This window comes from Lactuca sativa, chromosome 4 (genome assembly GCF_002870075.4).
Source record: "Lactuca sativa cultivar Salinas chromosome 4, Lsat_Salinas_v11, whole genome shotgun sequence".
Lineage (NCBI taxonomy): Eukaryota > Viridiplantae > Streptophyta > Magnoliopsida > Asterales > Asteraceae > Lactuca > Lactuca sativa.
This window is the reverse complement of record NC_056626.2, coordinates 119,207,952-119,352,130: the sequence shown is the minus strand read 5'-3', so window position 1 is coordinate 119,352,130 and position 144,179 is coordinate 119,207,952.

The window sequence follows — 144,179 nt, the reverse complement described above, 5'->3', positions numbered from 1 at the left end:
CGCCCGAACGGTAAAGATCCCCAAAATACCTTACAATGTTATGTATGAGATAAGTTATGATATGAATTGTTATGCATGCTAGAAGACTAGGTATTCATGATAGGACCAGAGTGGCCTGATTTGTGATGCCTTAGTCTAGGGAGGTTGCTGATATGAGATGCTTTGATAGTGTGCGGGTAGATAGTGCATAACAAAAGTAGAGTGCTCACTATTCGGGGTTTGGGGATGAAGACTTGGGATGAATGCTGATGCGGTGTGGTCGGTAGTATTGGGCCCGTACTACCGAAGACACCGGGTCAGTGGGATACCCAAGTAAGAATCTCTGGATATCGGAGACTGAGTAGGGTTGCGTTATCGAGTGCAATGTTATACTCGATGGAGTCTCTGATAGTTTTATGTTGTATTTCAGAGACATGATGGTTATACCACGCCACGGAGCGAGTACGAGCGGTGTGAGTGATGAGGAGATTCGTCAGATGATTCATGAGGAGGTGGCTGCAGCGATCCGGGCTGAGATTCCGGAGATGTTTGGGTCTATTAAGACCACCTTGATGGAGACTTTTGAGGAGCGGTATGCCGCATTGACTGAGGTTGCAGCCGCTGCAGCTACCGCAGCGGTGGCCGCTGCCAGGCCACAGGGGGGGTGACTCGTTGCTGTTTCGGGAGTTCAGCAACACGAAGCCACCTGAGTTTGATGGGACGCAGGATCCGATTGCTGCGATGAGGTGGATCGCTGATATTGAGGGGTGCTTCTACACTTGTTCATGTCCGGAGCATCTGAGGGTACGGTTCGCTTTGAACCAGCTCCGTCTGGGAGCGAAGGATTGGTGGAAGTTCGTGACGACGAACTTCACATTGGCAGAGATCTCAGCGGTGACATGGGAGGGGTTTACCTCCATGTTCAGAGACGAGTACGTTCCCCCGGTGGAGAGGGAACGATTGGTTCAGGAGTTCTTGACCCTCAAGCAGGGTACTGATTCGGTTGCGGTGATCACGCGGAAGTTTCATGAGAGGGCGATGTTCTGCCCCGAGCTGGTGTCCACAGAGCAGGCTCGGATGAGCCGGTACTTGGGAGTTTTGAGGAGGGATATCCGGGAGTTTGTGTCAAACTCCACCTATCATACCTTTGCTGAGCTTCAGGCGAATGCCAGGAAGCGCGAGATTGAGTTGGAGACCCAGGCCAGGGAGGAGGCCGAGTCTCAGCGGGTGGACCGGCGGCCGGCTCAGTCTCAGCCGGCAGCCAAGCGGACTAAGTCCGACGATTCGAGGACGGGAGGTCCGAAGGGCCGCACTTGCGGAAAGTGCGGCAAGGGTCATGATGGGGCATGTCGATCTGGTGCTTGCTACAAGTGTGGCAAGGAGGGGCATATTACTAGGGAGTGCCCCAAGGGGTTCACGGTTTGCTTTCATTGCAACCAGACAGGCCATCGGAAGGCCGAGTGCCCCCAGCTTCTTCAGGGATCTGCACCTACTGCCAGAGCTACTGCGACTCGACCGGTGAAGGCCGAGGCCCCGAGGGCTCGTGGGAGAGCGTTTCAGCTGACTACGGAGGAGGTTCGCGCTGCGCCCGATGTTGTGCCAGGTATGATTTATTTCATGTATTTATTTTGATGTCGAGATGTTATGTTTATGTCAGGATATGCGTAGGTACTTTCCTTGTGAACTCTGTGCCTGCTTTAGTGTTATTTGACTCGGGTGCGAGTCGGTCCTTTGTATCCTTGGCTTTTAGTCAGCATATCAGCGTTAGTCGTGAGCCGTTGAGTCGGCCTCTGAGAGTTTCTATATCTGACGAGAGAGTGATTTGTGCCACGGAGGTTCTCCGGGGATGTGTGTTAGAGATTTTCGGGGTCGAGTTTCCATTTGACCTGATTCCTATTGCGATGGGTGATGTCTGTGTCATTGTGGGCATGGACTGGTTGAGCCGATTCGGCGCCGTCATCGACTGTGAGCGTCAGTTGGTGACTATACGAGACCCTAGTGGGGGAGTTCTTTCGGTGTACGGCGAGGGTACCCGTTCGGGATCAGCTTTTTGTTCGGCCGCTAGGGCGAGGCAGTGTCTACAGCAGGGCTGTAAGGGTTTTGTGGCGTATGTGATGGATACGCGGGAGGTTTCCGATAGACCGAGATTAGTTGAGGAGGTCCCAGTGGTGCGTGAGTTTCCAGATGTTTTCCCCGAGGAGCTGCCGGGAGTACCTCCTGTGAGGCAAGTAGAGTTTGGTATCGATCTGGTTCCGGGGGCCGCGCCTATTGCTAAGGTGCCTTATCGTCTTGCACCTCCAGAGATGCAAGAGTTGTCCTCGCAGCTTCAGGAGTTGCTGGGGAAGGGATTCATTCGGCCGAGCAGCTCGATGTGGGGAGCACCTATTCTGTTCGTCAAGAAGAAGGATGGTTCACACCGGATGTGCATTGATTACCGGGAGTTGAACAAGTTGACGGTCAAGAACCGTTACCCGTTACCGATGATCGATGACTTATTCGATCAGTTGCAGGGAGCATCTTGGTTTTCCAAGATTGATCTGAGGTCAGGGTACCATCAGGTGAGAGTGCGGGATGAGGACGTCCAGTAGACAGCGTTTAGGACGCGATATGGGCATTATGAGTTTGTGGTGATGCCTTTCGGGCTCACCAATGCCCCGGCTGTGTTCATGGATCTCATGAACAGAGTATGCAGGCCGATGTTGGATCGGTCAGTGATTGTATTTATCGATGATATTCTAGTGTATTCGAGATCTAGAGAGCAGCATGAGGAGCATTTGAGGGAAGTCCTTGAAGTATTGAGATCGGAGAAGATTTACGCAAAGTTCTCCAAATGTGACTTCTGGTTGCGGGAGGTCCAATTCCTCGGACATGTTGTTAATCAGGAAGGGATATTGGTCGATCCGGCCAAGGTTGAGGTGGTGATGAGTTGGGAGGTGCCGAAGTCACCTTCTGAGATCAGGAGCTTCCTTGGGTTGGCAGGGTATTATCGGAGATTTATTAAGGATTTCTCCAAGATCGCAGTGCCGCTCACCAGATTGACCCGGAAGGGTGTTGCATTCTCTTGGGGACCCGAGCAGCAGACCTCCTTTGAGACACTTCGCCAAAGGTTGTGCGAAGCCCCGGTATTAGCTCTCCCGGAAGGGATGGAGGATTTTGTAGTATATTGCGATGCATCGATTTCGGGGCTGGGTGCAGTGTTGATGCAGAGGGGTCATGTGATAGCTTATGCGTCGAGGCAGCTGAAGCCTCATGAGGCGAGATATCCCACACATGATTTAGAGTTGGGGGCAGTAGTGTTCGCTCTCAAGATTTGGCGTCACTACTTGTATGGGGTTCGATGTACGATATACACGGACCATAAGAGCTTGAAGTATTTGATGGATCAGCCCAACCTAAATATGCGTCAGAGGAGGTGGTTGGATGTGGTCAAGGATTATGATTGTGAGATCCTGTACCACCCAGGTAAGGCTAATGTGGTAGCCGATGCATTGAGCCGCAGGGCGGAGAGCACTCCACTGCGAGATGTATGTTTGAGATTGACTGTAATAGCTCCAGTATTGGATGCTATTCGTGGGGCACAGGCCGAGGCCGTGCGACCAGAGATGCAGAAGAGAGAGCGGGTCGTTGGTTTGGTTTCAGAGTTCGTTACGGATGGACGAGGGCTTATGACGTTTCAGGGTCGGATTTGGGTACTGTTCGTGGGTGGTACGCGTATTACTTTGATGGAAGAGGCTCATCGATCGAAATTCTCGATCCATCCCGGGGCTACGAAGATGTATTTGGATTTGAGGAAAGAGTATTGGTGGCCCTGTATGAAGAGGGACGTCGCATGGTTCGTGGAGAGGTGCTTGACCTGCCGTAGGGTTAAGGCCGAGCACCAGAGACCGCATGGCAAGTTGCAGCCATTGGAGGTTCCCGAGTGGAAGTGGGAACAGATCACCATGGATTTCATCACCAAATTGCCAAGGACTGTCAGAGGAGTCGATGCAATTTGGGTGATTGTGGATAGGTTGACAAAGAGCGCTCACTTCCTTGCCATCAATGAGAGTTCTTCAGCGGAGAAGTTGGCGGAGATATATGTGAGAGAAGTGGTATCTCGGCATGGGGTGCCGATCTCGATTGTTTCAGACCGTGATGTGCGCTTCACTTCCAGATTCTGGAAGAAATTCCATGAGGAGCTGGGTACTAAATTGCATTTTAGTACTGCATACCATCCCCAGACAGATGGTCAGAGCGAGCGAACGATTCAGATGCTGGAGGACATGCTTCGAGCGTGTGTGTTAGATTTCGGGGGTAGCTGGGATGCGTATTTACCCTTGGCAGAGTTTTCCTACAACAACAGCCATCATTCGAGCATTGGTATGCCACCCTTTGAGCTGTTGTATGGTAGGAGGTGTCGGACCCCCATTTGCTGGGGAGAGGTGGGTCAGAGAGTGATGGGTAGTACAGAGATCGTGCTTCAGACGACAGAGCAGATTCAGCAGGTTAGGCAGAGGTTATTGACCGCCCAAAGCCGACAGAAGAGTTATGCAGACAGACGCCGATCCGAGCTTGAGTTTCAAGTCGGCGACTTCGTTCTCCTGAAGGTCTCTCCTTGGAAAGGAGTGATTCGATTCAGGAAGAGGGGAAAGTTGGGACCCCGGTATATTGGTTCATTTCGTGTGATTGCAAGGATAGGCCGGGTAGCCTATCGGTTGGAGTTGCCAGCAGAGTTGGGGTAGATCCACGACACTTTTCATGTGTCGCAATTGAGGAAGTGTATAGCCGATGAGTCGGCAGTGGTTCCATTAGAGGATATTCAGGTGGATGCGAGCCTGAATTATGCCGAGAGACCAGTGGCCATCAGGGATCGGAAGATAAAGGTTCTGAGGAACAAGGAGGTACCTCTGGTGTTGGTTCAGTGGCAACACCGGAAGGGATCGGAAATGACTTGGGAGCCGGAGCGTGAGATGCGGGAGCAGCATCTGGAGCTATTTTCAGAGTGAGACTTCGAGGGCGAAGTCTAGTCCTAGTGGGGGAGAGTTGTAACAGCCCGGAATTTCAGGTATTGTTATATTTATGATTTTGGGTGTTTTAAGAGGGGACTCGGCGAGTTGGAGCCTAGACTCGCCGAGTAGGATCGCGGATCTGGTCGTGGGTTCGCGACTGGACTCGACGAGTCCGGATATGGACTCGGCGAGTCTGCGCTGTTTAGCGAAAACCCTAACCGTTCAGGTTTGGGACGTATATGAGGGACTTTATGGCCGTCATTGTTCACCCTAGTCCTCTGAGAGAAACCCTAATTCGATTGTGAGCGTCTGGAGCAAGGTTGAAGACCATTGTTGATTTTGGAAGTGTTGTTTTGCAAGGAAGAAGAGGCTTGGTTAAGGGAACAACAAGGGAAGCCACGTTCTGAGGATTGGGGACACAGAGAGCACGTTATTCATGTAATATCTCGAATTGCATCCTTCTATGATTGATGTGTATATGGATTTAGGGTTTATTGAACCCTTTTGTGGCTAGATTGAGTGTTACTTTAGTCCCCCAAACGATTGGAACCCTGTATTGAGATCTTTGGAAGTCCAGAATGTCCCATGCCTAAGCATTTCGGGAATCAATGAGGTTTTGGATTGGAATCCTTATGCCTTAGGTCAAAATGTAAATTATGAGTCATGGGTAGTATTATGAGCACCGAAATGAGGACCTTACGTGATGAATCAGTCTAGGAAGGCCAAACCTATGAATGGTCGGAGCAGTTCTGACCTTAGAAAGCAGTTCGAGCGGTTGCATGGCATGGACTCGCCGAGTCCGATGAACAGACTCGGCGAGTAGCTTGAAGATTAACCGGGACTCGTCGAGTTGTTCTTCAGACTCGGCGAGTTGAGTCGGGGTGGCCCCGCGATTCTTCCAGGAGAAACTCGTCGAGTCAAGGAGGATACTCGACGAGTAGAAAAGGAATCTTAGAGAATTGGTGAGGACGTCTAGACTCGCCGAGTCGCCCTAGCACTCGCCGAGTCCGGTCAAGTTGACCGTTGACCGTTGACCGTTGACCAGAGCTGACTTATGTCTGACTTCTTAGGGATAGTCAAACTTAGAAGATAAAATAAGAGATATATGATGTTATAGGGAGATTGTAGCTTGGCGGATCGAGCACGAGTGATTTTGGGATTTGCTAGCTTTCGATATTCACGAGGTGAGTCTTCTCACTATACTGTACCCGGAAGGGTTTGACTGTGTGACCGGAAGGTCAGATATGATATGTGTGTTTTATGTGCTATGTATGATATATTTGATATGGGTCGGAAGGCATTATGTTATGGGCCGGAAGGCGAATATGTTATGGGCCGGAAGGCGTTGTGTTGTGGACCGGAAGGTCGGCGTGGGTAGGACCGGAAGGTTTACCCAGCAGGGACGGAAGTCCCCTGAGACACATGGACCGGAAGGTCAGGGCCTGGAAAGGCGTATGTGCGTAAGTTGTATATTGGGGAACTCACTAAGCATTTATGCTTACAGTTGTTATGTATGTGTTTCAGGTACTAGCGAGGACCGTGGGAAGGCGGCGGCGTGATCTGTACACACTGAAGGATGTTTTGTGATCTTGGGATTTAGATGACTTGTATTTTTTGGCATGACACTTGAAATGTTTATGCTTTGTTTGAATGAAAATAACTTACTTTGAAATGAATATTTTGTTTGAAAATTTACGGTGTTACAAGTCAAAGAAGTCAACAATGCCCATCTGGAGTTTCCGATTTCTGAACTGACAAAAGTTGTTTTGCTCTTGACAAAGGAAAAAATAGATTCAAAGAGATCAAGTGGAATCTGCTTGAAGACGAAACAATAGACATGTGTCCATTAATGCAAGAGGATACAACTGCAGTAAAAACTGTCGGAGGCTATCAAAATAATTTTCATCAGAAAACAGCAATATCAGATGCCACCTAGAATCCATCAGCAACAAAATTATCAACGACCGAATTTTCATCCCAACTTTTAGAATCTGAATAAGCAAAATTATCAGAGTCAAAAGTTCCAAAATCAGAACTCGCATCAGCAACCCAACAGTTACATTATGGCCTTAGAAGATATTGTAAAGAGTCATTCCACGAGCACCTAGGCATTTCAGAACGAAAACAGAGCTAGTAACAAGAATCTGGAACAATAGGTATCTCAACTTTCCACTTTTGTGGGTCGTCTGGAATCTCAAGGAAAGTTACCGAGGCACACTGAAAGCAATCCAAAGCATAATGTGAGTGCTATTTCCTTGAGAAGTGGGAAAATTTATGGAGGCCCAAGCACATCCGCACTAGAAAAAGAAGCTGAAGAAGAATTTGAAGAAGTTCTGGTAGAAGAAGAAATTGTAAAAGGAACAGAGTATGAAGAGGTGTTGGTTGAAGAAGATGCTGAAGAGGATAAAGAATAGAAACTCCACAACTAGGTAAGCAAAATCTGATGGAGTACAAGCCCTACCCCTATTTCCATCAAGATTGAGAAATACGTTGCACGAAAAAAAGGATGAAAAAATTATGGAATTTTTTCATAAGGTTGAGGTAAATATCCCACTTTTAGATGCTATCAAACACATCCGTTGAAATGCCTAGTTTCTAAAAGATTTATGTAGTTCAAAGAAAAAAAATGAAATTTAATGAAATTATTGAAGCTGGCGAAAATAATTTTTCCATTTTGCAAAAGGGATTACCTCCAAAGTGCAAGGATCCGGGGATTTTCTCGATTCCTTGTAAATTGGGTGACATAAATTTTCCAAATTCCATGTTTGACTTTGGATATTCAGTCAATGTCCTTCCCTTTTCATTTTTTGAAAAATTAAACATGAGGACTTTACAAAAGACTGGGACAATTATCCAGTTAGCTGACTGTAACAATCCGATATTTCAAGTCAACGTAATGACCAAAGTCAAGTGTTGTAATCTATTTTGAATTGATAAATAAATAAAAAAAAGCGTTAGAAATGAAATGTTCAAAAGTCTCAATTAGGATACATAAAATGATAGATATCGTAACAAGGTTTTTAGAAATATAAAGAACACAAAAATCTGAGTTATAACGAAGAAGTTATGACCAATCAAAAATCCGCAGCAAAACCGGTAAAATACTATTAAGTGTAAAACGTGAAATTTCAATAAAATAGTTTTTAGCCTTAGGTATCCAAACAAATGTTGTAGATATCATTAAACCGTGAACGTACATAAAAATAACATCCAAATCTGACTTCGGATGAGGAAGTTAGGATTTTTCTAAGTTTCGGAGTAGCGGTAGACTGCTAAAAACTCAAAATAGAGATCGAGTGATATTTATCCAACACAACCTAAACGAGAGTCAAAGATCTCGACAATAATAGTACAAAGGTAAAAAGACAGACGAAAACGAACATCAGATGAAGAAGTTATGAATTTTTAACGGTCTTTTCCTGTCCCGGCCTATTAAAAATATATAATTAAAAATATATCAAAATTTGCCAACGAAGTCTAAACGAAAGCTGTAGATTATATTCTCACCTACGCGTGGATATAAAGAACGTCAAAAACGGAGCTCGTATGCGAAAGTTACGTATTTTAGAAGATTCAGGCACACAAACCAAGGGGGTACACCCAGCGTATGCCATACGGGGCCTCGGATTGACCACGTCTCCCCTATACGCCTCTACCCCCGTCCCATCCGAATAGTGGAAACCGAGGAAGGCGTCATGCATGACGTACGTACCGCGTACGTGAGTACGCCCAGTGTACGATGAACGCCCCACGTATTTCGGAGTACGCCCAGCGTACGAGGTCAGGTTTCCCTTCTATAAATAGGATGCGAGGGTTCCGACTTTTAGTTGCAAATTTACCACCTTCTCTCCCAAATTTCATACTTCTACCCTCTCAAGACTATCCTGACATCCCGATTTTATATCCAAGCTCTGACGGAAGTTTGAAGCCCCGAGATTCCCGAGGAATATACCACTTTCCGGTCGAAGTACTGCTTGAGAAAAGTCTTATTTTCGTCAAATCACCACAGTTTCCAGCTGAGTTCATACCCCTATATTTTCACGTTTTTACTATATTTTAGGGGGAAAATACAAGTGAAACACAAGAAAAACTTATGTTAAAATGCAAATCGTTACATAAAGTTTCTAATGCTTTATCTATATTTTGTGTATAAATGTTAAATAAGTAAAATAACGTTATTACAAATGATATACGTTACATGCAAGGTTGGAAAGACACTAAGGCTTATCATTCAAATGAAAAACACTTTTTAAAAACTATAATATGTATAGTTTACGAGATATTCATGATATTTTACACTCTATGAACAATACAGAAAGGAAATACTTACATTTACAGGAACAATGGACTTTTCATACGTAAACTATTTGATAGAAAGTTTGTGAGACATTTGACTTCACATACTTTCAGGTACGCATTTTAAGTCCTGTATTATAAACCAGAATCTCTGGCAGGGAAAGCGTGATACTTGTGTTTAGATCTATACGGGATTGACAATCCCGCACCTAAACTGTTAGCTACAGTTAGACCGGAAGGTCTAGGGTGACAAATGTCATATCATTCCAGCACCTGAAGAACGTTGTTACAGGCAGTCTGGGTCAATAGTATGGTTATAAAAATCACATGAAGTATTGAAACATTTGATTTACAAGCCTATCAAGCGCCTTATTGGTTATATATACATATATAAATCTACTTACGCTATTTTAGGTATGGAAAATACTTATGCATTCCGGTTTTTAGAACTTCTAAAACTACTATTCATTTATGGAAAATATTGGATTTTCTAGAAACAAACTCATTTACTTTATACAAAAAGGCATACAATTTCTTATACAAAAACGCTTATGAAATCACCAACTTAATTGTTGACACTTTTTGAAAACTACTTGTATTTCTCAGGGATTCAGTAATACAGGTAAACCACAAGTTTTGGGAAGGAACGCTAAGCCATCAGTTTCAAACTTATTATATCATCATAATGTAATTTCTTTTGAAACATGTAATACAATCACCGATGTAACTTTTTAAGTTATATTTATGATGGTTGTGTTTGCTTTCTTTACTATTTAATCAACTGGTATGATACTACATGAAGTCATCCGACCTCGAACGATTCCGCTGTTCTGGTTTGGGGGTGTGACAGATTGGTATCAGAGCATTTTTTTATAGTGAACTAAGTATATCGAACCACATAAGATATACAAACTATAAATGCAAAGGGACTAAAACTCTCTTACAAAATGTTTTCACACCAACTGTATTTCATTTAAATTAAAATGTTAGTGTCATAAATGTACAAAATACAAGCATGCAGCAGTTTAATGTCATAGTTAGAACTATACAAAAGTATTAAGACAAGTTGGACACTATGACTAGGCCCCGGAATATGTAATTAGATCTAGGATGAATATAGTCTGATAAACTATATTTATCCGAGATATGACCAACGTATGTCAGGGAATAGTCATAGTGAGCAACAAGTCAAAAACTTACCAAAGTAACACTAGAATCAACTTTACAAATTTAAATACTATAGGAGTTTTTAAGACCCTATAAAAACTGTAATAAGCGAGTAAAACTCGACATTTCGTTAGAACTAGGAATCGTCAATTAAATAGAATTATGCTTATAAAAACTAAAAACCTTCACTGACAGGTCTATAATTGCAAAGTGCTTACTTTAAGGTTACACATGAGTGAGGTTGCATGGGCTTAGGATTTATGATTTCGCTTTAGGTCCTTTTCCTTTTTTGGATGTGGACTTAGAGTGAAGCTACTTATCCAACAGTCCATTCAATCTCAATTGTATGTAATTCGTATGCACTAGGTAATTATAGGAGGACTCGGTGTAGGTCTTATAAAATTTTTTCTCTTTACCCTCAAGTTTTATATATAATTCTCTTATCTCTATTCTCGATTAGACAAAATGACAGGATTTCATATCCTCGGGGATCCCTACTACCCAAACCAGGGCAATGGAGGTTAGATTGAGGAGGATCCAAAAGAGGTTCCCGAGGAAGATCCAGAAGAGGATCCCGAAGAGGTTTCCGAGGAAGATCCAGAAGAGGATCCCTAAGAAGAGGAAGAGGAAGCGGATGATGAGGGAACTGACTCAGAACCTGAGGTCTACAATCCTCCCCAGGTAGTACCAAATCTCCGACGCGACTTTCAGGGCTCGACACCCCTCTGGGTTGTGGATCTGAAACGATGGAGCAGAGAACAAGGACAACGCCCACCCTATGGCATGGGACAAGACTTTTATGACCTCCGTAGCGAGGGTTCGGCTGAAAGAGCACTCTTTTTCATGGTTCGTTGCATCACCAACCAAGGCGAACAAACAAGGATAAACGCCTACCAAATCCTGGACGTTGGTGCGACTGCCCAAATCACTGCGGTACGTCTTCGTCGCCTGGACGAAGAACATGATCGAAAAATAGAGCACACCTTTTCCCTTCAGAAAGACATTACCACTGCTAGATCCGAGGTAAGGGAGTTCCAGAAAAAGAAAGCCACAATGGAGAGGTGCGTCATCGAGGCTGAACGTCAAGTAACTCGAGCTCGGACTTCCACGACAACGTACCATGGTCCGCAGCGTACCACCCACTCGAAGTAGAGCGCGTACTTCTTGTGCTATGTATATACTTATCGAGTAAGTGTTGGTGCTACTCTTTCCTTTATCTATGTAAACCCGGTGGATTGTGAGTACACCATTCGAGGGCCTGAATGCGGTCAAATATTCCCATTTTCATTGATGTACTCTAGATCTGTGTTAAGGTCAAATTTTCCTGATCGATGTATCGAATATTAATATCAATGAGATTGACACGCATTTATTATTTCACTGGGTATTTTATTAAATTCTTAAAATACTAAGGAAATCATGCACTTATTATTATAAGCTTCCATTTCGCAATTAACTTACAAATTCGGTAATGTTCGGAACGTAAAACATATAATACTAAGACTTTCCATAATCATTTCTGAAGACTTATCAAGAATTCGTCTTTTAACTTATGGCAGAATCATGCCGCCAAGAAGGAATCCCTGACGCTTCAATACTACAGGAACACCAACACCACCTCCACCACCTCCACCATCAATAGACAATGTTGTTTTCTAGGCAACCGTAACAGCTCCTGTCACAGCAACAATGGCACAAATGAGTAACAATGGGTCAGGAGGAGGAATAAATAGCTCTACCAATGGTCAGCATCAGGGTCGTTCCGGGGAATGCACTTACAAGGACTTCACCAACAGCAACCCATATCCTTTAATGGGACTGGAGGAGTTACGGCTCTATCCCAATGGATAGAGAACACGAAAGCAATATTCGAATTTTGCTAATGCCAAGAAGGGAGCAAAGTAAAATTTGATGCATGTACTTTCTCCGAACGAGCCCTAACATGGTGGAATGGCCACGTCAAGTCACTAACTCTGGTACTGGCTAACTCCATGGGATGGGAAAACTTGAAACAAATGCTCATGCAAGAGTACTGCCCGAGAGGCGAAATACAAAAGCTCGAACAAGACATTTGTGGCCTTACAATGGTAGGATCGAACATCACGACCTATACTAATAGGTTCAATGACTTAGCAATACTTTGCCCGGGAATGGTTGCTCTAGAGAGCAAGAAGATCGAGAGATATATCTGGGTATTGTCAGCCCAGATTCGGGGAAGTGTACTAGCTTCCAAGCCAGTTACTTTCGATAGTGCCAAACAGCTAGCACAATCCCTCCTTGACCATGACGTCAATCGAGGATTCATGACTTCTTTTCCGAAGCAACCCATAGAGAGGAACAACAAGAATAACACTACCAACAACAACAACAAAAACAAGTGGTTTTGGAACAAAAGGAAGGGTCAATCTTCGCAAGAATCTTCCAAGAAACAACAGATAGTGGCAGTCCATGCCGCTACTGCTCCCACCGCTGTTCCTGTTACTCCTACACTAGCAAAACAATATGCTAGAAACCTACCTAAGTGCAGAAAATGCGATTTCCATTACAACGGAAATTATAGGGTGATGCACTGTAATAACTGCAACAGGAAAGGGCACACTGCTCGTTTCTATAAGGCACCAGCACATCCAATCACCCAAGTTCTTGGAGTCGGTGTGGGCCAGGCATGTTATGGGTGTGGTGAAGCTAGGCACTGCAATAGATATTTCCCTAAGTCAAGGAATGTTGGCGGCGTAGGAAGAGTGCTGAGAATAGGGAAGAACGAAGCAATAGCTGATCCCACGGTGATACGGGTACGTTTCTCCTCAATAGCGCTTATGCATGCATACTCTTTGATTGTGGTGTGGAGAGGAGTTTCGTAAGAAAAAACCCCAATCACTTAATAAGATATTTACAGTAGAAATGGCAAACGGTAAAACAGAAAGCACAAACGATATGTACATAGGCTGCACGCTAGATTTAAATGAACACTCGTTCCAAATTGATCTAATGCCGATCACTATAAGAAGCCTTGATGTCATCATCGATATGGATTGGCTAAGCCTTCACCATGCCGACATACTTTGTCATGAAAGGGTTGTTCTCCTTAATCTGCCAAATGGCAAAACTCTTATCATTTATGGTGATAAACCCGGTACCAATTTGCAAATCATCTCTTGCGTCAAAGCCCAAAAATACCTGCACAAAGAGTACCATGCTTTCCTAGCCCACATGGTAGACAAGGAAAAAGAAACGAAAGATATCAAAGACATTCCAGAAGTCTGCGATTTCCCCAACGTCTTCCCTAAAGATTTTCCAGGAGTTCCACCAGAACGTCAAGTCGAGTTCATAATCGACTTGATTCCTGGAGCTACTCCAGTAGCGAATTCGCCGTACCGTCTACACCCGGTAGAGATGCAGGAATTATCCAGCCAACTAAATGAGCTACTCAATAAAGGATTCATCAGGCCGAGCTTCTCACCCTGGGGAGCACCATTCATATTCGTAAAGAAGAAGGATGGGTCCTTTCGCATGTGCATCGAATATAGAGAACTAAACAAGCTCACAATCAAGAACTGATATCCCCTACCGCGCATAGAGGATCTAGTCGACCAACACCAAGGAGAAAGATACTTCTGAAAGGTCGATTTATGATCCGGGTACCATCACCTGCGAGTCCTAGAAGGAGATGTTCTTAAGACGGCCTTCTGAACTCGTTATGGTCAGTTCGAGTTTATAGTGATGCCCTTTGGATTAACAAATGCATCGATGGTGTTCATGGACTTAATGAACTGAGTGTGCCATTCTTTCCTAGATAAATTTGTGATTATGTTCATAGATGATATACTCATCTATTTGAAGAGAAAAGAAGAACATAGTCAACACCTCCAGCAGGTCTTGGAGACATTAAGGACAGAGAAGTTATAAGCAAAATTCCCAAATAGAGAATTTTGGACTCGGAAAGTAGCTTTCCTTGGTCACGTGGTTAGCAAAGAAGGGATACACGTGGACTCTTCCAAAATCAAGGAAATCAAGAACTGGTCAGCTCCAAGAACTCCAACGGAAATCCGATGATTCTTGGGCCTTGCTGGCTATTACCGAAGATTCATACAAAAATTCTCAAAGATTGTCAAACCGCTTACCGCCCTGACTCAAAAACCAAAAATAGTGGTATTTGCTAGCAACAACATAGTGGAGGCAGCCAATCAATATAGATTGATCTGAAATCTGATGCAAATCCAACATAGCACCCATAGGTGCATAAGAAATGTATTGAATCGATTATTTGTAATGAATAGATCCAAGGGTGTAACCTACAGTTGGGGAGGAAAGCAAGACGCGACGTTCCAAACACTTAAATAAGCCTTATGCAGCGCACCTATATTATCCTTGCCAGAAGGAACATAAGACTTAATGGTCTACTGCAAAGTAGCAAACCAAGGTTTGGGATGTGTTCTAATGCAACGAGGAGAGGTCTTCGCATACGCCTAGAGACAACTCAAGATGCACGAAGTCAACTACACTACCCCCAACCTATAATTAGGAGTAGTCGTTTTCGCCCTAAAGATCTGGAGGCACTATCTCTATGGCACAAAATGCACAATCTTCACTAATCATAAGATCCTTAAGCACATACTTAACCAAAAAGAACTCAACATGAGATAGAGAAGATGGGTTGAACTACTGAGCGATTACGAATGCGAGATTAGTTATCATCCAGGAAAGGCTAATGTAGTAGCTGATGTTCTCAGTAGAAAGGAGTACTCGGGCCACCGAGTGAAGTCTTTAACCATGACGATCCATTCACACCTGCCCACGCAAATCAAGGAAGCTCAAAAGGAAACCTTGAAAACAGAAAACATGGCTGGCAAAGCCTTAAGAGGAATGGATAAAAAATCTTGAAGTCAAGGGTGATGGAGTTCGTTACTTCATGAATCGAATCTGGACACCGAAGTCTGGTGGATTCAGGGACGTTGTCATGAATGATGCTCATAAGACTCGATACTCCGTGCATCCCGGTTCAAATAAGATGTATATGGACCTCAAGAAATTGTATTGGTGGCCAAACATGAAAGCCGAAATTGCTGCCTATGTAGGCAAATGTCTGACTTGCACCAAAGTCAAAGTAGAGTACCAAAAGCCCTCGGGATTGTTACATAAACCTTAAATACCCAAGTGGAAGTGGGAGAGGATAACCAAGGATTTCATAACCAAGTTATCCGAAACAACAGGCAGACTTGAAACCATTTGGGTGATCGTCGACAGATTAACCAAATCCGTGCACTTCCTACCAATAAAGGAAACTGACAAGATGGATAAACTAGCTAAAACATACATCAGATAGATTGTGCGACTGTATGGTGTACCAATATCCATTATCTCCAGAAGAGATAGTAGATTCACCTCACAGTTCTGGCAGTCACTACAAAAATCTCTAAGTACGAGACTAGACATGAGTACCGCATACCATCCACAAACCGACGGTCAGAGTGAGACGACCATTCAAACTTTGGAAGATATGCTAAGATCTTGTGTGATTGATTTTAGTAAGGCATGGGATACCCATTTACCATTAGTCAAGTTCTCATATGTCACACCCCAAAACTAAGAACGGCGGAAACGTTCTGGGGCGGAGGACGTCATGTTAAGTGTCACAACAGTGTAAAGTAGCAAACAAGCAACAACATCATCTGTTGCATTAATGGTAAGATTTTAATACATGTGTGTTCTTTCATAGAATAAGACATCAACATAAGTAATCAAAATAAAACACGAGTCTTGACTGCTCCGTCTTCTCAAAACCTGGTCATCGTACCTGTCTACTGGTGACCTGAGAATACAAGTTATTTTGAAAGCATAGATCAACATTAAGCTGGTGAATTCATAAGTATTTTAGTGTCATTGATTTGTAAAAACAACTGTAATGAAAGACTTGTAATTGTTTGAGGAAAAGTTTGTATAAGTATGAAAACCGTAGAAAATCCCATATTTCCTATTAGTAATAAAAGTTGTCTTCTACCAAGACCCGACTGTTTTGAAGGTATGCTTCTTTGTAAAAATGATGGTTTTTCCCCTTTATAACTATTATTATAAAAATATAGTCTACCTCATCGTTTATGTGAATGTATCACAAAATAAAGGTAATAAGGAAAATAATATATTCATTTGAAATCATATCAAAATATATTCTACGTCATCGTTTATGTGAACGTGTCACAAAGTAAAGGTAATAAGGAAAATTGTATAATCCTTGAAATTATATCCATTTGTCTAGGATAAACACGACGTGGTAAATCGCCGAACAGTACGACCGAGAACATCCGTAGATGAATACACTTGATGTAGCGAGCAGCCAAGTGTAGGATGGTCAGTCCAGGAGTGTGAAGTAGTATCTCTTCATATAATATGTAGTTGTGTCTCTTCATATAGTATGTAATGGTGTCTCTTCATATAGTGTGTAATAGTGTCTCTTCATATAGTATGTAATAGTGTCTCTTCATATAGTATGTAATAGTGTCTCTTCATTTAGTGTGTATTAGCGTCTGTTCATTTAGTGTGTATTAGTGTAGTGTATGTATTGTTTATAGTATGCATTGAATCATGTATGAATTGAATCTTAGTGTGATTTCTTGTACTATGAATAGTAGATAGTATCTCCTAACTATACCTATTATAGTTACTAATAATGTACGTATACAACTGAAAGTATGCCTTTGCTACCCAAAGGTACGGAATTGACTGATAGAACTTTTATGTCTATATATGTATACATAATCTATAACTAATATTTAGACGACATTCAGACAAATAACCGATACTCTAAGGCCACATCCAAACAAGGAAAAGGAATTAAAGCGAGCTAGCAGTCCTAAGTCCTTTAAACATTACTTATATAACTATATATACATAGGCATGCACTTGACAATATAAAAGTTTAAAAGAAGTTTTGTAAAACCTTTGAAAAGTTTAATAATAAGAATTGATGACTTGATGTCAATTTATAACACGGTTTAAAAGCAGTTTGTTTGATATAAACAGTTTAAAGTATAATAAATCATTTGTCTGAAACACAGTTTGAAATACCTGAAAACCTTTGGTTGAAACATCGTTGTAACAGAGTTTGAAAGGAAAGATACAGTATCTAAGACATTTTGATAAAGATTTTAACATGAAAAACGTTTCAGAAAATCATTTAGAAGTAGTATGCTTGGTAGAACAGCTAAAAGCGTAGTAAATCCATTTGTTTACTAGTTATTAATCATATGTGATTGATATAATAACTAGTGTGATTCAACTTATCCCCCCCATAAAAGCATTTAAAAACATTTAAAAGGTTAATTAAGGGGGATGAACTCACCTGTAGTGAGTGGAGTGGATGGAAGTGTTGGGCAAGGTGCTAGGTGTTAAGTGAAGACTTGAACATACACAATGATCCTAATATCATATAAAGACATATATATGTATATAATTAGTGATTATAACACTAATTTGACAAGTATAAAAACCCTAGAACAAGGAAAACACTTGGATTCAAATGTTAAAAGAACTTACGGTTGCATCTAAGGGTTGTAAGGCCTTGCTATTGAGTTTATGGCCCAAGGACCACTCTCCATGGAGTTTACTACCATGGGTTTATGGCCCAAGGAGTTCACGGCCGTAAACTCATGGTCATAGATGCATAAGTGTGGGTTTGAAAGGCTAGGGAAGCTTGAGGGAATTTCGCTTTACCCAAGGAAGTGAAAGACCCACTCAATGGAGAGTGTTGAGGAGTTTACGGCCCAGGGGTTTACTCCTGGCCATAAAATCTCTAAATGGTCATATATATGGTCTTAAAGGTAGGGATTCTCAAGGGTTTAAGTGTTCCAAGGTTAAACAAGAGTCTATATGAGTTTAAGGTCCAAGACTTGACCTTAATTGGAGTTTATGGCCTAAGGACCATTCCTCCATGAGTTTACGGCCGTAAACTCATGGTATTAAGTACCAACTGAAAGTTTAAGTCCCCTAGTTCAATGGTGGAGGGTCCTAGTCCAAGTTCTAAGCATAAGGAAGGAAATTAGGGCAACATTGCACCCTTATATGGAGTTTACAGCCTTGGGAGATCCTTGGCCGTAAACTCTCTTCCAACTTAGATTCCTTGTTGTTTCTTAAGTCTAAACAAGTTCATTCTAGTATATAGCAAGCTAGGATAAGAGTACTTACGATATAGGAGCTTGAAATGGCTGATTATGGCCAAGAACACTAGTGTGTGTTCTTGGTGAAACTTAAAGATCTTTGAAAACATGATTTTCATGGATGAAAAATCATGAGAGAATGCCAGATTAAGAGGTGTATCAACAAGTCAAGGAAGAATACTCACTAGTTATGAAGATCTAAGAAGGAAAATCGGATGATACTTGTGAGAGAAATCGGGTTTTCTCTCGCTTGGAAATTGAGAAATGAGGTAAAAATGACTAAGTGTCATATATATACTCCTTAGAGTTTATGGCCGTAAACTCCAAGTTTGGGCCATAAACTCCAAACTATTGGAGTTTTGGGACTTCAATGTTGCACATTTAACCCTGGAGTATACTTCCTATGATTACCTTTGATGTATTAAAGCTCAGAATGCTCAAACGGACACCAAACGGGCTAAAAGTTAGCAGAAATGAGTTTGACTTTCAATGAAGTGTTTGACTGTAGAGGATAGAAAATTTCGGGTTGTCACATCGTACAACAATAGCTATTACACTAGCATCAAGGTTGCTCCAGTCGAAGCCCTCTATAGCCGAAAGCGTAGATCACCTCTATGCTGGGCTGAAGTGGGTGACACGTAACTAGCTAGAGGTCAAATACCTGAAAACACCATCACAAGCCCGAAAATCATAAGAGAAACGACCAAAAGGATTGCCAAATTCGGGAATGACTAAAAGCTTCAAGAGACATGCAAAAGAGTTATGCGGAAAAAACACGAAAACCCTTGGAATTTCAGGTTGGGGACCGGGTTCTATTAAAGGTCTCACCCTGGAAAGGGTTAATATGTTTTGGAAAAAGTGGGAAACTAAATCCAAGGTATAACGGACCATTCGATATCCTTTCCAGGATCGGCGCGTTAGCTTACAAGCTTCGATCACCATAGGAACTCAATAACGTACATCCTATTTTTCATGTGTCAAGCTTAAAGAAGTGTTTGTCCGATGAGACCCTCTTCGCCCCTCTGGACGAAATCAAAATCAATGAGACTCTCTACATTGTAGAGGAACCAGTAGAAATTATGGATTGGGAAATTAAAAGAACAAAACAAAGTCGCATACCCATTGTGAAGGTCTGTTGGAATGCAAAGTGAGGACCTGAATACACCTAGGAGCGAGAAGATCAGATGAAACAAAAATACCCACATCTTTTCCCTAGTCCGTAAATACTTATCTTAGAATAAATTTCAGGACGGAATTCTCTCTAACGGGGGGATGATGTGACAACCCGATATTTCAAGTCAATGGAATGACCTAAGTCAAGTATTGTAATCTATTTTGAATTGATAAATAAATAAAAATAGCGTCAGAAATGAAATGTTCAAAAGTCTCAAATGGGATACATAAAATGATAGATAACGTAACAAGTTTTCAGAAATATAAAGAACAAAAAAATCCGAGTTATAACAAAGAAGTTATAATCAATCAAAAATCTGCAGCAAAACCGGTAAAACACTGTTAAGCGTAAAACGCAAAATTTCAATAAAATACTTTTTAGCCTTAGGTATCTAAATGAATGTCGTAGATATCACTAAACCGTGAACGTACATAAAAAGAATGTACGAATCTGACTTCGTATGAGGAAGTTAGGATTTTTCTATGTTTCGGAGTAGTGGTAGACAGCTAAAAACTCGAAATAGAGATCGAGCGATATTTAGCCGACATAACCTAAACAAGAGTCGAAGATCTCGACAATAGTAGTACAACAGTAAAAAGATAGACAAAAACGGACATCAGATGAAGAAGTTATGAATTTTTAACGGTCTTTTACTGTCCAGGCCAATTAAAAATATATAATTAAAATAAATTCAAAATTTGCCAACGAAGTCTAAATAAAGGTTGTAATTATATTCTCACCTACGTGTGGATATAAAGAATGTCAAAAACTAAGCTCCTATGCGAAAGTTAGGCATTTTAGAAGATTGAGGCACACAAAACGAGGGGGTACGCCCAGCGTACGAGGATACACCCAATGTACGCCATACGGGGCCTTGGATCGACCACGTCTCCCCGATACGTCTCTACCCCCCGTCCTATACGAAGACCAATAATCGAGGAAGGCATCATGCATGACGCACACACCACGTACGAAGAACGCTCCGCGTACGAGGCCAGGTTCCCCTCCTATAAACAGGATGCGAGGGTTCCTACTTTTAGTTTCAAATTTACCACCTTCTCTCCTAAATTTCATATTTCTACCCCCTCGAGACTATCCTGACATCCCGATTTCATAACCAAGCTCTGACGGAAGTTCGAAGCCTTGAGATTCCCGAGGAATATACCACGTTCCGGTCAAAGTGCTGCCCGAGAAAAGTCTTGTTTTCGTCATATCACCACACTTTCTAGGTGAGTTCATACCCCTATATTTTCACGTTTTTACTATATTTTAGGGGAAAATACAAGTGAAATGCAAGAAAAGCTTATGTTGAAATGCAAATCGTTACATACAGTTTCTAATGCTTTATCTACATTTTGTTTATAAATGTTAAATAAGTAAAAGAACTTTATTACAAATGTTATACTTTACATGCAAAGTTGGTAACTGTGACAACCCGAAATTTTCATTCGGTAAAACCCTAAAAGTCAATCACTTCATATTATAAGTCAATTTCATTTCTATTTGTTTTTAACAAATTTAAAGTTCGTTTGACTATTATAATAATTATTCTTTAAACGAACGGGTGAAAGGATGTGCCGTCTCGAGTCTTGAAATTTCAAAACCGTGAATACTACGTAAGGAATTAAAGGAATTAAAGCGAGCTAGCAGTCGTAAGTCCTTTAAACATTACTTATATAACTATACATATATAGGCATGCACTTGATAATATAAAAGTTTAAAGGAAGTTATGAAAAACATTTGAAAAGTTTAATAATAAGAATTGATGACTTGATGTCAATTTATAAAACGGTTTAAAAGCAGTTTGTTTGATATAAACACTTTAAAGTATAATAAATCTTTTGTCTGAAACACAGTTTTGAATACCTGAAAACCTTTGTTTGAAACACCGTTGTAACAGAGTTTGAAAGGAAAGATACAGTATGTAAGACGTTTTGATAAAGAGTTTAACATGTAAAAACGTTTGAGAAAATCATTTAGAAGTAGTATTGTAGGTAGAACAACTAAAAGCGTAGTAAATCCATCTGTGTACTAGTTATTAATCATATGTGATTGATATAATAACTAGTATGTTTCAACTTGTATCCCCCCATAAAAGAATTTAAAAACATTTAAAAGGTTAATTAAGGGGTATGAACTCACCTGTAGTGAGTGGATTGGATGGAAGTGTTAGGCAAGGTGCTAGGTGTCAAGTGAAGACTTGAACACACAATGATCCTAATATCATATAAAGACAGATATATGTATATAATTAGTGATTATAACACTAATTAGACAAGTATAAACACCCTAGAACAAGGAAAACACTTGGATTCAAGTGTTAAAAGAACTTAGGGTTGCATCTAAGGGTTGTATGACATTGCTATTGAGTTTATGGCCTAAGGACCACTCTCCATGGAGTTTACTACCATGGGTTTACGGCCCCAAAGTGTTCACGGCCGTAAAATCATGGTCATAGATGCATAAGTGTGGTTTTGAAAGGCTAGGGAAGCTTGAGGGAATTTTGCTTTACCCAAGGAAGTGAAAGACCCACTAAATGGAGAGCGTTGAGGAGTTTACGGCCTAGGGGAGTTTACTCCTGGCCGTAAACTCTCTAAATGGTCATATATAGGGTCTTAAAGGTAGGGAGTCTCAAGGTTTTAAGTGTTCCAGGGTTAAACAAGAGTCTATATGAGTTTAAGGTCCAAGACTTGACCTTAATTGGAGTTTAGGGCCTAAGGATTATTCCTCCATGAGTTTACGGCCTTAAACTCATGGTATTAAGTACCGAATCAAAGTTTAAGGTCCCTAGTTCAATGGTGGAGGGTCCTAGTCCAAGTTCTAAGCATAAGGAAGGAAATTAGGGCAACATTGCACCCTTATATGGAGTTTACAGCCTTGGGAGATCCATGGCCGTAAACTCTCTTCCAACTCAGATTCCTTGATGTTTCTTAAGTCTAAACAAGTTTCTTCTAGTATATAGCAAGCTAGGACAAGAGTACTTACGATATAGGAGCTTGAAATGGCCGAATATGGCCAAGAACACTAGTTTGTGTTCTTGGTGAAACTTGAAGATCTATGAAAACATGATTTTCATGGATGAAAAATCATGAGAGAATGCTAGATTAAGAGGTGTATCAACAAGTCAAGGAAGAATACATACTAGTTATGAAGATCTAAGGAGGAAAATCGGATGATACCTGAGAGAGAAATCGGGTTTTCTCTCGCTTGGAAAGTGAGAAATGTGGTAAAAATGACTAAGTGTCATATATATACTCCTTAGAGTTTATGACCGTAAACTTAAGGTTTGGGCCGTAAACTCCAAAATCTTGATGTTTTGGGACTACAATGTTGTACATTTAACCCTGGAGTATACTTCCTATGATTACCTTTGATGTATTAAAGCTCAGAATGCTCAAACGGACACCAAACGGGCTAAAAGTTAGCAGAAATGAGTTTGACTTTCAATGAAGTGTTTGACTGTACAGGATAGAAAATTTCGGATTGTCACATCATCCCCCCGTTAGAGGGAATTTCATCCCGAAATTAGAGTTTAGGCATAGGAGTGGGTATGGATAATCAAGTAAAGGGATACTTCCGATTCATCTGATCCTCGCGCTCCCGAGTGAATTTAGGTCCTCGGTTGGCATTCCAGAGAACCTTCACTATTAGGAAGCGGATTTTCTTCGTCTGCTTGACCTCTCGGTCCATGGTCACTATGGTTCTTCTATGAAGGTGAGGCTCTTGTTAAACTCGATCTCGTTGTGTGGGATTACAAGAGTCCTGACGAAAGGTACTTTTTCACATTTCAAGGAGTGGGAAGTAGAATGAACGTTACTGAGTTCGTGGGGTAGGCTAAGTCTGTAAGTTACAGGGCCGATTCTAGCAAGAATCTTGAAAGGTTCTATGTACCTTGGATTTAGCTTTCCACGCTTTTTGAAACATATCAAGCCTTTCAAGGGTGAGATTTTCAAAATAATATGGTCTTAGACTTGGAATTACGAAGGTTTCTTTGTCTTGTTTTTCTTCCCAGTCAAGGGCCACTCCCTTCTGGGTCGAAGTCGTAAAAGGCTTCGTAATTCAAGAGAAGTTCTGAATGAACCTACGACAATAGTCAGCGAGAGCTAGAAATTTGCGAATTTCCATAGGCGTCTTTGGTGTTGACCAACTCTCAATGACCTTGATTTTTGGAAAGGTCCACTTGAATTCCCACTTCACTAACAGTGTGCCTCAGGAATTCGGCTCTTCGAATCCAAAACTCGCATTTAGAGAACTTCGCGTATAGCTTCTCTGATTGAAATTTTTTCCAAGGTCTGTTGTAGATGCTTTCTATGCTCTTTCTTAGTACGAGAATAGATAAGTAGGTCATTTACAAGGACAATGACGAACTGATCCAAGTAAGGACGGCATACCCTATTCATTAAGTCCATGAATATTGCGGGTGCATTGGTCTTATCCGAGAGGTATCACTACGGACTCGTAGCGTACACAACGAGTTTTGAAGGCCGTCCTCGGAACATCCTTCTCTATCACTCGTAAGTGATGATACTCGGATTTCAGATCCATTTCCAAAATGTAATTCGTTCCTTATGGTTGGTCAACCAATTCATCTATGCGAGGCAAAGGGTAACGATTCCTAATGGAAATCTTGTTGAGGTCTCCATTAGTTGATGCACATACCAACTAATCCATCTTTCTTCTTGACGAACCATACTGGAGTTCCCAAGGGTGAGAAGCTCGGTCTTATAAAGTCGATGCTGAGCCGTTCGTTAAGTTGACCAGACAATTCTTGCATCTCTGTAGGTGCTAGTCCATAGGGTGATTTGGTTATAGGGGGTAGTATTTGATTGGATTCTAAGTTTATTCGCATGAAAGCATGATCACTCGTAGTCTTGAGCAATCTCCATCCTGAAGTTCATATTAGAAGTCATATTTGGTTCATCAATCTCAGCTTCATGTATACGAGTCATATATAATTAAGATTGAAAAGGCAGTCGAATAAATGATTCTTCTTTAAGCTCACATCCAAACAAGGAAAAGAAGTTAAAGCGAAATCATCAATTATAAACATGTAGAACCTTGATTTTATATCGCACTTGAGTATACATTCCTCAGCGATAGATCAACCGTATGGGTCTTTGGATTGAACTTGACGTACTGTACGAGTGGTATTCCGAGAAGGTTTGTTGAGGTTTCTTCAGGAAGGACACGAAGCATAAGGTACTCTATGCATGAGTACCTCGGAGTTCTGGAATGACGGCTTCGCTAGAAGGGAGATTATGGAGAAAGAAATATACGCACGAAACTGCTATTGTGAGGATCAATTTGGCTCAAGTTGTATGATAATATCAGACTACTCAGAATAAGAGGCATTAGACTTAGATCATAAAGGCGTTACAGACAAAACACAACAGTGCAACTTCTAATAGAGTTTCAGTACTTTAGATTAACTACAAGACTACTGCTGCGAACAAGGTATACTACAAAAAGCAAGTATACGTAGCACGAGGGCCTCTTGACTGATGGGATCTCGCAAAAGATAAGATGCGAGTTGCACTAGTGTTTAACAGTTTATAAGTCTATTAAAACGAAACGCCCTAGTATTTCAACATGGATTCGGAGTAGTCTCTCATGCAACAGTGATCCTTAGTATCTTCTCATCTGTGCCAGAGTTCTTTGTTATTGGACAATCCTTCTCGAGGTGTCCTATCTCACCGCATTGGTGACATATTTGGCTTGCACCAGCATCTGTGTTGGAAGTGATGTGTCGTGTCGGAGTTATGTGGACGCGGTTGCTTTTGTTGTTCCTCCTTTTTGAACAATTCATTTTAAAGTGTCCGATTTCACCGCAACCATAGCAGCTTGGTTGACTTCGATGTCAGGGACTTGAGTGATGGGCGGTGCCGGTGCTCCACAACTACGAGCATGGTGCCCTATTTTGTGGCAATTGCAACATTGCATTTCATAGAAAGCGCCATTATGATGAAAGCTACACTTGTTACACTTCGGGAGTTTCCCCTCGTATGGTCTGATCGGTGCTGAAATGGCAGGGGTTGCCACTTTTTGTTGTTGCATGGCAAGTCTTTTGGATCGCTTGAGCTCCTTTTGGGATTGACGCCTTCGTTTCCTATTCTTGGTTTTACGAATTTGCAAGTCTATGAATGTTATCATTTGTTGGATTCCCGGATCGATACAACGATTGGAATTATCAACCCCTTTGCCATTCTTGTTTGCGTTGCCAAGGCTGAGGGTTGCAAGGACAACTGTCACGGCAGCTGTTACCGCGGCTTAGAACGTAGCGGCGTCGATATGAAGGATAGGGGTTTCGTTGCTAGGTTGAGTATTTCTGGATGACGACATGATTCTGTTATACGAAAGAAAAGGAGTTTGTGAGTCATTATGGTTGAACCTAAATGTATTCCGATCATTCATGCAAAGAGTAGAAGTATGTTCTCGAGGGTTTGACCTACATCCCTATGATGTAGTCCTTGTAAAGACTAGAAGTAAGGTCATAGAATGGTCACAAGATGTTTGTCGTCCAAATCGAGGTACCATTGGTTGGTGGATAACATGATCCAACCTTCGAAAGAGAATTGGAAATGTCCCGGAGTTAAATTACCATAGTCCAATAACTTGACTAGAATGAGTTTCAGATAGACTTCAACGATAGTATGATGAAAGTATTTGAACAGAGAGTGACATAGAAATTAGCTGACTGTCAATATCATTGAAATTTATGATGTAATAAGTTTGGGAAAATTGACCTTTTAGTAGGTCATACATCATATCCGGAGTAGAAAAGTTTTTGACAACATAAACGCCTAATTAAAGTACTTACTGTACTGGGGTAGTTACATAGAAAAGTGCTACATAGGGCATAGACATGAAAACGATTCCTTATAACAAGGAAGGAAAGATAAACCATCTCCTACTGGTGACGGCCATCCCTCTGGTGAACCCTTAGTTCAGCCAGCTGGCGCTCCATATCAAGCATGTGTCTCTTGTACACCCTCTGGCGTACTCGGAGTTCTATGACTTCGGCTCGTGTTTCAGCGAGTGCTTGCAGCAGGGCCTCATGGACTCTCCCAGACCTCTCACGATCATATTCAAGATGGGTGGTACGGATGGTATGCATTCCTGCATTGGCATCAACCTCTGCGATATGATGGAGAGCTGTCCTGCCCTAGATTTCGTTTCGGGCAACTCTACGGATCAGGATTGGCAGAAGTCTGCCTGCTGAGCCTCCTTCACTTATGTTATAGAAACTTCGGTCTCCATTGAATGGCATGGGCTGATCTTGCTATTTGCTGCATGTGTCCAAGTATTCTACCCAAGGGGGCGTCGGGCCTTGAAAAGCCGGACGAGGTTTAGGAATTTGGCTGGGGGCCACTGGGGGTAGGTTCTCAACCTCGGGCTCGAAGTTAGCACCATCCGAAAATCCTTCAGCATGGTGATCATTCAAAGGGATTGTGTAACAGCCCGGATTTCCAGGTATTATTCATTCTTATCAATTTGGTGATTTGTGAGGAGACTCGACGAGTTGGAGCTCAAACTCGCCGAGTATGATCGCGGTTTGGGCACGGGTTCGCGTCCGGACTCGGCGAGTCCAAAAGGTGGACTCGTCGAGTCCACGATGTTTAATGAAACCCTAAATTTCAGGGTATGAGACCTATTTAAATGGGCTTAATGCCGTCAATTGCGGCCACCAACCCTAGAGAGAACCCTAAAAGAGTCCTTGAGCGTTTTGTGAGAGAAAAGAGGAAGATCCTTGATTATTTGTGGGTGATTTTGCATATAGAAGAGGATCAAGGCAAGAGGAGACCAAAGGAGGTGCTAATCCAGTGATTCCTGAGTCCAGAGACTTCATTTGAGGTAACCATTTTTTCCTTTCTCAGCCCTTGGTGCAAATCTTAGAGTTAGGGCTTCTTTTTGGAATGATTCATGGTGTAATTGGCCTCTTTTTGTGTTGATGCTTTAGATCTGGACCCAAAGAGGTCCAGAGACTCTTTTCCCTCAAGATTTATGAGTGTTAATGGAGGCCATGAGCTTAGAATAGCATTCTAGAGACCATATCATCAAATAAGGCCTTTGGACCTTTGCATGAGCACCAAGATTGTAACTTTACGTGATAAATGTGCTTGGAAGGACTGGATCTATGAGTTACTGGAATGGATCTGACCTCAGAAGTGAGTTTGAGTTCATGCATGGCTTAGACTCGCCGAGTCCGAAGAACAGACTCGGCGAGTAGCATGAAGATTCTCCATAACCACTCAGCAAGTGGTCTTACCGAGTTAAGGGTTGACTCAGTGATTCAGGGAGAGTCAGAGAGGGTTGACAGGTGGACTGAGTCAAGCTGGAACTCGCCGAGTTGTTCTTGAGACTCGGCGAGTTGAGTCGTGGTGGCCCCGCGATTCATGCCAGGTGGAACTTGTCGAGTCAGGGAAGTACTCGACATGTCAAGAGAGGATCCTAGGGAGTCAGTGAACACGTATAGACTCGCCGAGTCCGGTCAAAGTTGACCAGTGTTGACTTGATAGGGGTAGTCTACCTTAGTTGAGAAAGTGTTAATTAGAGATATATTGTGTTATAGGAGGATTATAGCTCGGAGGATCGAGCGCGAGTGATTTCCGGGATTTGCGAGTTATCGAGATATGCGAGGTGAGTCTTCTCATTATACTTTACCTTGAGTAGGTAACCAGAGTTATGTGACAGAGTATTGGTATGCTATATGTATGTTATGTGTTGTACTGCATTATTTCTATGTGATTTATGTTATGCATGCTTATAGAGTTGGAACCGGAAGGTTCCTAGAGTTAGAACCAGAGGGTTCACAGAGTAGGGTCTACGGACCCACAGAGTTATAGGCTCGAGTGGCTAATATGTGTTATGTGTGGTATTTTGGGGAACTCACTAAGCTTCGTGCTTACAGTGTTTTGTGTTATGTGTTTCAGGTTTCTCTGAGGATCATGGGACGACACCGGCTCGATTGTACACACCAGAGAGAGAGTCATGTTTTGAGGATCCTAGTTTATTATGCAAGTGAAAATGGAGTTATGTTTTGTAATTCGATTATGAATGAGATTTTAAGCAAAGTGTTTTTAAGAATTAAACGATTCTTTTTAAATAAAAAATTGTTTTGAAATTTTCGGTGTTACAAGTTGGTATCAGAGCCTTGGTTTGAGGGATTCGAATGCGCCTTCGGGTAAATCTGGACTCAAACTGAGGAAGTAAGAAAAGTTTTCAAAGAAATAATTTTCTAAACCAAATAAGAGTTCAAAGAGAAAGCGAGAAAGAGCAGTGTGTACAATCAGCCAGAGCCCGAACGGTGATTTCCCAAAATACCCTTACTTTTGTGTTATGAGATATTTATGATGCACTTTATGAGATATTATTGCATGCTAGAGACAGGCTAGGTATTCCATATTTTAGGACTAGAGTGGCCTGATTTGTGATGCCTAAGCCTAGGAATTGCTGTTATATGCAATGTGCTTTTGAGTATGTGATGAGTGAGAATATTTAGTTAGAATCCTTAGGGGATTTGAGTAGAGGAGTAATCTAGGGGAGATACCTAGATAAGTACCGTGGTACTTAGAGAAAGAATAGTTAGAACCCGCAAGGGGAAGAGTTGCAGAGTTCGGTGGTACTTTCGAGGATGAGCAGAGCAAGCGGAGTTATCACCTAGAGTGAGTGATATATATTCTTCGATGCTCGAATGTTGCTTGCTTCGTGCTTTGTGGAACTCCCGATGATGGGAGTCAGCTACCAAGCGAATATGACGATATTCAGGAGGTAAATGGCTGGCATCATTAGGAGCTCTTCAGCAGCTGATAGCAGAGAAGTGTGGGAATCTAGGAAGAGCCTAGGGAGTAACCTTAGCCAAATGAGTGCGCTGGCAGAGTAGAGAATTTCGTTGGGGAGCGAGCGCGCGACGGAATTGGTGAGCGAGAAGGTCGAGCAGCTACTTAGGAGCTATGGGATAGTCCGTGTGGAAAGTATGGGTAAATGTGGCAGGTAGTATGGGCCCGTACTACTGAAAACAGAGGACCCATACTTGATTCAGGGAGTATTCTGAAGGTTCCAATGAGCGGATTGAGTAGTGATGTTATGGTTCAAGTACCATACATCGGAGTAGATTGAGGAGTGATGTTATGGTTCGAGTACCATACATCGGAGCAGGTTGAGGAGTGATGTTATGGTTCGAGTACCATACATCGGAGCGGATTGAGGAGTGATGTTATGGTTCGAGTACCATACATCGGAGCGGATTGAGAAGTGATGTTATGGTTTGAGTACCATACATCCGAGCGGATTGAGGAGTGAAGTTATGGTTCGAGTACCATAAATCGCAGTGGATGAAGGAATGATGTTATGGTTCGAGTACCATACATCGGAGCAGATTGAGGAGTGATGTTATGGTTCGAGTACCATACATCGGAGCGGATTGAGAAGTGATGTTATGGTTCAAGTACCATACATCGGAGCAGATTGAGGAGTGATGTTATGGTTCGAGTACCATACATCGGAGCAGGTTGAGGAGTGATGTTATGGTTCGAGTACCATACATTGGAGAGGATTGAGGAGTGATGTTATGGTTCGAGTACTATACATCGGAGCGGATTGAGAAGTGATGTTATGGTTTGAGTACCATACATCGGAGCGGATTGAGGAGTGAAGTTATGGTTCGGGTACCATAAATCGGAGCGGATGAAGGAATGATGTTATGGTTCGAGTACCATACATCGGAACAGGTGCAGGAGTGATGTTATGGTTCGAGTACCATACACCAGAACATATTGAGAAGAGATGTCATGGGATGAGTACCATGGTTCGTAGTGAATGATTCTTGTGGTTCTCTGGTTATCCGGTCACGATTGATGAGGTATAGATTGGACACTATGGGTTTTAGGCCTGTGGGCCATGATTGAGTTCGAAGAGGCGTCCCTTGAGAGGGAGGTCGAGAGCCTATCAGAGTATTTTTGGTAAGGAGTTAGAGGGAGGGGAGAATTTCGGTCTGAGTTGAGCAATCAGTCGATAGAGGAGATGTCACCTTCTATGACCTGAGTGGTGTTATTTATGTTCGTGTGCGGAACATGAGAGGCCTGATGTTTAAGTTTCGGGTTTGGGGGTAAAATCCTGCAGGTTGTCATTGATGATGATTTTCCATCAGAGTATCAGGTAGCATGTGTGCTGCGAGACAGTGATTTACCATGAGCAGATAGTCAGTTGGGACTGAGATAGTCGAGGACCACGTTACACCTATTTGAGTATAGTAGGGCGTATTGTAGAGGTATCAGTGGGGAGTCCAGTCAAGTTAATCAGTGCAGTGGTTTTTCTATTTATGTTGGGTATTGAATATGGGAGTGGGTCCCTGTTCTTGGGATGATCCATGTGTTGGAACGTCGGTTGATGAGTCGAGGTGGGGGAGTATGATGATTTCGTGGTCCAGTCTATGAGTCAGTGATGTTATTGGACAATTGAGTTGTTTGGTATTGGATTGGTACGAGACTTGGAACGACTAGAGGCAGTCGTGACGAGAAGTTCTTGAGGGTTTCATCTGAGGTTCAGAGTTATGAGATCGATTGATTTCCTTAAAGGGGAGTATCGGGCATTGCGTAGCACATTCCAGGGGCAGGTGCGTTATTGCTGGTGAAAATAGTTCGTAAGGTTGTTGATGTGTCAGATAGTGATGGTTCAAACCCTAAGTGGGGGAGAACCGGGTGGTTTATTGAGAGAACCAGAGATTTGTGCAAGAGCGGTTAGGGGTTGGATGCAGAAACCTGTGGCTTGAATTCATGAGATCAGGCTCATTAGTGATCAAGGAAAGGTGCAGGGCGAGATGATGCATGTGGTATATGTCTGAGAGAAGGATGGGTATCTCCATGGCAGGTGGTCAATGGTCAGGAATCTGGTGGTGGTCAGATTCGTTTCAAGTGGAAGACTCGTAATGATGGTATGGGCAGTTGAGAACTTCTAGGTTGAAAAATGGGTAGAAGATTATCGAGTAACCAACTCCCGGGCTGGGATGTGTATTCTTGCTTAAATTTTGAGCAGTAGTGGAAAGGGTTTCGGAGGATCATCAGTGTGTTCTGAAGGGTTAGCGCCTTCCTTGTATTCTAATTGAGTGTTTGGATGCACTGAAGTTGCGCATTGAGTGAAATAGGAAATTATTATGGGATTCAGAGGAAATGTATTATTGTATGTGTATGGTGCTGGGAGTAAGGGAATCAGTGGTAGAGGCAGGACATTGTGATGCTCTGTTAGGGTGTTCCGTGGTTTCCGCGTATAGCGTCCCGATTTCAGAGTTATTTAGAGTCTTGGGTTTAAGATGACCAGTGATGTATCATGTATCCACGGTTCCAGTGGGAGCCCTTCGTGTATTGTCATCAAGAGGGATTATTTAAGGAAGTGGATCTCCGTAGAGGTAGGTTCTGTGTTATGGCGGTTGCCGCCAGAGTCTGTAATGCATATCGGGGTAAGTGTGTGTGTAACTATCTATGATAGTCTTCGGTGCATGAGTTAGTGAACATAGTGTGGCGTTGTAATGAGAATGAGATTATAGGGTGAAGCTATGGGGAGTCGTAGTATTCACCAGTCAGAAGGTGTTGTGATGCTACGGGGAGCCGTAGTACTCACAAGTCAGAGAGAGAGAGAGAGTCGTGATGCTACGGGGAGCCATAGTATTTGCCAGTCAGAGGGTGTTGTGATGCTATGGGGAGCCGTAGTACTCACAAGTCAGAGGGAGGGAGTTGTGGTACTACGGGGAGCCGTAGTACTCACTTGTTAGTTAGCGATGTGATACTACGGGGAGCCGTAGTACTCACTAGTCAGAGGTTGTCGTAATGTTGCGGGAAGCCATAGTACCCACTAGACGGCAAGAGAGTGCGATTATGGAGTGTTCTCTGATAAGTGCATGATGCAGAAGAGTTTTAGGCTTGAGTAGCCCTAATGTTGAGTTTTTTGGAGCCTAGTGGTTAAACCGGGGCGAGACTGGGGTCTCCGTCTCTGTCGGGAGGGTCAGCGAAGCACGCGGGAAAATATGCGTAGCAGACGCCAGAGGTTAGAGCTGAGTCGATCTTCGATTGGATTGTATTTCTTTATGAGGAATAGGGAATTTCGTGACTTGCGTGTCACTGGGCCGTGCTAGTGGTCACGGGGAGGAAGTTAGTGAGATGTTTTGGATCATGTTATGTGTGACCTTTGGGGGTTCAGTTGTGGGGCCAAAAGCCAACCTGGTGCTCAGTATCGAAGATGAATATGAGAAATGAGCTAGAGTTTACCATGGTGATGTCTGCGGACACTTCAGAGCGAGCAAATGATTCAGATGCTCGAGTATATGTTTTGGGCATGTGTATTAGATTTCGGGGGGGGGGGGGGGGGGGGGAATTGTGACCCGTATTTGCCCTTGGCAGAGTTTTCCTACAACAACAACCATCATTAGTGCATCAGTATGCAACCCTTTGAGCTATTGTAGGGAAGGGGGTATCGGACCCCATTTGCGGGGGAGAGGTAGAGCAACGTGTGATGGGAAGTACAGAGATCGTGCTTTAGACGTCAGAGCAGATACGGCAAGTCAGACAGAGGTTGTTGACCGCTCAGAGTCACCAGAAGAGTTATGCGGACAGGCGCCAGTCCGAGCTCGAATTTTTGGTCGGTGACTTTGTACTCCTGAAGGTCTCTCCTTGGAAAGGAGTGATCCGATTCAGTAAGAGGGGCAAGTTGGGGCCCCGATATATTGGTCCTTTTCGGGTGATCGCGAGGGTAGGCAGGGTAGCCTACCGTTTGGATTTGCCAGCAGAGTTTGGGCAGATTCACGACACTTTCCAGGTGTCGCAACTGCGGAAGTGTATAGCCGATGAGTCGGCAGTGGTTCCATTAGAGGATATTCAGGTGGATGCGAGCCTGAATTATGCTGAGAGACCAGTAGCAATCAGAGATCGGAAAATCAAGGTTCTGAGGAACAAGAGGGTACCTTTGGTTTTGGTTCAGTGGCAACATCAAAAGGGATCCGAGATGACTTGGGAGCCGGAGCATGAGATGCGTGAGCAGCATCCGGAGTTATTTGCAGAGCGAGACTTCGAGGGCGAAGTCTAGTTCAAGTGGGGGAGAATTGTAACAACCCGGATTCCCAGGTATTATTCATTCTTATAAATTTGGTGATTTATGAGGAGACTCGGCGAGTTGGAACTCAAACTCGCCGAGTATGATCGCGGTTTGGGCACGGGTTTGCGTCCGGACTCGGCGAGTCCAAAAGGTGGACTCGTCGAGTCCACGATGTTTAATGAAACCCTAAATTTCAGGGTATGAGACCTATTTAAATGGGCTTAATGCCGTCATTTGCGGCCACCAACCCTAGAGAGAACCCTAAAAGAGTCCTTGAGCGTTTTGTGAGAGAAAAGAGGAAGATCCTTGATTATTTGTGGGTGATTTTGCATATAGAAGAGGATCAAGGCAAGAGGAGACCAAAGGAGGTGCTAATCCAGTGATTCCTGAGTCCAGAGACTTCATTTGAGGTAACCATTTGTTCCTTTCTCAGCCCTTGGTGCAAATCTTAGAGTTAGGGCTTCTTTTTGGAATGATTCATGGTGTAATTGGCCTCTTTTTGTGTTGATGCTTTAGATCTGGACCCAAAGAGGTCCAGAGACTCTTTTCCCTCAAGCTTTATGAGTGTTAATGGAGGCCATGAGCTTAGAATAGCATTCTAGAGACAATATCATCAAATAAGGCCTTTGGACCTTTGCATGAGCACCAAGATTGTAACTTTACGTGATAAATGTGCTTGGAAGGACTGGATCTATGAGTTACTGGAATGGATCTGACCTCAGAAGTGAGTTTGAGTTCATGCATGGCTTAGACTCGCCGAGTCCGAAGAACAGACTCGGCGAGTAGCATGAAGATTCTCCATAACCACTCAGCAAGTGGTCTTACCGAGTTAAGGGTTGACTCAGTGATTCAGGGAGAGTCAGAGAGGGTTGACAGGTGGACTGAGTCAAGCTGGAACTCGCCGAGTTGTTCTTGAGACTCGGCGAGTTGAGTCGTGGTGGCCCCGCGATTCATGCCAGGTGGAACTCGTCGAGTCAGGGAAGTACTCGACATGTCAAGAGAGGATCCTAGGGAGTCAGTGAACACGTATAGACTCGCCGAGTCCGATCAAAGTTGACCGTTGACCGTTGACCAGATTTGACCAGTGTTGACTTGATAGGGGTAGTTAACCTTAGTTGTGAAAGTGTTAATTAGAGATATATTGTGTTATAGGAGGACTATAGCTCGGAGGATCGAGCGCGAGTGATTTCCGGGATTTGCGAGTTATCGAGATACGCGAGGTGAGTCTTCTCACTATACTTTACCTTGAGTAGGTAATCAGAGTTATGTGACAGAGTATTGGTATGCTATATGTATGTTATGTGTTGTACTGCATTATTTCTATGTGATTTATGCTGTGCATGCTTATAGAGTTGGAACCCGAAGGTTCCCAGAGTTAGAACCAGAAGGTTCATAGAGTAGGGTCTACGGACCTACAGAGTTATAGGCTCGAGTGGCTAATATGTGTTATGTGTGGTATTTTGGGGAACTCACTAAGCTTCGTGCTTACAGTGTTTTGTGTTATATGTTTCAGGTTTCTCTCAGGACCACGGGACGGCACCGGCTCGATTGTACACACCAGAGAAAGAGTCATGTTTTGAGGATCCTGGTTTATTATGCAAGTGAAAATGGAGTTATGTTTTGTAATTCGATTATGAATGAGATTTTAAGCAAAGTGTTTTTAAGAATTAAACGATTATTTTTAAATGAAAAATTGTTTTGAAATTTTCGGTGTTACAGATTGGATGATCATTCTCTGGCTCTTCTCCAACCCATCCAGCATTGCCTTTGCTCGGGAAGTACGGGTCGCCATGGGGATGGGGTTCGGACATGTTATCTACGCGAGAAATAGGGATAAAGAAATCATTACTCAACGTACTAACTAGATAATTATAAGATAATCTTCATCAGTTACTTCAATACTTGTAAAGTGCATACTAGTTATATGTAATCAAAACAGGATAGGCCTTCGAATAGGTGACATTAAGTCCAAGTTGACAAGGAACAGGGGGTAGAGCAAAATTTCACAGATTATAAGTCTGTGTCATCCTTGTTACATTTAACCTTAGTGTATCCACTTAGCAACTATCGACCTATTAATGAAGATCTTTAGTTCTCAACTAAGTGAGTTATAGTAACACAAAATACTCCTAATGTCTTCATTGTGGTAGGGTTGGTAAGTTTTTAGACTTGTTGCCATATCACAATCATTCTTGGGAATATGCTATTCATTCCCCGGACCAGCATAGTTGATCAGGCTATGCCACTCCCAGGACTGACCATACATCCCTAAGCTTACTTGTGATATTCAACAATCGTAATATTTTTGTTTTTCTCATTGTGGCACTGATTTTAGTATGAATGCAGGCATGTATACTTAGTTAAATATTTTATTATTTAAAAGTATAAACTCTTGGTCAGAGTATTTTAAGCCCATTTTATTTCTAGTCTGTATATCTTTTATGGGTTGATATACTCAATTCACTATAAACAATGCTCTGATACCAATCTGTCATACCCCAAAACCAAGAACGGCGGATTCGTTCTGGGGCGGAGGACGTCATGTTAAGTATCACAACAATGTAAAGTAGTAAACAAACAACAACATCATCCATTCAATTAATAGTAAGATTTGAATACATGTGTGTTCTTTCATAGAATAAGACATGAACCTAAGTAATCAAAATAAAATACGAGGCTTGACTGCTCCGTCTTCTCAAAACCTGGTCATCGTACCTGTCTACTGGTGACCTGAGAATACAAGTTATTTTGAAATCATAGATCAGCATTTAAGCTAGTGAATTCATAAATACTTTAGTATCACTGATTTGTAAAAACAATTGTAATGAAAGACTTGTAATTGTTTGAGGAAAAGTATGTATAAGTATGAAAAACCTAGAAAATCCCATATTTCCTATTAGTAGTAAATGTCGTCTTCTACCAAGACCCGTCTGTTTTGAAGGTATGCTTCTTTGTAAGAATGAGGTTTTTCCCATGTATATAACTATTATAATAAAAATATAGTCTACCTCATCGTTTATGTGAATGTATCACAAAATAAAGGTAATAAGGAAAATAAATATATTCATTTGAAATCGTATCAAAATATATTCTACCTCCTCATTTATGTGAATGTGTCACAAAGTAAAGGTAATAAGGAAAATTGTATAATCCTTGAAATTGTATCCATTTGTCTAGGATAAACACGGCGCGGTAAATCGCCGAACAGTACGACCAAGAACATTCGTAGATGAACACACCTGATGTAGCCAGGTGTAGGATGGTCAGTCCAGGAGTGTGTAGTAGTATCTCTTCATATAGTATGTAGTAGTGTCTCTTCATATAGTATGTAATAGTGTCTCTTCATATAGTATGTAATAGTTTCTCTTCATATAGTATGTAATAGTGTCTCTTTATATAGTATTTAATAGTGTCTCTTCATTTAGTGTGTATTAGTGTCTCTTCATTTAGTGTGTATTAGTGTCTCTTCATTTAGTGTGTATTAGAGTAGTGTATGTATTAGTATAGTGTATGTATTGTTTATAGTATGCATTGACTCATGTATGAACTGACTCTTAGTGTGATTTCTGGTACTAGGAATAGTAAATAGTATCTCCTAACTATACCTATTATAGTTACTAGTAATGTACATGTATAACAGAAAGTATGCCTTTGCTACCCAAAGGTACGTAATTGACTGATAGAACTTTTATGTCTATATATGTATACATAATCTATAACTAATATTTAGACGACATTCAGACAAATAACCGGTACCCTAAGGCCACATCCAAACAAGGAAAAGGAATTAAAGCGAGCTAGCAGTCCTAAGTCCTTTAAACATTACTTATATAACTATACATACATAGGCATGCACTTGACAATATAAAAGTTTAAAAGAAGTTTTGTAAAACCTTTGAAAAGTTTAATAATAAGAATTGATGACTTGATGTCAATTTATAACACGGTTTAAAAGCAGTTTGTTTGATATGAACAGTTTAATGTATAATAAATCATTTGTCTGAAACACAGTTTGAAATACCTGAAAACCTTTGTTTGAAACATCGTTGAAACAGAGTTTGAAAGGAAAGATACAGTATCTAAGACATTTTGATAAAGATTTTAACATGTAAAAACGTTTCAGAAAATCATTTAGAAGTAGTAGGCTTGGTAGAACAGCTAAAACCGTAGTAAATCCATCTGTTTACTAGTTATTAATCATATGTGATTGATATAATAACTAGTGTGATTCAACTTATCCCCCCCCCATAAAAGCATTTAAAAACATCTAAAAGGTTAATTAAGGGGTATGAACTCACCTGTAGTGAGTGGACTCGATGGAAGTGTTGGGCAAGGTGCTAGGTGTCAAGTGAAGACTTGAACACACACAATGATCCTAATATCATATAAAGACAGATATATGTATATAATTAGTGATTATAACACTAATTAGACAAGTATAAAAACCCTAGAACAAGGAAAACACTTGGATTCAAGTGTTAAAAGAACTTAGGGTTGCATCTAAGGGTTGTAAGGCCTTGCTATTGAGTTTATGGCCCAAGGACCACTCTCCATGGAGTTTACTACCATGGGTTTACGGCCCAAGGAGTTCACGGCCGTAAACTCATGGTCATAGATGCATAAGTGTGGGTTTGAAAGGCTAGGGAAGCTTGAGGGAATTTCGCTTTACCCAAGGAAGTGAAAGACCCACTCAATGGAAAGTGTTGAGGAGTTTACGGCCCAGGGGAGTTTACTCCTGGCCGTAAACTCTATAAATGGTCATATATATGGTCTTAAAGGTAGGTAGTCTCAAGGGTTTAAGTGTTCCAAGGTTAAACAAGAGTCTATATGAGTTTAAGGTCCAAGACTTGACCTTAATTGGAGTTTATGGCCTAAGGACCATTCCTCCATGAGTTTACGACCGTAAACTCATGGTATTAAGTACCAACTGAAAGTTTAAGTCCCCTAGTTCAATGGTGGAGGGTCCTAGTCCAAGTTCTAAGCATAAGGAAGGAAATTAGGGCAACATTGCACCCTTATATGGAGTTTACAGCCTTGGGAGATCCTTGGTCGTAAACTCTCTTCCAACTTAGATTCCTTGATGTTTCTTAAGTCTAAACAAGTTCATTCTAGTATATATCAAGCTAGGATAAGAGTACTTACGATATAGGAGCTTGAAATGGTTGATTATGGCCAAGAACACTAGTGTGTGTTCTTGGTGAAACTTAAAGATCTTTGAAAACATGATTTTCATGGATGAAAAATCATGAGAGAATGCTAGATTAAGAGGTGTATCAACAAGTCAAGGAAGAATACTTACTAGTTATGAAGATCTAAGAAGGAAAATCGGATGATACTTGAGAGAGAAATCGGGTTTTCTCTCGCTTGGAAAGTGAGAAATGAGGTAAAAATGACTAAGTGTCATATATATACTCCTTAGAGTTTATGGCCGTAAACTCCAAGTTTGGGCCATAAACTCCAAACTATTGGAGTTTTGGGACTTCAATGTTGCACATTTAACCCTGGAGTATACTTCCTATGATTACCTCTGATGTATTAAAGCTCAGAATGCTCAAACGGACACCAAACGGGCTAAAAGTTAGCAGAAATGAGTTTGACTTTCAATGAAGTGTTTGACTGTATAGGATAGAAACTTTCGGGTTGTCACATCGTACAACAATAGCTATTACACTAGCATCAAGGTTGCTCCAGTCGAAGCCCTCTATAGCCGAAAGCGTAGATCACCTCTATGCTGGGCTGAAGTGGGTGACACGTAACTAGCTAGAGGTCAAATACCTGACAACACCATCACAAGCCCGAAAATCATAAGAGAAACGACCAAAAGGATTGCCAAATTCGGGAATGACTAAAAGCTTCAAGAGACATGCAAAAGAGTTATACGGACAAAACACGAAAACCCTTGGAATTTCAGGTTGGGGACCGGGTTCTATTAAAGGTCTCACCCTGGAAAGGGTTAATATGTTTTGGAAAAAGTGGGAAACTAAATCCAAGGTATAACGGACCATTCGATATCCTTTCCAGGATCGGCGCGTTAGCTTACAAGCTTCGATCACCATAGGAACTCAATAACGTACATCCTATTTTTCATGTGTCAAGCTTAAAGAAGTGTTTGTCCGATGAGACCCTCTTCGCCCCTCTGGACGAAATCAAAATCAATGAGACTCTCTACATTGTAGAGGAACCAGTAGAAATTATGGATTGGGAAATTAAAAGAACAAAACAAAGTCGCATACCCATTGTGAAGGTCTGTTGGAATGCAAAGTGAGGACCTGAATACACCTAGGAGCGAGAAGATCAGATGAAACAAAAATACCCACATCTTTTCCCTAGTCCGTAAATACTTATCTTAGAATAAATTTCAGGACGGAATTCTCTCTAACGGGGGGATGATGTGACAACCCGATATTTCAAGTCAATGGAATGACCTAAGTCAAGTATTGTAATCTATTTTGAATTGATAAATAAATAAAAATAGCGTCAGAAATGAAATGTTCAAAAGTCTCAAATGGGATACATAAAATGATAGATAACGTAACAAGTTTTCAGAAATATAAAGAACAAAAAAATCCGAGTTATAACAAAGAAGTTATAATCAATCAAAAATCTGCAGCAAAACCGGTAAAACACTGTTAAGCGTAAAACGCAAAATTTCAATAAAATACTTTTTAGCCTTAGGTATCTAAATGAATGTCGTAGATATCACTAAACCGTGAACGTACATAAAAAGAATGTACGAATCTGACTTCGTATGAGGAAGTTAGGATTTTTCTAAGTTTCGGAGTAGTGGTAGACAGCTAAAAACTCGAAATAGAGATCGAGCGATATTTAGCCGACATAACCTAAACGAGAGTCGAAGATCTCGACAATAGTAGTACAACTGTAAAAAGACAGACAAAAACGGACATCAGATGAAGAAGTTATCAATTTTTAACGGTCTTTTCCTGTCCAGGCCTATTAAAAATATATAATTAAAATAAATTCAAAATTTGCCAACGAAGTCTAAATAAAAGTTGTAACTATATTCTCACCTACGTGTGGATATAAAGAATGTCAAAAACTAAGCTCCTATGCGAAAGTTAGGCATTTTAGAAGATTGAGGCACACATAATGAGGGGGTACGCCCAGCGTACGAGGATACACCCAATGTACGCCATACGGGGCCTTGGATCGACCACGTCTCCCCTATACGTCTCTACCCCCCGTCCCATCCGAAGACCAATAATCGAGGAAGGTGTCATGCATGACGCACACACCATGTACGAAGAACGCTCCGCGTACGAGGCCAGGTTCCCCTCCTATAAACAGGATGCGAGGGTTCCTACTTTTAGTTTCAAATTTACCACCTTCTCTCCTAAATTTCATATTTCTACCCCCTCGAGACTATCCTGAAATCCCGATTTCATAACCAAGCTCTGATGGAAGTTCGAAGCCTTGAGATTCCCGAGGAATATACCACGTTCCGGTCAAAGTGCTGCCCGAGAAAAGTCTTGTTTTTGTCATATCACCACACTTTCCAGGTGAGTTCATACCCCTATATTTTCACGTTTTTACTATATTTTAGGGGAAAATACAAGTGAAATGCAAGAAAAGCTTATGTTGAAATGCAAATCGTTACATACAGTTTCTAATGCTTTATCTACATTTTGTTTATAAATGTTAAATAAGTAAAAGAACTTTATTACAAATGTTATACTTTACATGCAAAGTTGGTAACTGTGACAACCCGAAATTTTCATTCGGTAAAACCCTAAAAGTCAATCACTTCATATTATAAGTCAATTTCATTTCTATTTGTTTTTAACAAATTTAAAGTTCGTTTGACTATTATAATAATTATTCTTTAAACGAACGAGTGAAAGGATGTGCCGTCTCGAGTCTTGAAATTTCAAAACCGCGAATACTACGTAGCTTAGAAGTTCACGGCCAAACTTTTATGTTTGGGCCGTAAAATACCCCAAAACCGTAAACTCTTGCTTAAGTATGAGTGTTGGGATTAAAACCTTAATTGTGATTTGATGAACAAGATGCGGAAAATAAGAACAAACACAAATAATGAAGATTATGTCGAATGATCACTCGATTTATTGAATTGTGAGGAACAAATTACACTTAAGAAATAAGAATCTAACTCTACAAGAAACCTCACGTGGCGGCTACATTTTGCCTCACTCTTAACCCTAATTATGAATAATACATGACTATTTATAGGGAAAAGACAAGTCTTGGGCTTTTAACCTAGAATTCATCAAAGGGGCCCATTGCCATCATCCATGGAGTGCTTTGAAACCCTACAATCTCCCCCTCAAAGTATGGAATGGATGACAATGCTTTAACTTCCAAAACAAGCATCTAGCAAATAAAAAGATCTGCAACGAGGAATATATGAAGCAATCCACGAATCTTGATTCTTCAATAGTCTTCAAACACGGGCTCTAGGATATATAAATCAAGCACTGAAGTAATGTTTTTAAACTTCATTTTCGAATGTAATCCCAAAGAATCTTCATGAAAACCAAACCCGCCATAAAAACCCATTTCAGAACAAAGAAACTGAATCACTTCTTGTCTTTGAAGAGCTCCCCCTCCAAGTCACAACGATCTTCAAATAAGCTAATGATATAAGCCATCAAAAAATATCATGTAACAACCCAAACTTTAAGATTCGTAACGCCACTTGATCGAGAAAATACGAGAAGTCGGAGATATAACAAGTCCTTAGCAGAGCTCGATGAAAAACTTCCGCTGTAAAGGATACTTCTCTGTAAAAGCTTTAGTAGAGCTCGATGAAGAACTTCTGCAATAAAAGCTACCTTCATAATTCTACCACAAGCTTTATCAAAAATCTTCAACTTTGAAAAGTCACAAATCTAATTTCGAATGGCCATACCAAATTCTCCCCCGATTTATAATCAAAAACATGATTATAAAGCCTTCAAATGGTCATGAGAATGATCTTGAATGGATAAAAATTTACTATGCTCCCCCGCGACAAAAAGATATACACAATGAAGTATACAATCCGAAAAAAATCGTGAAAATTTGACGTTATAAAAAAAACGACTTTCCGAACCGCCAAGACTTGATGGAATCTTTATTTTTCTATTCACGAAAAAATATGAGCGTTGAAAAATCCAAAACTGTTCACCAGCCCTTAAAATTGTAAATTTTTCGAAAAATGGGCTGAAATTGTCACTTGCTGAAAAATAGGGACTGAAATTGTAATTCTGCATCAATACTCCCCTTAATTTCTGACAAAATCTGGAAATCGTCCATAATCGCCAAGATGTGAAAACAATAGGGACCAGAAGTGTCATTTCGTTGAAGTTTCAGGGACCATTAATGTAACTTGATATCTTCTTCCCCAATTTAGACGCCTGATAAAAGGAATGCGCGACTGGAACAAATGCTAGACCCCAAAATTAATACACGCAAATCATACTTTCGTTTCAAGTACAAGCAACCGAACCTAGGTTCGTTTCAAGACCGCCATTTATTCACCTGAAGCGAACACAACCGAACGTTCGGTTCGTTTCTTATTTCCATATCAAGCTTCATCAGGCGAAACTCCTTTCGCTTTCGGTTCATCCTTCGTTCGCTCCAACCATTAACAAGCGAACCCAATTTCGTTGATACAAAAGCAAAACCGAGCATCACGATTAGAATAAGGAGCGAAACCTTAGCCAAGCCGAACCATAGGGTCGCTTTCGGTCCTCCCCTCTTTTGTTCGAAGTGCTTTCGTTCCAAGGGCTGACAAACGAACCTAATCACAGGTTCGCTTCTGATCGCTGATAAGGATTTCACACCGATCTTGACTTTTCTGTTGACCAATGTTCGACCCAATTGAGATTGATTCGTTTGCAGTTCATGAAACACCCATATCACAGTCCATTTCGTTCGTTTTTCGTTTCTAGCACAAACACGCGAACATTAAATCATCCCAGGTTCATTCGTGGTTCACCTCCAATATTCAATTTTGACTTTACATACTTTGACCAACAGTTCGTCTATCCTGATTAAGATTCAATATCAAATTCATTTGTTCGCATCACCCAATCAATTTTGACATAAGCCCCAACCAAACACATGCTCGATTCCGAGACCCATTTCACCGTGATTCATAAGAACAGCGGATGACCTTTTAGCGTTTGACCATCTGGAACACCATTAATTCAATTCAGCTAAATTACAAACATGATTTCATTCCTTTAATTTCCAGTTCAAATTGTGAAGCCCATCACCAACACAGAATATAACAAACAACGAGCCTCAAAGTATCGATTAAATTTTAGATCAACAATCACTTTGTTCTTCATCAGTCTTTCAAAGAACAATTATAAACACCAGACCAGAATCATCACTCTCATGGTAACAATATCGAAATAATCATCAATTTCTTACAGTTAATAAATTAACCTCGAAATTAATTGAATAGAGGATGAATCTGAGGGCTCGAAAAGGAAAAAAAATGATGTGATAAGAAAATCGAATAACCAGATCCCGTCATCAAACATGAATCAAATCAAAGATTGAAGGAAACAGTTGAATCTCAACATATAATCAATTTTCAAGCATAAATCAATTGAATGAATCCAAGAATAACAATCTTCTGATTTCAAGATGGCATTATCTATGATAAGCGTGAATAAAGAAGAACTGGAATGAACAGGAAATAGGTTTGGGCTTATAAAGTAGGCATGAAGTGCTTTAATGGACTGGATCCAATGTAAGAATGTGATAGAAAATTAAAAACGACCCACAATCAGCTGGAAGATAACGAATTAAATAAGAATCGGAATAAAAATACCACATGAACAGTGGATGAACAAAAGTCTCCATGAACAGTAACTTGAACAGATTTTGATTCCATACCACCATAACACCAAAAAAATCTTCAAAATCTTGTGTAGAAAATCATCAAATCAAGAACCGATACTTCAAAAATCAATAGATCTTCAATGACCCGCTCTGATACCACTTGTTGGGATTAAAACCCTAATTGTGATTTGATGAACAAGATGCGGAAAATAAGAACAAACACAAATAATGAAGATTATGTCGAATGATCACTCGATTTATTGAATTGTAAGGAACGAATTACACTTAAGAAATAAGAATCTAACTCTACAAGAAACCTCACGTGGCGGCTACATTTTGCCTCACTCTTAACCCTAATTATGAATAATACATGACTATTTATAGGGAAAAGACAAGTCTTGGGCTTTTAACCTATAATTCATCAAAGGGGCCCATTGCCATCATCCATGGAGTGCTTTGAAACCCTACAATGAGTTTATTCCCCAAAACACTTCACTTCTCATTTCCACTCTCAAGAACAACTCCCAAACACTCTCAACTATCATCCCGGTTTTCACCCGATTTCCCGAAAACGTAAGTATTTCTTGACTTGATTAGTTGATATATCATAACAACTAGTGATTATACATCTTTTCATCCATCCATTTTTGTGTGTTGATTAGATTTCCAAAACACCAAGAACACCAAGAACACACACTAGTGTTCTTGGACTTTTAGCTCATTTCAAGCTTTCAACTAGTAAGTATTCCTACCCTAGTGTATTGTAAGGCTTGTTATACATCATTAAATCAAGGAAATGTCCCAAGAACACCAAGAACAAGGTGTTCACGATTTTGGGAGGCTCCCAAAACCGAAAACACCAAGTAAGGTGCCAAAGGGTACCTTAGGTTGCCTTAGTCCTTAACAATGCCTTAGGGACTTGTCTAGATCCTTCCTTGATGTGTTTATCATATGAAAAGCACCAAAGTCACTCATTTGTATGTGTTAACAGTTTGGGGATCTCCCAAAACCGTAAACACCCCTTAGAGTGTATAAATGGACCATATTTATTCCTTATGCCTAAAATCTAACCTAGAATATTACCTTGATGAGCTAAGGACTTGAAAACCCCCAAATACCGTAAACCTTATGAGTTTACGGTAGTAAACTCAAAGGAAAATGGTTTATGGACCGTAAACTCCAATTAGGATTCAAATGGTGCCCTAGTACCTTCCATGGTCACATACATCAAGTAGAAAAGCTTCTAGGGACTCTTAAGGCTTCAAATATCAAACGGTCAACAAGTGGGTGAGATTACGACTGTAAACCCAAGGGTTTACAAATGTAAACTCTTTTGGTTATGACCACAAAACCGTAAATTCCCTAATGGAGTTTTCCTTGAACCCCAAACACACTAGTCCTTCCCTACAACACTTAGATGCAATCCTTGGGACTTATAACACTTGTATAAGGTGTTTAGCATGTCCTAGGGTGTCTTGACTTTGTTTATTAGTTGTTTAAAGAATAATTGGATACATATATGTGATATTATATGTTAACTAGGATCATAGAGTGTGATCAATAATTCACTTGACACCTAGAAATCCTACATCTTTAGTTCATCTGTACCACTCACTACAGGTGATTTCATACCCCTTAATCAATGGTTTAAATGTTTTTAAATGCTTTTATGGGGTGGGGGAGGACAACAAGTTGAATACTTATAGTTATTATATCAATCACATGTGATTAATAATTACAAAACCAGTGATTTTCTTACTGTTCAAACTATTTTACAAGCTCTTTTACTTATCAAATACTTTTACTTAAGCTCTTTTATACTTATTATCAAATGCATGCCTATGTATTTATATTTATATATGTAATGTTTAAAAGGCTTAGGAAGGCCAAATCGCTTTATCTCCTTTTCCTCGTTGGGATGTAGCTGTAAGGGCATCAGTTATCCGTTCGAAGGTGGTCTAAATATTAGTTATATATTATGTATATATATATATATATATATATATATATATATATATATATATATATATATATATATATATACACACATAAAGGTTCTTCTAGTCAATTGAATACTCTTGGGTAGCAAGGTTATACTTTCATGTTCATACGTACCAGTTACATTACTAGTAAGTTACAATCCGATTTATTTCCAAAGTATGTTGTTAAAAGCTTTCAAATATGTTCATGAAGGATTTATTTCCAAATAAATATCTAAAATTCTTTTTCTGACCAAATCCGATTTTTCCCAGATTCCCATCAACAAGATAAGATGATCTGTAAATCTCTAGAAAATAATTCAATTATCTCGAATTATTATATTTATTGCAAGAAAATAGATCAATAATTAATATAAAATACTTTTCTGAGATCTATAAATCCTAGATAAATTGTTGGACGACCTTTAAGGTAAATAATAAACTCTAATTAAGTTTCATCAATTTTTGTTAGAGTGTAGTATGGTTTTGAATTTTCTTTTTGCTTAGCTCCAATAAATCATAAAGCCACTTTAGAAAATGTGAAATGGCTACCTAATAATTTTTACATCTCCGACCCCATGTTGAAGACTTAGAAAAATATTTTCAGAATTTTTGATAATGCATTCCTATTTTTACCCGATTTTTGTATTTATAATGGTCTAAAAACAGGTAAAATAGTTTTACCCATCCAAAATTCATGAAAATTTACCAGAACACCTTAAAATATATTAGGATGCTACATAAAATTTATGATGTTTTCTCTCTTCTGTATGCTATTGTTCTTCTATTTTCCCAAGATTAAATACATTAAATCCATTTTTTATTAGAAAAAATGCACAAAAATCATAAAATTGGGTTAAACAGTTTATAAATCCATTTTTATATTTTTACCAACTTAATTATTTTTATAACAGTAATAAAATTTTTTGGGTAATTTTGGAAACTCTTTTCTATTTATCTCCATTTTTATTAGAATAAATGCACAAAAATCATAAAATTAGGTTAAACAGTTTATAAATCCATTTTTATATTTTTTCCAGATTAATTATGTGTAATGGTAGTAATATAAAACGTTTGGGGAATTTTATTAACTGATTGCTAGTTTTCATGAATTTTTATCTATTTAGAAAATTAAATATAAGAAAAATAGTTATACATATCTATAAACCATGAAAATTTATCTGGAAATCTTTTAATGTAGTTAGAACCAAAATCTAAAGTTTGGTAATTTGTATTAACTCTTTACTATTTTTCATGATTTTATGGTTATTCAAGAAACTAAAATGGTGAAAAATAGTTAGACAAATCAAAACTTCAAGAAAATTTATATTGAGGTCTTTAACTTCAATTAAAACTGAAATGAGATGTTTGGGAATTTTTATCATCTGGATTCTACTTTTCATGAATTTATATTGTTATGAAGGCACAAAAATGTGGAAAAATAGTTAATCACATAAAAAATTCAACATAAAATTTCTAAAATACTTATACTGTATTTGGAACAAAAATGTAAAACTCGATGAATTTTGGAAACTGTTTGATAATACTTTTGGAATTTTAGGAGTTTAAAATACCTTTAAATGTATTGAAATGCCCTCAATTAATATTAAAAAATTATCTTAATCACATGAGTTATAAAATTTCACGATTTCATAAAAATCTTTGTAACTTATCAATATTAAATTTGACACGATATTGGCATAATTCTATAATAGTAGTAAGTATATACTAGTATTAGATTTCGATTAGAGACTCACTAGCGAATACCATTATTGTAGGAATCGATAGTGGTACGAGTGGAGCGTAGTCAATGCACCATTTGCATGATCTCAATGTATTGTGAGTATTCACCACTCCCTTATTTTCGGTTTTTAAATGTTTTGGGGTGGAAAAGCATGTCCTAAACTTTTTATATTCGTTGTATTTATTTTGACTCGTATAAACTTGGTTGCTATATTTCGTATGTATATGTATGTTACTTTAATTCATGAGGACTGTATCGCGGTTAAGTCCCTAGAATCTCTTGAAACAACTCATTAACTCTTTTGAGCCTATGGTTATTATGGATAGCGCTATCAGGAGGTAGAAAACTCCTCACTCGCACGATTTGCTTGAGTGCATTTTACCATTTTATACACTATGTTTGCGATACACAAAGTAGTCAATAGGGCACGATTCGGTCATTAGGCTTGGGTTGTGAACTCATGAATGGAAACTTGATGCACATACGAATCTTACATCGCATTTTAGCGACGAAACCTGTATACTCATTTTAGCAACAAAAGTTATATACTCATTTTAGCAACGAAACTTGTATACTAATTTTAGCAACGAAACTTGTATACACATTTTAGCAACGAACTTTTATTACTGAAAACTTATATACTTGTTTTAGCAATGAAATTGTTTACTCCTTTTAACAACAAATATTATTTCGATTCTTGAAAAATCATTTTAGCAATATACTTTTATTTATGAAAACTTTTATTTCGATTCTTGAAATCAATATTATTTTTAATCTGTGAGTTCTCACCAACTATTTTTATAGTTGACGCTCGTTTTACATGCCTTTTCAGGAAACATCTAGTAAGAGGCACGTAGAGACACAACTTGTAGTAGCATTTGCATGTCTTGACTTTTAAATACATTGTAATTTCTTTTAAAAAGTTGTTCAAACTCATTGTAAATTTGTAATTATTTTTAATACTATGGTTGGTATTGTCTTTAAACTTTCGCTATGAGACCCTTTGTACTGCCACGCCTCGTGTTTCCGCATTAGCGGGGTGTGACATTAAACCCCTTTTGGGTTTGATTTTCTTCAAAGCCTTCATTCGTAAAAGGAATTCCGAAATTTCTCCTCTCTATCTCTCTCTCTCTCTCTCTCTCTTCAAGTTCCTTGGTTGCTAGGGTTTGGGTGTGAACCATTAGAGGCATGAACTTGTGGTACTTCCTTCCATGAATTCTATAAGAAGGTTTTTGAATAGTTATTTACTACAATAACTAAAAGGTAACTAAACCCTACTTTGTTTATTAAATACGAAAAATTTCCTAGGTTTTATAGTTTTTGTTGTTCAATAAAATATTACTTCAATAGAGCTATTACATAGATCCTTACGTTGCATGTACCCTTAAGTGTTAAGGATTTATCTGTGTTAATACATGTAAAACCCATCAAAATCATTATTGAGAGATTGATTGACATAGAGATTGATCACAATTGAGAAATAGATCATGATTGTGAGATATATTATTCATGAGAGATTGATCTTTAGTTAGATAGATCATTGATGAGATAATTCTTTGATCAGAGATAGATCATTGATTGAGACATAGATTATGATTGAGTGATAATTGGTTACTAAGAAATTTGATATGTGTACACCATTAAGTGGTGTAATTTATTTGTTGCATATTATTGATACTGAGTTGATATATGCATATATGATCTATATAATTTATGTTACAGTAGTTGTTATTCACTAAGCTGTGAGACTCATGTTGTAGTAATGATCATTTTGTAGGTATATATTAATAATGACAAGGAGTATTGCATAAAAAGTTGTGGAGTATGTGGCGCGATGACTAGAGATATATGGCACAATGATCATAGATACATGATGTACTTAGACCGATAAATAGCAATGTACATTGCTAACCACGATGCGGACGGAGAGTAACCGCGACATGACAATAAGCAGAATGCTATATTTGAAAATGAGAGAACATGTTGCAGTGAGATTGAGAGGCGATTAGACAATTGATAGACTAACATAATCGATATATGAGAGGCTATTGGATCATTTCATGTAGATAATTGACTTACTTGTTTAGCCCATGAGAGGTGATTGGGTTTGCCCATGTAGACTATATTATGATTGACCCTCTAAGAGGTGATTAGGCTTAATCACGTGATTAGGCCCCCAAGAGGTGGCGATGCATAATTATAATATGAGATTGATCATAGAGATATGTATATAGGTCTCCGAGAGGTGTCGAGGTTTAATCCCAAAAAAAGATCCATTATGGTTGATTTGAGTGACTAATTTGAGTAAATGATATCAATATGAGTAATTAATTTGCATGAATGATATTGATTTGAGTGATTGATCGTACTGATCTGAGGAATCCGAGTACTAGATCTGAGTAATTGATATTGATCAGAGTGATTGATTTGAGCAATTGATAGATTTGATTGATTGATCTAAGCGATTAATATTTATATGAGTAAATGATTTGAGTGAATGATATAATCAATCTGAGTGATTAATCTAATCAATAATAGTGATTGATCTAAGTGATAAGAGTGATTGAATTGAATAATTGATCATTGATACGAGTGAGTCAAGAGATTGATTAAGTAATTGATATGAATATTCATATTGATCTTAACGATTGATATTAATCAAAGTAATTGATTTGATCGATTGTTATTAATTTGAGCAATCTGAGTGATTCATAGATATTTGAATAAACGAACCACACTATGAGTATCATAGAGATTAATGTGATTGATATTGATTTGCATGATTTGCAAACTCATGAAGTTATTGAAAAATGAGTGATAATATTTGACATATACTGACTTGTTGAGTATCTCATCGATATTCGTTGTGAGAGGGACTTAATGAGTTTTAGTCCATATTTTATGACAATAATGATAAAGATGATGATGATGATTTCCATGAGCATCTACACTCGTTACTTGAGGGTGAGTCATAAGTCCGAGTGCCAAATGATTGATAAAAAAGGATAAGAGAAATGGCTGACTTGAGGTATGATAAAGCACAAGAGTATGAAGCGCCTCTATGGAGGATAAGATAATCAGTTAAGATGAGTATGAGATGAAGGATCTTGTATGGTGAAGAATCATATTAAAGTGATATTCCTAATTAACATATGATACTAATGGGTCATACTAATAACACCTTGATATAATTGAGTATTTATTAGAAATTGATTTTAATAAATATTCAGTAAACTCTTATAACCAAAATTGGAAATTATTTATTTAATCAAAATATTAATTTTCAATGGAAAGTAACATATTGTTTCATATGGTATGAATTAATAGGTCATGTATAACCCTTTTTGGACTAGATAAATTCTTTTGTCTTTTACCTAAAAGTTAGAGTTTATATTTTATAAACTTGTTTTATAAAATTTGAACCTCTTTCTTTCTTTTTCTTCTTATTGCCGAATGTTACATGGATTAGAGGAAGTATGGTGTTTGCATTTTTTTAATGTAAAGAAAGAACCCTAAGAGACATGTTCATGACATAGGGACATGGTTGTCTTAAAGTGTAAAGGCCTAATGGGTAAGCACTTCACTTTATGCTTAAAGACTAAACCTTGCATTCTTGTTTACTCACTTGCTTGCAATTGTTGAAATGTCTTCCTCTCAATGTCTTTTCTCTATTGCAGAGAATAGAAGTATTGAATGTTACATGTATTTTCTCTCTTGGATCAAATACTTGTGTATTAGACTCCAATCTTAAGATTTCATCAGAAGGACTATCATCCAACTCCATGTTGGCAACTTTTTAGTGTCTCTAAAGTTCATACTTCTTAATCAACTTCTAAGACTCCGAAGAGGACCCAAACAACTACATATGTTGTTATTTCTTCTTCCCTTCTTTGGTTGATGATCTAATCTTTCTACAGCTTGCAAGATGATACTTGGTGGGTGTTAATGTTACCAGGAACGACAACGTTAAATGTAACGAAAAGCATAAACGAGACGTTATCTCGTCAGGACCTTGGCTAAGGCAGTCCAGCACCAAGATGGTAGTTCGTTTCCCTCTACGAGGGACGAAATGCCCCGTGATCTTCTCATTCACTCACAACCAATCGGGATATGACAAGAAGCTTAGGTGACACCCAGAACTAAGGTCACCAGGCAGTTAGTTATTGTGGGAGTTATCCTCCCAGTCAAAGGAGGCCACGTCTCACGCTCATCAGAAAAGGTCCCCACGATCCGTTAGAAACAGGTATAAAAGGATCTCTTCCGCCTCAAGGAAGGGATCCATCTTCGTTCACACGAACGTTACCCTAAAATTACCTCTCTCAGAAAACAAACTTGATCATCAGAGCGATGTCCCCGGAGAACACCCGGACGTCCTTTAACGATTCTTCTGTGTTGTGTTCTGAAGTAAGCTTCCAGAACAGATCTATTCCGACATTCAAACCCCTGTAGAACATGTCATAACATTTGGTGCCATCCGGACATATCATCAAAGTGATACAACCAATAGACGATGTTGGTTCTCTGCAAAAGGGGGGATCTAAAACCTACAACATCTAGGATGGCAGTAAAAGATTTGTTCAGAATATCGGTGACATTAAGCAACGACCATCATCATGAGTGAAGAACACAGGCCCCAATATAGGTGCTAATGGCACAGATCCTGCCAATTACGGATGATATAGCAGAGCTAGTACTCCAGAGCAGTTTCCAGAAACTGTCGTCGGATGTTTCATTACCTCAAATGGCGATATCGCATCTCGGTCTGTTGTAGAAAAATCCATATGACGGCATAGACGTACTCTCCATCTCTAACTCTCGTAAGAGAAACACACCTCACTATGCGGAAGACGAGTTCAAGGCACTCTCGAGAAACCTACTCAACATTAGTTTCTCGAGCAGCGATCCCATACCATCGAACTAGGATCCGTGAGACCCACTCCTAATATCTGGATTCATTCGTAACATGACAGTCCATCAAATATACATTGACAATGGTAGTTGCTCTGATATACTCTATGAGCATTGTTTCCGGAAACTACCAGACGCGTTGAAGGAGGGGCTACAACCCCCAACCAGTGGACCATTGGTAGGATTCACTAGGCATAGCTTGTGGCCATTGGGCACTGTTCGTCTACCCTTAACATTGGTCATCCACAACGAGAGGTATCGAATCGCAAGGACAATTGAATTCTCTGTGATCCGGTACCCAGCAGAACACAATATTCTGCTCGGACGATCAGCAATCTCCTTATTGTACCTCGTACCGTCAATGATCCATGACATCGTTAAATTTACCACACGCTAGGGATCAGTGACGGTCCTAGCGACAAACACCAGAGCACAACATTGCCACCAGATCATAGCCTCTCCAGAGCTTTTGCGAGCACCAAAGATGTCCAAGGAGGGATGTTCCACTAAGCAACACCAGATAAACATGGAATATCCCGAACAACTCGTGCGAATCGGAGCTCACTTATCAGATGAGACCAGGTCACAGCTGGTTGCACTCCTGAAGCAACACTCCTCCGTTTTCGCCTGGAAACCAACAGATCTGACAAGCGTTGATCGACAGGTTATAAAACACAACCTTAATATCATGCCTGTAAGCAATCTGGTTAAACAAAAATGAGGGGCCAGCCGGCAGCACGAAACAAGGCCATAAACGCAGAGGTGGCTGATCTGGTGGACGCCGGCATCCTCAGGGAAGTAATGTTCCCAACATGGATCACAAATCTCGTCATGGTAAAGAAAGCCAATGGGTCATGGCAAATGTTCATTGATTACTCGGACCTTAACAATGCATTCCTAAAGGATTGTTATCCTCTCCCGGAGATTGATCAGAAGGTCTAATCGCTTGATGGATTTCAGCTCAAATGCTTCCTTGATGCATACAAGTGCTACCATCAAGTATAGATGAAACGAGAGGACGAAACAAAAATTGCCTTCCACACCGAAAAGGACACCTTCTGCTACCATAAAATTTCTTTTGGACTCATAAATACGGGTGCTACTTATCAAATGCTCATGGACAAAGTATTCGCCGATCAAATTGGTAAGAATATCGAAGTCTATGTCGATGACATGGTAGATAAGAGCCACAATGAAGAGGCATTACTCCACGATGTTGAAGAAACTTTCTAAACGATAACCAAAGCGAAGATGAAGTTAAACCCAACCAAATATACTTACGGAGTAAAGGAAGGGCAATTCCTTGGCTATCAGATACCCAAGGAAGGAATTCTGGCCAGTCCCACAAAAATCTAGGAGTTCCTTGAATCGAAAACCCCTCACACCCTCAAGGGTGTGCAGGAGATGAACGGCAGGTTAACAGCATTGAGAAGATTCATCACCAAATCTGCAGAACAAGCGCTCCACTTGTACTAAACACTTAAAGGGTGCATGGACACAAGCAATTCATGTGGACAGAAAAAACGGATGCGGCATTGCAACAACCAAAAGATGCCCAACACCAACTACCGACTCTCACCTGCCCGTTACCAGGGGAAACGCTACAGATGTATCTAGTAGCTTCCGAAGAAGCCATCTCCTCTATGTTAGTGGTCGAGAGAGAAGGCAAGCAGGTTCCCATCCATTTTGTTAGCGGGGCCCTACAAGGACTAGAGGTCAATTACCTAGCCTTAGAAAAACTTATCCTCGCCCTGGTATACGCTGTCAGACGGCTATGGATGTATTGTCAAGCCCATAAGGTGGATGTTCTGACTAGTTATCCAATAAAGCAAGTGATGTTAAGGTTGGAAAAGTCCAGTCACCTGGCTAAGTGGGCCATAGAATTAGGCGAACATGATATCCATTACCACCCCTAGACTAGCATCAAGGCACAAGCCCTCGCAAACTTCCTGGCTGAAATTCTATATACCATTAAGGGAGTGCCAACAACGATCTCCGTTGACCTACTCGAGCCTGAAGCTGGCAAAGAACTCTGGAAGCTATACACCGATGACACAACAAGCAAAGAAGGTTCAGGCACAAGACTGATCATATAAATCCCCAAGGGTGAAGATATCACTTACACGCTGCGGTTTGACTTCCAAGTCTCAAACAATGAGGCAGGGTACGAAGCACACATAGGAGGTCTAAGGCTAGCCAAAGAGGTTGGCTCAAAAAAACTAGTGGCCCTTAGTGATTCGTTACTTGTCACAATCCAAATAAACAGAACATATGAGGTAAAGGACCCCGGGATGCAGAAATACCTAGACGCGGTCTGTAGCTTAGCTAGCACATTCAAAAACTTTTCAATAAAAAAAATCTCCTGAGGAAAAAATGCAAGGGCAGACACTCTCAGAAAACAGGCCTCTACTTCATATGATCACCTCACAAAGAAAGTGTTGGTCGAAGTACTCCTGGAGAGAAGTATTGATAACCAAAAGGTTAATACAATATCGGCTCTTCCATAATGGACTAAACCCTATGTCAATTACTTGCGCCATGGCGTGCTCCCGGACGACCCAGAGGAGGCGAGAAAGGTCAAAATCAGAGCACACCATTTTGCAATCAGGGACAACCAACTGTACCGAAGTGGATATTTAAGCCCATGGCTCAAGTGCATCTCTAAAACAGAGGGGAAAACATTCATCAAAGAAAACCATTATGGGGACGCATCAGCACAAGAAGGTGCTCGCGCACTCACCGACAAAATACTCTGCATATGGGTATATTGGCCAGACGTGTACAACGACGCCGCAACCCTAACCAAGAAATGTAAAGAGTGCCAAGCATTCGCTTGCTTCCAAAATCAACCATCCATGCCATTAACTAGCATCACCATCCCCTGGCCCTTCCATCAATGGGGGATCGATATAGTGGGACCTATCCCACCGGCACCGGGGGACGTGAAGTATTTGCTCGTAGTCGTGGATTATTTTACCAAATGGATAGAGGAGGAACTACTAGCCACAGTCACTGGCAAGTAAATGATAAAATTTCTGACCAAGAACATCCTGACCCATTTTGGAACTCCTAGGATCCTCATAAGTGACAAAGACACGCAATTTGAAGGAAGCCCCTTCAAGGAGTGGTGCGAAGAGAAGAAAATCCATCGTCGGTTCACCTCAGTAGCGCATTCTTTGGTCAATCGACAGACTGCGATATCAATAAAAAAAACCATAGTCAATGGTTTGAAAAAAAGGTTACTCAGATCAAATTCCACCTAGGTGGATGAACTTCTAACCGTGATCTAGTCATATCATACCACAACAAGGTCAAGTATAAGAGAAAGCCCATTTAGCTCAACTTATGGGACAAAAGCAGTCCTCCCCCTGGAAATAGTGGCAGGCTCCTTGAAAACAGAGAGTTTTGAGGAAGCAGCTAATGAAGAAGGGCGGTGTCAGGACCTCAACATGCTCAATGGAAAAGGTGAGGCGACACAAGTGCACCGGGCACTATACAAATCACAAACTGAGAACTATTACAATCGAAAAGTCTGGGTGAAGAACTTCAAAGTTGTAGAATGGGTGCTAAAAAAGAAAGAGTCTAGCCACGTTGAACCATTGGGGAAACTCAATGTCACGTGGGAAGGACCATACAAAATTATGGAAGCCCATAAGAATGGTGCTTATGTCCTAGAAGCTCAGGACGGGCGTGCCATTCCAAGAACGGGGAATGCGTAGAGCCTGCATCACTTTTTCTCTTAAAACGAGAATTAAAGATAGAATTAATGCTAGCAAAGTTATTGTGTATTAGTTTTAACAAGTAAATGTAATCAGCAAAAATTACTTTACTACTTTCAGTCTTATTACACTCGAAACAAAACTAGATCAAACAGAAAGGGCAATTCAAATGCTCCTTATTTTCCAGCTTGAAAAAAAAAGAGGATGTGTACCTTTACCGTATGACAACAACGATTGATCATCCAACGTCACACGAGCGAAATCATTACAAGGAGGTAGCCAGGGAGTTTGCAAAAAAAGGCTCATAACCTTTCTCCCAAAACATGTTCATCAATCACATCATAGCAAACATACAAAAGAACATGTGGCATGAGTGTAGAAGAGTCATACTTCTACTAATGAGAAAAGAATAATCGGGTGAGCCTCAAGATGAGATCTTGGCTACACCTATGGTCTTTAAGAAGCAAATTAGAACAAATTTCTCAAAGACCAGCTTTAGTAAGGCATAAAGAGTTCACCAATAAAGGAACTCAAACCAGGGGTATAAGCCAGCCCTGCGTAAATACCATGTGGTGCCAACATAAACCATACATGAAGCGACCAAACAACAAGAATATATGTGGTAGTGAAAAACATTCATGCCCAATAACAGAAAGTAGAAATTGTTAGATTGTCGGACTCTCGGACATTCAGGCTACCTCTGTGGGCAGCAAAGGCAAAAAACAAGAGAGAAAGGTTCACTGAGATTACATCACAACAAATCAAATAAACATGCGCTACTTGTGGGTAGGGGTGTTACCATCACTGGGTGAAGAACTTGGGTTAGGGCCAGACCCATCTCTCTGAGCATCTTGACAAAGATCGCGGAGCCCGGCCATGTACAGATTGCCCAGGCGGAGATAGCCAATGAAATTTGTCTCAGTAAAAGCCGTCATGCCATCTTCCATCTCTTGGGTCTTAGTGGCCATGTCGACCTCAACCTCCGGATTCAACTCCCCTATAGTCACTAGCTCTTTCACATCTCTCTTTCCATGCTCCAACCCTGCCGCCCATACTTAAACCAAGCCTTGGAGAAATTGAGGGCTCTCGATCACCTTGTCCACCACCTGGCTGAGCCCATCGCTAAGGATCGACGAAACATCCTTCTCCAACACTCCTTTTGCAACGCTCTTGGCAACTAGATCAACCACTAGTTCTACCGTCCGCTCGCTCAGACCGGTATTCTCTAGACTGTGGGCCCTCACGCGATCATTCAGGCACCTCACCTCTTCCTCTAGCTTTGCCACTTTCTCTTTTAAGCTTGCATTCTCGAGCAGCACTACCTCCTACTTGGCCTCCCAGCTACTCTTATCAGCTTCTATCTTGGCCACCTGGGCTTTCAGCTCTCCACATTTAATGCTCTTCCTATCAGAATCAGAATGGATGGTCCCCATCTCGGAGATACATTCAACAGCTGCGACCAAGTAAGATGACACTTAGGCGGCGGTGTAACGCAAGCCGTCGGCCATGTACTCATCTGACAAGACAGTTGAGGCCTCAATTATAGCAGGAGGAAAAGCATACCGACACCATTCAAGAGCGGTGTCATGGTCGGAGACAAGGTCCTGGTAAGTTAGCCTGTAGGCATATGGATGAGAACCCGGAAGAAGGGAAATGGCTGCAGGTTTATCCGAAGAGGTTGATGCGAGACCTTGGGAAGGAAAAGAACCAGTTTTTTCCAAGGCCCCTTCAACCGTGGGAATAGGGTTGGTCTTTTCGGTGTTTTCTTCTCCTATATGACAGGGCGGTTCAATCGCCCTAATTTGTGCCCCTTCCAGCAGTTTTGGAGGACTTTCCTCGGGGGCATGGTTGAAATCATTGGTACCCCCTAGTAAGAAACTCAGATTATGTTTCTTACGAAGAGGGGGCCCGGTGATGGCCATCTCAGTTCGACCATCGGAGGAGGCTTCCAAGAAAGCAAAATGCCTATTGACACAACGAAGACTCCTCTGGGACCCGAAAGGTGTAGGATCCTTCTGAGAAACACCAGTGACAACAAATGTCCTGTAGATCCGGATCCTCTCCGGCGCTGGTAACACTGTAAGAACCGATAGTAGCCTCGATTCCTCGGCTAGAAATAAGGGGTGGAAGAGCCTCCACAAGATTGATGTCACGACACTGAAGCTCACCGTCGTATAGACCCTGAAGAGCTTCCTCTAAAGAAACAACCTACTCCACACCTGGTAACAAAGCAAAAGATAACAACGGTTAAAAAGAATACCTATTTAAACATGCTTTGCCAATATTTTTTTAAAAAAATGGGGAAGAGGAGAAAGTGAAATACCATCTTTCTCAACGAAAAACTTGGACATTTCCCGCAAGCCCTCCAAGCGACGCTCATTCCGCCGGTGGCGAAGAAGCAGTCAGGTCAATCTTCACCGTTGATGTTAATCTTCTCTAAGACATCAGCCAGGTCCATGTCAGATCCAAAAAGTTTCAGAGCGCGGTCGACATACACCTTAGCCCATTGGGTAACTGAGCACCACGAGATCGTTGTTCACCCATAAGAACTTCTCCTACCAATTCTTCTTGGACTTCTTATCGTGGATAAGAGTAGGGACTCCACACCGACGAGAAAGGTTTCAAGTCCCCGACTGAGTAGATGCATTGAAGAAGTGCTTGAGAGTTGGAACAGTCGGTAGGCGGCCTAGGGCATGGCAGAGAAGTTTAAAACCTACTATCTTGTTTATAGCGATAAGGGTTAGTTCTCTCACGGAAAACCCGTATTCCCGGATGATCAGGTTGAAGAAATATATGGTAGGCAAGCGTAGACCCGTGTCGAACAAGGCGATTAGGATGCCAACTTTTCCCTCAGGAGGACTGTAAAGTGATGCATCTGGTAAGGGGATTTGCACTCCGTGTTTGGGAACGAACCCAAACCGGAACTCGAAGGATTCCCATTCTTCATTGGTAAGATCCCTTCCCAAAGAATGAGTGGCGGCCATGGAAAAATATGAAGAAAGTGTTAAAAGGGTTTTCTTAGAAACAAGAAGTCGAAGAGAGAAAAGTAGAAGGTAAGGAGGAAACGCCAGGAGGAACAAAGGCTTAAATGCCACAAAAGGGGGCAGTGAACCGTCTTTATGATGAAACCGCCGAACAATGGCGATTTCGCCCTGCCAACTGCATAAGCTATCAATAGTAGCCCGCCATATGTCTGTGAGTAGACCAGAACAATTCTGCTACGTCGTGAACGCGTAGGTATACTGGTCTAAGGGACTTGTTAACGTTACCAAGAATGGCTACGTTAAATGTAACGGAAAGAATAAACGAGACTTTATCTCGTTAGGACCTTGGCCAAGGCCCGGTCTTAGCCAAGGCAGTCCAGCACCGGGGTGGCAGTTCGTTTCCCTCCACGAGGGACAAACCCCTATGATCTTATCATTCACTCACGACCAATCAGGACGTGACAAGAAGCTTAGGTGATGCCCAGAACCAATGTCACTAGGCAATTAGTTAACGTGGGCATGATCCTCCTAGTCAGAGGAGGCCATGTCTCACGCTCATCGGACGAGGTCCCCACGATCTGTAACGCCCGTAGATCCGGGCTAGTCAATTTAGAGGCAATAGGGGTCGAAAACGACTTTTAGAAAAAAGATTATTTAGAAAAAATAATCTTAACCAAGTTGTAGAATATGTCTCCTGGTTTCAGTACATTTAAAGAACGCCAAAATCCGAGTTATAACGGCCTGTCGAAGTTTTTCGGCAAAACCGGCACGACACCGGGAGACGTAAATACTGAATTTAAGATAGAGGACTTTTTAGCCTTAGTTATCTAAACCAAAGTTGTAGTATATGTTAAACCGAGAACATCCATAAAAAGAACGCCCAAATCTGACTTCGTATGAGGAAGTTATGATTTTTCTAAGATTCGGCTTAGCAGTGCACGACCCGAAACTCGAATTTTAGTTCGAGCAGTTTTTGGCTTACGCGACCTAAATGAGAGTTGAAGATATCATTAATAGGAACTCAAAGATAAAAATAAATACGAAAACGGAGTCCGTATGAAGGAGTTACGAATTCTTCGCGGTCATTTAACAGTCTAAACGCCTCCTACTGTTAAATTTGAGATCGGTCGAGAATTAGCCGAAAGAGTCTAAATGAAAGTTGTAGATCTTGATTTTACCTACGCGTTGAAAAAAACGTCAAAAACGGAGCTCGTCTGCGAAATTTATGATTTTTCTAAGTTTGAAGGCTGATACGCGATAGGGGGTGACGTGGTACCACCATAATTGGACACATGGCACCACCAGAAGACTGCCACATGCCCCAAATCGGCGAGTAGGTCCTCCTACACGGCGAGTACACCAGTCAGGCCTCCTATAAATAGAGGTGTCGGGCATTCACTTCTCTTCACACCTCTCCAACATTCTTTCTCTCTCTAAGCTCCTTACCCCCCCCCCCTAAAAGCCTACGTAAACCCCCTAGCACCCGAAGGAAACCCCGAGGCTCCCGGAGTCCTGAGAAAAGATCCTTTCAGCTCGGGAACGCTGCTCCGGTGGAGCCCGGTTTCCAAGGAAACCCGCTGTAAGTGAGTTGTACCTAACCTGTCTTTAGTATAGCTTATGTTTTAATATAGTAACATTATTAGGACCTTAAAATAATTATTTAGGCTATCATTATGAGTTATATGGAGTGTTGTTTAACGCTTATATAATAATAATAATATCTATACTATTAATTAGTCACGGTTAACGTTAGACTAAACCCTAGTGGTATTGATACTAGGTTTTATCGAGGGATAATTGTTTTGAGATAACGAAGCACTGCTCGAAGGCAGAATCACGACCTTTTTCAGGTGAGTGCATAGTTACTTTCAGCTTACACATAGATATGAAGTATTTATATAAATTACGTGTTGTGTGTGCATATTATCCGTATACTTGCTATCTATGTTGGATGAACAATTTTATACACGTTTTAAATGATTTAAACTGTATATGTATTTTATATCTACAAAATGTGTTTGGTAGAACATGGGTAGATGTAATAGTTGTTGTGTGATAAAATAAAATAACGAGAGGCCTCGTTATAGATGTTATGATGATTCAGTCATCTAGCGGAGTATAGATGTCGACCACAGACTATTCTAGACAGTCCAGTGGAACACTAGCAGGCTCGCAACATGTAGGTGTTTATTTGAACTGTGTGCTCACCAGGTGTACTCCATCCCCCACATGGTTGCCTTAAGGACATTTATTGCTGAGGAATCCCCTTAGCAGTAGTGTCCATACCGATGATAGTCCTTAGACTAGGTCCCTTGTGTTAGATGTTTTAGGGACGTAAAGTGAGGATAACGGGAACGGGTAATCGGGTTTGTTTGGTTTGATAAAGTTAATAAACTTATTTATTGTGGGTTGAAAACCCTATGTGCTCACCAGGCTCCCAAGCCTAACCCACTCAGTTTCTTGTATTATAGGTAGTGGCGCATGAGCATAGATGTTATGTCTTGGGATGAGAGATTAATGGATTTTAGGCCTGTAAATACGGAATAATGTAGTAAGGCCTATATTGTATTGTTTATGCTTATGATCTGTATCGAACATGACATCCCGAGTCTTTTTAATAAAATACATTTCTACGGAAATGCTTTTGATAAATCTTTATCATATATTGTTTTGGGACAAATTCCGCAACACTTTTATTTAAAATATTACTCTGATTTTTAAACAAAGCATAAACAAAATCAGTCTTTTCTGGCCGTGAAAATGGGGATGTCACACGATCCGTTAGAAACACGTATAACAGTAAGTTGATCGTCGGAGCGACATCCCGGGAGAACTCTCGAACATCCTTTAACGATTCTTCTGTGTCGTGTTCTTAGGAAAACTTCCACGACAGATCCATCATCCAACATCCAAACCCCTATCGAACATGTCACAACAATAGGTATAATTTGTTATGTTATTTTCGAAATCTTGAAGTTTTCTATTTGCCATTTTACTAGTTTTTGAAACTAATTTTGAAATAAAACCCAACAATTGGTATCAGAGCCACCTTCAATCTTGGTTAGATTCTTTTAATTTTTAGAAATCTTAGTTTTTGGAGAATATGGATAACTTGGTTTTGTATAATAGTAAGTTCATACATATTTTATTTGACAAATTCTTAATTGTTATTTTTGTGACAAAAGTTTCATGCATCTTTTTTCATTTAAAGTTGTCTTAGAAAAACAAAAATTGTACAATGTGTATGTTGATATGTATGATATGCATAAACTAGCCAATGACCATTATGTTTGTTGTGTTGCTGTGTTTGCTGTTTTTGTTATAAAAATGGTTGTAGTAATTTACTTATTCATATGGCATGTAATAAATAAAATAGATTAGTTTTCTTGGTTTATTTTCTATAAATAATAAATTAGTTGTTAGAAATAATTTATTTGTACAAAAACGTAACAAGAAATGAAGTTGGATCCATTTTTGTAGATAAACGTGCAATTTTCACAATTAAAAGGTGTCTAGGATTTTCAGTGACAGTTTGCAAACTATCGCTAAATGTTGTTGTTGTTGTTGTTGCTGCTGCTGATGGCAGAATTCACAAAGGGTTGTTAGGCATTTGCAACACCTTCTGAAAGTGTTGCATATTGCTAAAATATTGCAATAATGAAGTTATTTCTAATCTTTTGCAAGCAATAACTGTTTTCTCAAGTGAGAACTTCTACAACAACATTACAAGAAAATTTTTGTTCCCTTTAAGTGCCCCTTTAGGAATGGACTTGATATCTTTTGTGTTGGCTCAAAAAATATCATTAGTTGGTTATGTTTATGCATATATATTTTTATGCATGTTTGTGTTGTTTATTTTATGCAATTATTATGTGTCTTTGATAAATTACTTTTTCACATGAAAAAATAATTGTGGAAAAAATAAACATCACATGGAGTGTGGTTTTCAAAATTAATAATGCGGACATAAGATGTAACAAATTATTATTTTAAAATAAAAAATTTTTTAAAAAAAAATACTAATAAGGAAAAATATTGAAAAACTCAATTATTAAAAGTTTTAAAAATTGTGATTTTTGTAACTTATACAAACACTCTCTCTCTCTCTCTCTCTCTCTATATATATATATATATATATATATATATATATATATATATATATATAAGTAATAAAAAGAAGTTTTATTAAAGATATAAATTGTTCAAATGCACTAAAACTTAATACCATTTATTAAGGTGAATCTCGTTAAAACTATAAAAAAAAAAATTAGCTTATATATATATATATATATATATATATATATATATACACACACACACACACACACACACAAAACCTTTAAAGTGATTTTCTTTTGAAAATTGGTACCATTGTTTATTATATGCAAATAATAACCATGATATCATATGTTTTTTAAAAATAGAATTATATAATTTATAAAAGACCATTTCAAACCTCAAATCTATGCAATTCATTTTGAAAAACACTCGCATATCACTTAGATGCACTAGTGTGATAAACGTCACCTAATCGCTTAGTGTTATCTTTTGATGGCCAGGGTGTCTTCGCAATTTCTATAACCAAGTTATTGGTCGATTACACATGTTTTTCAAATTGGATGATTTGATCAGAAATCTTTTGCGATAAATGTCACCTAAACAAGAGAGTTCCGAGGCATAGATGAGATCAAACATGTCTAATTAAATTTATTATTAGTGATCCCATAAATCTAGGAACTATATAGTAAGATATAATTGATAATCAATATCAACCGGATGGGATTCAAATAAATGGGATAAAGGTCACCTAACCATTTTTTTGGTTTTACAACTTGGATCCTAGACTTTGATAATTAATGTTTTTGGATAGAAGAGTATTAATTGTTAAAGAGTTTATATATTGAAAATACTAAATGAATTTTGTCAAAATTTTGTAGATGAGAACCAAATCCAATCTCACTACTATGCATCAGTATGATGTTGTCAATCAACGTGAACATTTAATATTATAGGGGTACATTATTATCTAATGGACGTGTGTTTTATAAGAAAATCTCCAAAACGATAATAAGTTGCACGTTCTTGAAGGACCTATTCCCGCACAACCTGATATCAAGAACATACCGAATTATAATGTTTGGTGGAAGCGTTGCAATGATTCTGATGATGTTTCTAAACTGACATTGTATTAAGTTATTCCAAAAACTCTAGGACGAGTTGTAAGGCTTAGAAGCATTTTATATTTTTCGTTAGGTCGAGAAAATAATCCGAAAAATACAATGATTTTTGGTATGAACCAGCTCATATGGAGGAAGAATGCAAGGCTGAAAAGAGTCACCATGTGTGCTCTAAAAGGCCATTAGTTCATGGAAATGGCTCCTTTAAGCCTAAGATATCTAAGAAGGTACACATAGATGGAACTGCTCCTCTTATCTAGAAAGAAAGTCTAGAAGAGATTAGTACTTCAAGTATCTACTAGATAGAAATCATACTTTTTATATAACACTCAAGTACTTGGTACTAAATCTTAAACTAATATTTGTAAATGTCTTGCAGATATTTACAGAAGAGCAAGTAGTTGAGTACAATCAAGTTGGAGCTACACTATCAGAGTTTAGTTTATTAATTATGCTAGGAATGTAATGTACTTGTAATATAAAACAATGTTTCTTTTGGAACAATGTATGTTTTAATTTAGCTTGTCTAAACATATGCCTCAGTTATTTTAATATATGAATGATTGACTATTTTACTTATATTGTTTTTCATAACGCTCACCTTCATATTCGGAAATGATTAAAATCCTAATTATGAGACTAGATCTCTTAATAAGAACTATAAAGTACATATCCATGTTTTATAAATAACAAGTTCTATATGCAAAATATTTTTGACTTAAACTTGTTTTCAATCAAATTTATCTAAGATATTGTTATCTGTTAACATGCTGTCGCGGACGTGCTAAGCAAATAAAATTTCATTGCTGGTTGCACTAATAATATAACATAGGGAAGCAGGGTTAAATGCTCAGGGATACAACATAATGGTCAATGCCTTTTTGCATCAGGCACATTCTAGTCAAGAAACATAAATCATAAAAGGGGAATTTGAATTAAACTAAAACCTAAAAGTTGTAGTGAAAATAAACTAAACGAAAATCAATAATAAAAACGATTTCAATTCTGCTACGACTTTCCTAATCATGAAATCAACCTAGATCTGGTTATTCATAATGCATTCTATTTGTATAATTTCTTTTACCTACTCTAGTTAATCAAAACAAGCTCTTTGACTTAACCCTAACTTTTTACTATTTAATTAAACAAGCTCTTAATTAAATTAAAAAAAGAAGCTTTATGATCTTTGTAAAATTTCCAGCAATACTCAATACTTCTCACAAGCTAGGAAGCGTAAAGATATTTTTTACAGTTTATAGTAGAATTAAATCCTAAACACAGAAGCAATCTGACACATGTTACTTATTACTAGTTGACAAGAATAATTACAGATTCGATTAACTGATTAATTGGAATGAGAAAATACCCTAGCTAGGTGATCAGACTAACAAGAATTAAAATCAAACATTCATTAAACTCAAAACAGAAAAATCTATATATAAACACAAAAAGAAACCAGATCTGATAACTAATCACATGAAAACTACTAGTCTATTCAAAACTGAAAACTAGGATTTTAGCCAAGCATGACTAAAAACGAATCTAAACTAGTAAAAAGAAAAATGAAATGAATAATCTTCTAAACTAAACATATGAGATGATTCACAACCTTCAGGTCTTCATAAATTGTTGGAAGTTATTAGAAATTGCCTTCAAAAGTGTTCTTCGTCGCCTAGAATCGTCTAACCCTTTAATCTGATAATGAGGGTCGTATTTATACTCAATACAGAAGCTTCTGGTACAAGTTGGTGAAAAATGTGATCGCGGATAAGGATTATGCGATCGTAGAAATCATGATTTTTTCCATATTCACCCTTAAATGATGTACGTAGCTATTTTCAAATTTTTCAGAACTTCGGGACAAAAATGCAATTGCAGAAATGAAAATTGCGATCGTATATTTCCAAATTTCTTCTAGAATTGCGTTTAAATGAAGTACGAAGCCATTCCTAAAGTTTCTGGGGTTGCGTGTAGAAGATGTGATTGCAGATACTGCTTATGTGATCGCAGATATTGATTATTATTCGTAGATGACATCCAAATGACTTATTTCGGCTCTACAAAAGTTTGATACAGTCATGCGATCGCATAAACTAGAAATGCGATTGCAGATTTGAGGTTTTGGCTCGTTTCAGACGTGATTCGTTTGTTTAGGCACTTCATGTTATTCCTTAGCATCCTTCTTCAGTTCCAACTCCATTTAAGATCCAAACATGCATCCAACTACTCCCAAAGTACCGCTCCACTCGGTTTATCTGAAAGTGACATAAAAATGCTAAAAGTACATGAATTTTTGTAAAAAACATGAGCGGAACATTATTTAAACAAATGACATGCAAATGTACAAAATATGATGCTAAATGCTAATAAAAACTACGCTAAAAGATGCATAAAATGATATCTATCAAATCTCTCCAAGCTTAAACCTTACTTGCCCTCTACTAATAAAAAGATTAAACATTATAAACAGATGGAAAAATGTAGATGAGCTAAAAAGAATTTAGAATAAAAATTGAAATAAATAAAAGGAAAGTTAAATACTTAACTCTTTTTTTTCTTGACATGATCAGATTTCATAACGAGGAAGCTCCCATGAAATCACTACCTAGACAACAGTCTTAGTACCTTTATTGCAGATTCAAAATTCATACTTAGTAAGTCAAACAAAGCATGAGCAAATAATTTTATTCCGAATTCATTTTGTGAAAATAGTTTATTTTCAAAAATAATTTCATAAAAAATTGTTTATAAAAACTTAGCTTGACCAACCCATCCTTTTTTTTCGAACTCGTCCAGTAAACACGATAAGCTCCATTATGGACAGAAAATCCACACTTACGCCAATGATTCCACTATTGAGGGATCTATTACATTATACCACACATCTTCTTTCTCTTGATCAACTGTTCAGATTTAACTTTGTCTGGTTCTTGATTTCAATTTAAACTTGACTTGGATTTGACTTTGAATTTCAGATTTCTTCAAGTTTCTTGATATACCATTTCTAACATATATATTGACTGGGTGCGGATTTCACTTTGAGGCCCATCATATCTTTAATACTTCAAAAATGGTAACAAATTGTGTGGATATAACAAGAATTCTCTCCTAACCCCAAAAGGCGTATAAACTATAGGGTTAAGTACTTTAAGGAAAGAAAATGGTTATCCAATCAAGGATCTTTTTAAGGCATTTAAGGAAATTATTTCTAAAACCCTATTCGTTTTTCCATCCCACACTTCCATTGTAAAAATTATCTGATTCATATGTTGGTTCATAATTTGAAAACATTTAAAGTATTTTTTGATATGAAAAGATAATTCTTAAAATTGATTGTAAAGAGACTGTTATTTTCGGTTCTTATCACACTTCCTCTTTACTTTACAGAGTTATCGAATGTAAAAAAATAAATAAACAATTAGTTAAAAATATTTAAAAATTTTAAAATAATAAATAAATAAAAGAAAAATATTAGTAAAAAAATTAAAGAAAAAATATGAATTTAAAAAAAATAAAAAGAATAAAGAATAAAAAATAAGTTAGTTAAGAAAGAAATAAATGAATAAAAAGAAAAATATAAAAAAGTAAAATATAAAATGATAAATAAAAGAATAAAAGAATAAATAAAACTAAATATAAAAAAATCGAATGTAAAAATATATCCCCATCTCATTTGATTGTTTTTTTCATGTAGAAAATAAAAAAAATAAAATAACTAGAAATAAAATATTTTTGGGTTTTTTTTATGAATGCAGAAAAATAAAAAGCAAAATATTTTTTGGATTTTTCAAATTTTTTATATGCAAATGCAATGTAGAAAATAAAATACAAAATGGAAAATAAAATTTGAAAAATTTAGCCTAAAAACAGAACATTTAATTTTTTTTAACAAAAGTGCTAATTTTCACACTAACCCTCTCCCCAAGCTTAAAATGATACATTGTCCTGAATGCTCAAAGAGGAATGGACAACTTAATAAGCATATAAAAACAAAAAGGGTGTAGCTAGGAAAGAATGTACCAAATAAGTTTGCAGATTCTGATTTTGACGATCAATGTTGACGAAAAATATGAATTTCAACAACTCTGTCGATCCTTTGATTTCCATAAGCTTGTTTGGAACTCCGATCATCGCTTTATTGAAAGCATAAAAAACGAAAAACTACTCATCGGGTTTCCTCCCAGAAATCTGTCCATTTTTAAAGTCGATGGCTCGACTTTGCCCAACCAGATTTGCTAACTGATGTGGTTGGGACTTCTCTAAAGCTCAACTCTCTTCCTTGTCACTCTAGATCCCTTCAAATATGGCAAGATTGGTAGGTCTGGAACTTGTTCAGCAAACTGGAAAGACTCCAGATTGTCTTCAGATAAGTTTTTCAAATGATTTTCCATCTTCTTTCATTTTCTAATCTTCCTTTTCTTTCCATAAATCTTCTCTTTGAATCCTTCAGATTCTTTCCTTTTCAGATTTCTATCAGAAATCACCTATAACATCTGGTTTTTAGGGATTTTCATGTTTGACCCTTGTAACAAGAATTTTTGGCATTTCAGCCCATACGTTGGGCCTACAAGTAGTATGCGCAGCGTACCTATTCAGGACTTAGAATCGCGGGGATCGTCCTAGTACGTTGGGCATACATATGGTACGCAGGGCATACTAGCTCAGACCATAAACCCTAAAATTTAGGGTTTGTTCCCTATTAAACAACCTTATACCCCCTTGGAGCATCCAAAGACAGCCTCCACTCCTTGCAAACCCTAATCTCGAGTCTTATCCTTGAGTGTGAAGATTTTGAAGCTTTTGGTGATTTTTGGTGCTTTCTTGTTGAAGAAGAAGGCCATTTAAGAAGGTGGTATTGCTTGCAAGCTTGTAAATCTAGAAACTACCCAATCTTTTGCATCTTTTGGAGGTATAAAGTTTATACATTGGTGTGTTTCTTTCTAGATCTTTTAAATGGGTTATTTATGAACTTTTTTGTCCCAATCTTGGATCTTTGTGAGTATGGTGCACTCCAGAGCATATGATCTATCCTTTCATGTGTTTTAGGTTATCTAGAATCATAAAAATTCTTGCTTGAAGATCCCTTTTCTTTTCCATGCATGAGTGTTGTGGTTTTGAGTATGGTTTAAGTTAGGTTTTTGAGGTTTATGCTTATTTTAGCCATGCAAAGGCTTAAAGTTATGAACTTTATGGGTTAAGATATTCTTTGAGGTTAGATTTATGTTTGGGTTTCATATCTTAATAATTAAGACATTAATAAGTTACGTTTGGAATCAGACAACGTACGCCTAATGTACTTCTTGCTACGCCCAACGCAGCCAGGCCCGACCCCAACCCATCTCGTTCATGGTGTACGTGAAGCGTAGGAAGTGTACGCCCAACGTACGTTTTGGGTATCTTGACTTTTTGCTGACTTTTGACTTTGGTCAAAGATTTAGGGATTTGGACCATGGAAGGGGCAAAATGGTCTTTTGCCCTCAAGGAGTATAATTGTGAGATTTGGACTTGTGAGTCGGGATAATGATTTAAATCGATTAGGGTTGCTTATTGTGTTTATTAGCTGGAGTCTAGTTCCAGCAGTTCGGGATTGAGATTTATCAGTCATCAGTATCTGGTGAGTCTCCTCACTTATTCTTACCTGTGTGGTAGATTAGTTGTGTCTATGATGACCAGTTGGGTCTGGCGGTTATTATTGTGTAATGATGTTTATGTGTAATTGAGACTTTGGGTAGTCTCCAGGGTGGCTGATAACCCACAAGGTGTGCTGATTTCCCACTGAGACTTCGTGTAGTCTCTAGGGTTGCTGATCACCCATAACTGTTTTTGTGTTATGCTGTTTGAGATATCTTGGGGAACTCACTAAGCTTCGTGCTTATAGTTTTTGATTATATGTGTTTCAGGTACTTTTGAGGATCGCGGGAAAGCAAAGGTCTAATTATACACACTCACTGGGAGATTTTATTATTGTCCTTTTCGTGGCACTCTTATATTTGTGATGATGATTTGTATTTGATACTTGTGATTTTATAATGGTTTAGTTTATGAACAATATTTTGGGTAATTTGAAAATAAAAAATTTGGTTTGAAATTTGAGGTGTTACAATTTGGTATCAGAGCCCTGGTTTGAGGGATTGGGATGAACTCTAAGGAATTCCAAACCTAAACTAAGGATCTGAAGATTTTCATAAAAACTTTTCAAAGAAATGAAGATTTTTTGGGGAGAAAAAACCCAATGAAGCAGTGTGTACAATCAACCAGACCTCAAGCGGTAGTTTCCCAAAATGTATCAATGTAGAGTTGATATCTTATGAGCTGATAGAATTGCATGCTAGTTAGTGTTAGGCTAAAGATCCTACATAAATGGTCCGATAGGCTTGCTTGTGTTCTTATGAGATTAAATCTGTCATTGCTATTTGCTTGGTGTATGCTATATAATTGTACATAGTTAGGATTTTATAGCCTTAGAATGTCTGATATAGCCTTTCTTCCTATTCCTTGTTTGGTTATGGATTTGAGGTAGAATCGTTTATTCGAATGTCCATCGAGTCTTATATTGTTAACGATTAGCATGTGCAAACCAAATGGCGAGGACAACGAAAATCTTGTGAGGCGGAGTAGTGCTGAGGAGCAGTCTAGAATGAATGCCTAGATGCTTAGTAGTGGTTCTGAGGAACCAACAGGGCGAGTGTGTAGTAGATCTAAAGAAAGAGAGTCCTTGTGACATAGGGTCTTGAAAGGATGAATTGAGACAAATATTGGTTGGTGTGGAAGGTAGTATTGGGCCCGTACTGCTGAAAGCATTGGATCTGTACGTGGCTCAAGAAGAAATCTTAAGGAACTAAGGAGATTGCAAGAGTGTGTGGATGTTTTTGTATGCGCTTTATCCTGATTGTAATGGTTTTATTGTGTGTTTAAGTATGGTGGTTACTCGAGGTTTAGGCTCCAGCGACCCCGAGAGACCGAGTGCCAGTGATAATGAGATCTGTAGGATTGTTTTCGCCGAGGTGGCCGCAACGATCATAAGGGATATACCATAGATGTTTGGGTCTATCAAGACTGTGTTAATTGAGACTTTTGATGAGTGCTATGCTGCCATCACTGAGGCTGCTGCTGCGAGACCACATGGAGGTGATTCATTGTGGTATCGGGAGATCAAGAATACGAAGCCACCCGAGTTTGATGGGACCTATGATCCAATTGCTGCGATGAGATGGATTTTTGATGTTAAAGGTTTTTTTTTACACTTTCTCTTGTCCGGAGAATCTGAGGGATCGTTTTGCACTGAATCCGCTTCACTTGGGAGTGAAGGATTGGTGGAATTTTGTGATAGTTGATTATTCTCTTGCAGAGGATTCTGTGGTGTGAGATTTAATGAGATATTCAGAGATGAGTTTGTACCAATGGTTGAGAGAGAGAGAAAAAGAGATAGGTTGGCCTAAGACTTCCTGTCTCTCAAGCAGAAGACAGAGACGATGACTGAGATCACCAAGATGTTTCATGAGAGGGCCATGTTCTCCCCTGAGCACATGTTGTCTGAGTTGGCACATATGAGTTGTTGTCTGAGTGTTCTGAGGAGGTATATCCATGAGTTCATGGTGAACACTTCATATCAGACATTGGCTGAGTTACAGACCAATAGAAGGAGGAGAGAGATTGAGTTGGAGACCCAGGTTAGATGGGAGAGGCGGATCCAGGTGAGAGATAGGAGACCATTGCAGTCGTAACCAACGACAAAGCGGCCTAATCTCGCTGACTCAAGAGATGGAGGCCAGAAGGGCTGCACTTTTGGTAAGTACGGCAAGGGGCAAGAGGGACCTTGTCGGCCAGGGACTGTTTGCTACATGTGTGGCAAAGAGAGGCATTTGGCTAACGATAGACCCAAGGGATATTTGGTTTGCTTCATTTCCAACCAGATGGGTCATTTGTGAGTTGAGTGTCCTTAGCTTGCATCTACGGTAGTTCAGACTCTGGCCCCCATGACCTTGCATATTACTGATGCCCGATAGAGAAAGGTCGAGGCTGCAAGGGCTCGAGGGAGAGCATTCCAACTGACAATAGAGGAAGCCCGAGCAACTCCAGATGTCGTGTCTTATATGTGTTCTTTATTATTCTGCTGATTTATTTATGTTTTTTATGTTATTGTTAATGTGGGAACTTTCCATGTGAATTATATACATGTGCTTGTGCTGTTTGATTCGGGTGCGATTCGGTCTTTTGTGTCATCATTTTTTATCATGGTTTTAGTATTGCTTGAGAGGCGTTGGGCGGGCCATTGAGAGTCTATATCCCTGATGAGTGTCCGGTCTCCGCTACTGACATCTACCGGGGTTGTGTGTTAGAGATTTTTAGTGTTGGATATCTGATAGATCTTATCCCCATTGCGATGGGAGATGGTTGTGTGATCGTAGGTATAGGTTAGTTGAGCCGGTTTGGGGATCTGATTGACTGTGAGCGACAGATGCTGACGGTTCGAGATCCTAGTGGGGGAGTGCTAGCAATTTTTGGCGAGGGAACTAGGTTAGGATCAACTTTCTGTTCAGCCGCCTACAAATAAGGTGTGTTTTGAAATGTACGCATTAGTGATGCCTTGTAATCACGCTTGGAGTAGAAAGTTGTAATAAAAAATATCATGTTAGGTTTCAAGAAAACACATTTAAGTTAAGTACAATGCCTAAATGAGAAAGTGGTCAAAAGAGTCAAAACAAAAGTGGTTTGAAAGATCCGATGAAGCTTTTACACGTAATATGAACTTCAATGTCATGTGTCTAAGTTTTATAGAATAGAATTTAAACACTTTTATAAAAGAAAATGTTTCTAAGTTTGTTGAAAACATGTGAAAATGGTAAGCAATGTTTAAAATGGTTATATGCCCTTAAAAGCACATCTATCCATTGAAATGGATTTGAATTGAATTTGAAATAGCAATGTTAAAACCAATATTGGTTAAATTGAGTTTAGAAGAAAATTGGTAAATTAAAGCAACTTGTCAAAAGATTTTAGCAAGAATATGGCTTACATTGTTTCGAATGGTCTACTAAGTTGTATGAAGTGGTTATAAAATATTTTATCGATGATAAACAAAACCGATGAAGCAAATTAACTTCTCGAAAGAAATATTAAAAGTAAGGGATAGGTAGATTAGTGTAGATGATCGTACCTAAATACTAAGGTGAGTACTGATGTCTTTTCCTCAAGATAAAGGACAAGAAAAAAATTATTTATGAAAATTGTTTGAAAAACATTTTACGTTGTCAATGTAGTTTATGACATTTTATAGAGGTCAAAGGGACATCCTATGTTAATTTTTAAGCTCAAGGTGGAAACAGCCTAGAGCTAAGTCGTAACGTAGTAATAAGGTCTCACGTATGGGTTAAACCTCCTTACGCGATGCTCCAATTTTCAACCGTGTCGGTATCGGAACGCTTCCCTGGTTGTAACTCTAGTACGAAGACGATGAAGAGGTATTGAGGAATAATTGGAATAGGTTTCGACTTAAGATTATTATTAGTGTCTATCTAGCTACTAACCTTACATCTAAAGTCAATAGCTACCGAGTAATACTCATTCTCAGTACTAAGTAGATTGCTCCTAAAGTGGCTAGTGATATAACCTAAATGGTTATCCTAGCACTTGATAAAGGATAAGAATATTTCTAAATATGACATTGGGGTAAAACTACACTTAGTTTCTAAGTGTACATAGTTGAATGCCTATAACATGCAATGCCCATACACACACCGTAAAATTTTGTTTTTCAAAAGTTTTAAGCTAAAAATTGTTTTGAACATAGTTCTACTATAACAGTTTTCAGCCTCGCATTAATTTTACTTAATTAAGCATAATTGGCCAAACTATACATAATTAAAGTCCAATAATGCGTACTCGAATTAGTTATACCATTAGTATGTTCAGTATTTTAAAAGTGTTTTGAAATTTTTTGGCTATAGTTGTGGTTCTCCAAAGGAAAACCTGTATTCTCTATAACCTTTGGCTCTGATACCATTTCTGTCACACCCCGCTAAAGCGGAAACACGAGGCGTGACAGTACAAAGGGTCTCATAGAAAAAGTTTAAAGACAACATCAACCATTGTATTAAAAATCATTACAAATTTACAATGAGTTTGAACAACTTTTTAAAAGAAATTACAATGTATTTAAAAGTCAACACATGCAAATGCTCCAACAAGTTTTGTGTCTCTACGTGCCTCTTACTAGACAATTCCTGAAAAAGCATGTAAAACGAGCGTCAACTATAAAAATACTTGGCGAGTACTCATAGATTAAAAAATAATATTGGTTTCAAGAATCGAAATAAAAGTTTTGATAAAAGTTTCCATAAATAAAAGTATATTGCTAAAATGAGTTTTCAAGAATCTAAATAATATTCATTGTTAAAAGGAGAAAACAATTTCATTGCTAAAACAAGTATATAAGTTTTCAGTAATAAAATTTCGTTTCTAAAATGAGTATACAAGTTCCGTTGCTAAAATGAGTATACAAGTTTAGTTGTTAAAATGAGTATATAAGTTTTGTTGCTAAAATGAGTATACAGGTTTCGTCGTTAAAATGCGATGTTAGATTCGTATGCGCTTCAAGTTTCCATTCATGAGTTCACAACCCAAGCCTAACGACCGAATCGTGCCCTATTGACTACTTTCTATATCGCAAACATAGTGTATAAACTGGTAAAATGCACTCAAGCGAATCGTGCGAGTGAGGAGTTGTCTACCTGCTGATAGCGCTATCCATAATAACCATAGGCTCAAAAGAGTTAATGAGTTGTTTCCATAGATTCTAAGGACTTAACCGCGATACAGTCCTCATGAATTAAAGTAACATACACATACATACGAAATATAGCAACCAAGTTTATACGAGTCAAAATAAATATAACGAACATAAAAAGTTTAGGACATGCTTTTCCACCCCAAAACATTTAAAAACCGATAAGATGGGAGTGGTGAATACTCACAATACATTGAGATGATGCAAATGGTGGATTGACTACACTCCACTCGTACCACTAACAATTCCTACAATAATGGTATTGGCTACTGAGTCTCTAATCGAAATCTAAAACTAGTATACTTACTATTACTATAGAATTATGCCAATATCGTGTCAAATTTAATATTGATAAGTTACAAATATTTTTCTGAAATGGTGAAATTTTATAACTCATGTGATTAAGATAATTTTGTAATATTAATTGAGGGTATTTCAATACATTTAAAGGTGTTTTAAACACCTAAAAATCCAAAAATATTATCAAATCGTTTCAAAAATTCATAAAATTTTATATTTTTGTTCCAAATAAAGTAGATGTCTTTTAGAAATTTTCTGTTGAATTTTTGATGTGATTAACTATTTTTCCAAAATTTTGTGCCTTCATAACAATATAAATTCATGAAAAATAGAATCCAGATGATAAAAATTCCCAAACTTTTCATTTCAGTTTTAATTGAAGTCAAAGACCTCAAGATAAATTTTCTTAAAGTTTTGATTTGTCTAACTATTTTTCACCATTTTAGTTTCTTGAATAACCATAAAATCATGAAAAATACTAAAGAGTTAATAAAAATTACCGAACTTCAGATTTTGGTTCTAAATACGTTGAAAGACTTCCAGCTAAATTTCCATGGTTTATAGACATGTATAACCATTTTTCGTAAATTTAATTCTCTAAATAGGTAAAAATTCATGAAAAATAGCAATCAGTTAATAAAATTCCCCAAAATTTTTATATTACTGAAGTTACACATACTTAAGCTGGAAAAAATATAAAAATGGATTTATAATCTGTTTAACCCAATTTTTTAATTTTTGTGCATTTATTCTAATAAAAAATGAATTTAAGTGTATTTAATCTTGGGAAAATAGAAGAAATTGTATACAGAAGAGATAAATCATCAAAAATTTTATGTAGCATTCTAATATATTATAAGGTGTTCTGGTAAATTGTCATGAATTTTGGATGTGTAAAACTATTTTTCCTGTTTTTAGACCATTATAAATACAAAAATCGGGTAAAAATATGAATGCATTATCAAAAATTCTGAAAATATTTTTCTAACTCTTCCACATGGGGTAGGAGATGTGAAAATATTTACCTTAAAGCTCTTCCAGTAATTTAGGATTTATATACCTACGAAAGTATTTTATGTGAATTATTGATCTATTTTCTTGCAATAATTATAATAATTTAAGATATATGAATTATATTCTGGAAATTTTCAATCATCTTATCTTGTTGATAGGAATCTGGGAAAAATTGGATTTGGTCAGAAAAAGAGTTTTAGATATTTATTTGGAAATGAATCCTTCATGAACATATTTAAAAGCTTTTAATAACATACTTTGATGATCTAGGTTCTAAGCTTGAAGATCATGACATGCATGTTTCTTTGAAGATCATTCATGAGTTTGAAATGTTCAAAATTCATTTTTGAAAGAAAACTTTGGATGCATGTGGTGATTTTCGACCAAAACGTGTAGAAAAGTGCATTTCCATTGTTTTGACTTAGGTTTAGGTCATGGATCTTCACCATTTTGTAACATGCAAGATGTTTTTGGTGAAAATCTACCACCATCATCAACAAAACTAAAGTGAATGAACATTCACACAAATTTTCTAAGAGAATGGTATAGAAGAACAAGGAAATGTATGAAAATCCATGAAAACTTGAAGGAAAATGAAAGGAAATCGTGTTCTACCTTAATGAACACCACTAGATGATGAAGATTTTGAGCATCATGAGTGTTCTTGGACTTGTTTTCTGGAAATTTTCGTGGTTCATAGAGAGGAGAAGAGAGAAAATGTGTGTGAGAGTGTGAGAGAGAAATGAGAGAGGATGTGGAGTGTGAGAGAGAAAGTATGAGAGTAAAGTGAAGAGCGATTAAATTTTTTTGGAAGAGTTATCTTGGAAGAAGGAGCTTGAAATTATGAAGGAAGAGAGAGGGTTTCCCTCTCTTCCATTTTTATAAATTTCAAATTCTTTATAAAAATATTAATTTTTTTATAAAATATGCACCTTAATATAGATTTTACACATAAAATCTTGATTTTTTTGTTTAGAAAATAAGGTTAAATACTAATGACTTCAATTTTATTTTTCCTTGGTTATATTTTAATAAATTGAGTTATTTTAAATTGATATTATATAGTCCATACCAAATTTTATGAACTTTTAGGTGTTAAAGTTTATAAATTTGAGATTTTAGGGTTTTTAGGGTTTTTAGGGTCTTGAGATTTAATAAATATTTGGATATAAATATAAATTGAATTATTTGAGATTTCAAATTATAATAGAGTTTCAAATACTCTTTTCTTGTTGAAAATAATGTTTGTAATTTATTTTTATCGATTTATTGGCATTCTATGTAGTGGTTTCGAGATTCAAGCGAAATTGGGGAATCAGGTATACTAGTTCTAGTCTTCAACTTTGACGTAAGTTTCTATAAGACTTTGACCTAATTTCTACTTTTAATTCAAGTGCATGATGTGTGTATATGATTCATGAAAATGTGCTCGAGTCAAAGGGTGACCCAGATATAGATAGTCTCTACAGTTAAGTAGTTGTAGAATTCACATATCAATGTGAACTCTAAGTACACTATCCTTCGATTCTACTTGTTTCCAAGTTTCTAGTAGGTTATAACTTAGCTTCTAGTTACTAAGTCTAGTATATGTTGTGCCTATATATGAAATTAAGTTTAGTCAAATCTAGAACTGACTCGAATTTTGACGGTTATCACATTTATATAGGTGATAGGAAAGTATTGAATAAGGCAGATATCTCCAAGATAACCTTAATCCCTTAACTTCCTCCCTAAGGCATCCAAGGCTCCTTAATGCCAAAGGAAAACCCTAGTACCTCTTCTAGAATTTGTCCCCCTCTATGGGAGGTTCTTGAATTGGTCAATGTTCAACTTTCAAACATTGTCACATTTAGTCCTTCTACTTTTAATTAATCTAATTAACCCCAAAATTAATCTAATTAATTTCTGGTTAGTTCTTAATTAAATAACAATATTTGTAATTAATATATTATTCTCATAATATATTTACAAATCATTTATTTCGATTTCTAACTTATTTATTAATAATAAATTAGTAAATCAATCTCTCTCTCTCTCTCTCTCTCTCTAAAAGTTATCATATTCAATTACTAGGTTTGAGGGAAACCTAAAAGGATTGTGCTACTATCAATTCATGTTTATACCAATTATAATTATGGGCTTAGACATCTAATCCAACAGTCTCCCACTTGGATAAGTCTGTAACTATAACTACCAATATAATTTCCAAACTGATCAGCAAATTGTAGCTTCCAAAAGCCGCTATTGAACTTTGGCCCAGTCAGTTACGTGTCCTAAGACTTCTAATCGAACACATCTATTTAGTCTTGGCTAGGCCTTGCGCTTATAAGTCAACACCAAGTCATCGAGGGGCCCAAAGATATCGCTTTTATTGTTAGGGAAAAAGGAACGAATAAACTTTTACTTTTATGCTTACAATATTTACTCATCAAATCATGCACAACAATATATTTTATAACATCAAGTTATTGATGCGTTTATGTATCATCAATGAACAACTGACTCGTAAAAAACAACTCATATATCTCCGTTTCAAGAATATAAGATATTATCCTCGCATAATTACTCTTGATAAAGTCCATGAAGAAATTCTCTGAGCGTGGGTTTATCTTATGCTTAAAATACCCATTACTAAGTACTCATGAAGATTGCAAAAAACTCTTATTATGTCTAATCTCCATAGACAATCTACATTTCAATTTATGACAATCTTATTTCACTACCTACTAACAAAAGTATGAGCGACTGTGGAGTTTTTAATAATCAAATTATTCAGGAAGTAAAACATGCAAAGCTAAACATAAATAATCTAATTAACTATGGTCTCAAAACTATTGAATATAAATAAAAGTCTTATTATTTAATCAACATTATATTTAAGACTTTCTTCATTGTATAATATTTCGAGTAATCAACTAACCAGTTGTGTTAAACATCAATCATGATATGTCATGAACATGCATACTATACCTCACTATGGTCCTTTATTTGTGAATAGATCGACTAGACACTATTCCAATGATTTACAATTCCAAATCTTGGCACTACTAAAAGTGTTAGAATTCCAACCTTACATGCATTGTCCTTCTATGACATCGTGGCTTGAAATTCATAAAGACTCGGCCATCAATATTACAAAATGTTCCATTGGAACTTTGTTACTAAAAAAATTCCAAAGAATGAAGTCTCAAATTCAAGGTCCACTCCTTGAATACCTTTCTTGCATTAAAGTTCCGAACTCACATGTAAATTTTTGTAATTAGCTCCTGCTATGGAAATATTTTCATATTCCCATAAGTCCATCAATTCTGATAAAGAATCATCTCAATCTAGAATTATGTCAATATGGTCCTTCCAAACAATACCATACTTCCAACTCTCTATAAGCAACCAATCTTTTCGTATAACATTAGAATTTTCATAACAGTTGTTAAAAACTTCGTTCAGACAATGTTCTAGTCCTTTTCCCCATTTCGATGCCCAAGGCATTTGGAAAAAATGAGAACAAGTGAATATTATAGCATATGAAATCAATCCTATATCCAAAGCATATGGGACTCGATTCATTTACATTTTTCACAACGACCTTGTATGTATTGCTATAATATTTCAATATATGGAATTTGTTGGATTAGGTGTCTAATCCATAACTATATTTGGTATGTACTTGACCCAGTTGTAGCATGGTCCTTTTGGGTTGCCTTCACCAAAACAACTTGACTGTATGAATAATAGAGCAAGAGGTTATTATGGTTTATTAATATATTATATGAATAATATATTAAAAGAGAAATCATATTATGCAATTAATATTGGTCAAGAATTAATTTAGAATTAATTTTGTGGTCAAAAGAAGTTAATTAAATTAAGGGGACTAAAGTTGTAATTATAAGATAGTTGCAATATGGGCTGAGGATCCCTAAGGATAGGGGTGGGCGAAATCTTATGGATAACCTATAAGAATTCATCCAAGGCTAGGGATCTGGAATGTTCCTATGGGTTGCTTAGGGCTTAAACAACCAGATTAGGGATTTGACTGAAACCCTAATTCGTCACCTATAAAAAGAACCCCTTGGCATCACATTTTCGGCTACCACAACCTTACAAGGATTCATTGAGCCGAAAATTACCTCTCTCGCCCGCTCTCTCTCTCTCTAAGATTCTCCAATTGATTTAGTGTTTGTGATTCATTAGAGGCATCACATTTGAGGTGCTAGGTTCTCAAAAGCTCAAAAAATATCAAGCTACAATCAAAGGTAACCTTCTAAATTGTTTACTAGATGTTAATTTTGATTTTAGTATGCTAGTTTTAGGGTTTGAGAGCTTTGGATGATTATTGCATGTATAATTAGAAAAACATATATCCAAAGCTTTAGAGTTTGCATATACACCATAGGATTGATGTTTTGCTCATAACTCAAAAGTGGTATCAGAGACTAGGTCGTTTTTCTTTTGTATTTGATACATTGTTAATTTTTTTCAAAGGTGAAAATCAAAAAATTTACGCCTCTGCCTGATGAACTCGTCGATTCAACTGATGAACTCAACCAATCAGGGCAACTCGACAAGTCCATTCAGTGACTCAGCGAGTCAGGTCGTCAGTTGGCTGATTTTTCGGGATTTTGACTGAAATTGAATTAGGATAATTACCAAAAATGTTTTTGACTGATAAAATCCGATTTTTTCAATATGGTATTGATTATCTTAATGTAATTAAAAGATAATTGTCATAAATAAGATAATTACTAGTTTTATATGATAAAGATTAATTATTTGTATTTTGATTTGAGTTATCTTGTCAAGAAAACATATTAGGTAAAATTATGTGATAAAGATTAATAATATGATTATTTAATTATTTTTCAAATTTGATCTAAAAGATGTTTTGAAAAGTTTCAAAACTTTCCCTCAAGTTTTGGAATTCAAATTTTTGATTAATAGTTTTAATTTTGAATTATTTAAATTCTAAACCCTAGAATTTTACAAGTTTAAAATTCAACCCTTATATTATTATACTATTATACAATTAATTTTATATATATATATATATATATATATATATATATATATATACATATATATATATATATATATATATATATATATATATATATATGTATGTATAAGATAAGCTAGTATTACCGTTTGTAGGCCTCATTAATGAAGCTGATCTATAAGGTGGGTATAAGGTTATTGCCTATAAAATGGTGGTTTAATGGGTTTCCACTCTCACTCACCGCTTCCTTGATTGGTGGAGGGTCATTAGCCGAACGGGTAGGATAGAGCGTCTAATTCCTAATTAATATGTATAATGATCTATAGAGTAACTAAATGTTTTTATAAATTCCCAATCTTAGTTACTTTCGGAAAAATGTGAAAATGATGTTATTCCATGAAATTACACTTTGCACCCTGCCAAGTCGTTAGTGGAGCGTGCGTGGATAACCGTCACACTAATTTGGGACTAGAAATGGTGGAAAGGGTGGCTTGATGTTGCTCATAGATCAATAGAGGGTGTGTGGTTAACCGACACATTGATTAGGTGGTAAATGACACCGAGAGCACCAAGTATATTTGCAAAGTTATTCACACCTTGTTTGTGATCCTCGGTATCCCAGTCACAAACTTGAAGGGCCTATCGAGATTTAAACATAGCATTGAAAACTTCAATGAATCTTAAAAGAATCTAGGAATTTCAACTAATTTAAAACTTAATTGTCTTTTTTGTTTTTCATGGTGGAAATTGGTAAATCGTCATTTACCTACCTTCAAATTATTTGCAATTATATTACGACATCCCTCTTCTGAATTGTAAATAATTGTGTTGGGTCCTAGCCCTAATTTCTCATTTGGGTGTTTAATTGGGGATTCTTATCTAATCTAAACTTTGTTCCTTTTCTATTTCGGATGTCTACTTCGAACAACAACAACGCTTATGGCACGACCCCTTCTGACTCATTCTCACTCATGAACTTGTGTGGGAGGGTGATATTCGATGGGTCCAACTTTAATGATTGGATCCGCAACATTCGCATGGTCACCCGCTACGAGAACAAAGAGTATGTTCTCACAAGGAGCTGAAGGAGTTTAACGTGAACGCTGCCACTCCGGAAGAAATTGCCGCATACGAAACTCATGAGCGAGATGCTACGAAGGTTCATTGCATCATGCTCAAAACAATGACTGCTAAACTCCTAAAGTCCTACAAGGACTACTATCCATACAAGATGCACCAAGATTTGATGGAAAGGTACCATCAAAGTGCCAGGCAGGAGCGGTATGAGATCATCACTGTGATGATCACCACCAAAATAAAGGATGGATAGTCTGTCAGTTCCTACTTGCAGAAAATGCAGAGATATGTGGACCGCTTGCTGAAGTTGAATATCAACTTCGATGAGGAGCTGGCCATATATATTACTCTACACTCCTTGCCTCCTTGTTACGACCAGTTTTGTATGACCTACCAGATGAACAAGGAGAAGGTCACTTTAAGCAAGCTTCAAGGCCTGCTGAGAGTAGTCTAAAAGGCAAATCTATTGCATCTACTCCTACTATTGCTGCCCTTATTTTGGTTGTTGGGGAAGGAAAAGGAAAGAAGAGGAAGGCTCCTTCTAAGAGCCGCAAAGGAAAGTCTGAAAATGGTACCTCTTCTGGTGGAACCAAAGCTGGTCCTGCTGCTCCGTCTTCCAACCCGAAGGATGTAGAGTGCTTCTGCTGCCACGAGAAAGGGCATTGGAAACGAAGCTGTCCGAAGTACCTGTAGGACATCAAGGATGGGAAGATAAAGCTCACTTTCATAGGTATTTATACTATTCATTCTAATAACTCATCACATGCTATGCATTGGGTCCACGATACAAAGATGTGGTTTTAACATTTGTTCTGATTTGAAGGGTCTAAGAAGAAGTAAGGATGTGGAGCATGGGAAGATAAACTTGATCATGGAGAATAAGAAAGCATCGCCTATCACCAAGATTGTAGTTTACTCTTTAGTGCTTAGTAGTAGGTTAGGTTTATATTTGAACAACTGTTGCTATTCGTCAGAAATGACATGAAACATTATTTTTTTTCATGGTTTGTATAAACAAGGTTTTAGATTTTCGTTTAATAATGAAACTAGTTCTATTAATGCTTTCTTTAATGGTACATTCTATTTTGAAGCATTGCCTTGTAATGGAATATATGAAACTGTGATTGTTATAGACAACTTAGGAAATGATGTGTTACATATCGATTCTTCCAATGGTTTGGACAAAGCATGCTTGTAGCATTGTCGTCTTGGACATGTCAACAAAAAAGCGCATAGCATAACTCCAAAAGGATGGAGTGTTGGAGTCATTCGACCTTAGGGACGATGCCACATGCGAGTCTTGTTTACCTGGAAAGATGACCAAATCACCGTTCGCTGGTACTTGTGAAAGGGGTGAGGATTTATTGGATCTCATACATACCGATGTATGTGGGCCCTTTAGATCCACCATAAGGGATGCGAACGACTTCTATGTGACTTTAACCGGTGATTATAGATGATATGGGTATATCTACTTAATCAAGCACAAGTTAGAAGCCTTTGAAAAGTTCAAAGAGTTTAAGCAGGAAGTGGAGAATCAGCTGGGCAGGAAAATTAAGATGCTCTGATCCGATCGAGGAGGAGAGTACCTTAGTATTGAATTCCAATACTACCTTAAGGAATGCAAATTTTTTTCACAACTAATGCCACCTAGGACACTGTAGTTGAATGGTGTGGATGAGAGGTGCAATCAAACCTTGTTGTACATGGTTCGTTCCATGATGAGTCGAGCTTCGTTACCTATCTCATTTTGGGGGTATGCCTTAGAGACTTCCGCCCATATCCTTAATCTAGTCCCGACTAAGAAGGTTGCCAAAACACCTCACGAGATGTGGACATGGAAAGTTCCTTCATTAGCACATATCAAGGTTTGGGGTTGCAAGGCTTTCGTAAGACGAGAAACTCACGACAAGCTCGAACCTCGTAGTGAGCGGTGTATTTTCATCAACTATCCACAAAATTCTTTTGGATATCTCTTTTATAGACCGAGTTACAATGTTGTCTTCGTTGCGAGGAGAGGGGTTTTCCGAGAGCGAGAACTCATATGTTAAGAGGGCAGTGGGAGGAAAATTGATCTTGAAGAGCTTGAAGAATCAAGTGATGAAGGAACCTGTAACTTTGGTGCTCAACCTGAGGAGAAAACTCCTGTTGAACCGATTGACGAGTCCTTACCTCTTATACATTCCGGTAGAGTTAGTGTTCCACCCGTATTATATGGTTTCCATATAACTGCCGAGGTGATACGTTTACTAGTGATAGTACACTAATAAATTTTGATGAACCTAACAACTACAAGGAATCCATTTCAGGCCCGGAGTCTGTGAAGTGGAAATTGGAAAGAGGCTATGGACAATAAGATTTAGTCCATGTATGACAATCAGGTTTGGAACTTGGTTGACAATGTACCAGGTCGTAAGACGGTTGGGTGCAAATGAATCTTCAAGAAGACCAACATGTATGGGAAAGTACACACATATAAGGTGCGATTGGTTTCGAAGGACTATACTCAAACTCCTGGAGTTGACTATGATGAAAAGGGTTATGCTAGCCATAGCTGTGTTTCATGATTATGAAATATAGCAGATGGATGTCAAAACCGCTTTCTTTAATGGGAAGTTGGCTGAAGATGTTTACATGAGTCAGCCAGAGGGTTTTGTTAATGCAGAGCACCCTAATAGAGTGTGTAAGCTTGAGAAATCCATTTATGGATTGAAACAAGCATCTCACAGATCAAATCTTTGTTTCGATGAGAAAGACAAAGACTTTTGTTTCTCAAGAAGCGAGGATGAGTCTTGTCTATATGTCAAAGCCAGTGGCAGTATAGTTAGCTTTCTCGTATTATATGTGGATGTCATAGTACTCATAGGAAATGGCGTCCCAACCCTGCAGGAGGTTAAGTCCTGGCTTGGGAAGTGCTTCGCTATAAAGGACGTCGGAGAAGCTGCTTATATTCTTGGGATAAGGATATTGAGTAATAGGATTAAAAGACTAATATGACTTAGTCAAAGTACTTACTTGGATAAAGTGTTAAAATGTTTTAGCATGGAGAATTCCAAGAAAGAAGAGTTACCAATCCAAAGCAATACCAAGTTGAGTAAGACTCAAAGCCCGAGTACCAAAGCCGAGATAGAAGAGATGAGCAGAGTACCTTATGCTTCTACAGTTGGCTCAATCATGTATGCTATGACGTGTACTCGCCCTGATGTAGCCTTTGCTTTGAGCATGGTCAGCAGATATCAAGGGAACCCTGGTAGAGCACATTGGAGCGCAGTGAAGAATATTCTAAAGTACCTACGAAGGACTAAGGAATGGTTCCTTATCCTCGGTGTGAGTGATGACTTGAGAGTGCGAGGGTATATTGAGACAAGTTTTCAGACCGACTGAGATAATTTCCGTTCTCAGTCGGGCTGGGTCTTTACCCTGAATGGAGGAGTAGTGACTTGGAAAAGTTCCAAGTAGGAGACCGTAGTTGATTCAACGTGCGAATCAGAGTACATAGTAGCGAGCGAAGCGTCAAAGGAGGCAATATGGCTAAAAAACTTCATCGGAGACCATGGATTTGTGTCTACCATAAAGGAGCCTATGTAGATTTTCTGCGATAACGATGGTGTGGTTGCCTTGACCAAGGAACCAGGGGATCATGGCAGATCCTTGCATATCGACAGGAAATATCATTTCATTAGACATCGGGTAGAAGAGGGACTCCTTGTAGTAAAGAGGGTATCGTCAGAAGAGAACCCAACAGATCCCCCTACGAAGGGACTGATTAGAGTTAAGCACTTGTAAACGCAAGAAGAATTGGGTCGAAGGACGATATTAGTTTTAGTGATGAGATAGCTTTTAGAAACTTGTAATAGATAAATTGTAATTAACATTTGATGATTAAATAAAGGAGTTTTATTTATAAGTAAAGTTACAGTCTTGTGTTACTTATTTATTATTGCTTCATTTTGCATGTTTTGACTTCCTAATTAATAATATTATTTAAATTATCCTCAGTCGATCATACGTTGGAAGTAAGTATGAAAGAAGACTGTGATGAATTGGCTTATAGATTGTCTAAGTTTTTAGACACAGTAAAAGTTTGCTACAACATTCATGAGTGCTTATGAAATGTGATTGGAATATTGGATTAAACCCACGTTCACATGAATCGCTTCAAGGAATTTAATCATGAGTGATTGTGAGACGATAATATCATATAGTCTTTAAACCTAGATATATGAGTTGTAGTTTACGAGTTGGTTGTGCACTGATAATGCATAAACGCATCAGTAACTTGATGTAATAAAACGCATTGTTGTGCACGACTTGATGAGTAAACGTATGTTTTTGTACAAGAAAACGGTATATTGAATTTGTGTACTATGACCTGACCCATACCTTGTACTCCTTATGATTACTTAGTGTATACGGAATATATATATATATATATATATATATATATATATATATATATATATATATATATATATATATATATATAGCTAAGATCAAATAGATAGTAGAGTGGGTGAATTTGCTCTAAGCCCACAACCAAACATGGAACTGGAAATGAAGCGGAAAGCAAACATCCTACTATACGGACCCGATTAATATATATCCCTGATGTATCTACCAAGGAATCATAAAGTTAGCATTATAGGCCCCCTTTTTACTGAATATACTAAGAATCGACTGTATTGTTTGTCTTTTGTAAGTTTTCCCAAGTTTAAGACCATCTTTACTAGAAAATAGTTTGCATTACCTTTTTAAGTGCGAAGATCACTATATGAATATAATGGGAAAATGAAAGTATTCAGTAATATTGTATAAAGTAATTACTGAAGCACTTACGGCCTTAAAACCGGTTTGTTAATTAAGGTTAAAATGTGATGTGGTTATAACCATACTGATTTGACATGTGTTTCACATGACGACCTACTGGCGCCGAAACTGATGTGACGTTTGTCACCCGTAGACCTGCAAGTCCAACTGTAGCTAGCAGCAAGGTGTGGGGGTGTCAATCCCATATAGATCTATACAAAATGTCATCTTGTCCCTCCAGGAGACTCTAGCTACAAAACGCGACCTAACAAGTATATTGCTAAGCCGTGAGGTAGTGGTTTCACATTATTGTGATCTTGTTCTTGTTATCGAATGTTCCTTCTATTCTAGTGTATAGTATGTTCCTCCCAGTTTCTCTTTATAGTATGTTCTTTTTGTTTATGTTATTGTAAGTTTTGAACCCCTAAACTATACCTATTATAGTTTACTAGTATGTTTGTTTTGAACTGCCTCTGGTTTGTAGAAAAGACTCAATTATCTACTGAGTTATGCTCGTACTTTAAAAATGGAGTTTTATAAAAAAATAAAGTAACATAACTTAAAAAGAGTTTTTGAAAGGATTTTGATCACTTATAAAAGTATAAGAAATCATTTAATGTGATGGTTATCACAAATAACATTTACACAATATCATTGTGTTCAAATTGTATCTCCTCCCTTAAAAGCATTTAAAAACATTTACAAGATTGATTATAGGGGAATGAACTCACCTTATGTGGGTGATTCAACTTGTAGATTCGAGTAAGGATGAGAAGTTCCACGAATGAAGTCCCGAGGCATAAACAAGTCCTAAATGACATATATTGATACATATATGTATATAATTAGTGTCTAAAACAATTAACACGAAGGGAAAGAACCTTAGGACTAGGAATCACTCACAATGGAGTGTTAGAATCACATATGATTGATTGAAGGGAGTTCACGGCCACACTATGAAGTGTTTACGGCCTTAGAGTGTTCACGGCCAAGAACACATGATGTGTTCATAGCCCAAGCATGATCATATGAAGGGTTTACGGCCAAGGAATGATATTTCACGGTCCTATCAAGAATCTTTGAAGTGTTCACGGCCACATGAAGGGTTCACAGCCATGAACTTTTGAAGATCTTGTATTTGGTGCTTGTTTCATGTGTGGAAATCAAGTGTTTCTAGGTATGAACAAGTAGATGAATGAGCTACTTACAATTTGGAAGCCTCTAAGGTGTTCACGGCCACCAAGAACAAGTGTGTGTTCTTGGTGAATGATGATGATCTTGAAGATCAAGACCAAAAGTGATGAATTCATGGATGAAATCGAAGGGTTTTACTAGATCAAGAAGGATATCAAGAAATAAATGGAAGAATCACTTAAAAAATTTGAAGAGAAAAGGAAGTGTTCTTGATGATACTTGAGAGAGAAATGAGTTTCATCCTTGAAGATGTGTAGAATGATAAAGAAATGAAGGAAATCTATATATATCATGGGAGTTCACGGCTAGGAGGGTGTTTATGACCGTGAATAGAGTTTACGGCCGTAAACCCCATATGGTTGGCTTTCTGGTTCGGGTGCAGCCTTGTGATCTCGAGCTAATACTTCCTTACACTCAATCCTTAAGTGTACCAGGATTAGAACTCTTTAGAATGACCCTTAACAAGGCTAGAAATGAATAGAATTAATTCTGAATTTTGGTTGATTGAATTGACTTTACAAGATAAAAAATTTCAGGTTGTCACATCATCCCCTCGTTAGATGGAATTTCGTCCTGAAGTTAGCTTTCTTAGCATTACTCCTGGGGTTGTGCTCCTCTGATCGGTAGAATACTCACTCGTAGACCTGGAAAACTTTGCCCTAATGATCATGATAGGATTCATACATGGTCCATCTATCATTACCTAGTGTATACAAGTCGTATATAATTAAGATTAGTAAGACGGTCAGATGTGCGACTCTGCCCCAAGTCCACAACCATACAAGGTACAGTAGATAGGGAGGAAACACACATACTAAATCTACGTAATAATAATTATATACCACCCTCGCGTATACACTTAATAGTGATAGGTGGGTTGTATTCATCCTTAGCCTATGTGCTTGAACTTGGTTTTTTAGACGAGTGGTAGTTCGGGAAGGTCTGCTGAGTATACGGTGGCAAGGTTTCGGAGGGCGAGGTACTTCTCACATGAGTACCTCGAGTTTTAGAAGACAAGAGACAATACTAAGGTCTAGGTTGGGTTGTCGTTACGAATGACGAGGGTTTCATGAATTTGACAGTCAAGGTGATGGAAACATATGAACTTAGTATGGTGAGGACCATGCCAATCCATGACGAATTATGACAACAAACTCTTTACATAATTGAAAGTTAGGCCGATTTAAAAGAATCATTTGTTATATGATGGTGTATACCGAGTGTGCTCGACAATGTATTCTCTATAGACTTTTTAGAGCATTTAGTTTCCCCTTTGATAATACCACTACCACAAATCCTACCGCGATGAGCAAGTACTAACAGTGAAAGTGTCTTGATAACTAGTGACGATACTCTATATTATGATCCTCCTCGATACCCCTATGGCCACCTGGCATATACAAGTTATGTATAATTTATTTGAATAAGACGGTCGACTGAGTGACTCTGCCCCAAATCCACAACCAAACAAGGAAATGGAAATGAGGAGGAATCACTCACTCTAAGTCTACAAAACCTTAGCTATGCACAACCCTGATGTACATACTAAGCCATCATAGCTCACCTGTACGGATCTTTAGTTCTCTTATGAATGTTGTGACTTGTTCAGGTGAGTGAGTTATTATAAGTACTTTTAAATGTTCCCCAAGTTTTAATCCTATATAAATATAAATTAAATTTTAAAGCAATTCTTATTTCGAAGACGTACCGCTGGTCGCTGGGGACTCCGGGGTAGTTTCTCCTGCGGTGATAAACAGAATTCGTCCATCCGCGCCTGAGTTCTTCATTATCGGGCATTCCCTCTTCTAGTGTACTGACTTACCACAGCCATAGCGGGCCTGGTTTACTTCTACTCCGGGGACTTGGGAGATCGGTTGTGTCGGTGCCCTGCATAATAGGGCAATATGCCCCTTCCTACAACAATTCAGGCATTGCATTTCCCGACATACTCCAGTGTGGTGGTAGTTACACCCATCACACTTTGGGAGAGTTCCAACATATTGACTGGCAGGTGCTGGAGTAGCAGGTGTTGTGGCGGCATATATAGTATCCATTTGTTGCTCCTGTGGGGTTTCTTGTGTTTTTTGCTCCTTCCTCTTTTTCCTAGACTTTAGTTTATAGTCCCTTCCATTTGATGGCTCAAGAACGGGGACCACCACGCCATGGCAGACTCCATGGTCAATGAGTCGCTGGGTCAGGCAATGAGCGCTATCCAATGTAGTTGGGTTAGAAGGCAATACATCCCCTTGAATCGGGGCAGATAAACCCCATATGTACTTTTCTATCTTCTTACTCTCTGGGGTAACCATCTCAGGGAATAGTGATGCCAGATCACTAAACCTGTCAGTGTAGCTCACTATGTCTGAGCCGACCATGGTATGCTCCCATAGCTCTTGTTCCAGCTTTTGAACTTCGCCCCTTGGGTAGTATTCTTCCAACATCATCTCCTTTAGGTTTTCCCAACCTATAGAGTTAGTCACTGATAGGGTCAGTGACTTAACATGGCTATTCCATCATGTTAGGGCTCTGTCGGAGAAGGTGCAGGCAGCAAACTTAACCTTGCTCCCTTCTGGACACGAACAGATTCCGAAGACCGAATCTGTTTTCTCGAACCATCACATCGGAGCAATGACTCCTCCATTTCCATTAAAGGATTTGGGTTTGCACTTCATGAAGTACTTATACATACACTCCCTTGGATGTCTGTGGGTAACTCCGGGGTTTGTTAAGTGGGTACCGCTACCGGTTCCACTGGTACCACTTTCGTGGATGTGAGTTAGAGCAGCTGTTACTACGGCTGCTATCGCTGCTTGGAGAGCAGCAGGATCGAATTGTGGTGGTGGATTCTCTGTTGTGCTATTGATTACACGCCTTACAGGCCTACCGCGAGGCATCTTTTGCTAAAAAAAGTACAAAGGTAAGAGGGAAATAAGTCTATAGCAGTGGTTATAAGCCGAAAGCTGAATGACTAAGTTATCCAAGTTCTGAGTGCATCTAGTTTTGACTTGCATAGGGTTCTAGAAACAATTCATAAAGGGAGTCTATATAAAAATAAACTTTATGAATCAAAAATTGATATCCTCGAATGAATTTCTATGAATTGAATAACTGATACTGGCTGCATGAAAAGAAATAATCCTAACACATAGTATGAGTAGTGAAATCACTAGCTCACTGATTCAATTAAGGTTATTACTTATTAGTGTGACGCATAAGACGTTTTAGTATCTCCGGCTGATCACTTCTTGGAAATCTCTATTTGAATCTTTTTTTTTTCTCCTTGACTCCTCTACTGACTGCTATGATGGAGCTGTTACATCTATCAGCGTTTTTCGTACAAGAATGGAAGCGTCTAAAGAATCATTGAAATTAAATGTAACTTTATGAGGTTATCCTTACTGGGTCCTCCTATAATTGCGCAATGTATACAGGTTGTATATAATTTAAGATTAAATAGACCTTTGAATAAGTGATCCTACTCGAAAACCACAACCAAAGAAGGAACAGGAAGTGAAGCATAGATCACAAATTCTAAGTCTATAAAATCTTAATTATATAAAACCTTAGAAGTATACACTCCGGAATCATAGATCTACCAGAAGGGTCTTTTAAGTTCTCACATAAGTTGCTTATAGTGCCTAAACTACTCCTATAGTATTTTAATGTAATGAACTTGGTATGTTTTAAACTTGTTGTTGTCTTGTAGTATCATAAAATACTCCTATAGTATTTTAACTTTATGTTCTGATCTAGAAATCCCTTGAATAGAGTTAGGTAAGTTTTAAGACTGTTGCAACACCACTTCACTCCCAAACACATGTCGGTCATATCTCAAATGAATATAGTTGATCAAGCTTGTTCTAGTATGTATATATGTATAAGCATGTATGTATACTTTTATAAAGTATTGTTATATTTTTAAAATATATTATTATTCAGAGCCCTTCGACCCCATTGTACTTATAGTTGTATATATTTTATAGGTTGATATACTTAGTTCACTATAAACCATTCTCTAATACCAATTTGTCTCACCCCCAAACCAAAACGACGGAAATGTTCAGGGGTGGAGGATGTCATGTTTAGTATCACAACACATGCATCATAGTAATCAAAGTAACAAACAACCATTGCATTAATACTAAAGTGTTTACAAAGTATGTGATTCACAAAAGATTGACTCCAAAACTAATTAACAAAACAAGATATGATGCTACTATACTTCATCTTCTGAATCCCAACGCGCGTACCTGTCTACTAGTTTCCTGAGAATACAAGTTATTTCGAAAGAGTATATCAGAATTTAAGCTGGTGAGTTCATAAGTATTTAAGTGATGAAAAGTAAGTTGTAATTTCTTTTAGAAAATTTCACATGTTCCTCTAGGAAATCCTATATTTCCTGATATGATGAATGAAAGAAAAAATGAGTCTACAATTCCATCTATGAATACTAAATGGATACAAGTTATATACAATTTAGACTAAACGGGCAATCGATTGTGTGAATCTGCGCTAAGCCCACAATCAAACAACGACAGGGAATGAAGCGGAAGTCACACATCCCATTGTTTGTTAGATCTTCACTGTATATGTAACAAACTGTTATTTCAAACGATTGTAATAGTGTAGGTCAATTTGTACTTCTTTTTAAATTAATAAAGAGAAATTGTGGCATACTGTGTATATTTACATAATTGACCCTCAAAAATAAATTATTAAATAATATCAATTAGGATGACCCAAGTGATAGAGATTGTAACAAGGTTTCCAAAAATATAAAGAACGCTAAAATCTGAGTTATAAAGCAGATCAAATTGAGTATGAAGAACTTAGTTTAAAGGAGGCATTTCAACAATGAGATCTACTTAAGAGAAAAGAAACTTAGGTATATGTACAAGTCCTGACCATTTTTCCAGGGACTGCAAATAGAAGAAAGAAGCTCAAAGTTAGAGAGTTATGAAGTCTTGTACAAGAAGTTGTCGGCCCAAATGAAGAAGAAGAACATCTCTCTGCTAAAATCCTTTGTCACAAAGTAAGAGGATCATGAGGAATTCGTGGAAGAAGAGGAAACATATAAAGATGATTGGCTAGATGTCAAGGGTCTTATGGCTCTTATCAATGACCCTCCCTGATGGTGATCTTAACATGTGTGACGCTGATATCTCTCAAGTTGTCCAAGAATCGAGTTAGAATCTAGAACACACTTGGCTCCTTAACAGTGAGTGCTCTAAACCAGTGTTGTAAAACTCGCCGAGTTGGCCGATTACCCCTCCGAGTACTCGCTACTCCCCCCTTGCCGAGGCGAGTTACATAATCCCGAATACTCCCCTATCGGCCCCTTACTGAACTGAGTAGTGTTGTGAAATTCAGTCAACTCAATGATTAAAATGTATAATATACTTAATGATTTATTATTTAACACATACACACATGCGATTATTACTACATATATATCTTAAATTTTCAGCAATTATTCACGAAGTGAGACCATTATGTGCTTTTCATTTTTTGTGTATTCACATATATCTAATTTTGTTATATATTTCAATCAACTTATGATTTTATCTTATGATTTTGACATATATAATTTCCCTAAAAATATTTCTACACAAATTTCCAAATCCGAGTACTCGCTACTTGGTAGTCAGCCGAACAGGTACCGAGTAACGAGTTCTACAACCTTGCTCTAGACACATGATTGGTCTCATGTCCCTCTTAACTTACTTTATGGAGAAATATGGTCTAATTGTGGTTTTTGGTGACAACAGTGAAGGAGTAGTCATGGGCATTGAAACATTTGAGTGTAGAGCGTTCAAGCTAAAGAATGTGTTCTATGTCAAAGGTCTTAAAAGTAATCTTATCTTCATCAATAAACTTTTTGGCACTAGATACAAAGTTCTCTTTGATTGAAATGAAGGGAAGGTTATTGACTCAAAGAACAAAATTGTTCTCACTGCACTCGGGGACAACAACATTTATATGATTTAATTATACTTGTGGCATCAGAACTGCAACCTACTTCGGTCTTTCTTGGTCATTTAGACCACGATCTATGCATCCCTAGACATTGTTCCTTGATATGGGAACATTTTATTTTAAGTCAATGGATATTACCCATCACATGATCCACGAGAAAGAAGAGAGTATGTCCTCATATCGAAAAGAAATAAGAGTCCTAAAGGCATATAAAAAAATAACATATAAATCTCAGCACACACCCTCCCCCCTCCCAAAGAGTATAAAGCAACCTAATTGAGCCAGTCTGCACTGTGATTCTGAACACCAACCTCTGTATTTAGTTCACTCACAACATGGCTCTGATACCAACTTGTAACATCTTGATTTTTTACCCAATTTTTTTAATTTTTAAAACATTTATTTAACATAATACGTTAGCGAAAGTCTTATTTTGAATTTTATGAAAACATCACCAATGTTACTTTATTACTAAAAAACATAATTCATCAAGATTACAGTTCATAAACCAATACAAACTAAGTTCTCAAAACTAGTGTTATGAAAACTCAACGAAAAGTCCAAATTGTATCATCACTAAAAAAATACAAAAAGTAGCTACCTAATAGACCCCATCCTCACCAAGTCATCAGATAATGCTGCCTGTACGAATGCAAGGAAAACAACAAGCAAATAAAAAAGTGTCATCAAATGCTAAGTGAGCTAATCATAAGAACGCACATATCCTAAATAAGTGAAACAAAACATCATGAAAAAACAAGCATTCAAAAACTCACATAGCATGACATCGCATACATCACATATCTAACATAATTAAGCTTAATTAATATTATTCATCTTTATAGCTTGTTCATTTATTTATGCTTCATTGTTCATCTTTATAACTAATTTTTTTATTACCTCTTTCATCACTATAATATTATTAAATAATATTAATCTTCATTTTCATCATTAACGGTAACTTTCCTCTTGTTCATCTTTGTAATTATTATTGTAATACTTCCTATTTATGGGTCTATATCTTCATCAATAACCCCAAGGTAAGTATCTCGTTCGCTACTAACATGAATGGCACAACCTAATGCACTAAGTGAGGCGCGACTCTCACCTGTAACATTGCCCCCCGTCTTTTGTTGCGTTGGCTACTTCGACGTTGCTTGTACTAGTATATGCGTTGTCGTTAAGTATTGGTACGAGTAGTGTCAATTCCATCAAGTTACACCTCCTAAATCCCACGTGGTGTTTGCGCATACGTTCTATCAATCGTCAACACTACTCCCATCCTAGAAACCATGGACCATGCCCCCAAGTGGTTGTCTAGAAAAACCATTCGGTGTCCAAGTTGGCTTAAGCTCTTATCCAATGGGTAACTTTCAACCCATTGGGTGATCATATTATTCAGATAGGATACTGTCACACCCCAAAACCGGAACGGCGGAAACGTTCTGGGGTGGATGACGTCATGTCAAGTATCACAACACATTTATTATAGTAGTCAAAGTACAACAAAACATCGCATTAATAGTAATAGTTTTACATGGTTACATGACAATACATCAAAGTAATACAGACAATTGTAATAAGTACAGCAAGGTACTAAGCCATCTTCATCAACAGCTCTGGGGATGTACATGTCTTATGCTAACCTGAGAATACAAGTTATTTGAAAAGCGAGTATCAGCATTTTTACAAATGCTGGTGAGTTCATAAGCATTTAGTGGCGTTTTAATTCAAATAGCTTTAATTAAAGTAGTAGTTTAAGAGTTTACAGTGTATTAGAGTTCTTTCCAGAAAATCCTATATTTTCTTTAATAAAAGCAGCCTTCTACCAAGACTGGTCAGTGTTATGTGGTAAAAAGTGGTTTTCCCTTAATTGCTATCATTATCTAAATACTAACTTTGATTTTTAAAGAAAGCGAGAGACAACAGGGAAATAACATATGCCTCAGCAGTGAGGACTGCTGACTAAGGCAAAGGAATCATAGACTCCAGGAGAGTATCGAACTAACGACATGCCTGGTTCAGTCTAACAAGTGGAGACACAGACCCCAGGAGGTACCAAATGAAAGGTACAGCTGGTAAGGTCTAAATAGTGAAAATCAGACCCCAGACAGTATCAAATGAAAGATACGTCTTGTAATGTCAAAACAGAGAAAAACAGACCCCAGACAGTATCAAATGAAAGATACGTCTCGTAAGGTCGAGACAGTGTGACTCTGAAGATGAATTACCAGCATACAGTGTAAATTGCCGGTGAAATACCGTTACCTTAAAGCCAATGAATTATAAGGTAACCCGGGATACTCGTAACCATACTGACAAGAGTACCAGACGCCCTACAAGCGTCTAAAATATGATATTTGTCACCCGTTGGCTTGGTAGGCCGGGACTGTAGCTAGCAGTCTGGGTGCGGGGTTGTCAATCCCGTATAGATCTATACACACAATGTCCGCTCTCCCTACAGGAGATTCTAGTTACCAACTAGATGATGAAGAAGGCCGTGTCCTGAATATGCATTCCAAATAGTGGGTAGAGACTTCCAAATAGTGGGTAGTGTGTAAGTGCTGAACTAGAAGTAGAGACTTCCCAATAATGGGTTTCTAATGTAAGTGTAGACTAGAGGTAGAGACTCTTAACTGAACTGACTAGAGAATTCCTATATGTCCATACTCATATACATAATATATAACTAATGAATCAAACGACCTTCGGATGGCCATCTGATCCCACCAGACCACATATCAACGAAGAAAAGGAAATAGGGCGGACGAGCCTTCCTAAGTCTTTCAATCATTACTTATATGTACCTATATAAGCACAGACATACATCTAACTACGACTGAGTGTGTATCAAGTAGAAGTGATTCTGGTGAAGTAGGAGTATCTAACAAGTGAAGTAAGAGCGGTCGCAAGTGAAGTAGGAGTGTCGAACAAGTGAAGTAGGAGCGGTCGCAAGTGAAGTAGGAGTGTCGAACAAGTATAAGCGTATCACGAAGTAGAGACGACAATAAGTGAAGTAAGAGCGTCTATCAGGTATAAGAGACTACAAGTATAAGTGAAAGCGTTACTAAGTAGGAGTATAAAATAAGTATAAGCAAAGCAGCGGTATCTAACAAGTAAAAGTATACGTCGTGAAAAGGAAACTTTGATGAAAAACCTTTATATTCGGAGAAAATCACAATTTGTATTCTTTTGTAAAATATGTTTGAAAACCTTTGAAAATTTTCATAAACCAGTTTAGAATGAATTTAGGTAAAACAGTATAAGTACGAGTTTTGAAACAATTGAAAACCATTATAGTGTCCTACTCGGTAAAACAGTGTACAGTAGTAAAATCTTGTGCATGCGGGTTATCAATCACATGTGATTGATATGATAACTGGCATGTTTAACTTGTATTCCCCCCGATAAAACATGTAAAAACATTTAAAAGGTTCATTCATGGGTATGAACTCACCTGGTGTAAGTAGGTCCGACGAAGGTGTCGTTTGGGCGTTCGGTGTGACGCAAGGACTCGAACACACACAATGACCTATTTAACATATGATAACATATGTTCACATACAATCAGTATATTTAATACTAATTAAACAAATATACATGCTCAAAGGAGCGGAAACCACTTTGGTTAAGTGTTTGGGTGTCCCGGGTAGCGTCTAAAGGTGTGTATGGCTTAGGAATGGAGTTTGCTCTCCGAGAGTAAACTCCCAAAGCTTAGTTTACGGCCCAGGGACATCTCACCATGAGTTTATAGCTGTAAACTCATGGTGAGGGTATCTAGTGTGTTTCAAAGCTTAATCTTGTTAGTGGGATTTTTCTAAGTACAATTCTAAAAAGGCATGAGTGGGTTTGAGGCTTCTAAGGGCATTTTAGGGGAGTTTACGGCCTAGGCACAACTCCTAAGGGAGTTTATGGTCCAAATGACCAATCTTTGAGAGTTTAAGGCCGTACGCTCTATGGCTTGGCCGTGAACTCTCATACACCCACAACTCTTGGAGTTTAAGCCCTTTAAATCATTCCTAGCATTTTATAAAAATAGACTAAGGCCATTTAGGGAATAAAATCTATCATTTGGGCATGATTGAGGGGGTTTACGGCCTTGACACATGTCTGGGCCGTAAACTCCTTTTGTGCCTTCATTTCATTTTGTTTAATTGTGCTAAACCCGAAATACTAAGTCCCTAAATTATGTATGAAGCCTAAGGGTGATTTAGGAGTGTTTTGGGGCACTTTTTGCAAGGTTTAGAGGTGTTTACGGCCTAAGAAAGTGCTTGGGCCGTAAACTCTATTTTATGCCCTAGAATCTTATGTTTTGATGTTTAGACACTCCTAAGCTAAATCCCCATTTAGTTTCCAAGCTTTTAGGGACATTTTTGAGTCATTTTGGCCACCATTTGGGGGTTTACGGCCTAAGGAGGCACTTAGGCCGTAAACTCCTTTTTCATGTCTCAATCTAGTGATTTTTAGGCTAAAAACACAATAATGTACGCATAGAACAATTTAGGGTTGATAGTCTTACGTTTAGGAGTCGGAAATCGCGGTTTTTGAGTCGAAAACAAGTCTAGAGAGAGAGTATAGAGAGAGAGAGGGTTGAAAATCTCCAAATGGAGTTTACTCCCCTATATATATGGCTGGGAGTTGGAGCTCAGTGGAATTCTATCCAATACTGCCGTTATACGGGGCTTTTGGTCGCACCCGATTTAGTGGTCGTAATAATAAAAACTAACTTTTTCCAATTAAATGGAAATGTGTGTTATGTGTTTTTATTTCCTTTTATCAAGACTTAATGGCATTAAGATGTAAACAAATGGAATGTTTATTAAATTGACGACCTCTAATTAACAGAACTTTTATAAACTGGAATATTCCATTAATGGTAACGGGGAAATGTAACGGAACAACTTGGGTTGTTTACAAAGAACAAAGTGTGTTCTTGGTGTTCTTGGTGAACGTTGAAGATCTAGCCAAAAGATGATCTCCATGGATGAAATCAAAGAGTGATTCATGAGTAAGATGGATAACAACAACTAGAGGGAAGAATCACTTACATTTTGGAAGATCAGGAATGAAAATCTTGATGAAACTTGAGAGAGAAATGAAGTGTTCTTGAGGTGGAAGTGTAATAATGAAAGAAAGTGAAGGGAATGAGTCGTATGGGGGGGAGTTTACGGCCCACCTTGAGTTTACGGCCGTAAACTCATGTATTTTATCCGTGAACTCATTTTTGGTGGTCTAGAGGCTGGAATGTTGCACCGTGTCTCTAGCAGGTACATTCTAACACTCATTCCTTAAGTGTACCATGCTTAAAACCCAATAGAATGACCTTTAACAAGGCTAGAAGGAAATAATTTTTTGGGTTGTCACAGATATACACCTAAGTCTAGGTTGCTACCATTTGTCACACTAGTGTATTCTCCTTTTAATTAATTAATTAATTATTAATTCATCGTTTAAGGGATTACACAAATGACATCCATAAGTAATCATGCATCTTTATTATCATCTTTTTGTAGCATATTACTTCCCAAGTTACTTTGTATGTAAACACGTAACCTAGCAAATACAAGTTAAAACATTTTACATAACATACATGTTCATGCATATATCATCAGTATGGCTTGACAACATCACTAGCAATCTTTATCCTAATAATCATAGACAAGTGTTTTCAAAAAAACATGGCATGCATCCATCACATATAATCATTAGAAAACACTATTTCTATCATGGCCCTAACACACCACTCACATCAAAAGAATAAGAATCTAGCATTAAAGCGTCATAAGATATAGAATTCTCTAACAAAGTACTTTTAAAATCAACAAGATGAACTCACCTTCATAAAAAATGTGTCCTCTGCACAATTCAAACCTTGTAGGAAATAAGGTATCAAACCTTCCCCTATTAAAACAAAAATATATGGATTAATATAAGTTTACATGAACAAAAAATGGAAATTTACTACCCAAACATGCAAATTAGTTATTAGGTCAAATTGTCATATTTTGACCTGAAACAGCAGCCTGTTCTAGGCCACTTTAGCTCAACTTAAATCTGTAGAAGCTACAATTTTTTTCCATATTACAGTATACTAGACTTTTATCTTTTCAGAAAGTACTCATACAAGTCCATATAATTTTCTATGAATTTTACAAGACACCATGTCCATCCAGCTAATCTCTGACTAGTTAGTGAAAATGACAATTATCACCTTGGTTAGGGACAATATCAGGTCTTGGAAACATCACGGACAAAGTAGACTCATAATGAAAACTTTGAGAGCTTACAGATCCCCAATCTAACTCTTGATGATTTTTCTATATTTTTTTTCAAAACAGGGACAGAATGGAAATTTTTATGAATTTGCAGCTTTGAGTTTAAGGGTTAATTATCAACTTAACCCATTAATCCACACCTAAAATTGACTCAAAGTACATTGCTTTTATGGGAAAAAAACAAAGTATGTTGCTAAAAGAGAAAGCACCATTAAGGGCTTGAGTTTCCTGCCCCATTAATCCACATATAAAGACCTTTAGGAATTATTTTTAAGACCTTTTGGATCGTTCAAAAATGGTCTTTTTACAGAAAAATACCCACTATAATTGATATAGAAATCAACATGAGTTTTTTACAACAACAAAGAAGCTAATGATTCCAAACTTTTTAGTAATTCATGGACTAAATTAATAACACTTTTGAGAGTGTTCATGAAAATACTTTCGCAGCCAATAAACCACCAAAACACACTCAATAATACTGAAAATTAACCACACATAGCTACAAAAATTGAGAGTAGAAAGCATCATGATCAAGGATAGAAAATAGGAAGCAATTAACAATGATTCCAACCATTTTTTGTCAATTGAAGACAAACTAACATGAGAAAGAAAACCATAGACTTACAAAAAGGAAGAATTTATTTCCATCAACCTCAATTGATCTCCAAACATACAAACAAGCAATCAAAATAGAAAATAAAGTCTAAGTTTCATATTTTGAAGTTTCATAGCCCAACCCATGTTCAGTTTTTGGAGCCTAAAATAGAATCTACAACTCCAAAAAGGATCTTATTAGACTTTGTGGAAACTAGACTCGATTTCCTACAATTTCATATCTCTAGAGAGTCGTCTAATTCGAAACATATTGAGCTCTAAATCCCTCACAAAACAGATCAACAATTCTGTCCAGATTTCAAACTTTTGACAAAATCACCAAATACTTCAAGGATTAAAACAAGGACTTAAAAATAGAGATGGATGGAAAGAAAGTCATTCATACCTATAGAAATACGATCAAATTCTAGGTGAAAGAAAGAGGAAGGAAGACTTGATCTCTATTAGAAGAATCCTCACTCGAAAAGCACCAAAAAAGACTACACAACCTTCTTGGATCTTCACCAAAACTTCAAGAATGGAAACCCCACTTATGAACTCACTTCAAAGGATCTTGGAGGCTACAAATTAGGTTTTTTGGCTATAAAATGAAGTGATTCCCATATGGTAGGGTTTAGCCTCCATAAATACCTTATAACTTCCATAATTGGCCCTCAAAGTATCACAAAATGACTTGTAGACCCATATACATCATTAATGTTCATTTTATTACACTTTGGCCCTCAAAAGGTAACTTTCAACAAATAAAAATTTTAGTTTAAAAATAAAACTTAATAAAACACTAACATCGATAACGGATAGAAATTCAGGTCATTACACCGACCTTTTCAATCATGATTACGTCAAAGGGAAGAAAATTTATAGACAAATTGGGAAAATTATCTCCTAAGTCGCTTTCACAATTCATTCAAGCAGATGATTTTCTATCTTGAAAAAGGTTTCACAATCAACATCATCCTCTTGCTCTCATCATTTCAAAGGTTTTATACAAGTTTGCTCCTAACGTCAATGTCATCAAAGGCCCTTATTCCCCTAATTCTCTCATTATCATTCAAGCAAACAATCTGGCATTCTCTAATATTATCCTGAAACAGTTCACGAACTCAGGAAATGAAGACTTCATCAACTATGTCAAAAGTTGCACTCTTCGATATGCCTTCCCCGACTTTCCAGAACCATTCTACCCTAAGCAAGTATGTGAATTATATTATTCCTGCTTTATTGATTCTAGTGCTCAAACCATTACCAGAACCACTGGAGATGATCAATCTAGGGTTACTATTGATGCATAATCTTTTTGATCTTCGCTTCGTCTTCTTAGATCAGAAATTGGTAAATGCCTTGGACATAAAACTAGGAGCTTAGGTCAATTGAATCTAATTGAGCAAAGAATTATGTATTCCATGGTGTGCGGCAAAAGATTGAATTTTACTCAACTTTTTCTTGATGAATTGATTGAATGTATCATTAGGAGCAATAAGTCAACATATGTACCTTATCCTTGATGGCTTGGACTAATCTTGGTTCGCAATGAAGGGGGTTTACGGCCTTGACACATGTTTAAACCGTAAACTCCTTTTTTGCCTTCATTTCATTGTGTTTAATTGTGCTAAACCCGAAATACTAAGTCCCTAAATTATGTATGAAGCCTTAGGGTGCTTTAGGAGTGTTTTGGGGCACTTTTTGCAAGGTTTAGAGGTGTTTACGGCCTAAGCAAGTGCTTGGGCCGTAAACTCTCTTTTATGCCCTAGAATCTTATGTTTTGATGTTTAGACACTCCTAAGCTACATCCCCATTTAGTTTCCAAGCTTTTAGGGACATTTTTGAGTCATTTTGGCCACCATTTGGGGGTTTATGGCCTAAGGAGGCACTTAGGCCGTAAACTCCTTTTACATGTCTCAATCTAGTGATTTTTAGGCTAAAAATACAATAATGTATGCATAGAACAAGTTAGGGTTGATAGTCTTACGTTTAGGAGTCGGAAATCGCGGTTTTTGAGTCGAAAACGAGTCTAGAGAGAGAGTATAGAGAGAGAGGGTGGAAAAGCTCCAAATGGAGTTTACTCCCCTATATATATGGGTGGGAGTTGGAGCTCAGTGGAATTCTACCCAATACTGCCGTTATACGGTGCTTTTGGTCGCACTCGATTTAGTGGTCGTAATAATAAAAACTAACTTTTTCCAATTAAATGGAAATGTGTGTTATGTGTTTTTATTTCCTTTTATCACGACTTAACGGCATAAAGATGTAAACAAATGGAATGTTTATTAAATTGACGACCTCTAATTAACAGAACTTTTATAAACTGGAATATTCCGTTAACGGTAACGGGGAAATGTAACAGAACAACTTAGGTTGTCACATCATCCCCCCGTTAGAGGGAATTTCATCCCGAAATTCAGGTCTAGGCAAGGAAGTAGGTATGAATGGCCAAGTAGAGATAAGAGAGTACTTCCTATACGGTTTGTCCTCGCATTCCCAAGTGATCTCTGGTCTGTGTTTGTCATTCCGACAGACCTTCACGTACGGGATGCGGATTCCGTCTAGTGTAGCTAGTGGGTTCCGTCTGGTGTATCTATGAAGTCAGGGTTCTCAATGGTTCCTATCAAGATAAGTGAGGTACGAAGAGTGATGTTGGGAGATCATATATCAAGTCTAAGAAGTGGATTGGTCGAGTGTGAGTCTTGCGGGGTATCCGAAGGTAGTGGCGGCCTGAAAAGGGTTGGACCAAGTCTCCATGGGGATTCTCATATGGTCCCAAGCTCTCGGAAGGGTAGAGCTTTTTCAGTACTCAGAACATAGTGTACTTCTATTGCAAGATCATCACTGGCGTGATCGCCATTCCGAAGTTCCTAACGTTCTCACTCGTACTGTGTGTGTAGTCCTTCAGGTTGGTTCTTAGGAATCTCGAGTGGTCTTTCGGTTTCGCGTTTCCTATCAACTGGCTAATAGAGACTTTCTAGATCGTCGAGTGGATTGCGTGACTATGGTTATCGATCTGCTTTAGAGTGTCTATCTCAAGCTTGTGCAAAATGGACCTGCACTAACGAATCTTGAGGCACGAAAACCCTGAGGGTCGGGGAGATAAGGTTTCACCAGACGAGTGTTGGACTAACCCAGGAGGTGGCTCTTACTATTTCTGCATGAGATAGTATTCGTGGAACACCTAATAGTCCAATGAATCTCTAAGACTTTGGCTTATTCTAGCGTGGAAAGTGCATGCTCCTGCATAACCCTTCGACTAACACCAGGACTGGTGTCAAGTCTATAACCTCTTCGGGATCTGGGTCATGAGGCTTAACGCAACCACTTTCGCACATTGATCAAGTATTCTTGGCTGCGAATGTTCTCTTGTGGGTTCTCGGTATCCTAGTGTTCATTTCGGAGTATGTATTTCATCGTCTACAGGGCGACGACGATTTCCTCAATGCGAGAGGGTGGAGGATGATAGGCACTACCTGTCTATAATAGGGTGGGCAAGGTGCCTGAGTAGTAAGAGCATCTACTGCACTACTCTTCCGAAGGTTCTGAGTTTCCTCGGTCTAGGTCAATTCTAGTGAGTATAAGGTCTCATCACTCGGAACTTTACTAGCTTAACCCGCAGTAATTCTCTTGACTCCGGCTCCTATGTTATGGAATAGGGTGAAAGTGTTTTGCGAAGAGGTTCGTGGTAGAGCTCATGCTTAGCCTAACTACAAATACCAGGTGTATGCAAGCAGTATATAATTAAGGTCGGCAGGATGTTCAGCTGTGCGACTCCACCCCAAACCCACAACCCAACGAGGAACAGGGAATAGGGAGGAAACACACACCTTAAATCTTTTTGATCTCAATTATATGCCACCTTTATGCATATACCTGGTTATAGTGGTCAGTATCATGAGTTCTGTTCTCTGGGTTCACGAACCTGATGTGCGAGGTGCGAGGGGTCTTTCTGGGGAATCTACGAAGTATGCTTCGGATGGTTGTCCTCTTCTGGAGTATCTGCAGTGTCGTTCACTTCGGTGTCCATCTGATTACGAGGGGTCGGTCAACAGCACGGGGTACCCTCCCTTGGGTACTTCGAAAGGTTTGAGATAAGAGGGACGATTGACGGATCGCATTAGGTTTGATTATTTGTGTTAGGTTTAGGTTCGGAAGAACCTTTACGCGCCGACATGGCTACGGAGAAAGTTCTTTTACACAGCACTAAGGATGAACACATGACTGAACGAAGTTAAATCATGATCGATACGGTCGTCGAAGTTGGCACACTTTGACATGATATAAAGTGAAGATCGGTAGAGTTATGTGCTGAACAGGCACACAAGTTCTAGGCGTCTCGAGTTTCGTCCTGTGTATCACTACCGCGGATACTTGGACCAATAGAGTCGACATGGAACTATAGAGAGTCCTAAGTGTTTCTGAGTAGAGTATCTTTTCATGAATGGATTCTCACAAGGCATTTCTATAATCGCCTCACATATACTAGTCATGTATACTTAGGGTGGGGAGGACTGTTGACTGAGCGACCCCGCCCTAAATCCACAACCAAATGAGGAACAGGAAATGAGGCGGCATTCGCTCACTCTAGGTCTGTCCATCTTAAATATACATGGCTGTAACGTATATGTTTAGCCATTATAGTTTTACCCGATGAATTTTTAAATTTTGTAACAGTGCTGCGACTTTCGCCTTACTGGGAAGAATTTACATTTGGGATTAGTCTTTTATTGTTTTTAGTTTAGTTACCCGAGATCGAGAGACGTACCAAAATCTAACGAGTTCCTTGATTTTTCTCTCGAGGCAGTAGAGTTAGGCTCCTCCTGTGTCTTTGTTGTTTCCTTCAGCTGGGCAATCCTTCTTGAAATGTCCCATTTCACCACATAGGTGACAAACGGGATTGGTCGCCGCATTACTGATCGATGCAATACGCTCCACCGGAGTTTTGTATACACGAGCAGTATGCCCCTTCATGTTGCACGTAGCAAATAAGAGTTCCCGGCAGGAACCATGATGATGGTAGCTGCACTTGCTGCAGTAGGGAAGGTCTTCTAGGTATGGTCTTCTCAAGGTCGGGAGGGAAGGATTGACAGGGGTATAGACTGCCTCAGCTCGTCGCCTTTCAGAAGGTCCTTGAGCCGAGGTACTTCCCTCCTCAATCTTGAGTTTTCTCTTTAGTGGGTTCGGTGAAGGTTCTTGGGTGACTGGGTATGAAAGTATTGGTTGCTGCTGTCCATCGCCAGGATTGGAAATACCGACAGGGACCTTGCTAACATTGGCGGTGTTAGCATTCAGGTGAGCCATGATAGCTGCTACGGCTGCTGAGACTGCAGCTTGGAACGTAGCTTCATCAAATAAGAGAGCAGGTTTCTTGCTTGTGGATTGGTTACGCTTCTTCGGTGGCATGGTTTTCCTACACGGAAAGGAATACAAGGTAATGAGAGACGATGGTTAACCCTGGACATTTCTGTCCTGAGCGTATTAGGCATAAATTTTTCCCGTGCCTTGGGTACTGGTCGTCTGAGTGTCGACCTACATCCCTATGATGTAGTCCTGGTAATCGAAGTGGGTGTATGAGTATCGTAAAAACAACCATAAGATGCGAGTCGTTCTTACTAAGTTACCTTTATATTGGGAAAGGTTTCACTCTCCGACCTGGAGAGATTTGAGAACGATTCGGAACGAAACTGCGGAAAGAGAGGCTCACAAGGGCAGATGGCTAAAATTCTCTCAATAGAGATGCGGGGATCTGCCCTAATCGTGTATCTCGCAACGGGAAACGACGATTTTACCTAACGCATAGCGTGATTAGTGTAACCACTAACTCACTAAATTGTATTATTTTATGGGTTTATTAGTGTGACGAACACGAGGAAAAGACAATTCTCGGGTTCCATGCACTGGATCCCTCTGTCTGCCTCGTATCTTTGACTGGAATCGGCGTTGGTTTCCTTCGGGTAGTTACCTAGGGTTCTTCTCTTGTGAAGACATATTGAATTTCTTCTCCGCCTTCCTTCTGATTCCAACTCTGGGTGTCATCACTTCATGATGGATGACTAGGAATCTCCGAAGTTTAGGCGAATTCCTCACCGATGTCCCTAACAGATATAGGCACTTGGTGAGGTCAATAGTCTCGACCCAGTTCATTTATTTCCGAACTGAAAATCTTCTCAATGAACCTTCTCTAGGTCTGAATCAACTCATCTGTCGAGCACTGAAGTGGATAGGGTTGTCTATAGGGTTCGCGCGAGAATGGAAATGTCTAAAGAATCCTAAGAGATTATCAACATTTCACTGGATGATCCGTATCGAGTCCTGCCACGATTACACAGGGTATACAAATCATATATAGCTTAGATCCGATAGGCCTTCGAATATGTGATACTACTCTAGAACCACATCCCAACGAGGAAAAGGAAATAGAGCGAAACCACATATTCTTAGCCTATGGGATCCTTATTATATATAACCTTGGGAGTAGACCCTCTGTAGTTGTAGGTATATCAATAAGGATCTTTTTAGTGATTCACGCAAGGTTGTTAATGGATTCAAAAATACCCCTATGGTATTTTAATTCTTGTTTGACTCTTATCTTCTGATTATGATTCTGGTATTAGTGTGGATCTTTTAGTGTTCTAAAATACTCCTATAGTATTTTAACTTTATGTTTGGCTCTAGCATTCCTAGTTGGTAAGTTTCAGACCTGTTGTACATCACTATCACTCCCAAGCACACGTTCATCGCATCTCGGATAAATGTAGTTGATCAGGTTACATTTATCCCAGCTTACGATTACATAACTGCCCAGGTTTGACGGTAATGCTCAACATCCGAAGACTTTTATTATTGTTCTTCTTGTGATACTTTTGTTCAAGTGTTTAGATTATGGGTGTTATTATACTTTGGTAAAATATGGTTATATTTTAAAGTATAATTCTTGGTCAGAGTGTTTTATCCCTTTGTGTTTATAGGTTGTATATCTTTTATAAATTGATATACTTAGCTCAATATAAACAATGCTCTGATACCAATCTGTCACACCCCAAAACCGGAACGGCGGAAACGTTCTGGGGTGGATGACGTCATGTCAAGTATCACAACACATGCATTATAGTAGTCAAAGTACAACAAAACATTGCATTAATAGTAATAGTTTTACATGGTTACATTACAATACATCAAAGTAATACAGACAATTGTAATAAGTACAACAAGGTACTAAGCCATCTTAATCAACAGCTCCGGGGATGTACCTGTCTAATGCTAACCTGAGAATACAAGATATTTGAAAAGCGAGTATCAGCATTTTTACAAATGCTGGTGCGTTCATAAGCATTTAGTGGCATTTTTATTCAAATAACTTTACTAAAAGTAGTAGTTTAAGAGTTTACAGTGTATTAGAGTTCTTTCCAGAAAATCCTATATTTTCTTTAATAAAAGCAGCCTTCTACCAAGACATGTCAGTGTTATGTGGTAAAAAGTGGTTTTCCCTTAATTGCTATCATTATCTAAATACTGAATTTGATTTTTAAAGAAAGCGAGAGACAACAGGGAAATAACATATGCCTCAGCAGTGAGGACTGCTGACTAAGGCAAAGGAATCATAGACTCTAGGAGAGTATCGAACTAATGACACGCCTGGTTCAGTCTAACAAGTGGAGACATAGACCCCAGGAGGTACCAAATGAAAGGTACAGCTGGTAAGGTCTAAACAGTGAAAATCAGACCCCAGACAGTATCAAATGAAAGATACGTCTTGTAAGGTCAAAACAGAGAAAAACAGACCCCGGACAGTATCAAATGAAAGATACGTCTCGTAAGGTCGAAACAGTGTGACTCTGAAGATGAATTACCAGCATACAGTGTAAATTGCCGGTGAAATACCGTTACCTTAAAGCCAATGAATTATAAGGTAACCCGAGATACTCGTAACCATACTGACTAGAGTACCAGACGCCCTACAAGCATCTAAAATATGACATTTGTCACCCGTTGGCTTGGTAGGTCGGGACTGTAGCTAGCAGTCTGGGTGCGGGGTTGTCAATCCCGTATAGATCTATACACACAATGTCCGCTCTCCCTACAGGAGATTCTGGTTACCAACTAGAGGACGGAGAAGGCCGTGTCCTGAAGATGCATTCCAAATAGTGGGTAGAGACTTCCAAATAGTGGGTAGTGTGTAAGTGCTGAACTAGAAGCAGAGACTTCCCAATAGTGGGTTTCTAATGTAAGTGTAGACTAGAGGTAGAGACTCTTAACTGAACTGACTAGAGAATTCCTATATGTCCATACTCATATACATAATATATAACTAATGAATCAACCGACCTTCGGATGGCCATCCAATCCCACCAGACCACATATCAACGAAGAAAAGGAAATAGGGCCGACGAGCCTTCCTAAGTCTTTCAATCATTACTTATATGTACCTATATAAGCACAGACATACATCTAACTACGACTGAGTGTGTATCAAGTAGAAGTGATTCTGGTGAAGTAGGAGTATCTAACAAGTGAAGTAGGAGCGGTCGCAAGTGAAGTAGGAGTGTCGGACAAGTGAAGTAGGAGCGGTCGCAAGTGAAGTAGGAGTGTCGAACAAGTATAAGCGTATCACGAAGTAGAGACGACAATAAGTGAAGTAAGAGCGTCTATCAGGTATAAGAGACTACAAGTATAAGTGAAAGCGTTACTAAGTAGGAGTATAAAATAAGTATAAGCAAAGCAGCGGTATCTAACAAGTAAAAGTATACGTCGTGAAAAGGAAACTTTGATGAAAAACCTTTATATTCGGAGAAAATCACAATTTGTATTCTTTTGTAAAATATGTTTGAAAACCTTTGAAAATCTTTCATAAACTAGTTTAGAATGAATTTAGGTAAAACAGTATAAGTACGAGTTTTGAAACAATTGAAAACCATTATAGTGTCCTACTCGGTAAAACAATGTACAGTAGTAAAATCTTGTGCATGCGGGTTATCAATCACATGTGATTGATATGATAACTAGCATGTTTAACTTGTATTCCCCCCTACAAAACATGTAAAAACATTTAAAAGGTTCATTCAAGGGTATGAACTCACTTGGTGTAAGTAGGTCCGACGAAGGTGTCGTTTGGGCGTTCGGTGTCACGCAAGGACTCGAACACACACAATGAACTATTTAACATATGATAACATATGTTCACATACAATTAGTATATTTAATACTAATTAAACAAATATACGCGCTCAAAGGAGCGGAAAACACTTTGGTTAAGTGTTTGGGTGTCCCGGGTAGCGTCTAAAGGTGTGTACGGCTTAGGAATGGAGTTTGCTCTCCGAGAGTAAACTCCCAAAGCTTAGTTTACGGCCCAGGGACATCTCACCATGAGTTTACGGCCGTAAACTCATGGTGAGGGTATCTAGTGTGTTTCAAAGCTTAATCTTGTTAGTGGGATTTTTCTAAGTACAATTCTAAAAAGGCATGAGTGGGTTTGAGGCTTCTAAGGGCATTTTAGGGGAGTTTACGGCCTAGGGACAACTCCTAAGGGAGTTTACGGCCGTAAACCCTCATTCCTTGAGTTTTGTGAAGTTTCAAGCCCTTATATCACTTCTAGTAATTTATTCAAGGTATAGGGGTGTTTGGGGTTCCAAGAGTGTATTCCTTTAGAGTTTATGGTCCAATTGACCAATCTTTGAGAGTTTACGGTCGTAAGCTCTATGGCTTGGCCGTGAACTCTCATACACCCACAACTCTTGGAGTTTAAGCCCTTTAAATCATTCCTAGCATTTTATAAAAATAGACTAAGGCCATTTAGGGAATAAAATCTATCATTTGGGCATGATTGAGGGGGTTTACGGCCTTGACACATGTCTGGGCCGTAAACTCCTTTTGTGCCTTCATTTCATTTTGTTTAATTGTGCTAAACCCGAAATACTAAGTCCCTAAATTATGTATGAAGCCTAAGGGTGATTTAGGAGTGTTTTGGGGCACTTTTTGCAAGGTTTAGAGGTGTTTACGGCCTAAGAAAGTGCTTGGGCCGTAAACTCTATTTTATGCCCTAGAATCTTATGTTTTGATGTTTAGACACTCCTAAGCTAAATCCCCATTTAGTTTCCAAGCTTTTAGGGACATTTTTGAGTCATTTTGGCCACCATTTGGGGGTTTACGGCCTAAGGAGGCACTTAGGCCGTAAACTCCTTTTTCATGTCTCAATCTAGTGATTTTTAGGCTAAAAACACAATAATGTACGCATAGAACAATTTAGGGTTGATAGTCTTACGTTTAGGAGTCGGAAATCGCGGTTTTTGAGTCGAAAACAAGTCTAGAGAGAGAGTATAGAGAGAGAGGGTTGAAAATCTCCAAATGGAGTTTACTCCCCTATATATATGGCTGGGAGTTGGAGCTCAGTGGAATTCTATCCAATACTGCCGTTATACGGGGCTTTTGGTCGCACCCGATTTAGTGGTCGTAATAATAAAAACTAACTTTTTCCAATTAAATGGAAATGTGTGTTATGTGTTTTTATTTCCTTTTATCAAGACTTAATGGCATTAAGATGTAAACAAATGGAATGTTTATTAAATTGACGACCTCTAATTAACAGAACTTTTATAAACTGGAATATTCCATTAATGGTAACGGGGAAATGTAACGGAACAACTTGGGTTGTTTACAAAGAACAAAGTGTGTTCTTGGTGTTCTTGGTGAACGTTGAAGATCTAGCCAAAAGATGATCTCCATGGATGAAATCAAAGAGTGATTCATGAGTAAGATGGATAACAACAACTAGAGGGAAGAATCACTTACATTTTGGAAGATCAGGAATGAAAATCTTGATGAAACTTGAGAGAGAAATGAAGTGTTCTTGAGGTGGAAGTGTAATAATGAAAGAAAGTGAAGGGAATGAGTCGTATGGGGGGGAGTTTACGGCCCACCTTGAGTTTACGGCCGTAAACTCATGTATTTTATCCGTGAACTCATTTTTGGTGGTCTAGAGGCTGGAATGTTGCACCGTGTCTCTAGCAGGTACATTCTAACACTCATTCCTTAAGTGTACCATGCTTAAAACCCAATAGAATGACCTTTAACAAGGCTAGAAGGAAATAATTTTTTGGGTTGTCACAGATATACACCTAAGTCTAGGTTGCTACCATTTGTCACACTAGTGTATTCTCCTTTTAATTAATTAATTAATTATTAATTCATCGTTTAAGGGATTACACAAATGACATCCATAAGTAATCATGCATCTTTATTATCATCTTTTTGTAGCATATTACTTCCCAAGTTACTTTGTATGTAAACACGTAACCTAGCAAATACAAGTTAAAACATTTTACATAACATACATGTTCATGCATATATCATCAGTATGGCTTGACAACATCACTAGCAATCTTTATCCTAATAATCATAGACAAGTGTTTTCAAAAAAACATGGCATGCATCCATCACATATAATCATTAGAAAACACTATTTCTATCATGGCCCTAACACACCACTCACATCAAAAGAATAAGAATCTAGCATTAAAGCGTCATAAGATATAGAATTCTCTAACAAAGTACTTTTAAAATCAACAAGATGAACTCACCTTCATAAAAAATGTGTCCTCTGCACAATTCAAACCTTGTAGGAAATAAGGTATCAAACCTTCCCCTATTAAAACAAAAATATATGGATTAATATAAGTTTACATGAACAAAAAATGGAAATTTACTACCCAAACATGCAAATTAGTTATTAGGTCAAATTGTCATATTTTGACCTGAAACAGCAGCCTGTTCTAGGCCACTTTAGCTCAACTTAAATCTGTAGAAGCTACAATTTTTTTCCATATTACAGTATACTAGACTTTTATCTTTTCAGAAAGTACTCATACAAGTCCATATAATTTTCTATGAATTTTACAAGACACCATGTCCATCCAGCTAATCTCTGACTAGTTAGTGAAAATGACAATTATCACCTTGGTTAGGGACAATATCAGGTCTTGGAAACATCACGGACAAAGTAGACTCATAATGAAAACTTTGAGAGCTTACAGATCCCCAATCTAACTCTTGATGATTTTTCTATATTTTTTTTCAAAACAGGGACAGAATGGAAATTTTTATGAATTTGCAGCTTTGAGTTTAAGGGTTAATTATCAACTTAACCCATTAATCCACACCTAAAATTGACTCAAAGTACATTGCTTTTATGGGAAAAAAACAAAGTATGTTGCTAAAAGAGAAAGCACCATTAAGGGCTTGAGTTTCCTGCCCCATTAATCCACATATAAAGACCTTTAGGAATTATTTTTAAGACCTTTTGGATCGTTCAAAAATGGTCTTTTTACAGAAAAATACCCACTATAATTGATATAGAAATCAACATGAGTTTTTTACAACAACAAAGAAGCTAATGATTCCAAACTTTTTAGTAATTCATGGACTAAATTAATAACACTTTTGAGAGTGTTCATGAAAATACTTTCGCAGCCAATAAACCACCAAAACACACTCAATAATACTGAAAATTAACCACACATAGCTACAAAAATTGAGAGTAGAAAGCATCATGATCAAGGATAGAAAATAGGAAGCAATTGACAATGATTCCAACCATTTTTTGTCAATTGAAGACAAACTAACATGAGAAAGAAAACCATAGACTTACAAAAAGGAAGAATTTATTTCCATCAACCTCAATTGATCTCCAAACATACAAACAAGCAATCAAAATAGAAAATAAAGTCTAAGTTTCATATTTTGAAGTTTCATAGCCCAACCCATGTTCAGTTTTTGGAGCCTAAAATAGAATCTACAACTCCAAAAAGGATCTTATTAGACTTTGTGGAAACTAGACTCGATTTCCTACAATTTCATATCTCTAGAGAGTCGTCTAATTCGAAACATATTGAGCTCTAAATCCCTCACAAAACAGATCAACAATTCTGTCCAGATTTCAAACTTTTGACAAAATCACCAAATACTTCAAGGATTAAAACAAGGACTTAAAAATAGAGATGGATGGAAAGAAAGTCATTCATACCTATAGAAATACGATCAAATTCTAGGTGAAAGAAAGAGGAAGGAAGACTTGATCTCTATTAGAAGAATCCTCACTCGAAAAGCACCAAAAAAGACTACACAACCTTCTTGGATCTTCACCAAAACTTCAAGAATGGAAACCCCACTTATGAACTCACTTCAAAGGATCTTGGAGGCTACAAATTAGGTTTTTTGGCTATAAAATGAAGTGATTCCCATATGGTAGGGTTTAGCCTCCATAAATACCTTATAACTTCCATAATTGGCCCTCAAAGTATCACAAAATGACTTGTAGACCCATATACATCATTAATGTTCATTTTATTACACTTTGGCCCTCAAAAGGTAACTTTCAACAAATAAAAATTTTAGTTTAAAAATAAAACTTAATAAAACACTAACATCGATAACGGATAGAAATTCAGGTCATTACACCGACCTTTTCAATCATGATTACGTCAAAGGGAAGAAAATTTATAGACAAATTGGGAAAATTATCTCCTAAGTCGCTTTCACAATTCATTCAAGCAGATGATTTTCTATCTTGAAAAAGGTTTCACAATCAACATCATCCTCTTGCTCTCATCATTTCAAAGGTTTTATACAAGTTTGCTCCTAACGTCAATGTCATCAAAGGCCCTTATTCCCCTAATTCTCTCATTATCATTCAAGCAAACAATCTGGCATTCTCTAATATTATCCTGAAACAGTTCACGAACTCAGGAAATGAAGACTTCATCAACTATGTCAAAAGTTGCACTCTTCGATATGCCTTCCCCGACTTTCCAGAACCATTCTACCCTAAGCAAGTATGTGAATTATATTATTCCTGCTTTATTGATTCTAGTGCTCAAACCATTACCAGAACCACTGGAGATGATCAATCTAGGGTTACTATTGATGCATAATCTTTTTGATCTTCGCTTCGTCTTCTTAGATCAGAAATTGGTAAATGCCTTGGACATAAAACTAGGAGCTTAGGTCAATTGAATCTAATTGAGCAAAGAATTATGTATTCCATGGTGTGCGGCAAAAGATTGAATTTTACTCAACTTTTTCTTGATGAATTGATTGAATGTATCATTAGGAGCAATAAGTCAACATATGTACCTTATCCTTGATGGCTTGGACTAATCTTGGTTCGCAATGAAGAAGGTTACAATATTAGTCATGGAATCATCATTCACATTCACACCCTCTCCTCAAAAATCATCAGAAATGCTCCTTATGATGGAGATAAGCATATTACCCAGAGAATGGAAAATTGGATTGCAAATCCCTACACAGTTGAATCCTTTAACTCTACAGAAGAGGATGATGAGAATGGTGGTGAAGATAATGAGGAAGACGTTGATGATGCAGAAGACGCTGAAAATGAAGAAGATAAACTTGCCACTAATAAGGGAGAAGCCTCTGTTCAGCGAATGAATTATCCTCCAAGATTAAACAACCACATTCGATGTTCCTCTACTTCTTCATCCACTCCCTCTGCAGATGATATCGTATATCATGGATCAACCCCACCTCAACTGGAAACTACTGATCCATTGATTCAAGATGTGTATCCTCCAAGCTCAACGTCTCCTTCCCCTCAAGCTAAAATTGTTCTTCTAATGCTAACTCACCTTCATAAAACTTTTATTTATTAGGGGGAGTCCAGTTCCAACTTTCAAACTAGTATGCTCTCTTAACTCTCTCTATCGGTACAAATAACTCAATATGTGAGAGAAAGATTGAGTAAAGTAGAAAAGGATGTGGCTGAAATAAAACGCTTTACGACCTTGGGTGTTGATGATGATAATAATATGGTTATTGAAGATACTCCCCTAAATTATCCAAGTGATAATTCTCCACTTCCACCTCCATCATCGAATCCTCCTCCACATCCTCATCCATCTCATCTTCCTCCTCGCACTCCTTCTCCACCACCAGGCTCCCCTCCCCAAACTGATGATGCTAAAAAAAGGGAGAATAGTCAAGAGAGAAATGATAAGCATATGGTGACTACAAAAACTCCATATCGGCTTGAAATGTCTGAATCAGGAAAGGATGATAATCAAAGAAATCGTTGTAGCTGAAGAAGAGAGCAACATCCTAGATTCTGATGCAACAAAAATGATCAACTAATCCCAGACGTTAGGGATCAATCTGAGACTTATGAGTATGAAGGGTTTCTTGATTTAGGGTTTATGTCACAAGTTGTTGTTCCTTTGAGTATTGTTTACCCTGATTCATATTTTGAGGGGGATATTCTTCAAGGAACCGATAGCGACAAAGAGTTTGATGATAAACAATTCAATCCTAAAAAGAGGAAGGCTTCCTTCTCAGGGGGAGCCATGGACGCTAAAGCTGGAGGCTCTTCTGCTATTGGTGATTCTTCAACCCTTCCTCCTTCTAAGAAAATCAAGCTCATTATTGATCTGGAAGATTTAGCTAAATAATGGCAACTAACTGCTAAGAAAGTCATAGAAATTATGATGGAGCATAACAACTTTGTTAGAGCTAGAAAAGATGAACGTCGGTCCATTAAACTTATTCAGACTCTTACATCCACTGATGAAAGTGCTGATGTTCAAAGCACTATTGTTCAAACCAAGAATATTTAGTTGTTCAACAATAATTTGTCCAAACAACACAGGGTTTCTGAGCTGAATGATAGAATCAAAAGAAAGAAGTTTGGAGTTGTTCTGGCTCGTATATTAAAACATGATTCCATCACCAGGATAAAGTGTAGTAAACCAAAGTACAAGTTATTGAAGCTTCAGATAGTCAAGAAGAAGACGGAGTATGAATACACTAAGGTTATTTTTACTCGTGAGGTAGTCAAATTTGCTTACAATGAGTGGATACAAATTCAGGAAATTATTGACAAGCATAAAGGTATGCATGATCAGGAGGTGAAATTAACAATTCAACAGTTGTTTAAGAAAGTCAAAAAGTTGAACCTTTTGCCATTAGTTGCTCCATCTAGATCATCCACTATAGAAATAACATGCACCCCTTGAATGTTCAAGTATTCTAAGTTTCATCTTCTGTATGGCACTCACTACATCAACAATAAGTTGCCAGTGGGTGTTGAACCAATTTAGCATATGTCCATTCAAAAACCAAAACATGGTATTTTCTATCTTGATAGTCAAAACCACATGTGTTTTCAATGCACTAACGATCTTCCCATTACACCCACTTAGCATTTATTTCATCTTTGAATGGATGGAATTCGTCATACGAACTTTGAAAGAGGATACCATGTGTCGATTTCTCTTAAGCTTAGCAAAAGATTGGAGGTTCTTCAAATTGATGAATACAGATTGGTGAAGCCTGAAATCTTGAAAGAAGCTGATAAATTTTACAATGGTTATTTTGATAACTCCTCAAAAGAAGATTAGTTTTGACATCATCAGATAGGGGTAGATTGTAAGGTCACACCTTATGATCTAATGAGTCAAACACTTCATACATTGACCACCAACACCAGTGCTAACATTAGCATTAGTGAAAGCGCCTCAAGATATTATAAGCGCCAACCTCTAGATAATGATCTTATGTAATCTTTGTATATTTGTAACATCCCAATGGTAAGGTACTTCTAATTTTGGAATATATAACTTTATTATGTTGCATTTTTGGTCCCTAAGTTAAGAAAGAGTGGAAAAGGGCCCAATGTGGCATTTTGGTGAAAGTTGGGTTGGGATGAGTACGATGTGTGTACGTGTGTATACGCTGACCGTACTAAGGCGCGTCTTAGTATGCTAGGCGTATGTGGTATGAATGAAAACCCTAATTTTAAGGATTTGGCTCATATTTAAGCATTCTTATGGACTCATATCCTCTTCTTACCCAGCCTCCATCTGTGATATCAACCCTCAAGAAACCCTAGAGCAAGTGAGAGCAAATTTTGTGCATTTAAGAGAATTTTGGAGTGGTTTTGAAGAGAGAAGAAGGTGGTGAGAAGATCTTGGAGTTGAGAGCACTATGGATCTGGGATTTCTTCTTGGTTTGCAACATCTTAAAGGTATAAAGATGGAGCAAACCAAGTAGAAATCCCAGATCCAAAGTGCTCTCAACTCCAAGATCTTCTAGTTTTTCACTTCTATATTATGTTTTCTTGTATTTTTATTTTTATATTTATTATATCAATTATAACGTATGTTATTTGAACTTCATTATGTTTTAATAACTTTTGGACTTTCTAATTTTCAGTAAGAAATCGTTGGAATGGAGTTTATAATTTTGATTGTATTTGATTTTTTATATTTAGCGGGTACCCGTGAACTGAACCGTGGTTACCCGCTTTTATACAGTTCGGTTCGGTTCGGTTTCGGTTAGTGCACATGAGGTACCCGCCCTGTGGTGACGATTCACAATTTTATTACTATCCGAACCGAACCGCCCCGTTCACACCTCTAATAAAAATGCTTTACAAATGGTTGGTTTTGCTCCATGCATCATTTAGATGGTCTTAATGGATTAATAAGTTGAGTTAAGCACTTAATGCACATGCAAATTCATAAAGTTGGAAACTTTATGACTCCTGAGGTATTTTAGCCATGGATCTGAAAAATGGATGTGAGTGCTTAAGCCATTAATCACTTATTGAGTTTTCGAACTTCTATGAGTACGCCCCACGTACTTGGAGTATGCCCAGTGTATGAGGTCAACCACCCTGATGGTCGTCAACATGCAAGTACACCCAACGTACCTTCAGAGTACACTCTGTGTACTCACTCTGAGTTGATTCAGTTGAGTTAACTCGGCTGGGCCAGCGTACCATCATAATACGCCCAACGTACCCTCGGAGTACACCCCGATGGTTCTTGCCTGATCTTTTTCTGGATGCCACAATTATGAAATACCAAGTCCACGTGGCGAGCGATTGCTATCAGCAGTCCCCAGTACCCAGCACTAGGATTTGCTACCACTGCGATCAGGATGGCCATGTGAAGGTCAACTGACCTTATCTTGATGCCAAGAGGGCGCAGGCTCGAGCACCGGCTACTCTGAGGATCACGGATGGGAGTCAGTGTAGGACAGAACCCCTGAGGACTCGAGGCCGTTCTTTCCATTTATTATTTTGTTGATTATGCTCTATGTAATGCTCATGTATATTTTCCTAATAGGTACGTTCTTAGTGAACATTTTTCCTGCTCTTGTTTTCTTTGACTCGGGTGACAGGCGCGAGTCGGTCCTTTGTATCTCGATCTTTCAATAGGGATTTTGTTAGGTCAAGTGAGGAGTTAGAGTCTCCGTTGCGGGTTTCTATCACCAACAAAGATGGGGTTTCTGGATCCGTAGTGTATTAGGGTAGTATATTAGAAATCTTTGGGGTAGCTTATCCAATTGATCTGATCCCTATCACCTTTGGGGATGTATTGGTTAAGCAGGTCTTGTGTCATGATTGGTTGTGAAGGTCAGTGAGTGGTGGTTCCAGTAATGGTTATCTTTGGAGAGGGCAACTAAGTTGGTTCAGGGTTTTGTTCAGGGGTCATGGTTTGACAATATATTCAGCATTGTTGTGCGGGTTATCTGGATTATGTGGTTGATACTCGGGTTGGAGAGCAGACTTCAGTTTTAGAGGTACCAGTTATTAGGGAGTTTTCTGATGTTTTCCCGATTGAATTACTCGGTGTGCCTCATGAGTGGCAGGTTTACTTCAGGATTGATCTTGTTCCAGGTGTAGCCCCAATTGCCAAGGCGTCATACCGCTTGGAACCACCTGAGATGTAGGAGTTCTCATCTCAGCTTCAGGAGCTGCTAGGCAAGAAGTTCATTAGACCGAGCAGTTCTCCGTGAGGAGCGTCGATACTGTTCTTCAAGAAGAAGGATGGTTCACACCGGATGTGCATTGATTATCAGTAGTTAAACAAGTTAACGGTGAAGAACTGTTAACCACTTCCGCGGATTGTTGACCTCCTAGATCAGTTGAAAGGTGCATCTTGGTTCTCTAAGATATATATGAGGTTTGATTATCATCAGGTGAGGGTGAGAGAGGAGGACTTGGAGAAGACCACGTTTTGGACTCATTATGGGCATTACGAGTTTGTGGTAATTCCATTTGGGCTCACCAATGCGCCTACTATGTTTATGGACTTGATGAATCGGGAATGCAAGCTGATGCTCGACCGATCTGTCATTGCATTTATTGATGATATCTATGTCTATTCCAAGACTATAGAGCATCATGAGGAGCACCTTCATGAGCTTCTGGGGGTTTTGAGGCGCGAACGACTTTATGCCAAGTTCTCAAAGTGTGAGTTTTGGTTATGAGAGGTCCAGTTCCTTGAGCACTTCGTTAACCAGGATGGGATTTTGGTCGATCCGGCCAAGATCGAGGTTGTGATGAAATGGAAGGTTCTGAAATCTCCCTCGGAGACCAGGAGTTTCTTGGGTTTGGCAGGGTACTAGCGGAGATTTATTTAGGACTTCTCCAAGATTACAGTACCCCTCACTCATCTGACAAGGAAGGGAGTGGATTTTCGATCGGGTCCTGAGCAGCAGTCGGCGTTTGAAACTCTTCGGAAGAGGATATGTGAGGCCCCGGTATTTTCCCTCCCAGAGGGAGTTAAGGATTTTGTTTTATTCAATGATGCATCCATCACCGGTTTGGGGGCAGTCTTCATGCAAAAAGAACGAGTGATCGCTTATGCTTTGCGGTAGCTAAAGCCGCATGAGACGCGATATCCCACGCATGACCTAGAGTTGGGGACAGTGGTGTTTTCCCTCAAGCTTTGGAGACATTATCTTTATGGGGTCCGTTGTACGGTCTACATGGATCATAAGAGTTTGAGGTATTTTATGGATCAGCCGAACCTGAACATAAAGCAGCACAAGTGGCTTGACGTGGTCAAGGATTTTGACTACAAGATCCTTTACCATCAGGGTAAAGCGAATGTGGTACTGGATGCTTTACGAAGCAAGTCGGCTGGATCTTCGGTCGGGGAGATGTGTATGAGGATATCTTTTCATTCTCTGCTTTTAGGATTGATCAGAGAGGCTCAGGCATAGGGACTTCGGAAAGAAAAATGGAAACAGGAAAGGATCAGGGGTGACATTGACCGATTTTTCACGGATATAGAGGGTTATTGACCCGATGTGGTCAGATTTGGGTTCCTATACACCCACGAGCCACCAAGATGCATTGGGATTTGAGATTGAACTACTGGTGGCAGTGTACAAAGAGGGAGAAAGCCAGGTATTTCTAGAGGTGCTTGACCTACAGGATGGTCAAGGTCGAGCTTCAGAGGCCGAATGGAAAGCTGCAACCTCTGGAGGTTCCCATGTGGAAATGGGAACAAACTACAATGGATTTTATCACCAAGTTTCTGAAGACGACAAAGGGTTTTGATGATATATGGGTCATCGTGGATCGATTGACCAAGAGTGCCTACTTTTTGGCCATCCGGGAGAGCTCTTCGACAGAAACGTTGGCAGATGTGTAGATCCGGGATATTGTTGCTCGTCATGGAGTTCTTGTCTCTATTGTGTCCGATCAGAGTTAGAGTTTCAATTCGGTGATATGGTGCTCCTGAAGGTCTCACCCTGGAAGGGTGTGATACGCTTCAAAAAGAGGGGGAAATTGGGTCCCCGGTTTATTGGGCCTTTTCGGGTGATTTCCAGGGTTGTCAAGGTGGCTTATAGGTTGGATTTGTCGAGGGAGCTCATTCAGATACACAACTATTTCCATGTCTCTCAGCTGCGGAAGTGTGTCTTGGATAGTGACATAGTTGTTCCATTGGATGATATTCAGGTCGATGAGCGCCTAAACTATATCGAGGGATTGGTGGCTATCCTGAAAAGGAAGATGAAGGTCCTACGCAACAAGGACATACCTTTGGTAAAGGTACAATGGCAGCATCGAAGAGGCTCCGAGTGGACCTAGGAGTCGGAGGCTGAGATGCGGGAGCATTATCCTAAGTTATTCGTCGCCGCCGACTTCGAGGACGAAGTCTAGATAAGGTGGGGAGAATTGTAACATCCTGATGTTAAGGTACATCTAATTTTTGACTCTATAATTTTATTATGTTGCATTTTTGGTCCTTCAGTTAAGAAAGGGTGGAAAAGGGTCCAATGTGGCATTTTGGTTAAAGTTAGGATGGGATGAGTATGTTGTATGTACGTGTGTGTACACAGCGTGTACTAAGGAATTCCTTAGTATGTTGGGCATACACTTCGTACACAGGGTGTTAGGGTGCAAAGTTATTCATCAATGACTTTGTAATGGTTTGACTTTTATAGACCCACTTGCATGTGGTAGTGATGCCTTGTGATATCAGAGATAGAGGGAGAGAGAGAGAGAGAGAGAGAGAGAGAGAGAGAGAGAGAGAGAGAAGGAGAGAGAGAGAGAGAGAGAGAGATGTAAACACCTCTATATATAGTGGGTTTCATACCACTTGTAGAGGTGTGCTTGAGAGATGTAGTTCATAGTGACTAGTGAGTGAGATATTCATGAAATTCTAGTCTAGTTCCTTTTTTGTACTTATTTAGTATGATCGAATACATCTTTTAGCACCCAAATCACCGTGTTCTTTGTGTTCTTCATTTCCGCATGCCAAATCAAATGCTCTTAAATCACATCAATTGGTATTAGAGCGGGTCTTAGAAGATCAAAGTGATTTTTGAAGAAACGGTTCTCGGTTTGGCTACAATCAACACAATTGGAATGTTTATGGTGAGTCTCTCAATGATCTCTCAAAATCTCTTTGATTCGTGCTTGCGTTTTTGAATTTTCGATCATTTTGACTCATTGGATCAATTTTTTTTTAAAATCCATTTGTTATGATCCAATAAAAATTTTCATTGATCAAATCCGATCCGATCCTATTATTTTGTTTGATTCATACCTATAGAAATACGATCAAATTCCAGGTGAAAGAAAGAGAAAGGAAGACTTGATCTCTATTAGAAGAATCCTCACTCGAAAAGCACCAAAAAATACTACACAACCTTCTTGGATCTTCACCAAAACTTCAAGAATGGAAACCCCACTTATGAACTCACTTCAAAGGATCTTGGAGGCTACAAATTAGGTTTTTTGGCTATAAAATGAAGTGATTCCCATATTGTAGGGTTTAGCCTCCTTAAATACCTTATAACTTCCATAATTGGCCCTCAAAGTATCACAAAATGACTTGTAGACCCATATACATGATTAATGTTCATTTAATTACACTTTGGCCCTCAAAAGATAACTTTCAACAAATAAAAATTTTAGTTTAAAAATAAAACTTAATAAAACACTAACATCGATAACGGATAGAAATTCAGGTCATTACACCGACCTTTTCAATCATGATTACGTCAAAGGGAAGAAAATTTATAGACAAATTGGGAAAATTATCTCCTAAGTCGCTTTCACAATTCATTCAAGCAGATGATTTTCTATCTTGAAAAAGGTTTCACAATCAACATCATCCTCTTGCTCTCATCATTTCAAAGGTTTTATACAAGTTTGCTCCTAACGTCAATGTCATCAAAGGCCCTTATTCCCCTAATTCTCTCATTATCATTCAAGCAAACAATCTGGTATTCTCTAATATTATCCTGAAACAGTTCACGAACTCAGGAAATGAAGACTTCATCAACTATGTCAAAAGTTGCACTCTTCAATATGCCTTCCCCGACTTTCCAGAACCATTCTACCCTAAGCAAGTATGTGAATTATATTATTCCTGCTTTATTGATTCTAGTGCTCAAACCATTACCAGAACCACTGGAGATGATCAATCTAGGGTTACTATTGATGCATAATCTTTTTGATCTGCGCTTCGTCTTCTTAGATCAGAAATTGGTAAATGCCTTGGACATAAAACTAGGAGCTTAGGTCAATTGAATCTAATTGAGCAAAGAATTATGTATTCCATGGTGTGCAGCAAAAGATTGAATTTTACTCAACTTTTTCTTGATGAATTGATTGAATGTATCACTGGGAGGAATAAGTCAACATATGTACCTTATCCTTGATGGCTTGGACTAATCTTGGTTCGCAATGAAGAAGGTTACAATATTAGTCATGGAATCATCATTCACATTCACACCCTCTCCTCAAAAATCATCAGAAATGCTCCTTATGATGGAGATAAGCATATTACCCAGAGAATGGAAAATTGGATTGCAAATCCCTACACAGTTGAATCCTTTAACTCTGCAGAAGAGGATGATGAGAATGATGGTGAAGATAATGAGGAAGACGTTGATGATGCAGAAGACGCTGAAGATGAAGAAGATAAACTTGCCACTAATAAGGGAGAAGCCTCTATTCAGCGAATGAATTATCCTCCAAGATTAAACAACCACATTCGATGTTCCTCTACTTCTTCATCCACTCCCTCTGCAGATGATATCGTATATCATGGATCAACCCCACCTCAACTGGAAACTACTGATCCATTGATTCAAGATGTGTATCCTCCAAGCTCAACGTCTCCTTCCCCTCAAGCTAAAATTGTTCTTCTAATGCTAACTCACCTTCATAAAACTTTTATTTATTAGGGGGAGTCCAGTTCCAACTTTCAAACTAGTATGCTCTCTTAACTCTCTCTATCGGTACAAATAACTCAATATGTGAGAGAAAGATTGAGTAAAGTAGAAAAGGATGTGGCTGAAATAAAACGCTTTACGACCTTGGGTGTTGATGATGATAATAATATGGTTATTGAATATACTCCCCTAAATTATCCAAGTGATAATTCTCCACTTCCACCTCCATTATTGAATCCTCTTCCACATCCTCATCCATCTCATCTTCCTCCTCGCACTCCTTCTCCACCACCAGGCTCCCCTCCCCAAACTGATGATGCTAAAAAAAGGGAGAATAGTCAAGAGAGAAATGATAAGCATATGGTGACTACAAAAACTCCATATCGGCCTGAAATGTCTGAATCAGGAAAGGATGATAATCAAAGAAATCGTTGTAACTGGAGAAGAGAGCAACATCCTAGATTCTGATGCAACAAAAATGATCAACCAATCCCAGACGTTAGTGATCAATCTGAGACTTATGAGTATGAAGGGTTTCTTGATTTAGGGTTTATGTCACAAGTTGTTGTTCCTTTGAGTATTGTTTACCCTGATTCATATTTTGAGGGGGATATTCTTCAAGGAACCAATAGCGACAAAGAGTTTGATGATAAACAATTCAATCCTACAAAGAGGAAGGCTTCCTTCTCAGGGGGAGCCATGGACGCTAAAGCTGGAGGCTCTTCTGCTATTGGTGATTCTTCAACCCTTCCTCCTTCCAAGAAAATCAAGCTCATTATTGATCTGGAAGATTTAGCTAAATAATGGCAACTAACTGCTAAGAAAGTCATAGAAATTATGATGTAGCATAACAACTTTGTTAGAGCTAGAAAAGATGAACGTCGGTCCATTAAACTTATTCAGACTCTTACATCCACTGATGAAAGTGCTGATGTTCAAAGCACTAATGTTCAAACCAAGAATATTTAGCTGTTCAACAATAATATGTCCAAACAACACAGGGTTTCTGAGCTGAATGATAGAATCAAAAGAAAGAAGTTTGGAGTTGTTCTCGCTCGTATATCAAAACATGATTCCATCACCAGGATAAAGTGTAGTAAGCCAAAGTACAAGTTATTGAAGCTTCAGATAGTCAAGAAGAAGACTGAGTATGAATATACTAAGGTTATTTTTACTCGTGAGGTAGTCAAATTTTCTTACAATGAGTGGATACAAATTCAGGAAATTATTGACAAGCATAAAGATATGCATGATCAGGAGGTGAAATTAACAATTCAACAGTTGTTTAAAAAAGTCAAAAAGTTGAACCTTTTGCCATCAGTTGCTCCATCTAGATCATCCACTATAGAAATAACATGCACCCCTTGAATGTTCAAGTATTCTAAGTTTCATCTTCTGTATGGCACTCACTACATCAACAATAAGCTGCCAGTGGGTGTTGAACCAATTTAGCATATGTCCATTCAAAAACCAAAACATGGTATTTTCTATCTTGATAGTCAAAACCACATGTGTTTTCAATGCACTAACGATCTTCCCATTACACCCACTTAGCATTTATTTCATCTTTGAATGGATGGAATTCGTCATACGAACTTTGAAAGAGGATACCATGTGTCGATTTCTCTTAAGCTTAGCAAAAGATTGGAGGTTCTTCAAATTGATGAATACAGATTGGTGAAGCCTGAAATCTTGAAAGAAGCTGATAAATTTTACAATGGTTATTTTGATAACTCCTCTAAAGAAGATTAGTTTTGACATCATCAGATAGGGGTAGATTGTAAGGTCACACCTTATGATCTAATGATTCAAACACTTCATACATTAACCACCAACACAGTGCTAACATTAGCATTAGTGAAAGCGCCTCAAGATATTATAAGCGTCAACCTCTAGATAATGATCTTATGTAATCTTTGTATATTTGTAACATCCCAATGGTAAGGTACTTCTAATTTTGGAATATATAACTTTATTATGTTGCATTTTTGGTCCCTAAGTTAAGAAAGAGTGGAAAAGGGCCCAATGTGGCATTTTGGTGAAAGTTGGGTTGGGATGAGTACGATGTGTGTACGTGTGTATACGCTGACCGTACTAAGGCGCATCTTAGTATGCTAGGCGTATGTGGTATGAATGCAAACCCTAATTTTAAGGATTTGGCTCATATTTAAGCATTCTTATGGACTCATATCCTCTTCTTACCCAGCCTCCATCTGTGATATCAACCCTCAAGAAACCCTAGAGCAAGTGAGAGCAAATTTTGTGCATTTAAGAGAATTTTGGAGTGGTTTTGAAGAGAGAAGAAGGTGGTGAGAAGATCTTGGAGTTGAGAGCACTATGGATCTGGGATTTCTTCTTGGTTTGCAACATCTTAAAGGTATAAAGATGGAGCAAACCAAGTAGAAATCCCAGATCCAAAGTGCTCTCAACTCCAAGATCTTCTAGTTTTTCACTTCTATATTATGTTTTCTTGTATTTTTATTTTTATATTTATTATATCAATTATAACGTATGTTATTTGAACTTCATTATGTTTTAATAACTTTTGGACTTTCTAATTTTCAGTAAGAAATCGTTGGAATGGAGTTTATAATTTTGATTGTATTTGATTTTTTATATTTAGCGGGTACCCGTGAACTGAACCGTGGTTACCCGCTTTTATACAGTTCGGTTCGGTTCGGTTTCGGTTAGTGCACATGAGGTACCCGCCCTGTGGTGACGATTCACAATTTTATTACTATCCGAACCGAACCGCCCCGTTCACACCTCTAATAAAAATGCTTTACAAATGGTTGGTTTTGCTCCATGCATCATTTAGATGGTCTTAATGGATTAATAAGTTGAGTTAAGCACTTAATGCACATGCAAATTCATAAAGTTGGAAACTTTATGACTCCTGAGGTATTTTAGCCATGGATCTGAAAAATGGATGTGAGTGCTTAAGCCATTAATCACTTATTGAGTTTTCGAACTTCTATGAGTACGCCCCACGTACTTGGAGTATGCCCAGTGTATGAGGTCAACCACCCTGATGGTCGTCAACATGCAAGTACACCCAACATACCTTCAGAGTACACTCTGTGTACTCACTCTGAGTTGATTCAGTTGAGTTAACTCGGCTGGGCCAGCGTACCATCATAATACGCCCAACGTACCCTCGGAGTACACCCCGATGGTTCTTGCCTGATCTTTTTCTGGATGCCACAATTATGAAACGCCAAGTCCACGTGGCGAGGGATTGCTATCAGCAGTCCCCAGTACCCAGCACTAGGATTTGCTACCACTGCGATCAGGATGGCCATGTGAAGGTCAACTGACCTTTTCTTGATGCCAAGAGGGCGCAGGCTCGAGCACCGGCTACTCTGAGGATCACGGATGGGAGTCATGTAGGACAGAACCCCTGAGGACTCGAGGCCGTTCTTTCCATTTATTATTTTGTTGATTATGCTCTATGTAATGCTCATGTATATTTTCCTAATAGGTACGTTCTTAGTGAACATTTTTCCTGCTCTTGTTTTCTTTGAATCGGGTGACAGGCGCGAGTCGGTCCTTTGTATCTCGATCTTTCAATAGGGAGTTTGTTAGGTCAAGTGAGGAGTTAGAGTCTCCGTTGCGGGTTTCTATCGCTAACGAAGATGGGATTTCTGGATCCGCAGTGTATCAGGGTAGTATATTAGAAATCTTTGGGGTAGCTTATCCAATTGATCTGATCCCTATCACCTTGGGGGATGTATTGGTTAAGCAGGTCTTGTGTCATGATTGGTTGTGAGGGTCAGTGAGTGGTGGTTCAAGTAATGGTTATCTTTGGAGAGGGCAACTAAGTTGGTTCAGGGTTTTGTTTAGGGGTCATGGTTCGACAATATATTCAGCATTGTTGTGCGGGTTATCTGGATTATGTGGTTGATACTCGGGTTGTAGAGCAGACTTCAGTTTTAGAGGTACCAGTTATTAGGGAGTTTTCTGATGTTTTCCCGATTGAATTACCCGGTGTGCCTCATGAGAGCCAGGTTTACTTCAGGATTGATCTTGTGCCAGGTGTAGCCCCAATTGCCAAGGCGTCGTACCGCTTGGAACCACCTGAGATGCAGGAGTTCTCATCTCAGCTTCAGGAGCAGCTAGGCAAGAAGTTCATTAGACCGAGCAGTTCTCCGTGGGGAGCGTCGATACTATTCTTCAAGAAGAAGGATGGTTCACACCGGATGTGCATTGATTATCGGTAGTTAAACAAGTTAACGGTGAAGAACTGTTAACCACTTCCGCGGATTGTTGACCTCCTGGATCAGTTGAAAGGTGCATCTTGGTTCTCTAAGATATATCTGAGGTTTGGTTATCATCAGGTGAGGGTGAGAGAGGAGGACTTGGAGAAGACCACGTTTTGGACTCATTATGGGCATTACGAGTTTGTGGTAATTCCATTTGGGCTCACCAATGCGCCTACTATATTTATGGACTTGATGAATCGGGAATGCAAGCTGATGCTCGACTGATCTGTCATTGCGTTTATTGATGATATCTATGTCTATTCCAAGACTATAGAGCATCATGAGGAGCACCTTCATGAGCTTCTGGGGATTTTGAGGCGGGAACGACTTTATGCCAAGTTCTCAAAGTGTGAGTTTTGGTTATGAGAGGTCCAGTTCCTTGAGCACTTCGTTAACCAGGATGGGATTTTGGTCGATCCGGCCAAGATCGAGGTTGTGATGAAATGGAAGGTTCTGAAATCTCCCTCGGACACCAGGAGTTTCTTGGGTTTGGCAGGGTACTATCGGAGATTTATTTAGGACTTATCCAAGATTACAGTACCCCTCACTCATCTGACAAGGAAGGGAGTGGATTTTCGATGGGGTCCTGAGCAACAGTCGGCGTTTGAAACTCTTCGGAAGAGGATATGTGAGGCCCCGGTATTTTCCCTCCCAGAGGGAGTTAAGGATTTTGTTTTATTCAATGATGCATCTATCACCGGTTTGGGGGCAGTCTTCATGCAAAAAGAACGAGTGATCGCTTATGCTTTGTGGTAGCTGAAGCCGCATGAGACGCGATATCCCACACATGACCTAGAGTTGGGGATAGTGGTGTTTTCCCTCAAGCTTTGGAGACATTATCTTTATGGGGTCCGTTGTACGGTCTACATGGATCATAAGAGTTTGAGGTATTATATGGATCAGCCGAACCTGAACATAAAGCAGCACAAGTGGCTTGACGTGGTCAAGGATTTTGACTACAAGATCCTTTACCATCAGGGTAAAGCGAATGTGGTATTGGATGCTTTAATCAGCAAGTCGGCTGGATCTTCGGTCGGGGAGATGTGTATGAGGATATCTTTTCATTCTCTGCTTTTAGGATTGATCAGAGAGGCTCAGGCATAGGGACTTCGGAAAGAAAAATGGAAACAGGAAAGGATCAGGGGTGACATTGACCAATTTTTCACGGATAGTAGAGGGTTATTGACCCGATGTGGTCAGATTTGGGTTCCTGTTTTAGGCAGGATCAAACATATAGTGTTAGAGGAGACTCATAAGTCTCGCTTTCCTATACACCCACAAGCCACCAAGATGCATTGGGATTTGAGATTGAACTACTGGTGGCCGTGTACAAAGAGGGAGAAAGCCAGGTATTTCTAGAGGTGCTTGACCTGCAGGATGGTCAAGGTCAAGCTTCAGAGGCCGCATGGCAAGCTGCAGCCTCTCGAGGTTCCCATGTGGAAATGGGAACAAACTACAATGGATTTTATCACCAAGTTTCTGAAGACGACAAAGGATTTTGATGATATATGGGTCATCATGGATCGATTGACCAAGAGTGCCTACTTTTTGGCCATCCGGGAGAGCTCTTCGACGGAAACGTTGGCAGATGTGTAGATCCGGGATATTGTTGCTCGTCATGGAGTTCTTGTCTCTATTATGTCCGATCAGAGTTAGAGTTTCAATTCGGTGATATGGTGCTCCTGATGGTCTCACCCTGGAAGGGTGTGATACGCTTCAAAAAGAGGGGGAAATTGGGTCCCCGGTTTATTGGGCCTTTTCGGGTGATTTCCAGGGTTGTCAAGGTGGCTTATAGGTTAGATTTGTCGAGGGAGCTCATTCAGATACACAACTATTTCCATGTCTCTCAGTTGCGGAAGTGTGTGTTGGACAGTGACATAGTGGTTCCATTGGATGATATTCAGGTCGATGAGCGCCTAAACTATATCGAGGGATTGGTGGCTATCCTGAAAAGGAAGATGAAGGTCCTACGCAACAAGGACATACCTTTGGTAAAGGTACAATGGCAGCATCGAAGAGGCTCCGAGTGGACCTAGGAGTCGGAGGCTGAGATGTGGGAGCATTATCCTAAGTTATTCGTCGCCGCCGACTTCGAGGACGAAGTCTAGATAAGGTGGGGAGAATTGTAACATCCTGATGTTAAGGTACATCTAATTTTCGACTCTATAATTTTATTATGTTGCATTTTTGGTCCTTCAGTTAAGAAAGGGTGGAAAAGGGTCCAATGTGACATTTTGGTTAAAGTTGGGATGGGATGAGTATGTTGTATGTACGTGTGTGTACACAGCGTGTACTAAGGAATTCCTTAGTATTTTGGGCATACACTTCATACACAGGGTGTTAGGGTGCAAAGTTATTCATCAATGACTTTGTAATGGTTTGACTTTTATAGACCCACTTGCATGTGGTAGTGATGCCTTGTGATATCAGAGATAGAAGGAGAGAGAGAGAGAGAGAGAGAGAGAGAGAGAGAGAGAGGGAGGGAGAGAGAGAGAGAGAGAGAGGTGTAAACACCTCTATATATAGTGGGTTTCATACCACTTGTAGAGGTGTGCTTGAGAGATGTAGTTCATAGTGACTAGTGAGTGAGATATTCATGAAATTCTAGTCTAGTTCCTTTTTTGTACTTATTTAGTATGATCGAATACATCTTTTAGCACCCAAATCACCGTGTTCTTTGTGTTCTTCATTTCCGCATGCCAAATCAAATGCTCTTAAATCACATCAATTGGTATTAGAGCGGGTCTTCGAAGATCAAAGTGATTTTTGAAGAAACGGTTCTCGGTTAGGCTACAATCAACACAATTGGAATGTTTATGGTGAGTCTCTCAATGATCTCTCAAAATCTCTTTGATTCGTGCTTGCGTTTTTGAATTTTTGATCATTTTGACTCATTGGATCATGTTTTTTTTAATATCCATTTGTTATAATCCAATAAAAAATTTCATTGATCAAATCCGATCCGATCCTATTATTTTTTTTGATTCAATTCTCAATTTGCAGATATATTGTTTAATCAAAATCTAGCCCAAAATGCATATTGTCTAAAATTCAATATCTAGGTATCGATTATTGTTCATCATTCATGAGCTTAATCAAATGATTCGTTGTTGTTTATAGTTCCGATTTCTTGAGCCCATAAGTGCTTTCGGTCCAATATCTTAAAAAGCTAAGCCCACAAGAATTCATTAAATCAATTTGACTCAGTATTCTTGTTCCTCTTTGTCATACGTATTCAATGGTTGTACATCACGATGTTCTTGACTCGTGTTCTTGTATTTTCGTTTTCTTCTCATCATTTCTAAAAATCGATGAGTTTTGATTGATAAATTGGACTTGTGAATAGATTTTATGTAATTTATTCAATCAAAAAATCGATTAGGATCAAGGTATTCTTAAGAAATCATCAATTGGTTATTTTGATGAACTTCACCAAGAACTGTTGAAGGATATGAAGAACGGTGAAATAAACACATTTTAATCTGAAATTTGATGTTAGAATCTTCAATTTCGTGTTTGTTGACCTTTGAATTCAAAAAGTCAAAATTGATTTTCAAGTGTTGATTCTATGTATTTGTAACATCCTGTTTCAGATCGTATGTGATTTAGGGTTCGTGGGCTGCAACCTGGGCATGGGGAATCCTTGAGGCTGTGAAGAGCTACTAGAAGCGTAGAGCTTCTCCCCACTTTTCCATGGATATGAGGTTCGTTGGAAACGGAATTATAACGGAGAAGCTATGATAGTTTGAAGTTTTGGCAAGTTAGGTCCTTACTGAGAAATGGGTGGCAAATGAGTATGCACGGCGTAAGTATGTGTACGCTTAGCATTCTTATGTGTGTAGCATGGACGCGGAGACTAGTATGATGGGCGTACCAGAGGGTACACTGGGCGTAGTAGGCAGAGAATGTAAACCCTAATATTTTGAGGTGGCCCTATTTAAGGAGCATGATGGCCTCGTTTTAAGCCACCATTTCCAGCCTCTAACTCCTCTCAAAACCCTAATCTCGTTTCCATGGCTTGTGTAAGTGTGGTGGCTCTTTTGAGTGTTTTTTGTGTGACGCTCTTGGTGAAGAAGGAGTCGTGAAAGAGGATAGCTTGTGCTTCTAGCTTGTGGATCTGAGTTCTACGCTTGTTGGTGAATCTTCCAAAGGTATAAAGTTTGAAACTTGTTCATTGTTGTGTTGGTTCTTGTTTTGGGTCCATTTTTAGGGTTTTATTTCCCAAGATTGGAACTTTGTGAGTTTGGTGAACTCCATAGCAAATCTCCTGTTCTTTTAAGTGTATTGGGTTGCCTTGATTCATAAAAATGAGAAATTGGTCATTTGGACTTCTTCATGCATGTGTTAAGAGGATTTAAGAGAGTCTTAATGGTTATTTTGGAATTTGGGCCCCATTAAGACATGCAAAACAATAAAGTTGCCAACTTTATCAGTTAGGAACTTGTAACGAAGCTTACCTGAGGTTTGGATGCTTTGGGCTGAAGTGGTTAAGTCGAAAATGGAGTTTATGGACCTGAGCATTACGCCCCACGTACTGGTCTAGTTTCCTCAATCAGGATTTGTGTGTACGCTGAGCGTACCAAGGGAGGTACGCTCTGCGTAATCTCGTTGTGGGCTTTTTGGGCTAAATCTCGTATTGGGCCTGGATTTTAGGCTTGTTGTATTTGAGATTTTTGATCTGAGGAATCTTTATATATATATATATATATATATATATATATATATATATATATATATATATATATATATCTTGGGCCATTGTGTTGGGCTTACCATTTGGATATAAGGTTCAGGATTGGGCCTTAGGAGGGCCCCTTTAGTATTGGGCCTTGGTAGGCCGCATAGGCTTGGGTTATTTATGGACCGGTTAGTGGACTATCTTTAGACCTAATGAGTGAGGGTTTGGTCTTAGATCCTAATTGGGTTGATTGTGTGTTTGGCTCAGTGTTAGAGGTCGGTGTGCAGCATCAACATTTATAGGAGCTATTCATCATCTTAGGTGAGTCTTCTCACTATACTTACCTGAGTGGTAATACTGTGTGACGGGAGGGTCTTATTCGAGTTATCGACCGGAGGGTCCTACGTCCTTATATTGAGTTATTTGATATTATGCATTTTGTCTTTGTGATATATACTATATTATTCTATGCCTTACTGATTTGGGATCGGAGGGTCCAACCCGAGCTGTGAGACTGGAGGGTCTTCACTGAGACACATTACCGGAGGGTCCACACCGAGGCTGTGATACCGGAGGGTCCTCACCGAGACGCGTGATCGGAGGTTCCATGCCGAGCTATAGCCATGAGAGGCTTATTATTTGTGCATCAGGTATTTTGGGGAACTCACTAAGCTTCGTGCTTACCGTGTTGTGTGATATGTATTTCAGGTACTTTTCAGGATCACAGGAAGGCGTCGGCTTGATTATACATACTAATTAGAGATCATGATTTTGAGGATTCTGGGATTTTATCAAACATTGTTGACTTGTGTTTTGACAACGTATACATTTTGTGATTCTTGAGAAATATGATGTTGAGTTTATGTGATTTTAAAAATGAAAATTTTATTTGAAAATTTACAGTGTTATAGGATTGGAGGTTGAAATTAGTTGATACAAGTTGAAATTGGGTTTTGGATGTCAAAATTGTACTTGATTTGGGTTTAATTTCGAAATTTGACTGGGTTTAAGTTCCTGGTGTCGACAATGATGATGTGAGTTTTGTTCGACACTTGAATGTTGATTTAAAAATCGAACCCTTTGTGGTCAATGTTGATATCGAATGTAGGAGACTTAGAAATCTAAAGGAGTTAATTTTTGACTTCAAAGGTCTAATTGATGAGGAATCGATTTTTGAGATGAATTGATTGGAGTGGTCGATGGGAAGATGGGAACTGGTAAATGGTTGTGGAGGTCGAACGTCTTGAAGGTGATATCGAATTCGACAGGTATGATGTGTAAGCTATGTTTGAAATTGATATTCAGTTGGCATCGATTAGATTCGATTGGAGTAGTTCGATTGGTACATGTTCATTATGTTCACATCCAACGTACTTGGAGTCGGACTAGAGTTAGGTCGAGTATTGATCTTTGAGTTGAAAGACTTTAACTGGGGTCAAAATCACATTTAACTGGAATGGTATGTCAATTAATGGGGTTAAGGATCGAATTCGACTGAAGGTTACTTTGGTTGTGTTGAGAGAAAAACTTTGAGACACACTTGAACAAAATGGTTAGAACAAGTATATAGCGGAATAGTTAATCTCGAAGGATCTGTTAGCTCAACAATAATATTAATAGTTAGAAGTTAGTGAGTTAGATGCGGAAAGTAAATTAATGTGAATGACAGAAATTGTTATATCAAGAATACACGTAAGTTGATTCATAACTTGGAATGCATTCAAACCAATGTTAGTAAGTGAGATCAAACTTAGTGAATAAGTCACAAGGACTTGCTCCAAAGAGAGATTACAATCTGATATGTTTAAGTAAGAAGTGGAGAGTGAAGAGTGATAGAATGATAACTTCAGAATTTGTATTCAGTTGAAATGCATAAGTTATCAGTGAACAGAAGAGGTATACATTACGGAAGAATACGTCTCTATTTATAAAGACATAGAGCTACACTAGATTACAATTCTATAAGCAGCCATGGAAGGCATACATGATAATAGAGTGTTTTACACAAAAGACAAATAAAGTAATCTAGCTAATGACTGCGGTAGCTGACTCCGGGTGCTGATGTGGCTAGTGAGATGGTTGCGGTAGCTAAGTTCAAGAGGGTCACTTCCATGATTCAACAATTTCCCCCTAAGTGACGCCTTTAACTTTGGTTTAGCTATCAAGTTTGAGGAACTTGATAAAAATCCACCAGAACTTCCTGACATTTTCCAGCCATGTGATTCTTCTTGAAATCTCGAACTTAACTTCTGCAGTAGTATGCTTCGATCTTTCAACTGCGGTCCGACAGATGTCAAGTTGTTCCTTGGACAGGCGGTTCATGGCACTTATGGGAATGAAGTATTTGACATTGTCGATTTTCTTTTTGAAAATGATGCCAAGCTCTGGGAAGTTAATTGCACCCAGTGATCTGTCAGCAAAGCCTTCGGTTGGCATAGGTGTGGGTCGAGAAGTGGAAGATCAAATTTCTTGGAGATGATGGGATAGATGTCCGCATCAATTTTGGCAAAGTCACACACCATTTCTCTCAAAAAGTTGTTGACTCGATCAAGTGTAGTCTTCATTTTCGGATGCTTCTCAGCCTTGTTCTGAAACACTTTGTCTATGAGAAACACTTCTTCTGGATTCATGTGGGGAAAGTCTGCTTGAGTGTAGACATAGTCATGTCCCCTTCGGGTGAGGGTGTACTGGAAGAATTCAGCTTTCATGAATCTCTGAGGCTTGTAGTTCACAACTGCGGATGGCCTGTCATTAGACCAGATGTGCTCGATGGGAGAGGAATGTTTAGTAACGAACTGAGCGAGTCTTTCAAATTCCATACGTGGTCTCTTGGCATCAGGAAGGCTTTGGTCAAACTTCTCAAATACTGTAAAGTATTTGGCATTGGGTGAAATGGGAACATACCAGTAGCCATCCGAAGGAGGTTCTGCATAAGTGAGATGGGGAATATCATCTTCATCCAGCAGCCTTTGGTGAGGATTGACCCAAGAGTTGCTAAGGGTTTCATCTATGAGTGTGTCAAAACCACTTAGCCTCCAGATTTCTTTAGCAAGTTTCGCTGACCTACAGTCTCTTATCTTTTGGGCTGTGGTAGGGGAATCAGTTGGGCTTGGTGAGGACATGTTCTCCTCAAGATTTTTGAAGTGAGGAGGAGTTTCAGGCTTTTTAGGAGATGATTGCGGTGAGGGTTGCGGTGAGGGAATTTTATTAGTGATAATGGGGGACTCTGATGAAGAGCATTATCAGAGTGATGGACTTCTTTTTCTTCTTCACTTCCCCCTCTTGAGGAATGCAGCGCAGGTACTTCCTCAATCCATTGCCAAAGTCCATCCACTTTGGCGATCACTTCTTGGAATTGAGCTTTTAGGAGTTCTTCCAGTTGGGAATTTGTTGGAGTGGAGGAGCTAAAAAGCAACTTGTGGATTTCATTGGTAAGTTGGAGGATCTCAGGGCCATGGAAGTTGGAGGAAAGAGATTTTTGCAGTCTGTTGATCGTCGTTTGAAGAACATATATAGTGGACTCATAAGCATTATGAGTCTCATCTATAACTTTCTGAGACTGAGATGCTTGATCCGCGATGGCAGCCTGTAGATCCGTCTTGATTGTGGTCACCTCCGACATGAGGCGTTCTGCTGCAGCCAAGAATTCTTTATGGTCAGCCTTGCGGTTGTTGTCAAGGGACCGGGTCCCCATCTCCACTTTAAGAGAGATGCGTTCAGCAGCCATGCGTTCCATGGTTTCCAGATGCTCAATTCTTTCAATCAAAGACTGAGGTCCTGGAGTGTATTCAGGTTGCGGTTGAGTTGGTTTAACCGCAGCCAAGATCTGATCGACTTTGGCTTGAAGGGATAGGAATTCTTTTCTGGTCACCGCATTCTTCTTCTTCTTATTTTTGGGTTGGGAGGTGGAGTGATGGGAACCACTTGATTCTTCAGCTTCATCGAACATCATGAAGTCATCATCTGAAGGAGAGGGCCTGTTCACCTCCTGAATGTCATCAACATCCAAACCAAAAGTAGGAGCAGGGCTAATTGAGATTGCAGGTTCGTCATCTTGTGATGGATTGACTGGGATGGAAGTTGGAGTAGAAGGAACTTTGGAGGGACCTGCGGGTGAACCTGAAGCTTGTGCTTTGAGAAGTGTTTCTGCCATTTCATCCATCCAGTGTTGAGCCTTTTGAATGGTTGCTACAGTACGGGCATTACTGATTGCATATTCCCAATACTTAGCAACTGACTGGATCTCCTGTTCTTTTTGCTGCTACTGCTTGATTTGTTGCTCCTTGCGGGCTTGGAAAGCCCTTCGAAAGGCTTCATACTTTTTGATTTCAGCTGCGGTTGTTGGCTGATAATAATGACTCCAAGAATCGCTAGAGTTACTTCTGTCAATTCCTTGATTTCGCACCAAGGTGTCCCTTGGGTTCACGGATCCTGGCACATTAGTGCTCACTGTGCCTAAACCACCTGTAAAAGATGAAAGTAGAGTAGGATTTCCTGAGTGTCCTCGGTCTCCTTGACCCGTGGTCAAGTCTGGCCTCAACTCAGTTCTGGCATGGGCTGAAGAATTGCCATGCGGATGGGAATGTATTTGTAGTGTTTGGGTGACAGAATTAAGGATGGAGTCCAACTCCTCTGGACAAAACAAATGCAGTCGAGAAGCCTTGGAGACCTTAGGGCAAGAACCAGTATCATCCCTTTGGGGTGATACCGGAGGGGCGTCTCCATGATGATTAGAATCGGAATCAAACTCACTTTCTGAGTCTGACTGAAAGATGATGGTGGTGATGAATGGGTCTGCGGCCACCCCAAGGACTACTGGAGCCTTTTGAGAGGCTTCAGCATCGGTCTGGTTACGCATATGGCTAGAGGTAGTGGTGGTTTTTCATTTCTTGAGGACAGATATCGGTTGCCTGTCCGCTTCTGAATCACTGCTAGATATAGTGGTTGGTTTGGTTTTGCGTTTCTTGGTGGGTGCGGTTGGTTTGGGAGCATCCTTTTTAGGTGTTCTTTGCTTCTTCTTGGAAGCTAATTGCTTTCTTAATTGAGAAAGGTTAGATAAAGTAGTGGCAGAGGGGACTATAGTACCCTCAAGGTTAATAGTTGCGGATGGAAGAGGCGGGGTAGAGGGGTATGGGGCAATACCCTCCGTAGCCTCAATGTGATCTGAGACATCAGCAGTCTCAGGACCAAGAGAAGAAAGGATATGAGTGGGAAGCCTGCAGATCGTTCCAAAAAGAGTTTGATCAGAAGAAGAGAGGTACCTTTTGAGATCCTTAGAGACAAAGAAGTTGATGTCACTACCCATATCTATCCTAGCATCAGCATATAGGTCTGATATGCAGAGAGACCAAAACCTTGCAATTGTAAGCTCTGTTGGGTTTTCCTTCGGGTGCTCCTTGGGAATATACTGAATGAAATCATCCCAAAGGATTTGCCCATAGTTGAAGTCGTGTCCGGTGAAGATGCTCCATACAAATTCCAAGAGCTTGAGTCCTATGTTGTCAATGCCTCCGGTTCTGCCGGATAAGCAGCGGATGACAAAGTGGCACACAAACTGCCAAACCGTAGGCAGCTGGTTCTTTTTGAATTCACCAATTCCTCGAATTGGTTTTTGATACCCCATCTGGTAGAGTGCGGATGTGATGTTAGCCATTGATGGTGAGAAGAATTTGATGGATGGATGAACCAGAAGGTTAATGGCTGTGAGGAACTTTTCTTTGGACAAGATGACCAAAGAACCGTTAATGAGATTGAGATGAACTTCTTGAGGGTTTTCCAGTGTGCGATAAGCAGAAAAGGCGCTCTTGAAGAGAGTAGAAACTGGAACAACGTCTGTAAATGCATCAAATGGACCAAACAGAGGGTGGTTCTTGAGAAACTTGATCATGAGCTTGATGGGAGCATTGTAAGAAGGATGATCTTCAAACACTGCCCTGAAATTGCTCCATGCGATTGAAGGAGAGTCTGAGCCTGTGGGATTCACTGAACCAGAAGCCTTGGATTGCTTCTTTGAAACTCCTGATTTCACCATTGTTGAAGTTGGAAGGTGTTTGAAGAAGAAGTAGAACACGGGATTCTTGATGGTTTTGAGAGGGAATGATCGATATTCAGAAAGAGAAAAGTGAATTTAGTGAAGAAGATGAGTTTATAAAGGGATAAAAAAAGGTTTAACCCTAGATAAATGGTAGAAGAGGGTAAAACGTCGATTGGTTTTTTTTTTGGGGGGAATCGATGAATTTTGGATTGAATCTCAGCTACATATATTAAAACGGGTTGTAAAAGATTTTGGGAGATTTCCAAAAAGGGTTTGCATTTAATGTAAAGTCGGACGCATGTTTATACGTCAGGTAATCGTGGCGGTGATGGGAGAGGAAGGGGTAATGGATGGGACGTGTTTGGGAGAGGAAAGGACAAATTAAGGATGAGTTTATTGGAAATACGTTCTTTTTGTCATCATCCCTAAAATAGGTCTGATAAAAGGATTATTCAGAAATAGAAGATGACAGTTTCTAAGGAGAATGTTTTATTTTATTTAATGAAGGATCATTAAATAGCACACAAAGGTTTTTATGTTGATAAAGCAGTTGAGAAATTATCACGAAGATTGCGGATGAAAACTTCATTGTGGTTGGAAATGTCATCGCGGATGACCAAGTTAAAGACTGCAGTGAGAAGCTGAGAGAAACACTTATACAAAAATTAGTAAACACAAACAAGAAGGATCCATGAAAGATAGATATAAGATATGGTTGCGGTACATAGACTGTAGAACAGGAAATGTTCCAAAACCATCTATTATAAATAACTTTCAGTAAGGACCACAAGGGTCTGCAGTACGATTTAATTCAAGAAGAATTTTGGATCCGGATTCATCATTCCCAACATTTGTAGGAATACATTGAGTTTTGTAGAGTCAAGCGCTTTTGTAAAAACATCAGCAATCTCTTCATGAGTAGGAACAAAGATGAGTTCAATATTACCTTTCAGAATATGGTCTTTGATGAAATGATACCGTAGCTCAATATGTTTTGTCTTGGACTGCTGAATAGGATTATGAGAGATTGCTATGGAACTTTCAGAGTCATAGTAAATTGGTATCTGCAGCATCCTGTACCCGTAGTCTAACAATTGCGTCTTCATCCAAAGGACTTGGGAACAGTAGCTGTCTGCGGCCACGTATTCTGCTTCTGCGGTAGATAACGAAACACAGCTTTGTTTTCTCGAGGACCAGCTGACAAGTCTTCCTCCTAAAAATTGGCATCCACCAGATGTACTTTTTCGATCAAGTTTGCATCCGGCATGATCTGCATCAGTAAATGCTTGAAGACTGAAGTCATTGCATGCGGGGTACCATAGACCCAGAGGTTTGCTTCCTTTTAGGTACCGAAGAATTTGTTTGGCTGCGGTCATGTGTGACACTTTTGGGTCAGCCTAGTACCTTGCACACACATCAGTTGCGAAGACAATGTCAGGTCTGCTTGCGGTGAGGCACATTAGCGAACCAATGATACTTCTATAAGTCTTGTGATCCACAGATTCACCAGAGGGATCAACAGAGATCTTATATCCGAAGGCCATAGGGACCTTAGCAAAAGAGCAGTTGTCCATAGAATATTTCTCTAGAAGTTCGGTAGTGTATTTCTCTTGATGATGAATATTCCTTGCTGAATTTGTTTGACTTGAAGACCTAGAAAGAAGTTAATCTCTCTGCTCTTGCTCATTTGAAATTTGTTTGTCATGAGCTTAGGAAATTCATCCACCATTCCTTTATCAGATGACCTGAAGATGATATCATCCACATATATTTGTACAAGCATAAGGTGAAACCCGTTTGCTTTTCTAAATAGTGTGGGATCAATCACTCCTCTTTTGTATCCTGAAGAGACTAAGAATTCAGAAAGGGTTTCATACCAAGCTCTAGGGGCTTGTTTCAAACCATAGACAGCTTTCTGAAGCTTGTAACAATGATCAGAGAACTCGATACTTTCAAATCCGGGAGGTTGTTGAAGATAAACATCTTCTTTTAATTCCCCATTGAGAAAAGCACTCTTGACGTCCATTTGGTGTACTTTGATGTTTTTGTGAGAGGCATATGCTAAGAAGATTCTGATTGCTTCCATTCTAGCTACCGGAGTGTATGTATCATCGTAGTCAACACCTTCCAGTTGACTATAACCTTTAGCAACTAGCCTTGCCTTATTTCTGATAACCGCACCAGATTCATCTAGCTTGTTCTTGAAAACCCATCTTGTACCAACAATAGTATGACCTTGTGGAATGGGAACAAGTTTCCATACTTTGTTTCTTTCAAATTCTGCCAGTTCTTCTTGCATTGTAGAAATCCAATCTGATTCCAATAAGGCTTCTTTGATAGATCGAGGCTCGACTACGGACATAAATGTTGCATATTGAAAATGATCAGATAAATCTTTGGCAGATCGAGTTTGGATACCTGCGGACAGATTTCCAATAATTTGGCCTGGTAGGTGATCCTTCGTCCATACATGTAGACGAGGCATCAGATGATCAGCAGCTACAGTTGAAGGAATGTTTTCAATGTCAAAGGTTGCTTCAGATGGGGAAGGAAGTTCCCCATGGATTTGAGAACAGCCTACTGAGTCATCCTGACTTGTTGGAGTGAGAGAGACATTTTCTTTGATAGGTTCCCCCTGGATTGTTGAAGGGATTCTATCTGAAACCTGAGAGGGTTCCCCCTGGACTGAGGATGGGAGAGTGACAATTCTTAGATCGGTTCTAGTGTCAATATTTTATATGAGTTCATCATCCGAATCCGAAGATACGTTTGATGATAATGTTTCTCTACGAGCAGGAATTTGAACAACATCAAGTACTGGAACCTCGATAGTTGCGGCTAGATCTGGAGTAGAGCTTTCCCCCTCAACCGGAGAGGTGGATGTATTGAGAGATACTGCTTCAGATGGATATGGTCCAGAAATGTCAGCATGTTGTCGTTGAGCTGCTGGAGACACAAGAACTTCGGATAGTTTTGTCGTTTTAACAGGTTCGAAGAGATCATCATAATTGACTTCTACTAAATTTAAAGTACCAGAAGAGGCAGGAATGTCACATTCCATGATTGCGGTGGTTTCAGTGGATGAAGGGGCATCGCAGATGTGAGAATCATCGAATTTCACATCGAAGCTTTCAATGATCAGCCTTGTACGCCTAATAAGCACTCGATAAGCAACCTTGTTAGTGGAATAACCAAGGAAGATGCCTTCATCAGACTTAGGTGCAAATTTATTAAGCTGGTCTCTGTTGTTGATCACGAAACATCTACACCCAAAAATATGAAAGAAACGAACATTCGGCTTGCGGTTGTTAAGACCTTCGTATGGTGTTTTGTTGAGACGTTTGCACATGATGCTTCGGTTTTGGACAAAGCATGCAGTTGCTACAGCTTCAACCCAGAAGTAGAGAGGAAGGTGGGCGAAGCTAAGCATGATTCTGGCTGCTTATACTAATGTGCGGTTTCTTCTTTTGATGACACTATTTTATTACGGAGTGTAGGGTGCTGAGAAGCTGTGAGAAATACCCTTGG